Raw genomic sequence first — 117,500 nt, 5'->3', positions numbered from 1 at the left:
CAACCATTCTGCAATGTTGGATGCTGAATGTCTTTCCTCTAGTGCAGGGGTCGGCAACCCGCGGCTCTTTGATCACTCTGATGTGGCTCAGTTGCCTACTTGCTGACCCTCCCAATTTTTCCGGGAGACTTCAGAATTTCATTGCCTCTCCCGAAATTCAGGATTAGCATCAGTCAATGCAGCCGCTTGCTGTGGTGTGCAGACCTTCCTTTGTACCAAGTCGCTAATGCTGGCTTGTTTCTTTCTGAAATGAGAGAAACCATATAATGAACGTACATAGTAGCAACATTTACATGTAACTTAATACACACCTAGTTGATTTAATTCATCATTTCTGACGTAAAAGGCAAATACGCCACCACATTAAAAAAAAAGCTAAATGAAATAAATGGACATTGGGGATGCAGCATACACCAATAATAACACAGAAATGTAACTCATCAGGGGCCGTACTTATCAAGCTTCTTAGAATTACTCCTAAGAAGTCTGCTAAGAGTTGACTTAAGAGTAAATAAATTATTCGCTGAAAGCTGCACTTAAAAGTTAGTTATCAAGCGTCTTACTCACACTTTCAGCGAAGTGTAGGACTGAATCTTAAGTGCCACAGTCAGAGCTGAATTACGACATTACTATGTGCCGTAAACGGAATTTTAGGTGACGTCATTTCTGTGTCCATAGAAATGACCAATCACGGAATGGAATCCGTTGTCTAAGAATAAAGAAATATCTTGGAAATATTTAAATGGACAATGGGAGTGTATATTTTGACAATAAACTACAAAATAATACAAAACAAACTAGTCCCCGCCGGCACTCACGCTACCGCTCCCTCTCTTCTATCGCCCACACACTCACTGACGTCACTCACCTCACGGCCACACACATACGCTACTGTCATAACATTTTCTTTCCAATTCATTAATTAGGAAACTATTTGGAAACTGGTGTGGGTGGCTCTATATATACTAGCCCACTGCAGACACATGCAGAAATCAACAAGGAATCGAAAAGTATTAAATCTGTGACAAAAATAATATCCGCTCTGTCTAAACGATACCGTTTGATCAGCTGCTCGTCATCAAAAAAAAACAAAACATTGTTCCGTTCCCTGAACGTTCGCGCACGTCTCTCTCGCCTCAGTGCCATCCCCTCCTGGCAACTCCTAACCACTTAACACACCTCTGAAGGTCTCTTAAATATCGTGGAGAGTAGGAGTGATTCTTAGACTTAAGAACGTTGATAAAAAGCTTTTATTCTTAAGTTTGAGAGTAGGACTAAATTTCGCAAATTCTCAGGACTTAAGTGTAAAATGGCACTCTAAGAAGCTTGATAAGTACGGCCCCAGATCAGAACTGGATCAGATATTGCACACGTTTCTGTTGTGAATAATAAAGGATTAATTTTAGGCTGCTTCTGAATAATAGCATGAAATATTCCAGCACCTTCATAATGTTTAGTTATACTAAAGCGTCACTCAAATGTAAATATATTTATATAGCTTTATTGGGCCCGGCTACATTGATCCATTATGAAACCAACCTGAGATATTTCTGTCCGTTACGTTTATTTCGGAATTGGTAACCGTGCGTTTTCTCTCTCAAAACAGAGTCAAATCTCCCGGAAACACATTATCAGCCCTGCGTTGCAACAAAGGCATAATGTTAACGTTACAGACAAAAAAGCTGAACTCGTGAACGCCTGTTGCCACTCAAAACAACACAGAAAATGAAGTCGTCGCACTCTCCAAAAGGTTCCTAACACTCTGAAAGTTAATACACAACAGTTGCTGCTGCGCTTCCTTAAAAAAAATCCCCTCATTAACTAAATATTAAAAGCACACAAAGACAGACACAACGGATCAATGTACCCGGACTATGGACTTAAAAAGTTACGTACCGTGAGTTCTTCCCTTCATCCATGGCTCCAACATGTTTCTCCCGAAGCAATGTTGTACTTCCGTGCCATGACAGGTCCATGCTGCACATTTAGCAGGAAACGGTCTTCTTTGAAATCTTTAAAGTAAAGTGTTCCCACACTTTTGACGACTTAGGTCGTACACTTTTTTCCATTGAAGCAATAACCTCAAGATGTTACTCCGCTGAACTATCGTATCGGTACTGCTTTCCTCCGCCATTTTTCGAACATTTCCAGGCAAAGGAGACGGCGTGGTCACGTGAGCTGCACATGACACATCATTGGCTGGCTTACTACCCCTCGTGAGACGTAGCCGCAGCGCATGCACATAGCATAGATCCAACGAATCGATGACTAAATTAATCGCCAACTATTTTTAAGATCGATTTTAATCGATTAGTTGTTGCAGCCCTAATATATATTTATATGTGTACATATATATACAGTATATACACGTATATATATATATATATATATATATATATATATATATATATATATATATATATATATATATATATATATATATATATATATACGTGTATATATATATATATATATATATATATATATATATTTAGAGTATTTAGAGTTAATAAATACCTATATTGACACAAACAGAAAAACAAACCATTAACTTCACGGGGGCATTTAAAAAATTCTGTCCCCAGGTGTGCGTGACAGAAAATATGTGAGAACCACTGCTTTAATGAATGCTTACCTTGCTCAAATAAATTATGCAAGGGGAAAAAAGAAGCATCTATAATCATAGCACCCTGCAGTAATATTTGAACCATTAATTTTGGTGTTTACATGGTTTTAAAAAGCTGCTTTAAACCCAGTTTATGCAATAAGTCAGTTACTTTTCCACGAATGCAAACAAGTTTTCGTTATAAACACACACAACTTACAAACCCCGTTTCCATATGAGTTGGGAAATTGTGTTAGATGTAAATATAAACGGAATACAATGATTTTCAAATCCTTTTCAACCCATATTCAATTGAATGCACTACAAAGACAAGATATTTGATGTTCAAACTCAGAAAATTTATTTTTTTTGCAAATAATAATTAACTTAGAATTTCATGGCTGCAACACGTGCCAAAGTAGTTGGGAAAGGGCATGTTCACCACTGTGTTACATGGCCTTTCCTTTTAACAACACTCAGTAAACGTTTGGGAACTTTTTTAAACTTCTCAGGTGGAATTCTTTCCCATACTTGCTTGATGTACAGCTTAAGTTGTTCAACAGTCCGGGGGTCTCCGTTGTGGTATTTTAGGCTTCATAATGCGCCACAAATTTTCAATGGGAGACAGGTCTGGACTACAGGCAGGCCAGTCTAATACCCGCACTCTTTTACTATGAAGCCACGTTGATGTAACACGTGGCTTGGCATTGTCTTGCTGAAATAAGCAGGGGCGTCCATGGTAATGTTGCTTGGATGGCAACATATGTTGCTCCAAAACCTGTATGTACCTTTCAGCATTAATGGTGCCTTCACAGATGTTTAAGTTACCCATGTCTTGGGCACTAATACACCCCCATTCCATCACAGATGCTGGCTTTTCAACTTTGCGCCTATAGCAATCCGGATGGTTCTTTTCCTCTTTGGTCCGGAGGACACGACGTCCAAAGTTTCCAAAACAATTTGAAATGTGGACACGCAGACCACAGAACACTTTTCCACTTTGTATCAGTCCATCTTAGATGAGCTCAGGCCCAGCGAAGCCGACGGCGTTTCTGGGTGTTGTTGATAAACGGTTTTCGCCTTGCATAGGAGAGTTTTAACTTGCACTTACAGATGTAGCGACCAACTGTAGTTACTGACAGTGGGTTTCTGAAGTGTTCCTGAGCCCATGTGGTGATATCCTTTACACACTGATGTCGCTTGTTGATGCAGTACAGCCTGAAGGATCGAAGGTCACAGGCTTAGCTAATTACGTACAGTGATTTCTCCAGATTCTCTGAACCCTTTGATGATATTACGGACCGTAGATGGTGAAATCCCTAAATTCCTTGCAATAGCTGCTTGAGAAAGGTTTTTCTTAAACTGTTCAACAATTTGCTCACGCATTTGTTGACAAAGTGGTGACCCTCGCCCCATCCTTGTTTGTGAATGACTGAGCATTTCATGCAATCTACTTTTATACCCAATCATGGCACCCACCTGTTCCCAATTTGCCTGTTCACCTTTGGGATGTTCCAAATAAGTGTTTGATGAGCATTCCTCAACTTTATCAGTATTTATTGCCACCTTTCCCAACTTCTTTGTCACGTGTTGCTGGCATCAAATTCTAAAGTTAATGATTATTTGCAACAAAAAAAAAGTTTATCAGTTTGAACATCAAATATGTTGTCTTTGTAGCATATTCAACTGAATATGGGTTGAAAATGATTTGCAAATCATTGTATTCCGTTTATATTTACATCTAACACAATTTCCCAACTCATATGGAAACAGGGTTTGTACAACTGTGGCCAAATTCTCTAAGAATGGCGCACGTGGACAATATTATCAATATTAGTTGTTTTTTTAAATAAATAACTGCCTCCACCTGGTACCCTCTGTAGTTGAGTAAAGAAAAACAGCAGTCATTAACACAGACCCCGCCCCTTTGCTGCACAATACCGATGGGCTGAAGTGACTGGGAGCCGTCGCCATGGTAACAAGCATGAAAGCCTAAAGTTCGCTGCTTCCTCTCGCTCAGACACTCTGCGGTCCCGGAATACAACAACAAAAAGATGACACCGACACACACAACGTGTGCACAACTGAACTATTGGTGACGTAAACCCGTGGCAGACTACACAACAACAACGAGATGGTCACCTGTTTTGGACTTGTGAAAGCACTCGATCACTATGACAGGGCATCTGTCGTTTCATCCTGGACAATATTCATGACAAATTTGTGCTGTTTCAAAGATGTGCTATTTGGATTTACACAGTATGAGAAAAAATGTTAAATTGAATTTTACCTTTGCAACCTCATTATACTATTGGCTAAGTTTTATATTCACAAATGTAAGTTTCTCAATACCCGACCTGTTTTTTGTGCCTTTAAAAAAGAAATAGATATTTACTTTAAAATGCTTTCTACCTCTAACAACCAAAAAGCTGTGAAAACTATGATGCTGTGCTCCAAATTGGGATTATTTACGGAACTTGTGTGAGCCTATGGCTTTACATACACTATATTGCCACAAGTATTTGGCCACCTGCCTTGACTCACATATGAACTTGAAGTGCCATCCCATTCCTAACCCATAGGGTTCAATATGATGTTGATGGACCTTTTGCAGCTATTACAGCTTCAACTCTTCTGGGAAGGCTGTCCACAAGGTTGTGGAGTGTGTTTATAGGAATTTTCAACCATTTTTCCAAAAGCGTATTGGTGAAGTCACACACTGATGTTGGTCAGGAAGGCCGGGCTCTCAGTCTCCGCTCTAATTCATCCCAAAAGGTGTTCTATCGGGTTCAAGTCAGGACTCTGTGCAGGCCGGTCAAGTTCATCCACACCAGACTCTGTCATCCATGTCTTTATGGACCTTGCTTTGCGCACTGGTGCACAGTCATGTTGGAAGAGGAAGGGGCCCGCTCCAAACAATTCCCCCACGGTTGGGAGCATGGAATTGTCCAAAATGTTTAGGTATCCTGAGCATTCAAAGTTCGGTATAGCTCGGTTGGTAGAGCGGCCGTGCCAGCAACTTGAGGGTTGCAGGTTCGATCCCCGCTTCCGCCATCCTAGTCACTGCTGTTGTGTCCTTGGGCAAGACACTTTACCCACCTGCTCCCAGTGCCACCCACACTGGTTTAAATGTAACTTAGATATTGGGTTTCACTATGTAAAGCGCTTTGAGTCACTAGAGAAAAGCGCTATATAAATATAATTCACTTCACTTCATTTCGCTGGAACTAAGGGGCCTAGCCCAACTCCTGAAAAACAACCCCACACTATAATTCCTCCTCCACCAAATTTCACACTCGGCACAATGCAGTCCGAAATGTACCGTTCTCCTGGCAACCTCCAAACCCAGACTCGTCCATCAGATTGCCAGATGGAAAAGCGTGATTCATCACTCCAGAGAAGGCGTCTCCACTGCAATAGAGTCCAGTGGCGACCTGCATCCAACGCTTTGCATTTGACTTGGTGATGTATGGCTTGGATGCAGCTGCATGGCCATGGAAACCCATTCCATGAAGCTCTCTGCGTACTGTACGTGGGCTAATTGGAAGGTACCATGAAGTTTGGAGCTCTGTAGCAACTGACTGTGCAGAAAGTCTTTGCACTATGCGCTTCAGCATCCGCTGACCCCTCTCTGTCAGTTTACGTGGCTTACCACTTGGGGGCTGAGTTGCTGTTGTTCCCAAACTCTTCCATGTTCTTATAATAAAGCCCATAGTTGACTTTGAAATATTTAGGAGCGAGGAAATTTCACGACTGGATTTGTTGCACAGGTGGCATCCTATGACAGTTCCACGCTGGAACCGCTTGTTTGTAGAAACAGTCTCCATGCCTAAGTGCTTGATTTTATACACCTGTGGCCGGGCCGGACCCATCCATCATTTGGATGGGTGGCCAAATACTTTTGGCAATATAGTGTATATATATTTTGCATTCTTCTTTAGTTGCTTTATTGAGTTTACAACCCCCTGTCGCTGTTTTGTACTGTTTCTGTACTTGTTTTGTTTATTATTATTTATTTGATTGTATATGTAAATGTTGAATATTATGAATAAAGGTTTTTAAAGTTAAAAAAAAATAAAAAACGAGGTGGTCTTTGTGTTCAAAGATCACAATGCATTGCAGTAATAAAGGCTTCTAGTCTTCTGACAACAACAACCACCTTTGCAGCTGCAACACACGCAAACTGCAGGGCGAACCTGTTGCAACACACACACGCACACACACGCACGCAAACACCTACCGTTAATGAGGGGATTAGAATCCATCTCGATGAAAATGTTATTAATGTGCACCAGCGCTCTCACAGCTCCTCCATGTTGTTCTTCCTCTTCTTGTTGTGCTCGCTCTTTGTGTTTTTATGTGTATATATAAATATATATATATTTAGATTTATATATATATATATATACATATATATATATATGTGTGTGTGTGTTTGCAGCTGTCAGAGCGGCAGCTTGCGGCTGTTACGTAACCGCTCCGAGGCGCTGCTGCCCGGGTATGCAGCCTCCATGCTAACACCCGAATTACAAGTAAACTTTAAATGATGTGAAAGAAAACAATAAATGAAAAGACGTGTGAGGGCTTAATTGTGTGCTAAAGAAAATGTCAGTGTTGCGTTTTTTCACACTTTAGTGTGAGCGTGTCAATCGACATGTTGTTGTTTTCCCTCAGCGCGTCCCCAACGTGTTGACAAGTGCTAACTAGCTGCTATGCTAACTAGACTTCGTCAAAATGTCCTTCCGGTGGATCCGACATGCGAACGTCCGCCGGACCAGAAGTGGTTTTAAAGACGAGTGTTCGCTAAACTAAGCTAACTAGCTTAGCTCGCTGACAGCTCCCCCGCCTCTCGAGTGTGCGTCAGCCCCAGCAACACCGCAGCCACCGCGGGCTGCAGCCACGGAGTTCAACCGAGAGCCTTCCAAACTCTCCCGGAAGCGCCCGGAACCGCTTTGAAGAATCTTCCCGCTTGTTTACTCGTGTTCCGCCATCAATAAACAACAATCGGATGGCTCCGTTGTTGTTTTTTCTAGGCGCCTTCCTGTTTGGGAGAACGCCTCCTCACTTTTTTTTTTTTTTTTACCTGCATCAAAAATGTAGCGTAAAACACAAAAGGTTCCGGTCATTACTTTCAAAGTAAGAGTGTTCAGCTTGGCTCAGCCAGTTTCCACCATTAAACACATTTGAAATAATACCCCAATGGTGAATCATATTTTACCATTGGGGTATTTTTTTTGCAGGATTTATTTTTTAATTAATTTATTATTATTTATTTTTTTAAATGTGTATTTATTTTATTACAGTTTTTTCCCCCAATTGCTTACACTAAATTCGAAATTTTCACACAGTTAACAAAGTCTACACACAGTAAATAAAACCACTGTTCAGATTTGCCTAATATTAGGCATAGACTCTGCTTTACAGTTTTTGCGAAATATTCCACACAGTGCTTTACACACACCTTCCCATTTTGCACACATATAAGGATTATGATACACCCATGTTCACACTTTACACCATGGGTGTCAAACTCTGGCCCACCGTGTAATTTCACTTGGCCCTTGAGGCAATATCAAATTAACGCAGGCCAGCTTTAGTGTTAATTTGATATTGCCCGCGGGCCAGAGTTTGACACCCATGCTCTATGCTGTCATTTTTATTTATCTCCAGATTTTTTTGGAAACCTTTTTATTTGTCTCAGATTTTAATTTGTACTGCATGTCATTGTTGACTATTGTGATATGTTACTTTACCTGACTGTGGTAAAAATAAATATTTGCAGTTTGCAGCATCATTGCTGAGCAGTTCTTGAAAAGATTACAGGATATTTTTACTTTCTCTTTAGGTCCTTACATATAGGCCTACTTCAAAGTAAACAATGATGATTGCTGTGGATTTGACAATATATTTTGTCAAGTTACAGTAATCATTCATCACATACAGTATGCTAAAAGGGTCGGGCAAAATGCCCCAAACATGTGATTTCTTATAGTAAAATAGTTGTTGTTTTTTACAAATGTGTTTCGTATTTATCACTGTTCTGGGTAACTCACTCCAATAGTATCTTATTATTTGAAGTCTGTGTGATTGAGATGATAATAAAACTGCATTTTTACAAATGATTGCTTTATTTTGATGAATGAGCATATGTTTTGACCGAAGTGTGTCATTCTGCAAATACTCTAGGAATTAAGAAAATGTAATGTGATGTTTGGAAAAGTGTGTAAATCCTTTTGAAAAAAGACACATAGTTAGTAAAATTGTGTGTAAGCAAATGGAAAAAAAAAAGTATTTATTGCAGGATTAGGTCTCTGCTTTTTGCAGATGATGTGGTCCTGATGGCTTTATCTGGCCAGGATCTTCAGCTCTCACTGGATCGGTTCGCAGCCGAGTGTGAAGCGACTGGGATGGGAATCAGCACCTCCAAGTCCGAGTCCGTGGTTCTCGCCTGGAAAAGGGTGGAGTACCATCTCTGGATTGGGGAAAATAATTTGCCCCATGTGGAGGAGTTCAAGTACCTCAGAGTCTTGTTCACAAGTGGGGGAAGAGTGGATTGTGAGAACGACAGGCGGATCGGTGCGGCGTCTTCAGTAATGCGGACGCTGTATCGATCCGTTGTGGTGAAGAAGGAGCTGAGCCGGAAGGCAAAGCTCTCAATTTATCGGTCGATCTACCTCACCTATGGTCATGAACTTTGGGTTATGACCAAAAGGACAAGATCACGGGTACAAGCGGCCGAAATTAGTTTCCTCCGCCGGGTGGCGGGGCTCTCCCTTAGAGATAGGGTGAGAAGCTCTGTCATCCGGGAGGAGCTCAGAGTAAAGCCGCTGCTCCTTCACATCGAGAGGAGCCAGATGAGGTGGTTTGGGCATCTCCGTCAGGATGCCACCCGAACGCCTCTCTAAGGAGGTGTTTAGGCCACGGGGAAGACCCAGGACACGTTGGGAAGACTATGTCTCCCGGTTGGCCTGGGAACGCCTCGGGATCCCCCGGAAGGAGCTGGACGAAGTGGTTGGGGGGAGGGAAGTCTGGGTCTCTCTGCTTAGGCTGCTGCCCCGTGACCCAACCTCGGATAAGCGGAAGAAGATGGATGGATGGACTAATGGTAAATCATATTTAAGAGATAAAAAAAAAAAAAATTACATCGAAATTATGAGATACGAAAGTGGAAAATATGCGATAAATTCGAAACTATGAGATAAAGCCCTAATTGTAAGATAACAAATCGAAATGATGAAATAGAAAGTCGAAATTATGAGATTAAAAAGTCGAAATGATGACATAGAATGTCAAAATTATTTGAAAATTCACAATTATGAGATTAAAAAGTCAAGTTATTCTACACCGAATTTAATCCATTTGTTATTCTTCTGTATATTCATATGTCCGCCTACAACTCTCACATTGATCATCTGACAAATCCCGTTCTAGCGTGCTCATTTAAAAACCCTTTCCCATAATTCCTTGTTTTGCAATATTTTCCCCTGTTTTGATGTTTCTACTATATCTGCCAGGTATATCATCTACATCAGGGGTCACCAACCTTTTTGAAACCAAGGGCTACTTCTTGGGTACTGATTAATGCGAAGGGCTACCAGTTAGATACACACTTAAATAAATTGCCAGAAGTAGCCAATTTGCTCAATTTACCTTTAACTCTGTTATTATTAATAATTAATGATATTTATCTTTGTGGAAACACTGATCATCTTAATGATTTCTCACAATAAATATATATAGAAACAGATAAATATCAATATGCAACACTTTATTTTTATATTTTCTCTAAGTGCACATTTTTCAAATTGAACATTTTCAAATGATCACTTCTAAGACAGTCTTGTGAAATCACAATATCCCATTTTAACTAGCTAGCCACTAACATTTTTTAACAAATCATGAATTACTTTGCACCATGTTTGTACAAATAATAACTCATGTAAAATACAAAAGTAAACTCTCAAATTTTTAAATCATGTCACACTTTGAACTGGACACCAAATCTGTTATCTGTTTCTTTGTCAGTTAGTGGGAAGCCTGGCATTGCATGCTGTTAACTAGTGTGTTGTACTCTGGTGTGTAACTTGACACTGCAACTCTGAGTGAGTCTTGCAGATGTGCATCAGTGAGGCGTGTTCTGTGTTTGTTCTTGATCAAGTTCATGTCAGAAAAGGCTGATTCACAAAGATAAGATTTTTCCTCATTGTTTGCGGAACCTTCTTAATCTTTTGGACATATTTTCACAGCAATCTGGCCTTAAGCTTAATTATGATTAATGTAAAATGTTAAGGATCGGAAATCTAAAGGGAACATCCTTTCGAATGGAATGCAAAGTGCCTGTTTTGTGGACAGATGGACCAGTTAACATACTTGGTGTTGTTGTCCCAGAAAATCTGGAAGATCTAGGCTCAGTAAATTATGATAATCGACTAAGAAAGCTGGACAAAATTATGCAATTATGGAAAGGGAAATCCCTAACTTTGTATGGTAAAATGTCTATTGCCAACTCGTTAATTATTCCTCAATTTATTTATTTGTTTTTGTCATTACCAGCTCCATCACAAAACTTTTTTAAGATTTATGAGCGGAGGGTCTTCGATTTTGTCTGGAACGGCAAACCACAAAAGATTAAAAGAAAGGTTTTGTACAAAGAGTATGAATATGGGGGCCTGAAACTTCTCAACCTTGAAGCTATGTGTCTGTCTTTAAAAGCATCAATTGTTCCAAAGATGTATTTAAACATTGAGTGGTACACAAATGTCCTGTTGGACAAAAAACATGTACTGTATCAAAAGAAATTGTATCCTTTTTTACAAGTGATCCCCTCCCAGAGAGTCTGCTGGGAAACATGGCGGGTTCATAAAGGAAACAATCCACTCATAGTGGTGTTTTCAATTTTATGTGCCAGAAAAAAGATACGATATTTTGCAGCAGTTAATATGGATGAACTCTAATATTGTAATAGATGGAAAGCCTTTCTTTTGGAAAAATATGTTTGAAAGAGGAATCATTTTTGTCAATGATATTATCAATGAGAATGGTAATATTATGAAGTATGATGAATTTAGAGCTATGTATGGTGATGCTTGCTCAAGCTTTTCATTTTATCAACTAACTGGAGTAATTGGGAAAAGATGGAAACAAATAATTAATGATGGAACTACTAAATTATTAGTTTGTAAACCTCTAATAAGAAATTCTAGTTGGCAAAAAGGAACTAAAATAAATAGAAAAATATATAATTTTTATTTAATAAAGAAATCTTTGAAGGCTGCCTCATACAACACAAATGGAAAATGGGAGGACTTTTTTGACTGCCCGTTGCCATGGGATGCCATATTCAAACTAATCTATAAAACCACTATCGATGTGAAAAATCGTTATTTTCAAATTAAAATTATTTATAACTTCTTACCCATAGGGAAAATGTTAAAATTATGGAATATGACAGAGTCAGATGATTGCCGATTTTGTTGTCAGGAGCCTGAATCCACCCTGCATTTGTTTTGGTATTGTCATATTGTGTCTTTGTTTTGGGTGGAAGTTGAAAAAATGTGTTTAAGGATTGGTTTGTTTATGAAGCTTAATGTGGTTTCTGTTATTTTAGGAGAGTTCATTGACAATCATGATTTAGTCAATTTAATTATAGTACTTGGTAAAATTTTTATTTTTAAGGCCAAAAACAGATATTCACTTAGTATTACTTTCTTTAAAACATTTATTCAGTATTTTCTAACTTTAGAAAGTTACATGGTTGAAAACGATAATGATGCCAAAAAACATTAAAAAAAAGATGAGAAGTCCTCAAAGGCTTATTTTGAAAGTATAATTATGTTTATAGATTATATGATATCTGTTGTTGTGTTCCCTAATTTGAGTGACCTGGACATAATCTGGACTGTACATAAATGCTTATTTTGAAAATGTAATTTTGTTTATAAATTATATGCAATCTGTTGTGTTCCCTAATTTTTTTCTGTGTACATGAATGAAGGTGTGTGTTGCTGAGTCCGACTTGGACATTATCTGGACTGGGCCTGGTTTAAAAAACCCTTTAAACAAATCTAATTTCATTGACAACCTGGTCTGTTGAAGATAAGGCCCTTTTTTTAAAAATAAAATAAAATAAGATAAATAAATAAAAAACATTTTCTTGGATAAAAAAAGAAAGTAAAACAATATAAAAATAATTACATAAAAAATAGTAATTAATGAAAATTTTAGTGGACCAGCAGCCTATACAATCATGTGTGCTTCAGGGACTGTGTCCCTTGCAGATGTGTTGTCTATGTTGTGGGCACCAGCATAGGTGGATTAATGACCGGGCCTACCGGGCCCAGGCCCAGGGGGCCAGAGGCCCCAAGGGGCCAGGCCAACTTGGCCCCGCGGCCGCGACCCAAGCAAAACTACTTTTGCAAAAATAATAATCTTAAGCCCCAAGGGGCCAGGCCAACTTGGCCCCGCGGCCATGATCCATAGAGGGTAAGAGGCCCCAAGGGGCCAGGTCAACTTGGCCCCGCGGCCGCGACCCACAGAGGGCCAGAGGCCCCAAGGGGCCAGGCCAACATGGCCCCGCGGCCATGATCCATAGACGGTCAGAGGCCCCAAGGGGCCAGGCCAACTTGGCCCCGCGGCCACGATCCATAGAGGGTCAGAGGCCCCAGGGGGCCAGGTCAACTTGGCCCCGCGGCCACGATCCATAGACGGTCAGAGGCCCCAAGGGGCCAGGCCAACTTGGCCCCGCGGCCACGACCCACAGAAGGCCAGAGGCCCCAAAGGGCCAGGCCAACTTGGCCCCGCGGCCGCGAGCCACAGAAGGCCAGAGGCCCCAAGGGGCCAGGTCAACTTGGCCCCGCGGCCACGATCCATAGAGGGTAAGAGGCCCCAAGGGGCCAGGTCAACTTGGCCCCGCGGCCGCGACCCACAGAGGGCCTGAGGTCCTAAGGGGTCAGGCCAACTTGGCCCCGCGGCCATGATCCATAGAGGGCCAGAGGCCCCGAGGGGTCAGGCCAACTTGGCCCCGATCCATAGAGGGTCAGAGGCCCCAAGGGGCCAGGCCAACTTGGCCCCGCGGCCACGACCCACAGAGGCCCCAAGGGGCCAGGCAAAATTGGCCCCGCGGCCATGATCCACAGAGGGCCAGAGGCTCTCAATCATTATTATCAAAGCTAATTCTCAAATTGGATGGATCACACAACCTCACTCACATATTCTTTATCAATTATTAAAGGTTGTTTCTGAATTTTGATCACAGAACTTAATGCAAATATTCTTGATTGATTGACAAAGCTCATTCTCAAATTTTGATTACACAACCTTACTCTGACAAATTATCATTATCAAAAAGCTCTATCTCGAATTTGGATCACAGAATCTCACTCAAGTATTCTTAGCTGTGCCCCTCCCCCATCAAGTCTTTCATAAACCGGTCTGTTCTTTTAGAATCTCCTCATTTGGTATTTTGAACTCGTGAGAGACTGCTCAAAATTTGGTTTCCTTTCCCTCAGTTCAGACTCAGAGATAATTTGAAATCATTCAACAAGAAGTTTAACGCGCGCACACACACACACACACACACACACTTGAGTTGAGCATTACTTGGAAATTCTTATATTTTCCATTTTGCTGTTATTATCAGCATCTTCCCATTTTGTCCTTTTCTTTCGAGAAAGTTTACAGTCTGACATTTGTCACTGCTGTCAGTTAATAACTTTTTGGTCTTTGACCCATTTTGTCATTTTCTCGATTCGATCGTCACTGACCACTCTCTCCTGTCTGGCAGACATCGTTGCTGCCATCATAGCTAGCAAGCTGCCTGCAGCGGGTCATCCCTATGTTCCCCGTCCCTATGTTACCCGGGTCCTATGTTCCCCTCTACCGGGGAACTAAGGACCCTTTTTAAAAAAAAGGGTTCTATGTTCCCCGCTGCGGGGAACGTACAACACTTTTTCCAGAAAAGGGTTCTATGTTCCCCGCTGCTTCCAATGCGCGACTAAGTAAGACGCACGCAGACACGCATGACAGAGACGCGTTTAAGTTGTCGAAGGAAGGAAGTTCGCGTTTGAGTTGCTCTATCTGCTGCCGCACGCCCTGTGACAGGTTAGGTTTAGGGATGGTTTTGGTCAGGGCACAATTTCGCCAAAAAAGTGCTCCACAACGCCCTGTGACAGGTTAGGTTTAGGGATAGTTTTGGTCAGGGCACAATTTCGCCAAAAAAAAGTGCTCCACAACGCCCTGTGACAGGTTAGGTTTAGGGATGGTTTTGGTCAGGGCACAATTTCGCAATTTCGCCAGATACAATGCAGGGAACATAGGACCCTTTTTTAGAAAAAGGGTCCTAAGTTCCCCGGTCGCATACAAAGACCCAGGAACAACCGGGGAACATAGGACCCGGGGAACATAGGACCCGGGGAACATAGGCACGCTCCCGCCTGCAGATAGCAACATTTTGGTGTCCTTTGGGAAAATATTTAGAAAGAAGACAAAAGTACACACAGTTGTACAACTATTATCTTTATGATCTTTTTTTTGTTAGTTTCTCTGTTACTGTGTGTGGCCAATTAAGCGACTTTTGGCCATACCTGGCTGGTGACATTTAGCGACTTTCTGGTTGATGTTAAGATTAATAATAGCAACAGTTCTCTTCATCTTAATGCAATTTATTGTGTCTGTCTCTCCACATTTTGCCATTAGGTACTTTGAGCTCTTGTTGGTCAGTCACTCTAAGGTACATTGTTGCTGCCATCATAGCTAGCAAGCTGCCTGCAGATAGCGACATTTTGGTGTCCTTTGAGAAATATTAAGAAAGAAGACAAAAGTACAAGACATTGTACGATTACTATCTTTTTAAAATTATTTGTTTCACTGTGTGATTGACCGACTTTGCCGCTAGATTTCGCGTCTTTTGGCCATACCTGGCTAGCGACTAAAAACATCATTTAGCGACTTTTTGGTTGTGAAGATAAGTGGTAAAAGCAGATCTTCCTGTTGGTCTTCCCACATTTTGCCATTTGGTACTTTGCACTCTTCTTGGTCACTCCAAGGCATTTGTCCCTGCCTTCAGCTAGTCACTTGGCTCTTTTGGAATATATTTCACTGTAATTGGCTCTCTCTCTCTCTTTCTCCTCAGTACAAATCAGCCTGTTCCCTTGCCATTCATCACTGACCACTCTGCTCTCCTGTCTGTCAGACATTATTGCTGCTTGCAGATAGCTTGGGGTCCTTAGAGAAAATATCAGAAGAGAAAAGTACACAATTATCTTAATTATCTTTTTTATTCAGTCAGTCCTTCAGTGAGTCCCAGTGTGTTGGCGATTAAGCAACGTTGGCATTCAATTAGCGACTTTTGGCCATACATGGCTGGCGACTCAAAAAACTAGAAAAAAAGTACAAAAAGTTGTACAATTAATATCTTTATTATCCTTAATTCCCCTGAATCCTAGAGTGTGTTGCAATTAAGCAACTTTGCTGCTAGGTTTAGCGACTCTTGTTTTGGGCATACCTGGCTAGCGACTACAAACATTATTCAGCAACTTTTTGGCTGTTAAGATTAACGTTAATAAATTAAATCCTAATACAATTTATTGTGTTGGTCTCGCCATCTTGCTATTAGGTACTTTGAATTCTTGTTGGTCTCTGCTAAGGTATCTGGCTGTTGTCTTTGCCTTCAGTTAGTCACTTGGCTCTGGAATATATTTAACTGTACTTGGCTCTCTCTTTCTCCTCAGTACAAATCAGTCTGTTCCCTTGCCATTTAGACATTTTCTTGATTGGATCATCACTGACCACTCTGCTCTCCTGCTGTCTATCAGACATTGTTGCTCCCATCATAGCTAGCAAGCTGCCTTGGTGTCCTTTGTGAAAATATTTAGATAGAAGACTAAAGTGCACAAAGGTGTACAATTATTATCTTTTCAAAATATTTGTTTCACTGTCAGTGTGATTGACCGACTTTGCCGCTAGATTTCGCGTCTTTTGGCCATACCTGGCTAGCGACTGAAAACATCATTTAGCAACTTTTTGGTTGTGAAGATAAGAGGTAAAAGCAGATCTGCCTGTTGGTCTTTCCACATTTTGCCATTTGGTACTTTGCACTCTTGTTGGTCACTCCAAGGCATTTGTCCCTGCCTTCAGCTAGTCACTTGGCTCTTTTGGAATATATTTCACTGTAATTGGCTCTCTCTCTCTTTCTCCTCAGTACAAATCAGTCTGTTCCCTTGCCATTTAGACATTTTCTTGATTCGATCATCACTGACCACTCTGCTCTCCTGCTGTCTATCAGACGAATCAGTTGATTCTCTGCTCTCAATTGTCTATGCTAGTAAGCTGTTATTCTCTGCTTTGGAGTGTTGATGCTGGGTTGCTAGTTTTCTAAATCACCTCACACACTTGAAGGAAGCAGCACCGATCATAAACACACAAACAAACTCACACACACACACACACACACACACACACACACACACACACACACACACACATAGTTGGTTTATCTGTTGTGATAGGCAAAGAGCCAATGTGCAAAGAAAGAAGGGAAATATGGATCATAAACGTTTAAGTGGAGGAGCTAGAAAAAAAATTCAGCAAGAAAAGAAAAAAAAGGAATCAGTTTTACTTGAGAGTGTTCCAAATATCTCCAGCTTCTTCAGTACAAAGACATCTGCTGAAAGCAATTCTATAAATGCTACTGCAAATTCAGCTAAGGTTAGCAATGCACCTGAGCTAGCATGTAGCTCCCAAGATCCTGAGACCACTACAAGTGTAGACACTGAACCAAATGCTTCTGATGCTTATGATTCAACCAATTCAGCAGTAGCCAGTTGCTCGGATGAATGTGAGGTCACTGCACCTCTGGACAGCATAGAAAATGAGCTGAATCTTTCTTCAACACCATCTACAGTGACAACTCTACCTAGTGATCCCGCTAAATGGGCTGAGACCCTCACTGAGTCAATGAAGGAAGTTCTTATTCAAAGAGGTGCAAAATCATTTCACAACCGTCACAGCCATTATCCAGCTTCTGTGAGGAACAGTGGGCTAGGAGGCAAAACCCGATGCCTAAACAATGAACATTTTACTTCACACTTGCCCAATGGACAACGAGTACAAAGAGAGTGGCTGATGTACTCTCCCTCTACTGGTAATGTTTACTGCTTTGCATGCAAACTGTTTTCCCCAAAAACGCATTCTTTTGTGACAGGCTATTGTGATTGGAAACACTCAGAAAGATTTGGTGAACATGAGCGAAGTGCTGAGCACATAACCTGCATGCAAGCAGTCTTGAACCGCGCCAAAGGTGCCACAGTTGATGCAGACCTGTTCAAACAGTTTCAGGCAGAGAGCAGCTATTGGAGGCAGGTGTTACAAAGAGTTGTTGCAGTCATTAAATTCCTTGCAGAAAGGGGCCTTGCATTTAGGGGTAAAAATGAATCGTTAGGGTCTCCTCTCAATGGGAACTACCTTGGTATTCTGGAGGTCCTGGCTGAATTTGATCCCTTTCTAAAGGATCACATCAGAAAGTTTGGGCAGATGGGTCGAGGTAATACCTCATATCTGTCCTCCACCATTTGTGAGGAATTCATTGAATTGATGGGTGCAAAAACCAAACAGGCTATAGCAGATGAACTGCAAGCAAGCAAATACTACTCTATCATTGTGGATTCAACCCCAGATTTATCTCATGTGGACCAATTGACATTCATATTCCGTTTTGTTAGCAAAGAGGGCAGTGTTGTTGAACGCTTTGTGGGTTTTGAGCCCATTACTAGCCATACAGGTGAAAGTTTGGCTAACTGTGTCATGTCTGTGTTGGAAAATCTAGGGTTAGAGCTGTCAAATTGCAGGGGGCAGGCTTATGATAATGCCAGCAACATGTCAGGGAGGTATAATGGGTTGCAGGCTCACTTAAAGAAAAGCAACCCATTAATACACTATATTCCATGTGCAGCTCACTCTTTGAATTTGGTGGGAGTCAACAGCATTGACAGATGTGGAAATGAAGTCTCTAAGTATTTTGACTTGATTCAGTCTATTTACAACTTCACAACTGCATCCACACACCGATGGGACAGGGTATTTGGCAATTCCAACATAGATCTCACACTTAAAGCTTTATCCAACACGCGTTGGAGTTGCCGTGCAGAATCTACCAAAGCACTGTGGCAGAACTACAGTAAAATAAAAGCAGCACTACAGGTTATTTCCACTGATGACACAGAGAAACGAGACACACGAACTGAAGCTGACAGTCTAGTGCGGAAGCTGGATTCACTTGAGATGGCCTTCATGGCAGGCTTTTGGGACACTGTTCTGTCCAGATTTCAGGCCACAAGTCTGCAACTTCAAAAAGCAGACATGGACCTTGGTACAGCAGTTAGATTGCTGGAATCTCTGCGCACCTTTGTTCTCTCCCAAAGAGATCTATTTGATCATTTTGAGCAGAAAGCCTTAAACATGTTGGGTGGCACCCCATCTTACAGGGCTGAACGGACGAGGAAACGTAAAAAGTTTGCTGATGAATCAGCATCCCCAGATGTTGTGCTTGAGGGAAGGCAACTGTTTCAAATAGAGACATTTATTGCCTCTATTGATCAACTGAGTTCAAGCCTTAATCACCGTCTGGAGGCCTACAAACATCTGAACAATTTGTTCAGTGTCCTTTTCTCTTTGGATACAGAGTCCAATGCTTCAGTCCTTCACAAGGCCAAGATTCTCACTGAATCATACCCATCTGACCTCAATGAAAGTCTTGGACAGGAGCTTATACAGTTCAAATCTTTTATACAGCTCAACAACACTGATGAGGAGAGGACCCCTTCAGGACTGCTCAAAACAATAATACATTTTGGACTACAGCCTACGTTTCCTAATACATACATTGCGCTACAGATTTTTCTCACTCTACCGGTCAGTAACTGTGAGGGAGAACGCTCATTCTCTCTTTTGTCAAGAGTAAAAAATGAGCTGCGCACAAGAATGACTCAGAAAAGATTAAATGCGTTATCTCTAATGGCAATTGAGAGTGAGCTGACAAGAGAGTTGGACTTCAATGATGTGGTGGATGATTTTGCAAAATTGAAAGCACGAAAGAAACCCCTTGCTTAAAGGTGCACTGTGTAAGATTTTTAGGTTATTTCCAGAATTCACCCATTCACTAATGTTAGGCTACCTGTTTTCATGAATACTTACCACCACCATAAAATTCTAAGTATCCATTATGACTTGGAGAATTGCACTTTTGCCATTTCTGGGAAGTGTCACCTGGATTGTGAAGATAGGATTGACTTTAGGCAGAAGCTTGGTGCTTTCTCTGGCAAACTGAACCTCAAGCTTCATTCTCTGCAGCTTTGCATTCTTGTGCAGACTTTCATCCACAAGGAACTTTTCAACTTCCCCACTATCGTGAAGGGGCCATCAAAAGATTTCAGTGTGTCCAGCATGTCTAGTCTCTTACTCTCCTTTCTTTGAGCCATCTCTTGTTTCTCATCTGCCCTACTCTCGAATTTTGCCTTCATGAATTTACTCCAGTTGAGTTCAACCTCCCTTTTTGCTTGTGCTGCTGCCTTGAAACCTCTGAAGCTCCTGGCTCTTCTGTAAAATTATTGACCTATTGACTGCGTTCAGTGTGCCCAACTTCTTCAGTTTGTAGTCCACCTTGCCACATTGTCTCTCCATCCCAATGTTGTGCACAGGGGTGCCATCAATGTTACTAGCCTGTTCACTGACAGGGTCCATTGGGAAGGTCTCCTCATCCATCCTCTGCCTGGCCAGGACAGTCTTCAGATGGGGCAGCATGAGATCTGTCAGCTGCTTCACTTCATCCAAGTATTCGGCAGCCACGTCTGACACTGAGTTCAGGACATGTCCAGTGCCTGTCCAGCCACTATAGCATTCTTGGAAATGGGCTATCTTGACCTGCATGCAGCCCTTGTACCATGAACTGGCCTACACCTTTCTTTGTGGTGCTCTCCGATGCATGTTATCATTTTACCTTTCTCCTTCTCCTCAAGCTTAACCACAAATAGATACAGACTTTGAGCCTCAATTTGCTGCACAGTTGCCGTTATGCCAATGTGTTTTCCTAAGATATTATTTTATTTTTAATGATAGAAGGGAGGAAAAGGGGGCAAAAATCATGTCCGATTTAGTTTTTTGGGTGGGTTGGGGGGTTTATTTCATGATAGCTACCAACTTCCAATACATAATATCTCTCAAATGACCCAATGCACCATCACTGAAGTGGGCGTAATCATTTTCAAAAATGTTTATTTTTAGGCCATTTATCCCCTCCCCCTGTGTCTGTGTGAAACCTGTGCTTGTCAGTGTCTGTGTGGTATACCTAATAGTGTGTGTGCAGTATGTGCACTCTTCTGTACAGTACAGTGTGCATGTCTGTTCACAGTATACAGTATTTCTTGCATAGTGCGTGCGTGTGTGTGCGCCCACACGCGCGGGGGGTTGAGGGGCCAAGACCATGTCAGGCCCAGGGGGCCAAAATTTCTTAATCCGCCCCTGGGCACCAGAATGTACTTTTGCAGTTCATAGGCATTTTATTGGTGACAATTTGATCATCCGTCACATTTTTTCACTTAATGATCATTCATTATGCTTGTGTAACAAACGTTATGAATACCGAGAAGGGAAGTTTGTTTCATATATTCAAACAATTCTATCACAAAAATACTGCATTGCAGTCAGCAAGAATTCTAACAGCACCATGAGTAGTACTGCATTCATGTCACATTGTTTAATTTACAGATCCAAGCAACAGGTGTCATGATTTAGCCAGGGATGTCTTTCTTTCCCCTATCAATCTTAGCAATGGTTTCAAAATGTTTCTTGAAATGTTAGCTTGTTTGCAAATAAATGTTTCATAGAATCAGGTAACTTATTTTATTGTAAAAAACAACAACATTGATTTTTACCCAAAATGATGGACGAACATAGTACTGGTGCACCAATGAACGCTGGGCCCTGGGTCGGCGTTCAGCTCAGTAGATAGCATGCTGGTCTCTCACACCAGTCACCAGGCTATGGCTGTTCTCATTCATCCAGGTCATTGTCATCTCAGGGCATTCAATCGTTTGCCATTGGACTGTTTGGTTTGTCTTGGAAGTCATTTCACCACTCACCCAAATAGGCTTCACCAGTACGCTTTATCTAGTCTAGATCAGACCAATCTAAGTTTATGTCTTAATGTGGCACTAACGTATAGAGCACTGCTGGATCATTTGTGTGAACAAGGCCCGCATCAAACCAAATAGCTGTTAAGCCTAACATTCTCAGTCACGGTTTAGTTACAGCTATCTGGGTTTTTAAATGGTGCCACAAGTAACCTTACATGTGCCACTCTACTTTTAAAGACTTTATCAATAACAATCTTGCACAGTCAGAAATAGAAGTATCTAATGTAAAGTTTTACTTGAGTTCAATGCATCTCTAAATGTTTTATCTTGTGATTGGCAACTGGAACATTGACAGGCACCTGGTTCAAATCAAACCATCTGGCTATTCAGCCTACCTTTCTCAGTTATGGTTTAGTTACGGTATATATTTGTATTCCCACAGCTATCTGGGTATTTAAATGGTACCATGAGTCAAAGTAACCTTTAAAAAAGCCTAATATCATTCAAATTTGTTATTTCCACATGGTAAATTTGTCACAGCTGAGTTTGTTTTATGGTGTAATAAGTAATAAGATAGTATGGAATATGCTAAGACTGAACTGAACTTTGTATTGTTATCTTGTAATCTTGTTTATGCTTTGGAACATATGAACAATGGTGGTAAATGTCACTTGGTCATTTATTTAGTTCATTCATAAAAAATCAAACTAAGGAATGAAATACAATAAATCAATCAACATAACATTAAAGTAGAATATAAATGAAAAGGAGTAAAAAGAAGTTAAAAACGTATATCTACCCCCTATTTTCACAAATACAATTGACTTTCAATGTTGGAGACTACAAAGCCACATTTTCATTTTACAAGATTTAAATCAATGATGAAGAAATAATTATACTCAGTCATATCTTTTCATCATCATGATTTTTACATGTTTTTTGAATACAGAAAGAGATTTACATTGTTTTATTCCACTGTCAAATTTGTTCCATAAACTAACACCTCTGATTGAAATACTTATTTCCATAATCTGTCATTTGTATTAGAAGTAAAATGTCAACTCTTTGTAATCAACATACTTTATGTGGAAGATAAAAGTTGACTTGCCTTACTGATTATTAATACCACATTTTCCATACTTTCATCATTATTAATAAAGGTTCAGTTCAGTTCAGTTGCAGTTTATTTCCAACATGCATACCATACCATGTAATGCGCCACATATTTTCAGTTGTTTCATTACAGCACGTCCGAAAAGGAGCAGGAAGAAGCTGAGCTTATTTAATCCTACCCCTTTTCATACCATAGCAATTGTATCCCATTTTCTTGTTCTCTGTAACAGAACAGTGAATAAATAAATAATATACCATAGTAAGTAAACAAATATTAAATACATAAATAATCTTTTTTCCAACATTCAAACTATTCTTACATTCATACTACATTCTGTCAGCATTTCAGTTCAACTTCAGCATTGGAGCATTTACACGCAATTCCTTCAGAAATTGCCTCTTCTAGTTTGTTTATAAGATACTGTGATTAATTGTGTCAAATGCTTTACTTAAATCCATAAACACTGCAGCCGCACATTTTTTGCTATCTATTGCATTGGTGATCTCTTCCGTTATCTCGATTAATGGCATTGATGTTGAGATGTTGGCTCTGTATCCATATTGATTGTCTGAGTTTTTATTCATGAATTGGTCTAATCTGTTGTTAAACAGTTTTTCAATGATTTTAGAAAATTGTGGAAGTAGAGAAACAGGTCTGTAGTTTGTAAACTGGTGTATGTCTCCAATCTTATAAATCGGTACGACTTTTGCTAATTTCATTTGATCTGGGAATTTGCCTGTTGGAAATGATATGTTGCTGATATATGTTAAAGGTTCTGAAATCTCTTCAATAACCTGCTTTATCGTTTCCATATCAATTCCGTTACAATCAGTTGAGGTATTGGATTTACCTTTCTTCACAATATTGATTATTTCCTCTTTGGTCCCTCCTTCGAGGAACATAGAGTTGGGGTTTCTGTCTATGATGTCATTCAAGTCCTCAACTGACTCGGGATCTGAAATCTTTTCCTCCAGATTTGGTCCAATGTTCACAAAGTACTTATTGAGGCTTTCAACTACTTTGTTCATATAGTAATTTTTTACATTTCCATCTGAGAAGTATTTAGGATAGTCACTTTTAGCACCATTTTAATCATGCTATTTAGGATGCCCCATGTTGCTCTCATATTGTTTTTGTTCCAGTCCAATAATTGACTGTAATATTATTTTCTACATGTTCGTAGTATGCCAGTTAGCTTGTTCTCATACATATTGTACTTGTTTTCTGCTTCTGTAGATTGTTTTTTATTATGTCTGAACAAGATCAAGCAAAGTTTAAGAACAGTCAGGGTCTCAGTCTCTTGAGTAGCTTACTTACAACATTCATGGTTTTAACGTTGTTTTTCTTAAAAATAACATTGTTTGCAAGCAGATGTTTCAAACAATCGAGTGATGTATTTTTATAAAGAAAAAAAGACATTGACTTGACACTCTAAATTAGCCAAAAACCAACAGAGCAATGCATTGTGGGTACACAGCGGAAGCCGTTTTAACTGCCCTGTTACATTCTGGGGGGAAAACATCACTTAAAACAGCAACGTATTTAGGTGCCTCCAAATACTTTGTTCTTCCAGCATCATTAGAAGTTGTGTCACCTGAACCTAAGTCAAGCAGCTATTTTATTCATGGTGGTATGGTTCAGTGTGGAAAGCAGTCAACGTGAAATTTGTGGATTTGCCCCAGGGCAGCGCCAAATTGCAGGAGGTGAATTTTTTTTTGATAACAACAACAATTGTTGGGTAATGCGCACTTATTTGTAACATTTTCTTTTAAAAAAAACAACAATCTAACCCAGGGGTCCCCAAAGTTTTTGACTCGGGGCCCACATTGGGTTAAAAAAATGTGGCCGTGGGCCAGGCTGTGTGTGTGTGTATATATATATATTCCTCACACACTAATTGATTAAAAAAGTGCGCACTTGCCGCCTGGTCGCCCGATGGTGTCACGTAATCGATAGGAAAATGCATTTTTAGACAATATGATTTGCCTGAGCGTCTAGGACAGGGGTCTGCAACCCGCGGCTCTGGAGCCGCATGCGGCTCTTTCATGCCTCCGCCGTGGCTCCCTTTGGCTTTGAAACCGAACGTCAACAAATAATGGTTACTTGATTTACTATATTTCATTTTATTTAGTTTATTTTAATTTAACAGTTGTTATTTCAGAGAGTTCTGAGATCTTGTCATTTGAAATTAAAACACATTTTAATATATTGTCAATGGAAATGTATGTCACAGCCCTTATGCGAATTCTCTTGCTGCCATGCAATTGTATTGTTTTTAGCGGTCAACCCCAAGCAATGGACGGATCAAAAAAGAGAAACATTTTATTTATTTATATTTTTATTAATTTTCTGTTTTTATTGATGATTAGGTAGTTGTTTTAAATTTTTAGTCAAATGAATATGCCGCAGTCGTATGCCTTCAGAACATTGGAATGAGTTGATTTTTATTTTTTTAATCATTAATAAGGGAAGGAACACTGTATTTTTTTCTAATGTTCAAAATAATTTGATGATAAGCTTCGTTATACCCAGAAATACATCAAATAAGTGTTTATTTTCATAAGTCCTATAGCACAAGTGTAAGGAAACTATACAGTAAGTGGTGTTATCGTCATTTTAGGAATCTAACAGAGTTTGCGGCTCTAGGTGGGTTTTATTTGGGGGGAAGTGGGCTCCATTGGCTCTTTGTATGCTGAAGGTTGCCGACCCCTGGTCTAGGAGACCCCAAGAGTAACAAGCGGTAGAAAATAGATTAGAAAGGACACTTTTTTTTTTTTAAACTTGAGACTTCCTGTGGGCCGGATTTTGGACGCTGGCGGGCCGTATTCGGACGTAGTTTGGGGACCCCTAAGCTAAACTTTACCGCTGCCTGGTATTTTTTTCTACACTTTTATTGTAATATTTTCAGAATGTGTTTGTTCTATTTTTGGCCAAAGTAAAACAGAAAACAATCTGAAGTTGTCCTCATTTTTCAGTTTCAATGCCATGATTTTAATAGTCCGGCCTGCGTGTTCACAGATTTATCCCTCCATGCGGCCCCTGAGCTAAAATGAGTTGGACACCCCTGATGTACGATATTACAGTATATGTAACAGCTGCAGCAAAAAAGGGCAGCATAAAATAGAGAGTAGATCCAGCAGAAAATAGACATTATAAACAAAGAGAGGTAGCTAACATAGAGGCGGTTGGACAAATAAATTTAAAAAACTTGAGGCTTACCACGGGCCGGATTTTGGACGCTGGCGGGCCGGATTCGGAGGAGGAGGAAATACGAGTTGAAAGCATACGTGCGTTAGCATCATGACTTTTCTTATATGAGCTAACAACAATAAGCGAGTGTTGCTCTTAATTCCTATTGAGGGACAGCAAGAGTAGTTTGCATACGATAACTAATATATTAGCTCAACTGGGGGAACTTCTTAGGTAAACAAAGTAAGTAAGCAAAATCTGTAAAGCAGAACATCCAGAAATTAAACTACTTTTATAGTAATCTATTGGCTCGTTTGGAAGCTATTATTTAAATGAAATAATGGAGGCTATTTGCGATGTGATGCAATAAGAACATATTTACAGGCACGTGGAGAGGCTGCTACAGAGGAGGAGGTGGCACTGTGTTAGTGTGTTCACCTGTCGTGAAGAAACATGTACGTTTTTCAGTTTTGGAATATGATTGCAGAGAAACTCCTTCCCATTATCTATGTTTTATTCATCAATAAATACAATTTGAATGTAGAAAAAGTACTTTAGAGTAAGAATGCATTCAGACATGACATTTGTGCCATTTTGTGTTTTACAGTACAGCAACTATTCAGACAGCAAGCAGCAGCAGCACATTTGCTGCTGAGAGACAGACTCAACATGTAGATCCAGGTGAGGGTTTGTTATTTGTAACAGACTGTAGTAACAATCCTTTTTCACTTCAAAAGTATACAACATATATTTTCAATGGTCCATCATCCATCCATCTTCTTCCGCTTATCCGAGGTCGGGTCGCGGGGGCAGCAGCTTAAGCAGGGAAGCCCAGACTTCCCTCTCCCCAGCCACTTCGTCCAGCTCCTCCCGGGGGATCCCGAGGCATTCCCAGGCCAGCCGGGAGACATAGTCTTCCCAACATGTCCTGGGTCTTCCCCGTGGCCTCCTACCGGTCGGACGTGCCCTAAACACCTCCCTAGGGAGGCGTTCGGGTGGCATCCTGACCAGATGCCCGAACCACCTCATCTGGCTCCTCTCGATGTGGAGGAGCAGCGGCTTTACTTTGAGCTACCCCCGGATGGCAGAGCTTCTCACCCTATCTCTAAGGGAGAGCCCCGCCACCCGGCGGAGGAAACTCATTTCGGCCGCTTGTACCCGTGATCTTGTCCTTTCGGTCATAACCCAAAGCTAGGTGAGGATGGGAACGTAGATCGACCGGTAAATTGAGAGCTTTGCCTTCCGGCTCTGCTCCTTCTTCACCACAACGGATCGATACAGCGTCCGCATTACTGAAGACGCCGCACCGATCCACCTGTCGATCTCACGATCCACTCTTCCCTCACTCGTGAACAAGACTCCGAGGTACTTGAACTCCTCCACTTGGGGCAGGGTCTCCTCCGCAACCCGGAGATGGCACTCCACCCTTTTCCGGGCGAGAACCATGGATTCGGACTTGGAGGTGCTGATTCTCATCCCAGTCGCTTCACACTCAGCTGCGAACCGATCCAGCGAGAGCTGAAGATCCTGGCCAGATGAAGCCATCAGGACCACATCATCTGCAAAAAGCAGAGACCTAATCCTGCAGCCACCAAACCAGATCCCCTCAACGCCTTGACTGCGCCTAGAAATTCTGTCCATAAAAGTTATGAACAGAATCGGTGACAAAGGGCAGCCTTGGCGGAGTCCAACTCTCACTGGAAACGTGTCCGACTTACTGCCGGCAATGCGGACCAAACTCTGGCACTGATCATACAGGGAGCGGACCGCCACAATCAGACAGTCCGATACCCCATACTCTCTGAGCACTCCCCACAGGACTTCCCGAGGGACACGGTCGAATGCCTTCTCCAAGTCCACAAAACACATGTAGACTGGTTGGGCAAACTCCCATGCACCCTCAAGGACCCTGCCGAGAGTATAGAGCTGGTCCACAGTTCCACGACCAGGACGAAAACCACACTGTTCCTCCTGAATCCGAGGTTCGACTATCCGGCGTAGCCTCCTCTCCAGCACACCTGAATAGACCTTACCGGGAAGGCTGAGGAGTGTGATCCCACGATAGTTAAAACACACCCTCCGGTTCCCCTTCTTAAAGAGAGGAACCACCACCCTGGTCTGTCAATCCAGAGGTACCGCCCCCGATGTCGACGCGATGCTGCAGAGTCTTGTCAACCAAGACAGCCCCACAGCATCCAGAGCCTTAAGGAACTCTGGGCGGATCTCATCCACCCCCGGGGCCTTGCCACCGAGGAGCTTTTTAACTACCTCAGCAACCTCAGCCCCAGAAATAGGAGAGCCCACCACAGATTCCCCAGGCACTACTTCCTCATAGGAAGACGTGTTGGTGGGATTGAGGAGGTCTTCGAAGTATTCCCTCCGCCGATCCACAACATCCGCAGTCGAGGTCAGCAGAACACCATCCTCACCATACACGGTGTTGATAGTGCACTGCTTCCCCTTCCTGAGGCGGCGGATGGTGGTCCAGAATCGCTTCGAAGCCGTCCGGAAGTCGTTTTCCATGGCTTCCCCGAACTCCTCCCATGTCCGAGTTTTTGCCTCAGCGACCGCCGATGCCGCACACCGCTTGGCCTGTCGGTACCTGTCCGCTGCCTCAGGAGTCCTATGAGCCAAAAGAACCCGATAGGACTCCTTCAGCTTGACGGCATCCCTCAACGCCGGTGTCCACCGACGGGTTCTAGGATTACCGCCACGACAGGCACCAACTACCTTGCGGCCACAGCTCCAATCAGCCGCCTCGACAACAGAGGTGCGGAACATGGTCCATTCGGACTCAATGTCCAGCACCTCCCTCGTGACATGTTCAAAGTTCTTCCGGAGGTGGGAATTGAAACTCTCTCTGACAGGAGACTCTGCCAGACGTTCCCAGCAAACCCTCACAATGCGTTTGGGCCTGCCAGGTCTGTCCGGCATCCTCCCCCACCATCGCAGCCAACTCACCACCAGGTGGTGATCGGTAGAAAGCTCCGCCCCTCTCTTCACCCGAGTGTCCAAAACATGAGGCCGCAAATCCGACGACACAACTACAAAGTCGATCATGGAACTGCGGCCTAGGGTGTCCTGGTGCCAAGTGCACATATGGACACTCTTACGTTTGAACATGGTGTTTGTTATGGACAATCTGTGACGGGCACAAAAGTCCAATAACAAAACACTGCTCGGGTTCAGATCCGGGCAGCCATTCTTCCCAATCACGCCTCTCCAGGTTTCACTGTCGCTGTCAACATGAGCATTGAAGTCCCCCAGTAGAACGAGGGAATCACCCGGGGGAGCACTCTCAAGTACTCCCTCGAGTGAATCCAAAAAGGGTGGGTACTCTGAGCTGCGGCTTGGCGCGTAAGCGCAAACCACAGTCAGGACCCGTTCCCCCACCCGAAGGCGGAGGGAAGCTACCCTGTCGTCCACCGGGTTGAACTCCAACATGCAGGCTCTGAGCCAGGGGGCAACAAGAATTGCCACCCCAGCCCGTCGCCTCTCACTGCCGGCAACGCCAGAGTAGAAGAGAGTCCAGCCCCTCTCGAGAGAACTGGTTCCAGAGCCCTTGCTGTGCGTCGAAGTGAGTCCGACCATGTCTAGTCGGAACTTCTCCACCTCGCGCACTAGCTCAGGCTCCTTCCCCCCCAGCGAGGTGACGTTCCACGTCCCAAGAGCTAGCTTCTGTAGCCGAGGATCGGACCGAGCTGGGCGGCAGCCGAAGGCAGGGCACATATTTTCAATGGTAATGCATGTAAATCAATATTAGACTATTTTTTGTCACAATGTCCTCTGAAATAGTTGTCTTACTTTGGCTGCATTAAAATTTATTTTATTACTAATAACATCATGCTGCTAGAGAAAATAATGGATATTAATCATGGATATTAGCTTGCATGCTCATAAACTAGCTTTCAGTGCTGTTATATGGACTTTTTCGCAATAGATAAGTATAGTTAGTATAACTATTACTGGAATAGGTATATTATGGGTTGCACCCTATCATTATATTATACTCATATACAGTATATTATATATACTTTGCTTGTATACTTTGACATATAATTACAGTATATCATGATATACAACAGGGCATAGTGAACACTCAAAACAAAGTCAAAATTTAAAATGTTGATCTTGTAATTGAATTAAAATCATATTTTTTAATAATACATCTACAGATATATTTCAAAGTTGTTCTGTGTGTTTAATTTTCCTACAGGATAACGACGCAGTAGCAGCAGACTCAATGTTACAATCCAACAACCTGAAGACACATCCTCAGCTTCAACAGATGCCTGTGAAAGCTGCCCCCATAGATCCTGTTAACTGGCCACACCATTTGACTGACACACTAAGAACTGAATTGCTTAGCCGAAGATCTTATGAGGTGAACTCAGACTTCATATTCCCTAAAAAAGATAATGGAAGAAGTTTCCATCACCACTACTTCCACAGACGTTTAGTGAACAGAGAGAAAATTAACAGAACGTGGCTCATGTATTCTCCTAATTTCCCCCAATGCTATGTGCACTACATTTGTAGGTGTAAAGCAGACCTGGGCATTGTGCGGCCCGCGGGCCGCATCCGGCCCTTTGTACGTCCCTGTCCGGCCCGCGTGAGGCCAATTATAAATTACAAAATAAATTTTAAAAAGCATCTATTTCGAGTGTGCAATACAACGGTGCTGCTTTTGTTTTGAAAAGCGTTATTTGTATTACTTCCGTGTGGACGTATGCTCGTGCGCGCAGCGGCAATCTCAAATTACAAAATAAATTTAAAAAAACATCTTTGTCGTGCGTGCAATACAACTGTGCTGCTTTTATTTTGAAAAGTGTTATTGTGCGTATGTCCTGTGAGGGAAGGCGCACAGCGACTAAAAAGAGAAAAGTTGATGACGAATGGCGTGTTTTCAACAAGACAAGTAAAGGTAAAGCTGTGTGCTTATTTGTGGTACACACGTTGCTGTGTTTAAAGAATATAGTGTAACGACCTGCTGAAGTAGATGTTGTCTTCTTGAGTTGCGTAAATGAGGAGTGAGGAGACGTGCGTGTGGAAGGAACGAGATATGTTGAGCTGTGTTAGTATAGCTTGCTCAATAAAAGTTTAAAAAGAGCGTCAGACTTGATGTGCACTTCTTCTGGACACTACAATTGGTGGCAGAAGTAAAACTTTGCGAATACTGCACTGTTTGTGTGCTACGTCATCGGGAGGTACGTGCCAAGTGAGGAGCTCGCCGCAAAGAGAGAGAGAGAGAGAGAGAGAGAGAGAGAGAGTGTTTACAGGTGCAGCCACGCTGCTTGCCACGGGGGGAATTCCGCCCTCAATGAAGACTCCCAGGTTTGATGGCAAGGCGAACTGGGAGGCATTTCATCCCACTTCTGACATCAATTGTAGCGTCCAGAAGAAGTGCACACCAAGTCTGATGCACTTTTTAAACTTTTATTGAGCATGCTATACTAACACAGCTCAACTTATCTCGTTCTTTCCAAAAGGAAAACCAATCCTCACTCCTCATTTCCGCAACAGCAACGCTTCCTCCTTCTTCGCCAATCACCTTACAGGCGTGCTACGTTCACAATGTTTTCTTATCTGGTTAAATAAAGGTTTTACAACAAAGAGGATGCAGGATAAAGTGACAGAAATTGAAATTTTTGTATTGTAATATACATCAGGAAGTGTTGTGTAAGAAAGTGTTAAAAATAAAACCATCAAAAGCCATCTGCTTTTGTATAAAGATAAGTTAGGTTAAATGAAAATATTATTATTATTATTATCTATCTTACGGTATATCAAAAATAATTTGAGCAAAATTTAATTGAAATATTGTCAGTGTGGCCCCCCAGCAGTGCTCAGGTTGCTCATGCGGCCCCCGGTAAAAATTAATTGCCCACCCCTGGTGTAAAGTCATTATTTCATTGTCAGATAAATTATTTAAATGGTTTATATTTTTTGTCTGTTGACATTTTTGTGTCTTTACATGTCAAATACATAATTACTGTGTAATGCTGGATATATACTTGTTGACACAATAGTAAAATATATCATTCATCAAATTCCACTTTGACGTGAGGCAGGTAAGTGTTGCGTCATTATCTTGTTGTTGAACTTGCATGTTAACTTTTTTTAAACCAATTTTGAGCCAAATACAAATGGCACTTGACACATACTAACTGTTATTATGCTAACTGTTTACGCTGTATACCTCAGAGTCATATAACTTGGTCCCTGACGCATTCTGCCGGTCGATGGTGGAGGATGTGTCAGTCGATCGCCAGCCAGGCATTAAAAAAATAGACCTAAAAATTGGCGATCATCAATCTTCACCAAGACGTCACTTTCGTCACTTGATTGACATTCACGGCACCCGAGGGTCTTGTGAGATGAAGCTGGCTGCTGCCAGCTCATTATTAAGAAAAAATGACCGACAGAAAGGCGAGAAACACTTTTTATTTCAACAGACTGCCGTACCTGCTGTCAAAACTCTAAAGACCGACTGCACAGTTCCTGTCTTCACAATAAAAGCCCTGCTTCATCCTGCCTGCGCTAACAAAATAAGAGTCTCAAAAAGTCAGCGTGCACAAGCTGGCAAGCTACAGAGTTTGCCACCTATGTATTTGTTATAAAGTGTATAAAGGAGTATGGAAGCTGGACAAATAAGATGCCAAAACCAACCACTTTTATGTATATATTGGACAGAAAGGAGGACTTTTTTTCCTCCTCCATTTGAAAATGCGGACGTTCTCAGCACTACAGTCTGACTCCTATCAATGCAAGTCATCAGAATCAGGTAATACACCAAATTATTTACTTTTCTTCATGAAAGAAATGACTCTATATGTGTTAAAGTTAAAGTCCCAACAATTGTTAAACACACACTGGGTGTGGTGAAATGTGTCCTCTGCATTTGACCCATCCCCATGGTCACCCACCAGGAGGTGAGGGGAGCAGTGAGCAGCAGCGTGCTCCATTCTCGGGAATCATTTAGTGATTTAACCCCCAGTTCCAACCCTTGATGCTGAGTGCCAAGCAGGGAGGCAATGGGTCCCATTTTTTGTAGTATCTGGAGTTTGAACTCGCGACCTCCCAGTCTCAGGGTGGACACTCTAACCGCAAGGCCACTGAGTTGGTGTTAAACTTGCTTGTATTATCATTAAACAAATGTTTTACTTTTTAACAAAAACGTCTCTTTCATAAATAAATAAATATAAATGAAATATATGAATGAGATAGATCCCTTCGACTTGGTCAATTGAAAAGTAGCTCGCCTGCAGAAAAAGTGTGGGCAGTTCAGTTCTTCTTCCGGCCTGCAAGTGTCGCTGCCACTTCACGTCTTGTCGCCAGGCAAGGAAACAGGAGTCAGTGAAGAAGACAATGCGGATGCTTTTGTGATTATGGTGTCAACAAAGAGACGACTACTTATGTCCTTTTTACGATTTTGAGATTTTTAGCGACGGCCGGCCTGTTTTTTTGGGGGGGACCCACGTGACCATGGTGAGTGAGTTTGGTGCTGGCGAAGTAGAAGAGAAAGATCTCGAAGCCGAAAACAGCCGTGCCGATGAACAATAATGACGTCAATGTTGGATTTGTATCTTCCTTATTCTTTCTTCATTCTTCTTCATTGTTTGTTTCCCTGCTACACGTGGGCGTGTTGTTTGTTTGTATTGATGTCATGAGCATTTGATCAGTCTTTTTTTTCTTTTTTTCTTTTCTTATATTTTGTTTTTGCATTTGCTAATTCTAGCTAGAGAGGCTAACGCTACACATGACGTCACGTCCTGTTTAGGTAGCTGGGACGTGCTCCTGTGAGTAGCAAGTCTAAACTACTGTTATTGTAGAAAACACGATCAAACAGAAGAATTTAGATAAATAATCACATTAAACGTGTATTAATATCACATGTTTTGACGTTGACAATAATGTAAACTGCATAGAAATCCATTGATAAACAAGCACGTTATGGTTTATTTTCAATATACATGCATAGCCTTTGATGTGAACTTGGCCCTCACCAAGATGGCCGCTACATAGGCACAATGTTTGCAATTAGGTGTGGAACGGTTTGTAAAAGTCATGATTCGGGTTTTATCATGATTTTGTGACACAGTTTTCGGTTCAGTTTGACGTACATTGTTGTTCTTTTTGACACCCCATAATACTTCCATCCATCCATTATCTACCGCTTGTCCCTTTCGGGGTCGCGGGGGGTGCTGGAGCCTATCTCAGCTGAATTTGGGTGGTAGGTGGGGGACACCCTGGACAAGTCGCCACCTCATCGCAGGGCTAACACAGATAGACAACATTCACACTCCCATTGACACACTAGAGCCAATTTAGTGTTGCCAATCAACTTATCCCCAGGTGCATGTCTTTGGAGGTGGGAGGAAGCCGGAGTACCCGGAGGGAACCCACGCAGTCACGGGGAGAACATGCGATCTCCACACAGAAAGATCCCAAGCACGGGATTGAACTCAGAACCTTCGTATTGTAAGGCACATGCACTAACCCCTGTGCCACCCCATAATACAATGCTTCTCAAATAGTGGGTGCCATTATTGTATGCATTTATTTTGACGTCCTCATTTTAACCAAAAAAATCAGCACAAATAACTTTATTAGTTTTTGTTTTTTTAAGTATTTTTTATATAATGTACTCCTGAGTTAATGTTGCATATCAATTTGAATTTGGTATTTACGATTAACTAAAATGTTTTAGTATCAAACAGTCCGGTAGCTCTCATCTATTCATTATTGGGCTTTTACAGTTCATTTTCAAGTTCATATGGATATCGACAAAGTACTTACTCACTGCAAACCAGTGACGTGCACTGAGATTTGAGGTTGGGGAGGCACTGACCCACTAGTCAGATTTACACACATACAGTATGATGCTAAGTCACTGACTCACAAGTCAGATTTACAAACATGACAGTATGATGCAATGGCACCGGCTCAAAAACACACAGTATGATGCTAGTATGATGCTAGAATAAGACATTTCAATACACTTAGCACACAATTAACACAGCACTGCAGAGCAGACACTAGACCAGGGGTCCCCAAACATTTTGACTTGGGGGCCGCATTGGGTTAAAACAATTTGGCCGAGGGCCCGGTTGTATGTATATATATATATATATATATATATATATATATATATATATATATATATATATATATATATATATATATACATATATATATATATATATATATATATATATATATATATATATATATATATATATATATATATATATATACACACAGTCGTGGTCAAAAGTTTACATACACTTGTAAAGAACATAATGTCATGGCTGTCTTGAGTTTCCAATACTTTCTACAACTCTTATTTTTTTGTGATAGAGTGATTGGAGCACATACTTGTTGGTCACAAAAACATTCATGAAGTTTGGTTATTTTATGAATTTAGTATGGGTCTACTAAAAATGTGACCAAATCTGCTGGGTCAAAAGTATACATACAGCAATGTTAATATTTGGTTACATGTCCCTTGGCAAGTTTCACTGCAATAAGGCGCTTTTGGTAGCCATCCACAAGCTTCTGGTTGAATTTTTGACCACTCCACTTGACAAAATTGGTGCAGTTCAGCTAAATTTGTTGGTTTTCTGACATGGACTTGTTTCTTCAGCATTGTCCACACGTTTAAGTCAGGACTTTGGGAAGGCCATTCTAAAACCTTAATTCTAGTCTGATTTAGCCATTCCTTTACCACTTTTGACATGTGTTTGGGGTCATTGTCCTGTTGGAACACCCAACTGCGCCCAAGACTCAACCTCCGGGCTGATGATTTTAGGTTGTCCTGAAGAATTTGGAGGTAATCCTCCTTTGTCATTGTCCCATTTACTGTCTGTAAAACACCAGTTCCATTGGCAGCAAAACAGGCCAAGAGCATAGTACTACCACCACCATGCTTGAAGGTAGGATGGTGTACCTGGGATTAGAGGCCTCACTTTTTCTCCTCCAAACATATTGCTGGGTATTGTGGCCAAACAGCTAAATTTTTGTTTCATCTGACATCACATGGACAAAAATAAGACCTTCTGGAGGAAAGTTCTGTGGTCGTTTTACCAATATCCATAGTGGAATCACTAGACTTTAAAGGCCTACTGAAACCCACTACTACCGACCACACAGTCTGATAGTTTATATATCAATGATGAAATCTTAACATTGCAACACATGCCAATACGGCCGGGTTAACTTATAAAGTGCAATTTTAAATTTCCCGGGAAACTTCCGGCTGAAAACGTCTAGGTATGATGACATTTGCGCGTGACGTCAAGGGTTGAAGCGGAAGTATTCGGACACATTGTATCCCAATACAAACAGCTCTGTTTTCATCGCAAAATTCCACAGTATTCTGGACATCTGTGTTGGTGAATCTTTTGCAATTTGTTCAATTAACAATGGAGACTGCAAAGAAGAAAGTTGTAGGTGGGAACGGTGTATTAGCGGCTGGCTACAGCAACACAACCAGGAGGACTTTGAGTTGCATAGCAGACGCGCTACCGTGACTACAGCTTTGGCTTCCAAACATTTGATCGCTTGCCCGTACGTGCGTGTCGCTATGTGCATGTCACGTACGTAACTTTGGGGAAATATATGTTTCTTGCCGACTCTGATGGCGGCCGGGGTGTCGTCGAAAGCTACTACGCCCGCCGCCGCCCGCGCAGCTGTCCTCACCTTGACTTCCTCCGTCTCCGGGCCGCCGACCGCATCGATGATCGGGTGAAGTCCTTCGTCGCGCTGTCGATCGCTGGAACGCAGGTGAGCATGGGTGTTGATGAGCAGATGAGGGCTGGCGTAGGTGGAGAGCAAATGTTTTTAGCATAGCTCTGTCGAGGTCCCGTAGCTAAGTTAGCTTCAATGGCGTCGTTAGCAACAGCATTGCTAGGCTTCGCCAGGCGGTACAGCATTAACCGTGTGGTTACAGGTCCAGAGTTTGGTAGTATTGTTGATCTTGTCTATCCTTCCAGTCAGGGGCTTATTTCGTCTGTTTCTATATGCAGTTAAGCACGATGCTATCACGTTAGCTCCGTAGCTAAAGTGCTTCGCCGATGTATTGTCGTGGAGATAAAAGTAACTGAATGTCTATTTCACGTTCTCGACTCTCATTTTCAAGAGGATATAGTATCCGAGGTGGTTTAAAATACAAATCTGTGATCCACAATAGAAAAAAGGGGGAGTGTGGATTCCAATGAGCCCTTGTACCTAAGGTACCGTCAGAGCGAAAAAAGATACGTCCTGCACTGCACTCTAATCCTTCACTCTCACGTTCCTCATCCACGAATCTATCATCCTGGCTCAAATTAATGGGGTAATCGTCGCTTTCTCGGTCCAAATCACTCTCGCTGCTGGCAGCCATCATTGAAAACAATGGGGAAATGTGAGGAGCCTTTCAACCTGCGACGTCACGTTAATTCCGGTACAGGCAAGGCTTTTTTTATCAGCGACCAAAAGTTGCGAACTTTATCGTCGATGTTCTCTACTAAATCCTTTCAGCAAAAATATGGCAATATCGCGAAATGATCAAGTATGACACAGAATGGATCTGCTATCCCCGTTTGAATAAATAAAATTAATTTCAGTAGGCCTTTAACTTAACCGCGGTAGGGGTGCCCCGATCCAATATTGATATTAGTCTGATATCAGTAAAGAAAAAATAGGGGACAATATCGTCATGTCTGATACAAGTCGTCATGCAGTGTGTTTACTTGTGCAAAGTTAGCATCTAAATGTCCTCCAATAAGCACACACTTTCTTCTATTTTAGTCGAGTCGTTTACAAAAGATGCACATGCTCGGCTATAGTCCAGTGACCGTTGTTGGGCCTAGAGGGCTGGCAAAAATATCGTTTTCAGCTGGAGTCTATTTGGGCCGACGCGGTACACAGTTGTAATACCCTTTTCCTCCACTTGTGGCAGTATTGACAAAATCAAATAAACAGAAGAAGTCTAAGGCTTAAGTCATAGAGAAGTTTGCTAAGCTCAAAAAATACGACTTAAGTGGTGAAGCTGTATTTTCGTTTTTCATAAAAAAAATGTATATGTAATTATTATTATTAATTGAATTAGGTTTTAATTTTTATTTCAGCACTGCATAATTGTATGTACATTTATTTTCCATCAGTTTTTATGGGTCCCTTCTTTTGCAGTATATTGTGATTGATTGTGATCAGCCTTACATAATCCTTGGTATTATTTTTTGTTATTAACACATGCGTTTATGTCATTTGACAAGGATTATCCTGTTAAACTGTAAGTAAGTTAGATATAATGATTGAGTATGTTCAAATCAAGATTTCTAATTCAGTGTTAATTTTTGAGTGGGCTCTGAGGTCAAAAAGGTCAAGAACCCCTGCTACTATGAGCTAGCGGATACACAACAGCTAAGCACACAATAGCACACAGGCTAGACTAATGTAATAATAATTGAACAATATTGCAGTCTAAAACAGCACATTTGTCAATATACAAAAGCTAAACATGGGAGCTACAGGCTACTAGGAGTTAGCAGCTACACAACAACTCAGCACACAATAGCAAAGAAGCTTAGTGAAACAACATCACAGACTAAAACACATTTGTCTACATAAACAAGTATCAAATAAGAATAGTTTCATGTTACTTACACATACAAAGTCTCCAAGGCAGAAGCGTATTAGAAAGTATCCAGTAACAGACGTGTCCGCATCATTCAACTTACTGCGTAATGACCTAAATTTATTGTGACCACTAGATCTTGCAAAAAAAAACTATTACCACTCCACTTCAACTTAAAAACAGTCCATTCCAGACGGTTAATAATAAATAGGTTAGTGTTTTTCATACCGACAATTGTTCTACTTTTGACTCGTTTCATAAGATCAAAGCTTTTCCAACATTCCACGTTACAAACTAATACAAGTATGTGTGACACCTGCTGATATCGTATCAGGTTAATGTCCGTATCGGCCAATCATCAAGGCTCCACATCATATATCGGAAGTGAAAAAGTAAACTAGTAACTGCAGTGAATTGTTTGTTGTCTTTGAGGCTGACGAGGCTTTGCATCGTTTCCCTGATGTCGATGACGAGGAGGAGGAAGAGGGGGAGGTTACCAAGGAAACGCCAAAGCGTCCTGTCTACTGCATATGCAGGAAGTCTGACATCAATTGTTTTATGATGTAATACCCCCGAACTGCACTACATCCACGCTGTGCCCTTTGTGCACTCTGTCATACTGTTGTCGTCCAATCAGAGGCTGCGATGGCTGCGCAGAGTGGTTCCATGGCAACTGCGTGGGCGTGTCAGAGAAGGCAGCCAAAGCCATCAGAGTTTGGTTCTGTCCGTCCTGCCGAGGTCGCTCGTCTTTTTGGTGAACAAAACACTTTACGTCACCGCTAGCAGGTTAGCGCTTAGCGTCCTCTCCTCGTCTTTAGAGATTGACCCCTCTCTAGAGGTGAAGTATCGCCAGAAGAAGACAAAGGAGGCAGAGGAAGACGGGGAGGAATGGGAGGAGGACGGCAGCTCCACCCCCCAGGCCAAGATGGACAGGAGGCGGGGCTCGCAGCAGGTAACCTGGCAACCAGGAATTTGTTGGCTTGCACAAACAAACCTGCTGCGAGACAACCGTTGGCTTTGTCCCTCTGCTTCCTGTCCCGCAGCAAATCAAGCGCTCAGCTCGCATGTGTGGCGAGTGCAACGCCTGCTTGAGGACGCGCGACTGTGCCACCTGTGACTTCTGCAAAGACATGAAGAAGTTCGGAGGCCCTAACAAAATACGACAAAAGTGTCGCCTCAGGCAGTGTGAGGTGCGCGCACGGGTGAGTGACCGCAACGCACACACAGCCTCGAGCACACCTTCAGGCGTGTAAACATGTATCTAGCACGTGTGTAGTAGACATGTTCACACCTGTAGCATGCATGTAGCAGACATGATCACGCCTGTAGCATGCATGTAGCAGACATGATCACACCTGTAGCATGCATGTAGCAGACATGTTCACACCTGTAGCATGCATGTAGCAGACATGTTCACACCTGTAGCATGCATGTAGCAGACATGTTCACACCTGTAGCATGCATGTAGCAGACATGATCACTCCTGTAGCACGTGTAGTAGACATGTCCACAGCTGTAGCACACATGAGCATGTGTAGCAGACATGTTCACACCAGTAGCATGTGTAACAGACATGTTCACACCTGTAACATGCATGGAGCAGGCATGATCACACCTGTAGCACGTGTAGTAGACATGTCCACAGCTGTAGCACACATGAGCATGTGTAGCAGACATGTTCACACCTGTAGCACACATGGACAAGTGTAGTAGACATGTTCATACCTGCAATTTGTGTAGCAGACATGTTCACACCTGTAGCATGTGTAGCAAACATGTCCACACCTGTAGCACACGTGAGCATGTGTAGCAAACATGTCCACATCTGTAGCACACATGAGCATGTGTAGCAGACATATTCACACCTGTAACATGCATGTAGCAGACATGATCACACCTGTAGAACACATGAGCATGTGTAGCAGACATGTTCACACTTGTAAAATGCATCTAGCAGACATGTTTGCACCTCTAACATGCATCTAGCAGACATGGTCACACCTGTAACATGCATGTAGCAGACATGATACATCTTTAGCATGTCTAGCAGACATGTTCACACCTGTAGCATGTGTAGCAGACATGCTCACACTTGTAACATGCATGTAGTAGACATGTTCACACCTGAAGCTCGTATGTTCACACCTGTAGCATGTGTAGTAGATATGTTTACACCTGTAGCATCCATGTAGTAGACATTTTCACACCTGTAGCTTGTACGTTCACACTTGTAGCATGTGTAGCAGACATAATCACACCTGTAACATGTGTAGCAGACATAATCACACCTGTAGCATGTGTAGCAGACATTAACACATGTGTAGCAGACATATTCAGACCTGTAGCATGCATGTAGCAGACATGTTCACACCTGAAGCGTGTGCATTCACACCTGTGGCATGTGTAGCAGACATTTTTACACCTGTAGCATGTGTAACAGACATAGTCACACCTGTAGCATGCCTGTAATAGACACCTTCACACCTGAAGCTTGTATATTCACACCTGTGACATATGTAGCAGATATGTTCACACCTACAGCATGCATGTAGTTGACATGTTCACACCTGAAGCTTGTGTAGTAGACATGGACACACATGTAGCATGTGTAACAGACATATTTACACTTGTACCATGCATGTAGTAGACATGTTCACACCTGAAGCTTATGTAGTAGACATGTACACAACTGTTGAATTGTAGCACACAATCACACCTGTAGCATGCATGTAGTAGACATGTTTACACCTGTAGCATGTGTAACATAAATATTCACACCTGTAGCATGCATGTAATAGACATGTTCACACCTGTAGCATGTTTAGCCGACATGTTTACACCTGTAGTTTTCATGTTCACACCTGTGGCAGACATGTTTACACCTCTAGCATGCGTGTGTAACACTTGTTGACGCCTGTAGCATGCATGTACAACACACCTGCTGACACCTGTTGCAGACATGTTGACGTCTGTAGCTGACATGTTGACACCTGTGGCAGACATGTTTACATCTGTAGCATGCGTGTGTAACACCTGTTGACGCCTGTAGAATGCATGTACAACACACCTGTTGACGCCTGTAACAGACATGTCGACGCCTGTAACAGACATGTTGACGCCTGTAGCAGACATATCAACGCCTGTGACACAGTTAATTTAATTTAATTTATTTAGCCTTTATTTAACCAGGTAAAATCCCATTGTGATCAAAGATCTCTTTTCCAAGGGAGACCTGGCCAAGAGGGCAGCAGCAAGGTCACATTAAAAACAGTAAACAACACATAAAACATAAAATTTACAACATTAAAACTTGCTTACATAACACATGTGCATACAGACAAGGTAGACTGCAATCCTTTCACAGAAGCTTTAAGCCTGTAGCAGACATGTTGTTGCCTGTAGCTGACATGTTGACGCCTGTAGCAGACATGTTGACGCCTGTAGCTGACATGTTGTTGCCTGTAACTTACATGTGGTTGCCTGTAGCAGACATGTTGACGCCTGTAGCAGACACGTTGACGCCTGTAGCAGACATGTTGACACCTGTAGCAGACACGCTGACGCCTGTAGCAGACACGCTGACGCCTGTAGCAGACACACTGACGCCTGTAGCAGACACACTGACGCCTGTAGCAGACACGTTGACGCCTGTTGCAGACATGTTGACGGCTGTAGCAGACATGTTGTTGCCTGTAGCTGACATGTAGCTGACGCGTTGACGCCTGAAGCAGACAAGTTGACGCCTGTTGCTGACACGTTGACGCCTGTAGCTGACCTGTTGACGCCTTTAACAGACACGTTGACGGCTGTGACACGGTTAATTTAATTTATTTTATTTAGCCTTTATTTAACCCGGTAAAATCCCATTGTGATCAAAGATCTCTTTTCCAAGGGAGACCTGGCCAAGAGGTCAGCAGCCAGGTTACATTAAAAACAGTAAACAACACATAAAACATAAAATTTACAACATTAAAACTTGCTCACATAACACATGTGCATACAAACAAGGTAGACTGCAATCCTTTCACAGAAGCTTTAAGCCTGTAGCAGACATGTTGACGCCTGAAGCAGACATGTTGACGCCTGTAGCTAACATGTTGTTGCCTGTAGCTGACATGTCGTTGCATGTAGCTGACATGTTGTTGCCTGTAGCTGACATGTTGTTGCCTGTAGCAGACATGTTGACGCCTGAAGCAGACATGCTGACGTCTGTAGCAGACATGCTGACGTCTGTAATAGACATGTGGACGCCTTTAGCTGACATGTGGACGCCTGTAGAAGACATGTGGACGCCTGTAGCAGACATGTCGACGCCTGTAGCAGACATGTCGACGCCTGTATCTGACATATCGACGCCTGTATCTGACATGTCGACGCCTGTATCTGACATGTCGGGGCCTGTAGTAGACATGTCGACGCCTGTAGCTGACATTTTGATGCCTGTAGCAGACATGTGGACGCGTGTAGCTGACATGTGGACGCCTTTAGCTGACATGTGGATGCCTGTAGCAGACATGTCGACGCCTGTATCTGACATGTCGACGCCTGTATCTGACATGTCGGCGCCTGTAGCAGACATGTCGACGCCTGTAGCTGACATGTCGACGCCTGTAGCTGACATGTTGACGCCTGTAGCTGACATGTTGACGCCTGTAGCTGACATGTTGAGGCCTGTAGCTGACATGTTGACGCCTGTAGCAGACATGTTGACACCTGTAGCAGACATGTTGACGCCTGTAGCAGACATGTTGACGCCTGTAGCAGACATGTTGAAGCCTGTAGCTGACATGTTAACGCCTGTAGCTGACTTGTTGACGCCTGTAGCTGACATGTGGACGCCTGTAGCAGACATGTCGACGCCTGTATCTGACATGTCGACGCCTGTATCTGACATGTCGGCGCCTGTAGCTGACATGTCGACGCCTGTAGCAGACATGTCGACGCTTGTAGCAGACATGTCGACGCCTGTAGCTGACATGTCGACGCCTGTAGCAGACACGTTGAAGCCTGTAGCTGACCTGTTGACGCCTGTAGCTGACTTGTTGATGCCTGTAGCTGACATGGCGACGCCTGCAGCAGACATGCTGACGTCTGTAGCAGACATGCTGACGTCTGTAGCAGATATGGTGACGTCTGTAGCAGACATGCTGACGTCTGTAGCTGACATGTTGACGCATGTAGTAGACATGTTGACGCCTGTTGCTGACATGTTAACGCCTGTAGCTGACATGTAGAGGCCTGTCGCAGACATGTGGACGCCTGTAGCTGACATGTGGACGCCTGTATCTGACATGTGGACGCCTGTATCTGACATGTCGACGCCTGTAGCTGACATGTCGGCGCCTGTAGTAGACATGTCGACGATTGTAGCAGACATATCGACGCCTGTAGCTGACATGTCGACGCCTGTAGCTGACATGGCGACGCCTGTAGCAGACATGCTGATGTCTGTAGTAGATATGCTGACGTCTGTAGCAGACATGCTGACGTCTGTAGCTGACATGTTGACGCATGTAGCAGACATGTTGACGCCTGTTGCTGACATGTAGAGGCCTGTAGCAGACATGTCGATGCCTGTCGCAGACATGTCGGCGCCTGTAGCAGACATGTCGACGCCTGTAGCTGACACGTTGACGCCTGTAGCAGACATGTCGACGCCTGTAGCTGACACGTTGACGTCTGTAGCTGACGCATGTAGCTGACACGCTGACGCCTGTAGCTGACGCCTGTAGCTGACACGTTGATGCCTGTAGCTGACGCCTGTAGCTGACACGCTGACGCCTGTAGCTGACATGTTGACGCCTGTAGCTGACATGTGGACGCCTGTAGCTGACATGTCGACGCCTGTATCTGAAATGTCGACACCTGGAGTAGACATTTCGACGCCTGTAGCAGACATGTCGACGCCTGTAGCAGACATGTCGACGCCTGTAGCAGACATGTTGACGCCTGTAGCAGACATGTTGACGCCTGTAGCAGACATGTTGACGCCTGTAGCTGACATGTCGACGCCTGTAGCTGACATGTCGACGCCTGTAGCAGACATGCTGACGTCTGTAGCAGACATGTTGACGCCTGTAGCTGACATGTTGACGCCTGTAGCTGACATGTAGACGCCTGTAGCTGACATGTAGACCCCTGTAGCAGACATGTCGACGCCTGTCGCAGACATGTCGGCGCCTGTAGGGAACATGTCGACGCCTGTAGCTGACACGCTGACGCTTGTAGCTGACACGCTGACGCCTGTAACTGACACTTTGACGCCTGTAGCAGACATGTCGACGCCTGTAGCGGACATGTCGACGCCTGTAGCGGACACGCTGACGCCTGTAGCTGACACGCTGACGCCTGTAGCGGACACGCTGACGCCTGTAGCTGACACGCTGACGCCTGTAGCTGACACGCTGACGCCTGTAACTGACACTTTGACGCCTGTAGCTGACATGTGGATGCCTGTAGCTGACATGTGGACGCCTGTAGCAGACATGTCGACGCCTGTAGCTGAGATGTCGACGCCTGTAGCTAACATGTTGTTGCCTGTAGCTGACATGTCGTTGCATGTAGCTGACATGTTGTTGCCTGTAGCTGACATGTTGTTGCCTGTAGCAGACATGTTGACGCCTGAAGCAGACATGCTGACGTCTGTAGCAGACATGCTGACGTCTGTAATAGACATGTGGACGCCTTTAGCTGACATGTGGACGCCTGTAGAAGACATGTGGACGCCTGTAGCAGACATGTCGACGCCTGTAGCAGACATGTCGACGCCTGTATCTGACATATCGACGCCTGTATCTGACATGTCGACGCCTGTATCTGACATGTCGGGGCCTGTAGTAGACATGTCGACGCCTGTAGCTGACATTTTGATGCCTGTAGCAGACATGTGGACGCGTGTAGCTGACATGTGGACGCCTTTAGCTGACATGTGGATGCCTGTAGCAGACATGTCGACGCCTGTATCTGACATGTCGACGCCTGTATCTGACATGTCGGCGCCTGTAGCAGACATGTCGACGCCTGTAGCTGACATGTCGACGCCTGTAGCTGACATGTTGACGCCTGTAGCTGACATGTTGACGCCTGTAGCTGACATGTTGAGGCCTGTAGCTGACATGTTGACGCCTGTAGCAGACATGTTGACACCTGTAGCAGACATGTTGACGCCTGTAGCAGACATGTTGACGCCTGTAGCAGACATGTTGAAGCCTGTAGCTGACATGTTAACGCCTGTAGCTGACTTGTTGACGCCTGTAGCTGACATGTGGACGCCTGTAGCAGACATGTCGACGCCTGTATCTGACATGTCGACGCCTGTATCTGACATGTCGGCGCCTGTAGCTGACATGTCGACGCCTGTAGCAGACATGTCGACGCTTGTAGCAGACATGTCGACGCCTGTAGCTGACATGTCGACGCCTGTAGCAGACACGTTGAAGCCTGTAGCTGACCTGTTGACGCCTGTAGCTGACTTGTTGATGCCTGTAGCTGACATGGCGACGCCTGCAGCAGACATGCTGACGTCTGTAGCAGACATGCTGACGTCTGTAGCAGATATGGTGACGTCTGTAGCAGACATGCTGACGTCTGTAGCTGACATGTTGACGCATGTAGTAGACATGTTGACGCCTGTTGCTGACATGTTAACGCCTGTAGCTGACATGTAGAGGCCTGTCGCAGACATGTGGACGCCTGTAGCTGACATGTGGACGCCTGTATCTGACATGTGGACGCCTGTATCTGACATGTCGACGCCTGTAGCTGACATGTCGGCGCCTGTAGTAGACATGTCGACGATTGTAGCAGACATATCGACGCCTGTAGCTGACATGTCGACGCCTGTAGCTGACATGGCGACGCCTGTAGCAGACATGCTGATGTCTGTAGTAGATATGCTGACGTCTGTAGCAGACATGCTGACGTCTGTAGCTGACATGTTGACGCATGTAGCAGACATGTTGACGCCTGTTGCTGACATGTAGAGGCCTGTAGCAGACATGTCGATGCCTGTCGCAGACATGTCGGCGCCTGTAGCAGACATGTCGACGCCTGTAGCTGACACGTTGACGCCTGTAGCAGACATGTCGACGCCTGTAGCTGACACGTTGACGTCTGTAGCTGACGCATGTAGCTGACACGCTGACGCCTGTAGCTGACGCCTGTAGCTGACACGTTGATGCCTGTAGCTGACGCCTGTAGCTGACACGCTGACGCCTGTAGCTGACATGTTGACGCCTGTAGCTGACATGTGGACGCCTGTAGCTGACATGTCGACGCCTGTATCTGAAATGTCGACACCTGGAGTAGACATTTCGACGCCTGTAGCAGACATGTCGACGCCTGTAGCAGACATGTCGACGCCTGTAGCAGACATGTTGACGCCTGTAGCAGACATGTTGACGCCTGTAGCAGACATGTTGACGCCTGTAGCTGACATGTCGACGCCTGTAGCTGACATGTCGACGCCTGTAGCAGACATGCTGACGTCTGTAGCAGACATGTTGACGCCTGTAGCTGACATGTTGACGCCTGTAGCTGACATGTAGACGCCTGTAGCTGACATGTAGACCCCTGTAGCAGACATGTCGACGCCTGTCGCAGACATGTCGGCGCCTGTAGGGAACATGTCGACGCCTGTAGCTGACACGCTGACGCTTGTAGCTGACACGCTGACGCCTGTAACTGACACTTTGACGCCTGTAGCAGACATGTCGACGCCTGTAGCGGACATGTCGACGCCTGTAGCGGACACGCTGACGCCTGTAGCTGACACGCTGACGCCTGTAGCTGACACGCTGACGCCTGTAACTGACACTTTGACGCCTGTAGCAGACATGTGGACGCCTGTAGCTGACATGTGGATGCCTGTAGCTGACATGTGGACGCCTGTAGCAGACATGTCGACGCCTGTAGCTGAGATGTCGACGCCTGTAGCTAAGATGTCGACGCCTGTAGCTGACATGACGGCGCCTGTAGCTGACATGACCGCGCCTGTAGCTGACATGACCGCGCCTGTAGCTGACATGACCGCGCCTGTAGCAGACATGTTGAGGCCTGTAGCAGACATGTCGACGCCTGTAGCTGACATGTTGACGCCTGTAGCTGACATGTCGACGCCTGTAGCAGACAAGTCAACGCCTGTAGCTGACATGACCGCGCCTGTAGCAGACATGTTGAGGCCTGTAGCAGACATGTCGACGCCTGTAGCTGACATGTTGACGCCTGTAGCTGACATGTCGACGCCTGTAGCAGACATTTCGACGCCTGTAGCTGACATGTTTCATTCATGTCCACACATGTTTCCGCCTGTAGCACATGAGGTTGTGTAAGAAGTTGGACGTTGGCACTGTGGAGCAGAAGATGCTTCGGGTGAAAGAAGTGGAGGAGGCGAGAGCGAGCGGCGTGAAGGGGCGGGGCCTCCACAGAAAAAGTCACATGACCGAGGAGGAGGAGGAGGAGGAGGAGGAGGAAGAGGAGGCCTTCAGTGAAAGTGAGCTGGAGCTCTACAAGCAGTACAAAGCTGCTGGATTCAGAGACATGGTTAGTAGCAAGTGGGCGGAGCCAGTGGGTTGTGAGAGGCGGGACTTCCTGTCATGTGTCTTGCTGTCACAGGTGTGGCACAGCGAGGAGGAGGAGGAGGAGGAACCCGACACCTTAAGGAAAAAGGCGGTGAAGGTGAAGCACGTGAAGAGACGCGAGAAGAAGCCTGAGAAGAAGGTGAGCTGGTCCTCGTAGACCGCCATCACGCCACTGACGCTGTCGCCGTCTGGCAGAAGTCTGTGTCCGCTCCCAAGGTGGAGGTGCGGCGTCACAAGGTCAAGCAGCGGCACAAGGAGCGCGTGCGGCACAGCGAAAGAGGCGGAGAGGGTGGAGCCAAGGAGCCGGGCGGGACCCTGCGCCAGTGCCTCGGTCCGGGCTGCGTCCAAGCGGCCCGGAACAACTCCAAGTACTGCACCGACGACTGTGGCATGAAGCTCGCCGCCAAGTCAGTGGCACGCATGCACCATCATCCTTCCCGCCACGTCACATGACCATGGCCATGTTTGCGTGTCCGCAGTCGCATCTACGAGATCGTGCCTCAGAGGATCCAGCAGTGGCAGCAGAGTCCCTGCGTGGCGGAGGAAATGGGGCGGAGACAGCTGGAGCGAATCAGGAAGGAGCAGCAGGCGGCCAGGCTCCGCCTCACGCTGATGGAGAAGCGCTTCCACGAGCTGGAAGGCATCATCGCCAACTCCAAGGTGCACCAGGTGCTGCACGACGAGGAGGTGAGGACGTGCGCTTACGCAGGAAGTCAGGCCGCCTTTCAAAGTAAAAGCGTGCGCGTGTGTGTTGGCGCAGGTGAACGAAGGCGAGGGCGACGACACCGACTTTCAAATCTTCTGCGTGTCCTGCAGTCACCCTGTCAACCCCAAGGTGGCGCTGAGACACATGGAGAGGTGCTACGCCAAGGTCAGTCTCCACGCCCTCCATGTTGGCTTTCAGGTGACCTCTGCTGACCTTTGACCCTACAGTACGAGAGCCAGACCTCCTTTGGATCCATGTACCCCACACGCATCGAAGGGTAGGACACCCATCTCTCCGCCTGTCTCTGCGACTGTCCCTCACAGTCTGTCCCTTACAGTCTGTCCATCACAGTCTGTCCCTCACAGTCTGTCCCTCACAGTCTGTCCCTTTTAGCCTGTCCCTCACAGTCTGTCCCTTACAGTCTGTCCCTCACAGTCTGTCCATCACAGTCTGTCCCTTACAGTCTGTCCCTTACAGTCTGTCCCTCACAGTCTGTCCCTCACAGTCTGTCCCTTTTAGTCTGTCCCTCACAGTCTGTCCCTCACAGTCTGTCCCTCAAAGTCAGTCCCTCACAGTCTGTCCCTTACAGTCTGTCCCTTTTAGTCTGTCCCTCACAGTCTGTCCCTTTTAGTCTGTCCCTCACAGTCTGTCCCTTACAGTCTGTCCTTCACAATCTGTCCCTCACAGTCTGTCCCTTACAGTGTGTCCCTCACAGTCTGTCACTTACAGTCTGTCCCTTCCAGTGTGTCCCTCACAGTCTGTCCCTCACAGTGTGACCCTTAAAGTGTGTCCCTCACAGTCTGTCCCTCACAGTCTGTCCCTTACAGTCTGTCCCTTCCAGTGTGTCCCTCACAGTCCGTCCCTCACAGTCTGTCCCTCACAGTCTGTCCCTTACAGTCTGTCCCTTCCAGTGTGTCCCTCACAGTCCGTCGCTCACAGTCTGTCCCTCACAGTCTGTCCTGTCCGCCTTGCAGAGCCACCCGCTTGTTCTGCGACGTCTACAACCCTCACAGCAAAACCTACTGCAAGCGCCTGCAGGTCTTATGTCCGGAACATTCCAGAGATCCAAAGGTTTGACCCGCCTTTTGCCCTAGTGCTAATGCTAACGCTAGTGCTGTCGATGTCAAATCTCAACAATGCTAGTAGTCTTGTGCATATGTCAACAATGCTAATATAACAACAATGCTACTAGTGTTGTCAATGACATGTCAACAATGCTAATATGTCAACAATGCTACTAGCGTTGTCCATGACATGTCAACAATGCTAATATGTCAACAATGCTACTAGCGTTGTCCATGACATGTCAACAATGCTAATATGTCAACAATGCTACTAGCGTTGTCCATGACATGTCAACAATGCTAATATGTCAACATTGCTACTAGCGTTGTTCATGACATGTCAACAATGCTAATATGTCAACAATGCTACTAGCGTTGTCCATGAAATGTCAACAATGCTACTAGTGTCGTCAATGACATGTCAACAATGCTAATATGTCAACAATGCTACTAGTGTTGTCCGTGACATGTCAACAATGCTAATATGTCAACAATGCTACTAGTGTTGTCAATGATATGTCAACAATGCTAACATGTCAACAATGCTAATTTGTCAACAATGCTACTAGCGTTGTCAACATGTTAACAATGCTAATATGTCAACAATGCTACTAGCGTTGTTTATGACATGTCAACAATGCTAATATGTCAACAATGCTACTAGCGTTGTCCATGACATGTCAACAATGCTAATATGTCAACATTGCTACTAGCGTTGTCCATGACATGTCAACAATGCTAATATGTCAACAATGCTACTAGCGTTGTCCATGAAATGTCAACAATGCTAATATGTCAACAATGCTACTAGTGTTGTCAATGACATGTCAACAATGCTAATATGTCAACAATGCTACTAGTGTTGTCCATGACATGTCAACAATGCTAATATGTCAACAATGCTACTAGTGTTGTCAATGATATGTCAACAATGCTAACATGTCAACAATGCTAATATGTCAACAATGCTACTAGCGTTGTCCACGATATGTCAACAATGCTAATATGTCAATGCTAATGGCTTTGTCCACAACTTCTCAACAATGCTAGTATGTCATCAATGCTAATATGTAAACAATGCTAATATGTCAACAATGCTAACATGTCAACAATGCTATTAGCGGTGTCCTTGACATGTCAACAATGCTACGAGCGTTGTCAACATGTCAACAATGCTAACATGTCAACAATGCTACTCGCGTTGTCAACATGTTAACAATGCTAATATGTCAACAATCCTTATATGCCAACAGTGCTAATTTGTCAACAATGCTACTAGCGTTGTCAACATGTTAACAATGCTAATATGTCAACAATGCTACTAGCGTTGTCCATGACATGTCAACATTGCTAATATGTCAACAATGCTACTAGCGTTGTCCATGACATGTCAACAATGCTAATATGTCAACAATGCTACTGGTGTTGTCAATGACATGTCAACAATGCTAACATGACAACAATGCTAACATGACAACAATGCTGATACGTCAACAATGCTACTAGCGTTGTCCACGACATGTCAACAATGCTAATATGTCAATGCTAATGGCTTTGTCCACAACTTCTCAACAATGCTAATATGTCATCAATGCTAATATGTCATCAATGCTAATATGTCAACAATGCTAATATGTCAACAATGCTACTAGTGTTGTCAATGACATGTCAACAATACTATTAGTGTTGTCCACGACATGTCAACAATGCTACTAACGTTAACAATGCTAATATGTCAACAATCCTAATATGCCAACAATGCTAATATGTCAACAATGATACTAGCATTTTCAGCATGTTAACAATGCTAATATGTCAACAATGCTACTAGCGTTGTCCATGACATGACAACAATCCTAATATGTCAACAATGCTAATATGTCAACAATCCTAATATGTCAATGCTAATGGATTTGTCCACAACTTCTCAACAATGCTAATATGTCATCAATGCTAATATGTCATCAATGCTAATATGTCAACAATGCTACTAGCGTTGTCAACATGTTAACAATGCTAATATGTCATCAATGCTACTAGCGTTGTCCATGACATGACAACAATCCTAATATGTCAACAATGCTAATATGTCAACAATGCTAATATGTCAACAATCCTAATATGTCAATGCTAATGGCTTTATCCACAACTTCGCAACAATGCCGCAACAATGCTAATATGTCATCAATGCTAATATGTCATCAAAGCTAATATGTCAACAATGCTACTAGCGTTGTCAACATGTTAACAATGCTAATATGTCAACAATGCTACTAGCGTTGTCCATGACATGACAACAATCCTAATATGTCAACAATGCTAATATGTCAACAATCCTAATATGTCTATGCTAATGGCTTTGTCCACAACTTCTCAACAATGCTAATATGTCATCAATGCTAATATGTCATCAAAGCTAATATGCCAACAACGCTAACATGTCAACAATGCTACTAGCGTTGTCAACATGTCAACAATGCTAATATGTCAACAATGCTACTAGTGTTGTCAACATGTTAACAATACTAATATGTCCATGACATGACAACAATCCTAATATGTCAACAATGCTAATATGTCAACAATGCTACTAGTGTTGTCAACATGTTAACAATGCTACTAGCGTTGTTCATGACATGACAACAATGCTAATATGTCAACAATGCTACTAGCGTTGTCAACATGTTAACAATGCTACTAGCGTTGTTCATGACATGACAACAATCTTAATTTGTCAACAATGCTAATATGTCAACAATGCTAATATGTCAACAATCCTAATATGTCAATGCTAATGGCTTTGTCCACAACTTCTCAACAATGCTAATATGCCAACAATGCTAACATGTCAACAATGCTACTAGCGTTGTCAACATGTCAACAATGCTACTAGCGTTGTCAACATGTTAACAATGCTAATATGTCCATGACATGACAACAATCCTAATATGTCAACAATGCTAATATGTCAACAATGCTACTAGTGTTGTCAACATGATAACAATGCTACTAGCGTTGTCAACATGTTAACAATGCTACTAGCGTTGTTCATGACATGACAACAATGCTAATATGTCAACAATGCTAACCTGTCAACAATGCTACTAGTGTTGTCAACATGATAACAATGCTACTAGCGTTGTCAACATGTTAACAATGCTACTAGTGTTGTTCATGACATGTCAACAATGCTAATATGTCAACAATGCTAACATGGCATCAATGCTAATAGTGTTGTTCCAATGCTAAGGTTGATGTAGAAAGATGTCCTGCAGGTGGCAGCAGACGAGGTGTGCGGCTGTCCTCTGGTCAAAGATGTCTTCCAGCCCACAGGAGAGTTCTGTCGCATCTCCAAGAGGAAGTGTAACAAACATTACTGCTGGGAGAAACTACGCCGCGCTGAGGTCGACCTGGAGAGAGTCCGAGTGGTACTGCAGGTTTTTTAAACACTGTCTTGACGGTGGGACCCAATGACGCCAACAAGTGTGTGTGTGTGTGTGTGTGTGTGTGTGTGTGTGTGTGTGTGTGTGTGTGTGTGTGTGTGTGTGTGTGTGTGTGTGTGTGTGTGTGTGTGTGTGTGTGTGTGTGTGTGTGTGTGTGTGTGTGTGTGTGTGTGTGTGTGTGTGTGTGTGTGTGTGTGTGTGTGTGTGTGTGTGTGTGTGTGTGTGTCTGGGTGTGTGTCCTCAGTGGTACAAACTGGACGAACTGTTCGAGCAGGAGAGGAGCCTACGCGCCGCCATGACCAACCGAGCAGGTCTACTGGCTCTCATGCTGCATCAGACCATCCAGCACGACCCCATCACCACTGACCTGCGCTCGGGCAAAGACCGCTAGGGATGGCTTTTATTGTGAAGGGGAGAAAGGAAGTGTGCTGTGATCACCGCTAAACCCAGCAGCACTTCCTCAAAACATCTGTAACTCCAGCCTTCTGTTTTATACCATTTGTAACTTTTAAATGTTGACATATTATCTTGTATTTCTTACATATTGTGTTTCATTTTTATATTTGTTTCTTCACAAATACACCTCACGTATCCCTTTTCACTTTCATAGAAACACAAGTACTTTGTATGAACACTTTTGGAAATGACATACCAAGAAACTTCATACAAAATATGAATTTCTGTTTTTAGGGCGAAACAAACAAAAAGACAATAAATGGACCTTAAAACAATGTCAGTCAGGTTTATTTTGTTTAATTATAATGGGGTACATAATACTAACTTGTAAGAATGCTGTGTGTGATGATGATGTTAGCATGTGTCATATAGCAAGTTATATGACTGAGGAAAACGGTTAAATTAGCAAGAAAAGTTAGCATGCTAATGTTGGCAGCACATGTCAAATACCAAGTTATATGGCTCTGGGGTAAACGACTGAAAAGTTAGCTAAAAGAGTTAGAATATGTCATGTGCCAAGTTATATGGCTTTACCATACCATACCAACTTTATTTATAAAGCCCTTTAAAAAACAAGCACAGTTGAAGAACAAAGGGCGGTACACCACAAAGAAATAGAGGCAAAGGACAGACTAAAAAATAACATTTAAAACAGAAATAAAAATACACATTGAAAAAACAAATGCAAATTACCCTAAGAAAAATTTGTTAGATAAAAAACAGTTTAAAAAGTTAAAAACAGTTAAAAAAGTTAAAAGCTAAAAACAGTTTAAAGCAGTGGTTCTTAACCTGGGTTCGATTGAACCCTAGGGGTTCGGTGAGTCGGGCTCAACGGTTCGGGGGAGGTCAAAACACCCAACTCATCGTGTAAATAAAAACTTCTCCCTATCGGCGTATTACGGATACGGCAACAGCAGAAGTCACACTGATTTGCAGGTGTGTAATTTGTTGTGAGTTTATGCAGTGTGTTGGTTTTGTTGTTTGAACAAGGTGATGTTCATGCACGGTTCATTTTGTGCACCAGTAAAAAAAACATGGTAACACTTTAGTATGGGGAACATATTCACCATTGATTAGTTGCTTATTAACATGCAAATTAGTAACATATTGGCTCTTAACTAGTCATTATTAAGTACTTATTAATGCCTTATTCGAGCGGCATGGCCTTATTATAACCCTAACCCTCTAACCCTAACCAAATAACTCTAAATTAAGTCTTTTGTAACCCAGGCTTGAAAACACCATATGCCTGGAGTTGAAATAATTCATTTGAGTTAAAATAATTCATTTAGTAACGATACATTCATTTCAGTTAAATAACTAAGTGTTAAAACAGGTACAAACTAATCTGCACTTTACGTTATTCATTTATATTTTTAACCTGCTCTACAAGTTGTTAAAATAGAAAATACACAATATACATAAAAATGTTGACACAAACATGGTGTCTTAACAGAAATTGCAGAGGTAAAAATTACCTGTCTCCATGATTGTCACCTCTAGAGGGCAATCAGTGAGCCTGTGAGCCCTTCCGTGTCACTCGTTTTATGACGCAACTTGGGGCCGTATAGCTCGGTTGGTAGAGTGGCCGTGCCAACAACTTGAGGGTTGCAGGTTCGATCCCCGCTTCCGCCATCCTAGTCACTGCCGTTGTGTCCTTGGGCAAGACACTTTACCCACCTGCTCCCAGTGCCACCCACACTGGTTTAAATGTAACTTAGATATTGGGTTTCACAATGTAAAGCTCTTTGAGTCACTTGAGAAAAAGCGCTATATAAATATAATTCACTTCACTTCAACTTCCTGTAGTGTGGAAGAAGAGAAACTCCTCTTCCGGTTTTGTCGGTACATGCGTGGCAATGCAAACACACGCGGAGAACCTGTCGATCAATCCTTGGCCATCCACTCGGTAAGGCTTGAAAATAAGCTTGCAATTCGATCCATCCACATTTCTAATGTTGTTATACAACTTTTGATCCGTATATTGTGTTGTTTGAACCTTGTAGAGCAGTGTGACATCCGAGTGTAATATTCACTGACTGATATCCTGTGTAGTCATTTCACTTGATCAGCGGTGAGTGAATAACAATGATGTGATGTTTTATTTGAGCCATAAGTGTTGGTGATATTTATTTTGTTCATGTTTACAGCACATGCTAGGAACACTGATTATTTTTGTTTTACTGAAGTAATAGATTACTGAGTACTTTTGATTTAGTGATTGAAGGGGTAATTTTTAGTGCATCTCTCACCTGTGCTAGCAAGGGAGAGATTTAGCACGTTGTAACCTTATATACCTCCAAGTTGCTACACAAAAGTCCATTTTGAGCATTAATGTGAACTTTGTGCAATTAACCTACCTCGTTTAATTGTGAACTTAAAGGTGCATTTAAATAGTATTTGTATTTTTGTATTTGAAGAAACATTTCATATATTTTTGAATATTTGAACAATTGGAAAAAAGAACTATAATAAGCGCTTAACTTTTATTTTGATATTTCATATTTTGAAAACAAATACATTGTAAACCAAAGCATTTGAGATACATGATTGGTGATTAATGACATGATTGAGCTAATTAATGCTAGTTAAAAGTATTTAAGCTAATTCATGGTTATTTAAGAACACAGTTGAAACCAGTGTGTGTGAATAATACAAGCTATTGGGTCTTGTCTGATCTATTGTTAGGTCAGGTTTTTTGATTGGGTGATTCAAATACCATCTTAATTCCTTGGAGCACCTTGTGTGGAGAGGACGACATCGCCCTTCCAGCCCAGGTGGATGAGAGGCTCCGCAGTCTCTCCAACTCCAATACTGATTCCCCCCATTCCCTAGATCACATATGTCAGAGTCAAGGCCCGCGGGCCATATCCGGCCCGCGAGAAGGTTTTTTACGGCCCTTGGGATGATCTTGATTTATTATTAGAACCGGCCCGCAGATCTTTTTTTTTTTTTTTTTTTTTTTTTTTTTTTTTTTTTTTTTTTTAGACCGCAGATCTTTTACACGCACCAAGCGGATGCCGGTCCAAGGTTCCGAAAGGGGGCGAGCGGCCCGCCGGGACGCGCCTGCCGGCCGAAGGGCTGCAGCCCGGCCGTCAGTCGCGGAGCCCGCCGTGCCACGCGCGCCAAGGGGCGGGCCGAAACCAGCGGGGGGTTTCGGGCACCCAACTCGCCTCCCTCCCACGGAGGGAGGAGGGGGGTTTAATGTGAACATTACTGTGCAATCACATATTTAGAGTTTTTACTCAATTCAAGTTTAAAAGTTAAAGTTTAATATTTGTTTTCACTGCATGTTACTTCTCCTTAAACAAAGTGTTGTTTTTGATTTATAGATTTTTGCACTTTATTTTATTGTATTTCAATTTAATTATATTTTTAAAATATTTCAGTTGAGTGGATGATAGAAAATTGGTATTATTGTTTTTTTCTTTGAAGTAAATTTAGCCCACTTTTGCTAAAATAGAAAATATAGGCTACTGATGGTGCCTTGAATACCGGTTTCTTTCATTTAATGTTCATGTTATGGGGATTTTTATATAAAGGAAATTTGTCTTTTGTGTCTGTTGAAAATTAAAGATTACTGACAGAGCCATAAGAAAATATTGCTTTATTTATCTGATCATATTGGAATATATTTGTTAGGTTTTCAGTAGGTTCAATTAGGTTCACTAGACTATATGCTCATTTAAAAATTTTTCAATGAACATTCGAACAGTCCGGCCCTCGGCTTGTAGCTAAATTTTTTATTTGGCCCTCCGTCCATTTGACTTTGACACCCCTGCCCTAGATCCATCAATCCGATTCCCAGTGCATACTGGGTGGCGAGCTACCTTAGAATCTGGACACTGTGGTGCAGTGTTGACGCCCCCTCCCCCACGGTCTGTGCGGTAGGACAATACTTATACAGTGCACTGTTAGCTACAGAGAAACGGGCCCCAACGAACTATTTAAACAAACTTTGGGAACTTTGAAAAAAGGGTTTCTATTCTGCCGGCTTTTCTTATTCTTGTTCATTATTTTTCATATACTGCAGTTGTTGTAAATTTATGTGCACTTTTCAATACATGTTTGGCCATTCAACATTCAAGTTCATCGTTGTCTGTGTCATTATTGATATGCAACACTGGCTCTTAAAAACACTAGGATTCTTCTGATACTAGTCCAGTTCGATATTTACACCATTGACTACTACTCATCTGTTTCCTCTATTACTAGTTCGTAACTAGGGTTACACTTTGTTACTTAGAATATGTTCCCCTAGTGTCCAAAAAACTCTAAATGAAGTCTTTGTTACTTAGAATATGTTCCCCTAGTGTCCAAAAAAACTCTAAATTAAGTCTTTGTTATTTAGAATATGTTACCCATACTAAAATGTTACCGAAAACATATAACTTTGTCTTGAATTTGAAAAATAACATTTTATTTTTCACTAAAGAAGGGTTCGGTGAATGCGCATATGAAACTGGTGGGGTTCGGTACCGCCAACAAGGTTAAGAACCACTGGTTTAAAGTCTCATGCTGGGTTAAAAGCCAGTGAATAAAAATGGGTTTTAAGAAGGGTCTTAAAAATAGCCAACGAAGGGGCCTGTCTCACATAGAGAGGGAGATCGTTCCAGAGTTTGGGCCCCGCAACAGAGAAGGCTCTGTCCCCTCTGAGCTTGTGCTTTGTTTTGGGTACCTCCAGGATCAGCTGATCAGCTGACCTGAGGGACCGGGTGGGGGCATAGAGGTGGAGCAGCTCAGAGAGGTAAGGTGGGGCAAGACCACGTAAGGATTTAAAAACGAGTAAGATCATTTTAAAACGGACTCTAAAAGACACAGGCAGCCAGTGGAGGGAGGCTAAAACAGGAGTAATGTGCCCTCTTTTTCTTGTGTTTGTTAAAAGTCGGGCAGCTGCTGCAGACGTGAGAGGGAGATTGACTAATTCCAAAATACAACGAGTTACAGTAATCCAGCTGAGATGTGATAAAGGCATGGATTACTGTCTCTAACTGTTGCCTAGAAAGAAGGTTTTTAACGTCGGCCAGCTGACGTAAATTAAAAAAAGATGGCTTTCACCACTGTGCCAATCTGACGGTCCAATTTAAAATCACTGTCAATACGAAAGCCCAGGTTGGTGATTATGGGCGTGCTTTGGGGTAAACGGTTGTAAAATAGGAAAAAAATGTGCATGTTAACAGTTATTATATGTCACATACTAAGTTATATGACTAAGATGCACGGCTGCAAAATCAGCTTAATATAATAGTATATTAGTGTTAGCATGTAAACAGTTAGCATATGTCAGGTACCAAGTTGTATGACTGAGGTAAACGGTTGTAAAATTAGCGCACACAAAAACGTCAGCAGGCTAATGTTAGCATATTAACGTTAGCATGGTAACACTTAGCATATATAAAGTGCCACGTTATATGACTGCGTTAAATTATTGAAAAATTAGCTAAAAGAGTTAGCATATGTCAAGTACCAAGTTATGTAGCTCTCAGGAAACGGTTGTAAAGTTAGCAATAAATGTTAGCATGTTAACAGCACATGTCAAGTACCAAGTTATTGTTTTTACAAATGACAGATGTGAACAAAAGCATGTATTGTCTTTATGTGATGATGTAAATGAGGTGTGGTTGTATTGTATATTAAGTATGTGTCCATGAAAGGGCATTTTATGACTTTTTTCTTAATACTTGTGTATGATTTTATTGTCATAATTTTATTGCATTATTTTTGTATCCCTTTAATTTAGGTAGCCAGGAACTGCAGATGGAAATTAGCTATTTAGCTATAATCTGGTACAGAACATATCTGTCTTTGAGCTTAATGTTTCTGTACATTGTCCCTTCAAATAAAGACTAAACTAATATGGCTCTGGGGTAAACGGCTGAAAAGTGAGCTAAAAGAGTTAGAATATGTCATGTGCCAAGTTATATGACTTTGGGGTAAACGGTCATAAAATTTGCAAAAAATATGTAGTATACTAACGGTTAGCATGTGTCACGTACTAATTTATATGACACAGATGTACGACTGTAAAATTACCTTAAACAATTAGCATGTTAATGTTAGCATGCTAAAAGTTAGCATATGTCACATACCAAGTGATATGACTCTGAGATGCACGACAGCAAAATTATCTTAAAACATAGTATATTAGTGTTGGCATGCTAACAGATAGCATATGTCAGGTACCAAGTTGTATGACTGAGGTAAACGGTTGTAAAATTAGCACACAAAAAAGTCAGCACGCTAATGTTAGCATGATAACAGTTAGCATATATAAAGTGCCAAGTTATATGACTCTGGAATAAATGGTTGTAAAATTAGCAAAAAAATTGAGTATACTAACGGTTAGCATGTGTCACGGACCAATTTATATGACACAGATGTACAGCTGCAAAATTAGCTTAAAAATTAGCATATTTCACATACCAAGTTATATGACTGAGATGCACGGCTGCAAAATTAGCTTAAAATAATAGTATATTAGTGTTAGCATATGTCAGGTACCAAGTTGTATAACTGAGGTAAACGGCTGTAAAATTAGTACACACAAAAAAGTCAGCACGCTAATGTTAGTATATTAACGTTAGCATGGTAACACTTAGCATATATAAAGTGCCACGTTATATGACTCTGGGGTAAATGTTTGAAAAATTTGCTAAAATGTTAGCATATGTCAAGTACCAAGTTATATAGCTCTGAGGAAACGGTTATAAATTAGCAATAAAAGTTAGCATGTTAACAGCACATGTCAAATACCAAGTTGTATGACTTTGGGGTAAACGGCTGAAAAGTGAGCTAAAAGTGTTAGAATATGTCATGTGCCAAGTTATATGACTTTGGGGTAAACGGTTGTAAAATTTGCAAAAAAAATTTAGTATACTAACGGTTAGCATGTGTCACGTACTAATTTATATGACACAGATGTATGACTGTAAAATTACGTTCAACAATTAGCATGTTAATGTTAGCATGCAAACAGTTAGCATATGTCACATACCAAGTGATATGACTCTGAGATGCACGGCTGCAAAATTAGCTTAAGAAATAGTATATTAGTGTTAGTATGCTAACACTTAGCATATGTCAGGTACCAAGTTGTATGACTGAGGTAAACGGTTGTAAAATTAGCACAAAAAAAGTCAGCACGCTAATCTTTGCATGCTAACAGTTAGCATGTATAAAGTGCCAAGTTGTATGACTCTGGGGTAAATGGTTGAAAAATTAGCTAAAAGAGTTAGCATATGTCAAGTACCAACGTATACGACTTTGGGGTAAAAGGTTGCAAAAGTAGCAAAAGAAATGGAGTATGCTACGGTTAGCATGTGTCAGGTACCAAATGATATGACTCTTGAGATGTACGGCTGCAAAATTTGCTTAAAATATTTGCATGTTAATGTTAGCATGCTAACACTTAGCATATGTCACATACCAAGTTATATGACTGAAATGCATGGCTGCAAAATTAGCTTAAAAAAATAGTTTATTAGTTTTAGCATGCTAACAGTTAGCATATGTCAGGTACTGTCACTCCAATTTTCTTCCCATTACAAAAACCTTCCTACCCCCCATTTACTTCCGGGGTCATTTCCGCTTACGTCAGTTCCTCTTACTTACGTCATTTCCTCTTACGTCATTGACAGCGATCGATAAATCCAAATCTCCTGAAAATGGTGGTGTCACTGGATGATATTCGTCTTTATCTGTCCCAGGGGACTTATGTCAAACACCAGCAGGCTTCGCAACATTTCAAGCGGAGTGTTAGGGCCGCTGCTGCGAACTTCTGTCTTCGTGGTAACGTGCAAAAAATATTAATTAATATATAATACTGTTAAATGTCTGTACTACTTTAAATCAACATTATTGTTGAAACCATTTCACTAATATTAATTAATATATAATAATGTTAAATGTCTGTACTTTAAATCAACATTATTGTTGAAACATTTCAGTAATATTAATTAATATATAATGTTAAATGTCTGTACTTTAAATCAACATTATTGTTGAAACCATTTCACTAATATTAATTAATATATAATACTGTTAAATGTCTGTACTACTTTAAATCAACATTATTGTTTAAACAATTTCACTAATATTAATTAATATATAATAATGTTAAATGTCTGTACTTTAAATCAACATTATTGTTGAAACATTTCAGTAATATTAATTAATATATATAATGTTAAATGTCTGTACTTTAAATCAACATTATTGTTGAAACCATTTCACTAATATTAATTAATATATAATACTGTTAAATGTCTGTACTACTTTAAATCAACATTGTTGTTGAAACCATTTCACTAATATTAATTAATATATAATAATGTTAAATGTCTACTTTAAATCAACATTATTGTTGAAACCATTTCACTAATATTAATTAATATATAATAATGTTAAATGTCTGTACTTTAAATCAACATTATTGTTGAAACCATTTCACTAATATTAATTAATATATAATACTGTTAAATGTCTGTACTTTTAATCAACATTATTGTTGAAACCATTTCCCTACAATATTGTGTGTGCTGCTGTCCTGTGTAGAAGAGGTCCTGTACCATGGGAACAGAAGGGTCATTTGGACAGAGGAGGAGAAAGTGGCTGTGTTAACCGAAGCCCATGCAGGCCATTTTGGACCACGGAGGATGCAAGGGAAGATTGCTCCCCGGTTTTATTGGCGGTCCATCACACAGGACACATTGGATTGGGTAAGCAAGCTCCTAGAAGGAAGATATTTGCTTTTAATTTTAATTTTTAGTTGAAACACTCAGGTTAGTAGTTAGTAGTAGGTCGCAAAGTGTTGTGGAATCAAATCATATCTACAATATGTTTCCCTTTATTACTGCTTTTAGGTGCGCACATGTCCTGACTGCCAGCGCTTTGAAAAATGAAAGACCGAGGCGCCTGAGCTGAAGCCCATCAAGGTCGTATCACCTTGGTACATGGTTGGTGAGTGGGTTTATTCACACATCCCTCACCTTTTCACGCACAACTATACAAAAACTCAGTCCACATTCAAATATTTGCTAAACTGAGAACTGGAATTCATGCTCTAGGTGTGGACCTTTTTGGACCTGTGAAAAAGTCGTCTAAGGGGAACAGATATTGTCTCACTTTGACCGATTATTTCACCAAGTGGGTTGTTGTACTAATATAATTTCTGTGGTGCCCCACAGGCCTTGAGGGACATTTTCTACACTCATGGTTTGCCTGAAGTTATCCTCACTGACCAGGGCACTGAATTCAAGAAAGAGGTAACTTTCTTTTTCTACAACTGCATGTTTAAACTGGCCATATTTTTAGCAGACACACACATTCCTCAAAACACAAGTAAAGGACTCCTTTTTCGTGTATAGGCTGAGGTAGCTTTCAAGGAGTTGGACATTGAACATCGGGTTTCGTCAGCATACCACCCCCAGACCAATGGGCTTGATGAGAGGACGAACCAAACCATTAAAGTGTCTATTGGGAAGACCATCAGGGGCCAACAGGAGAAGTGGGAGGACAAGCTCAGGGAGATAGTGTATGCCCATAACACCTGTGTACAGGCATCGACCAGGTACTCCCCCTTCCGCCTGATGTTTGGTCGAGAGGCACGGATGTTTACGGAGGTAGGTGGTTTGTTTTTATTTAGCTCTATGTAGGTCAAATCAAAATGAGTGCTCATTACACAGTGGTACCTCGCAATACGAGTTCATTTCATTCCTAGACGAGCTCATTATGTGAAACTCATTTTGTGAGACAAATATTGCCATAAGAAATGATATTCGTGCCATTCATACATTCCAGGACCCTAATATAACCACAGCCTTTTCAACAAAACAATACGCTCCTGTGTAGATGAAAGTGTCTTTGTAGCCATAAATTCATACTTAGAAGTCTGTGTTGTCTTTCAATGTGTTAAAGGTTACAACTGAGTGTCCTGAGGTGATGGCAGCTCCTGACCAGGCTGATTCTCTGGAGGCCTTTGTGCAGCTCCGAGTTGGCCAGGATGAGGACGTTTTTGGAAAGGTACTCATTATGTTGATGTATGACAACGTGTCCTGTTGAAGGATGATTACTTAATGGCTACTGGTTAATATTTAGTTATTTATTTTTCTTTAAATGCTCTGTAATCTAAACATCTTGAATCAATTAAGGTGATCAACAATGTGGAGAGGGCCCAAGAGAGACATAAATTGTCATACCGGCAGAGGATGAAGAAGGGGGTCAAGCGCTTCATCATCCAACCTGGAATGGAGGTCCTCAAGAAGGATGCGAGGAAGAAAGGGAGACCTGGGCGAACCATGGACCCAAACTGGAGCCAGACCATCTACAGGTATGCTTATCTAATGTCCCATTACATTTCATACCAAAAGTATCGCTGATGGCTTTTTTTCTATTTTCAGCTCAATACATCTGTTTGATTGTTATCTGTGAAAACATTTGCAAAGAAAAAATTATTTGATTGGAAACCAAGTAAATGGTGGTCTTTGACTATTGTACTCTAGGATTGTAATTCAGTCTGAATGTACTCACATGCTTGAATGCAATATTGAATTCTAACCACAACGTTACTGGTAAAATGTTTCATGATTGTCATATTGGTGATGACCAAGCCAGAACTCATTCCCTTGATGTTACAAAGTTATGCAGGTAATAGGTTTACTCTATAAAATATAAATTTCTTGTAGTAAACCCAAAGGCTGTATACATTTTCATGGTGCTAATGTGTATTACCAGGAGATCCCACGCCAGACCTCGGGGAATGACTGTGGTGTTTTCATGCTCATGGTAAGTTGAGCATTTTTAAAGAAGAAGAGTAGGTTAAACTTCCCCCACAATGATGTGAAACACAGTATCAAATTACAAAAATATTTGGTTGCAATTATTGCTTCCAAAGATATTCCTATCCATCACATTTCCAGTATTGATGTTGACGGCTCTTTTCATCAATTTAGTAGATTATTACAAAGTAGAGAAATATATTTTTCATTACACAATTATTACATGTGCTCAGAAAAAATACTATTTTCTATTTTTAGTACTCCCTCTGGCTCTGTACGGACACTACTTTTCACTACAGTGTGGTAAGTATTTAGATATTTAAAAGATTTCAAAATAAGCGGCTCTGAGAGGTAAAAATAATTAACTCATTGTTAAATCTGCTCTAGCTGGACATGCAGTCAATCCGGCGTTTGTGGTGTGTCCTTCTAATGGAGCGCTTTGGCATTGAAGGGTAGGACAACTTCTTGAAATATCTGATGTATTGTTTATCATGATTAGTAACTGCCTGCGATGAGGTGGCGACTTGTCCAGGGTGTACCCTGCCTTCCGCCCGAATGCAGCTGAGATAGGCTACAGCGACCCCAAAAAGGGACAAGCGGTAGAAAATGGATGGATGGATGGATTAGTAACTGTAACATGGCCAGAGGTTCTGTTATTGGACAGACATGGCGAGCGGCCTATTGCAGGGCATTCTTCAGCCAGTCTTTAGGGTATCCAGAAACTCAGTCCAGGCCATCGACTGCGTCATCAAAGAATAACTGAATACAGTACTGGTATGCCGTGACACAAAAGTGAATAAATTGTATCATACCTATGTTGCTCCATAAAAAAAAATGATTGGAGAAATATGTAAGCTGGGGGAAAAAATAACTGGTTCAAAAATAATAATCTAATAACCTTTATTGGTTTGTACCTTGATGGGGTTTAAGAGCTTTTCATTATAACATGTCTACTTCTGAGGTGACCACCACTTGTGATTATAATTGATGCTTTGTCCTTTATCTGTGTTCCCCATTCTTTAGGTGAAGCTCGTGCAATGTTTGGAACAAAACATTTGTAAACAATAAAAAATCATTTTACATTGCAGTTTCTTGTCTCATTTTAAAGTCTTGAAGAAATACCCAAGGTTTTTCTTTATTTTTATGTTCTTATTCTAAATATTGTCGTTTGTCTGACCACGGGTCATCTGACTTCACTGAGGTACATATGTGCACATAAATGTCATTTTAATTTAGTTCACTTACACAGAGAACTAAAAAAAAAACTGAATGTAACGAATAAATTTAGTTTTAATAAAGTTTGATAATGTTGATTGATAATGAATTAACTTATTGTACACTGTTATTCATTTCCGCATATGTCCACGAGTCAAATGTGCAGTCAGGAATATCCTCAAGTTAATTTGTCAGATTAATACTTGTCTGATTAATACAGACGTTTTGTTAACGCTGTATTATAAAAAAAAGAGTCAAACGAAGTGCTATCGATCGCTGTCAATGACGTAAGAGGAAATGACGTAAGCAGAAATGGCCCCGGAAGTAAATGGGGGGTAGGAAGGTTTTTGTAATGGGAAGAAAATTGGCGTGACAGTACCAAGTTGTATGACTGAAGTAAACGGTTGTAAAATTTGCACAAAAAAAGCCAGCACGCTAATGTTAGCATGTATAAAGTGCCAAGTGTATATGACTCTGGGGTAAATGGTTGAAAAATTAGCTAAAAGAGTTAGCATATGTCAAGTACCAATGTATAAGACTTTGGGGTAAACAGTTGCAAAAGTAGCAAAAGAAATGGAATATGCTAGCAGTTAGCATGCGTCACGTACCAAGTGATATGACTCTAAGATGCATGTCTGCAAAATTAGTTTTTACAGAAATAGCATGCTAAAAGTTAGCATATGTTACAATCAATGCGAGTTATATGACTCTCAGGTTGTAAAATGACCAAATAAGTTGCAATGTTAATGTTAACATGTTAAATATTTGGATATTATCTAATGACGTGAAGAAGAAGGTCGACTGCAGTTTGACTGCCACCCCTCATGCATGTGCTCATATACTACCATCCACTAGGTGGCGGAAGATAAAATGGGTTGTCTTGTGCGCATGTCAGAGACCAGACGAAGAAGTGTAAGCGTAAACAAACATGGCGGACGGCTTGCGTCCAAAGACCGAGCTCGTTATACATACAATGTATGATTATATTTCTACCCCTTCATGTTGGATACTTTGTTATATATAACATTACATGATGTCTGAACTGTGTGTTTTAACCTTACAACATGTGGCTTTTTAGCGCAACAACGGAGTTTTAGCATAGCCAGCAGGTTACCTAGGCAACCACAGCCCGTCTGAAGTATTCTACTGTCAAAGGTCAGTGATTTTTACTCCAAATATATGTTTTTGTAATACTTAACACTTGGACACCGGAATGCGCCTACCGAGTACTTTATTGTTCACGTTTGGGGGGACGATACCGCCTAATTGTGCATGTATATAATAAGTAATACATACAGTCGTGGTCAAAAGTTGACATACACTTGTAAAGAACATAATGTCGTGGCTGTCTTGAGTTTCCAATAATTTCTACAACTCTTATTTTTTTGTGATAGAGTGATTGGATTTGCGATACATGTCAACAATGCCAATATATGTCAACAATGCTACTAACGTTGTCCATGAATTGTCAACAATGCTAATAGCTAATATACCAACAAATGCTACTAACGTTGATAAAGTTCCCAAACATTTCCACTGAGCGCCACAGACTGACAAATCAAAGTATCCGGGGTCCATTTGGGTAGTTTTCATCTTCAAAACCAGTACAACATGTAGATGTTTTTTTTAAAGAGCTAGAAAAAACAATTTTGTATGAATGCTGAAGATCCAAAGCCGAACTGTAATGCTAACAATTAACACTGGCCAGCTAGCATCAATTAACAGAAAATATGAGCAAAATGAGCTAAAAAAAGATAGCATGCGAACACTACTATGTTAACAATAGCTAGCTTAGAGTTTGCATTAATGAAATACTAAAATATATGACACTGAAGCATATGCCTGCTAAATTAGCAAAAACATAAATAAATCTGGCACTCTTGTTTTAGCATGCTAAAATGTTAACTGTAAAATGTGTCAAAGACCAAAATATATTACTCTGAGATGTGTACCTGGAAAACATTGTTTAAAATGCCAATGTTAGCATGCATCAAGTACCAAATTATGACAGAGGTGTATATTTACACTAATAACTTAAGAAAGCTAGCATACTAAGGTTAGCATGCCAACAGGTATCATTCGTCAAATAACAGAATATTTGACACTGAGTTGTAGACCTGCTAATTTAGCTATAAAATCTGGCTTGCTAATGTTAGCATGTTAAAGGCCTACTGAAACCCACTACTACCGACCACGCAGTCTGATAGTTTATATATCAATGATGAAATCTTAACATTGCAACACATGCCAATACGGCCGGGTTAACTTATAAGGTGCAATTTTAAATTTCCCGCCACACTTCCGGTTGAAAACGTCTAGATATGATGACGTATGCGCGTGACGTCAACAATTGATACGGAAGTATTGGTACCCCATTGAATACAATACAAAAAAGCTCTGTTTTCATTTCAAAATTCCACAGTATTCTGGACATCTGTGTTGGTGAATCTTTTGCAATTTGTTTAATGAACAATGAAGACTGCAAAGAAGAAAGTTATAGGTGGGATCGGTGTATTAGCGGCTGGCTGTAGCAACACAACCAGGAGGACTTACTTGGATAGCAGACGCGCAAGCCGACGCTAGCCGCCAACCGCACGGATGATCGGCTGAAGTCTTTCGTCCTTCCGTCGATCGCTGGAACGCAGGTGAGCACGGGTGTTGATGAGCAGATGAGGGCTGGCTGGTGTAGGTGGAGAGATAATGTTTTTATCATAGCTCTGTGAGGTCCCGTTGCTAAGTTAGCTTCAATGGCGTCGTTAGCAACAGCATTGTTAAGCTTTGTCAGGCTGGGAATTATTAACCGTGTAGTTACATGTACATGGTTTAATAGTATTGTTGATCTTCTGTCTATCCTTCCAGTCAGGGATTTATTTATTTTGTTTCTATCTGCATTTGAGCCAGATGCTACCACGTTAGCCCAGTAGCTAAAGAGCTTCGCCGATGTATTGTCGTGGAGATAAAAGTAACTGTGAATGTCCATTTCGCGTTCTCGACTCTCATTTTCAAGAGGATATAGTATCCGAGGTGGTTTAAAATACAAATCCATGATCCACAATAGAAAAAGGAGAGAGTGTGGAATCCAATGAGCCAGCTTGTACCTAAGTTATGGTCAGAGCGAAAAAAGATACGTCTTGCACTGCATTCTAGTCCTTCACTCTAACGTTCCTCATCCACAAATCTTTCATCCTCGCTCAAATTAATAGGGTAATCATCGCTTTCTCGGTCCGAATCGCTATAGCTGCATTGAAAACAATGGGAAATTTTGAGGAGTCCTTCCTCTGTTGACATCACGCTACTTCCGGTACAGGCAAGGCTTTTTTTTATCAGCGACCAAAAGTTGCAACTTTAACGTCGATGTTCTCTACTAAATCCTTTCAGCAAAAATATGGCAATATCGCGAAATGATCAAGTATGACACATAGAATGGATCTGCTATCCCCGTTTAAATAAAAAAAAATCATTTCAGTAGGCCTTTAAAATATTAACTGTAACATGTGTCAAGTACCAACATTTAGGAGTGTGAATCTTCGGGCACCTAATGATTTGATCCAATTCCTTGGGTAACGATTCGAATCAGAATTGATTCAACAGGATTCTCGATGCAACCTGATGCCTTCTAATGTATTATTTGCTATAAAAATTATAAAACAACTTTTTCAAAACAGGTTACAGGTTAGAAAAACTCCTTCTGGTTGCATAGAAATGGTCCCAAAACTTTGTTTTGAAATTTGATTGTTATAAAAAAAAAAACATAAATATTGATAGATATTTTATTCATTTATTTTTAAATTGATTTAAAAAAATTATGAATCGATTTAGAATCGGGATGAATAAAACGTGCGATCCAGATGGGAATCGATTTTTTTGTCCACCCCTACAATATATATGACTTTGAGATGTGTACCTCAAAATTTTGTTTAGAATACTGGCCCGCTAACGTTAGCATGCATCAAGTACCAAAATATGACTGAGGTGTAGACCCTACTAAATGAGTTAAAAAAAAAAAAAAAACTAGCATACTAACCTTAGCATGCTAACAGGTATCATTTGTGGAGTAACAAAATATTTTACGCTGAGGTGTATACCTGCAAATTAGCAAAAAAGCTAGCATGCTAACCTTAACATGCTAACAGGTATCATTCGTGGAGTAACAAAATATTTGACGCTGAGATTTACATAGGTATGTGGGCTTGTATAAAGCCTCAGGGAGTTGAACGGCCCTGCTTTACATAGTTCCGGGTCACCCTTGGGCAAGGTGTAGCACCCGAATGCCCCCCCCATCAGGGTTACGATACCCCCCATGAAAGAAACTAAGAGAGGATACGTTACCCGACCCGGAAGAAGCCCGGGGCCCTCCTCCGGACCTAGGCCCGGAGGCAGGGCTCGTCAGCAAGCGCCTGGTGGCCGGGCTAGCCACAGAGCCTGAAGAAGCTACGTGGACACACCATCCTACCCGCCACGTGGGCCCACCACCCGCGGTCGGAACCAGTGGGGTCGGGTGCGCTGCCAAGTGGATGGCAGTGAAAGTGGAGGCTCCAGACGGACCAATTCGGGGCAGCAGAGGCTGACTTTTGGGACATGGAACGTCTCTACGCTGGTGGGGAAGGAGCCTGAGCTGGTGCGGGAAGTGGAACGCTACCGGTTGGATCTGGTGGTGCTTACCTCTACGCATAGCAAGGGCTCTGAAACCACACTCCTGGACAAGGGATGGACCTTGTTAACTTCTGGAGTTGCTCAGGGTGTGAGGGATACTCACGAGTGCCCGGCTGAGTGCCTGTACGTTGGACTTCACCCCAGTGGACAAGAGGGTCGCCTCCCTTCGCCTTAGGGTTGGAGGGGGGAAAACTCTGACTGTTGTTTGTGCGCACGCACCAAACAAGACTTCAGAGTATTCAGCCTTCTTGGATACCTTGCCTGGGGTCCTGTATGGGGCGCCGGCAGGGGATTCCATAGTCTTGCTGGGGGACTTCAACACGCACGTGGTGACAGTGATACTTGGACTGGCGTGATTGGGAGGAACGTTCTCCCTGATCTGAACCTGAGTGGTGGATTGTTATTGCACTTCTGTGCTAGTCATGGACTTGCGATAACAAACACCATGTTCAAGCATAAGGATGCTCATAGGTGTACCTGGTACCAGAGCTCCCTAGGCCAAAGATCAATGATCGATTTTGTAATCGTACCAGCTGATCTGAGGCCGTATGTTTTGGACACTCGGGTGAAGAGAGGGGCTGTACTGTCAACTGATCACCATCTGGTGGTGAGTTGGGTCAGATGGCGGGGGAAACCTCTGGACAGACCGGGCAAACCCCAGCGTGTAGTGCGGGTGAACTGGGAACGTTTGGAGGAGTCCTCTGTCCTGAAGGACTTCAACTCCCACCTCGTGCGGGACTTCTCTGCCATCCCTGTGGAGGTTGGGGATATTGAACAGGAATGGGCAATGTTCAAAGCCTCTATTGCTAAAGCTGCAACTGCGAGCTGTGGCCATAAGGTCTTAGGTGCCTCAAGGGGCGGTAACCCTCGAACACCATGGTGGACAGCGGTGGTCAGGGAAGCCGTCCGACTGAAGAAGGAGTCCTACCGGGGTATGTTATCCCAGGGGACTCCGGAGGCAGTTGCAAGGTACCGACAGGCCCGAAGGGCAGCGGCCATGGCTGTGGACGAGGCTAAGCAGAGGGTGTGGGAGCAGTTCGGGGAATCCATGGAAAAGGACTATCGGGCGGCACCGAAGCTGTTCTGGAAGACCATACGGCACCTCAGGAGGGGGAAGCAGGGAACCATCCAAGCTGTGTACAGCAAGGATGGGACTGCTGACTTCAAGTGAGGAAGTCGTAGGGTGTTGGAAAGAGCACTTTGAGGAACTCCTGAACCCAATTACATCAGACACACCCTCCCTGACAGGAGCGGAGCCTGAGGATGATGGGGGATCGATGTCGATCTCTCGGAGTGAAGTCACTAAGGTAGTTAGACAACTCCACAGTGGCAAATCTCCGGGGGTTGACAAGATCCGTCCAGAAATGCTGAAGGCTCTGGGTGTTGAGGGGCTGTCTTGGTTTATACGCCTTTTCAACATTGCGTGGAAGTCTGGGACAGTGCCGAGGGAGTGGCAGACTGGGGTTGTGGTTCCCCTATTCAAAAAGGGGGACCAGAGGGTGTGTGCTAATTACAGGGGTATCACACTACTCAGCCTCCCTGGGAAAGTTTACGCCAAGGTACTGGAAAGTAGGGTCCGGCCGATAGTCGAACCTCAGATTTGAGAGGAGCAATGTGGATTCCGTCCTGGCCGTGGAACAACTGACCAGCTCTTTACTCTTGCAGGAATCCTGGAGAAGGCCTGGGAGTATGCCTATCCAGTCTACATGTGCTTTGTGGATTTGGAGAAGGCGTATGACCGGGTCCCCCGGGAGATCTTGTGCTGAGGGAGTACGGGGTGAGGGGAACCCTGCTGAGGGCCATCCAATCTCCGTACAACCAAAGCGAGAGTTGTGTCCGGGTGCTTGGATGTAAGTCGGATCCGTTTCCAGTGGGGGTTGGTCTCCGCCAGGGCTGCGCTCTGTCACCTATCCTGTTTGTGATTTTCATGGACAGGATTTCTAGGCAGAGTCGTGACCATGGCGGAGAGGGTATACGTCTGGGGGGGCTAAAGGTCGCGTTACTGCTGTTTGCAGATGATGTTGTCCTGATGGCACCTTCGGTTCGTGACCTTCAGCTCTCACTAGATCGGTTCGCAGCCGAGTGTTCAGCGGCTGGAATGAGGATCAGCATCTCCAAATCTGAGGCCATGGTTCTCAACAGGAAACCGATGATTTGTACAGTCCAGATAGAGAACGAGACTCTGTCCCAGGTGGAGGAGTTTAAGTAACTCGGGGTCTTGTTCACGAGTGAGGGAAAGATGGAGAAGTAAATCAGCCGGAGAATCGGAGCAGCTGGGGCAGTATTGCAGTCTCTCTGACGCACTGTTGTGACGAAACGAGAGCTGAGCCAGAAGGCAAAGCTCTCGGTCTACCGAGCTGTCTACATTCCTACTCTCACCTATGGTCATGAAGTGTGGGTCATGACCGAAAGAATAAGATCGCGGATACAAGCGGCCGAAATGAGTTTCCTCAGAAGGGTGGCTGGCATCTCCCTTAGGGATAGGGTGAGAAGTTCAGTCACCCGAGAGAGCCTCGAAGTAGACCCGCTGCTCCTTCGCTTGGAAAGGAGCCAGCTTAGGTGGTTCGGGCATCTCGTGCGGATGCCTCACGAGCGTCTCCCTAGGGAGGTCCTCGTTGCATGTCCCACTAGGAGGAGACCCCGCAGCAGGCCAAGGACCAGATGGGGGGATTACATCTCCTCTCTGGCCTAGGAACGCTTCGGGATTCCCCAGGAGGTTGCTAATGTTGCTCTGGAGAGGGAAGTCTGGGGGTCTCTGCTGGAGCTGTTGTCCCCGCAACCCGATTCCGGATAAGCGGTTGAAGATAGATGGATGGATGGCTAAGGTGTATACCTGTAAATTAGCATAAAAGTTAGCATGCTAACAGGTATCATTCGTGGAGTAACAAAATATTTGACGCTGAGGTGTATACCTGCAAATTAGCATAAAAGCTAGCATGCTGATAGGTATAATTCGTGGAGTAACAAAATATTTGACGCTAAGGTGTATACCTGCAAATTAGCAAAAAAGCTAGCATGCTAATATCAGAATGCGAACGATTGTGCTAAAAATGAGCTACAAGCCGCACTTTGGTGGATTAAGTATGTTAATTCTGCCGCGCACACTGATACCACCCTTGCTATCGATATTTAGATTACTCGACTCTCGTTGTGGCGTCCTGTGGACCATGGAGCAGTACAGCATTCTGGGCCGTGTGGGAGAAGGCGCTCACGGCATCGTGTTCAAGGCCAAGCACATCGAGGTGACGCATCACACTTTGTGCTGACTCGCTGAAATGCTAACCGTGCATGCGTGGCATCAGACGGGCCAAACGGTGGCGCTGAAGAAGGTGGCTCTGAGGCGCCTGGAGGACGGCGTGCCCAACCAGGCCCTGCGAGAGATCAAGGCCCTGCAGGAGATCCAGGACAACCAGCATGTGAGGGAGACTCTGTGCTGCGCCGCTGGGGGTCAGGGGTCACTCTCCTTTGTCCGCAGGTGGTGGCGCTGAAGGAGGTCTTCCCTCACGGGACGGGCTTCGTCCTGGTCTTTGACTTCATGCTCTCCGACCTCTCTGAGGTCATCAGGAACTCCCAGCGCCCTCTGACCCCGGCGCAGGTCAAAGGTTACATGCTGATGCTGCTGAAGGGCGTGGCCTTCCTGCATCACAACAACATCATGCACCGAGTGAGCGCACACGCCCATCCTGCCCCGTCACAATAAAAGCTTTGACCACTTCCTGTCCGCCTGCAGGACCTGAAGCCTGCCAACCTCCTCATCAGCTCCTCGGGACACCTAAAGATCGCCGACTTCGGTCTAGCCCGCCTCCTCAGCCAGAACCCAGAGCGACTGTACAGCCACCAGGTGGCCACCAGGTGACGCCGTATGGTACTTGTCAAGCATCGCGCCTTGCTTTGTTTAAGTGTGTGTGTGTGTGTGTGTAGGTGGTATCGTGCTCCTGAATTGTTGTATGGAGCCAGAAAGTACGACACGGGGGTCGACCTGTGGTAAGTTGGTCAACAATGCTAATATGTCAACAATGCTACTCGCGTTGTTCATGACATGACAACAATGCTAATATGTCAACAATGCTACTCGCGTTGTGTTATGACATGACAACAATGCTAATATGTCAACAATGCTACTCGCGTTGTTCATGACATGACAACAATGCTAATATGTCAGCAATGCTACTCGCGTTGTTCATGACATGACAACAATGCTAATATGTCAACAATGCTACTCGCATTGTTCATGACATGACAACAATGCTAATACGTCAGCAATGCTAGTAGCGTTGTTCACGACATGACAACAATGCTAATATGTCAACAATGCTAATATGTCAACAATGCTACTCGCGTTCACGACATGTCAACAATGCTAGTGGCATTGTCCACGACACAACAACAATGCTGACATGTCAACAATGCTAATAGTGTTGTTTACGACATGACAACAATGCTAATATGTCAGCAATGCTACTCGCGTTGTTCACAACATGACAACAATGCTAATATGTCAACAATGCTACTCGCGTTGTTCACGACATGACAACAATGCTAATATGTCAATAATGCTAATATGTCAGCAATGCTACTCGCGTTGTTCACAACATGACAACAATGCTAATATGTCAACAATGCTAATAGCGTTGTTTACGACATGACAACAATGCTAATACGTGTGTGTGTGTGTGTTGCAGGGCAGTAGGTTGTATTTTTGGGGAATTGCTGAACTCGTCTCCTCTGTTTCCTGGGGAGAACGACATCGAGCAGCTATGTTGTGTCCTCAGGGTGCTGGGGACACCCACGCGTGACACCTGGCCTGTAAGAACTACACACACACACACACACACACACACACACACACACACACACACACACACACACACACACACAAAGTATAAGAACAGGTGATCCGTGCACGTGCAGGAAATGGTAGACTTGCCAGATTACAACAAAATCACCTTCAAGGAGAATCCCGCCATCCCATTGGAGGAGCTCGTCCCTGACTCCTCCCCCGAGGCCGTCCACCTGCTCTACAAGTTCCTGGTTTATCCGTCAAAGCGGCGATGCCCCGCCCACCAGGTGAGAGACAGGAAGCATCCGTTCGGCGTCCAATGACAAGACTCCTCGTCCCGCAGGCTCTGGTCCACGCCTACTTTTTCTGCCCGCCTCTCCCCGCCCACCACTCGGAGCTGCCCATCCCTCAGAGGGGCGGCGGCCATCCCCACCAGCGGATGCAGGCTCCGCCCTCCGACTTCTCCACAGACCTCCCCCTGGAGAAGAGCGTGGTGGACCCCGCACTGCTGCGGAGACACGCCTCCTGCCTGTGACCGCTGCAAAGATATCAAGTATGGCAAAGGGGGGCAGGGCCTCACTGCAGTGCATTGTGGGACTTGTAGTTATTTTGTCCTCAAGACAAGACAGAAGAAAAGCATTAAAATGTTTAATCATTTGTTGAAAGTTTCATCAGGCCATAAAAGAGACAGGAAGTGGAGGGTTTGGGGGGCGGACATCTTGCTGGGGAAGTCAACGAGGCACTTTGTTACCACTTAGCTGCAGGACGTCGGCCATCTTGGCTGTTGCTATAGTGGTCGCCGTAGCGACGTGTGTATGGCTCTAGTTCAACTTCTAAAGGTTTTTCATCACAAGCAAGCAAGTAGTTTCTATTCTCTATAGTGGTCATATATCAAGGTTATTTCCTTTTAGAAAAATAAAAAAAAATGACATGCTTGGAAGGGTCGAGGTCAAAGTTCAGCCGAGGTCTTTGCATATGCTTTTTAAAAGTGTCATTGGCCACGCCTCTTGTCCCGCCCACCACCTCCTCAGAGCGTCCAATCACATGCAGGAAGAGGCGGGTCTTAGCCAGAAAAGCCCTTAAAATGACAATTAAAAAATCCTCCTATCAGAGGGAGAGTCCACCCACTAGGCCCCGCCCACTGAGACGACGGCCAGTCAGAACCTGCGAGAGTTTGTGTGGGCTGGGCTCCAGCCAGGGGCCCAGAGCCTCTTCTTGCATCGGCCCGGCTCTCGTCCAGTCAGAAGCCTGCGCTACACTGGTGCCTGATTGGCTGTCGTCTGATTGGCTGTCTTGAGCGGCGTCCAGCGGCATCAGGAAGGAGAAGGCCGCTTGCTGAGGAGCGGCCGAGCTCCCACAATGCTCGGCGTCGCCCTCCTCCTCCTCCCTCATTTTGCCACTCCTCCTCTCCTCTCTCATCTTCCTCTTCTCTCTCATCCTCCTCTTCTTCTCCTCCTCCTTGGCCTCCTCCTCCACCAGGTCCAGGTCCAGATCAGGAGGCCCTCCCCTTCTGCTTCTTGGTTTGCTTCCTCTGGTCTTCATCCTCCTCCTCCTGTCTCCTCCTTCTCCCCTGTGTGTGCTGTGGGGGGTGGTCGCCATGGTGACAGCCTCTCGTGAGGGGGTGTGGGCGGAGGCGTCTTCCTCAGGGCCTATCAGAGATGAGGGCACACAATTAGCCCACTCCCTCAGGCCACCACTAGAGGCTGCCGTCAGCCCACTGCCACTACCTGCCAATGGAATAGGATGTAAACTACTGATACACTCCAGGTAACTTTTATACATTTATATAAAGTACATCATATAAATACCTTTTAGCCTGACCATTAATAATGATTAAAAGAAACTTAAAGCCATAAGCTGCCCTTTTAGACTGTTGAGCGTTAGTTAGCGCCGGCTAGCATAGCTAATCAGGCTAACTAGCATTAGCATTCATTCTCTCTACTTCTTATCGGAGCACACGTTTTTAGGAGATTTACATCAGGATTGAGAGGTGTTTCACTTTCCTAATACTGCTATACACCTTCATCTTTCATTGGACGTACCACAACCGTAATACAATAAGTATTCATTTGTTCACATCCTATTCCACAGGGAGTGTTGTGATGTCACGTGACATGCTGCGCAATGCTCGTGTGTGATTGGCCGAGCATAGATTCGACGTCCTGTTTGCCACGCCAAAGACGAAGCAAGGTAGTGATGTGCTTTATCGCTCTAATACATACTTGCCAACCCTCCCGATTTTCCCGGGAGACTCACGAATTTCAGTGCCCCTCCCGAAAATCTCCTGGGGCAACCATTCCCCCGAATTTCTCCCGATTTCCACCCGGACAACAATATTGAAGGCGGGCCTTAAAGGCACTCCCTTTAGCGTCCTATACAACCTGTCATCATGTCCGCTTTTCATCCATACAAACAATGTGCCGGCCCAGTCACATTATATATGCGTCTTTTACACACACATGAGTGAATGCAAGGCATAATTGATCAACAGCCATACAGTTCACACTGAGGGTGACCGTATAAACAACTTTAACACTGTTACAAATATGCGCCACACTGTGAACCCACACCAAACAAGAATGACAAACACATTTCGGGAGAACGTCCGCACCGTAACACAACATAAACACAACAGAACAAATACCCAGAACCCCTTGCAGCACTAACTCTTCCGGGACGCTACAATATACACCCCTGCTACCACCAAACCCCGCCCCCCACCTCAGCCCCCCCCCCCATCTCAGAGGTCTCAAGGTTGGCAAGTATGCTCTAATATCGATTCCCAAATCAAAATATCGTTACTTTTGATGCTTTAGTTATTTGAGATAATGTACATCATTAACAGGAACACGGTGTAAAGTAACTAAATCGTTGAGATCTTGTCTTAATGAAACACACATGGTGGGAACTATTTTTTCTTCTGCCCAGTAATGCACAAACAAGAAAATAACTGCAATTGAAATGAGTCAGTCAGTATTATAAAGCATCAAGTGTACAGTATACATCCTTTAATTGTAGGCTATTTGGAGACACAACATGCATAAGTGCAGAATAACGCCATCATTTGTTTCACCCCGTGATTATATATTGTTTGAAGATGATTCCACAAGAGCAGAAAGTACACTATTTTGTAAATATTATCAGACCCATTAGGTTTATTTTCACAAAGTATCTGTATAGGATCAGTATTGCCGATACCTACGTATATTTTTACTCTGTATCTGACCAGAACAAAAATCAGTGGTATCGCACATCACTAGTGAGCATCTCGCTTGCCAGGAAGTAGAATTATGGAGGTTAATTTGTGTCTTAATTACAAAAGCTATGTATGTAACAAATGTATGTAATTTAATATTTTTGTGAACTAAATTTTCTGACATTGTTTTCATTGAAAAAAAATTGTGAGCAAATAGTGTGTGTATTCAAAAATTCAGTTTTAAAATTCAGTGTAAAAAAAAATTCAGTACAGAAAAAAATTGTCATATTATTTTTATAATATTCGTGTTACGTGGCTACAAACTTGACACCTCATTGGCTGATTTTGAGTCAGGGTTGATCGCTTTCGCTTTAATTTACTGGATGTGGGTTTTGAGTTTTGAAGCAGCAAACATTTCTGCACTGAAATGTTTTTACACATAATTTTTTTTACATATCATTTTTTTTAAGCTGAAATTTTCTGAACTTAATTTTTTTACACTGAATTTTTATACATACATACAATAACAAAATATAAATAAAAAATACATAAAAAATGTTACAATTAAATTTTTCACACTAATTTTGTACACTAAATTTTTCTACATTCAAGTTTGTTTTACAGTGAATTTTTATGTATTGAATTTTTTGCACTGAATTTTTTAAAATTGATTTTTTGCACTGAATTTTTTTACATACAATTTTTTACGCTAACATTTTTTACATATAATTTTTTAACACTGACATTTTTAAACGTAATTTTTTTACACTGAATTTTTACACATTTAAATTTTTATACTGATTTGTTTTACACTGAAAATGTACAGGTTTTTTTCACACTCACTTTTTATACATTGACATTTTTTACACTGAATTTTTAGGCATTGAATTTTTTTTACCCTGAATTTTTATACATAAAACTTTTTTACACTGAAATTTTTCACAGTGAAATTTTATACATTCAAATTTTTTTACACTGAATTGTTATGCATTGCATTTTTTTTACACTGAATTTCTTTACACTGAATTTTTATACATTGACATTTTTTACATAATATTTTTTACACTGACATTTTTTACACTGAATTTTCTACATTTATTTTTTTTACACTAACATTTTTAAACGTAATTTTTTTACACAGAATTTTTACACTAACATTTTTTATACAGATTTTTTTACCCTGAAAATTTTGACCGTTTTTTTCACTGAATTTTTATACATTTACATTTTTTACACAGAATTTTTAGGCATTTAATTTTTTTTACGCCGAATTTTAATACATTGACATTTTTTCACACTGAAATTTTTCACACTGAATTTCTCTACAGTGAATTTTTATACATTGACTTAATTTTTTGACATACAATTTTTTACACTGACATTTTTTAAACGTAATTGTTTATACTGAATTTTTATACACTGAACTTTTATGCATTTAATTTTTTTACGCAGAATTTTTTTACATACAATTTTTTTTACGCTGACATTTTTTAAACATAATTTTTTACACTGAATTAACGTTTTTTACACTGAAATTTTAGGCATTGGATTTTTTTTACGCTGCATTTTTATACATTGACATTTTTTACACTGAATTTCTCTACAGTGAATTTTTATACATTCAAGTTTTTTTTTACGCTGAAATTTTATGCATTGAATTTTTTGACATACAATTTTTTTACGCTGATATTTTTTAAACGTAATTTTTTTACACTGAAAATTTTCAGACTGATTTTTTTATACATTGATTTTTTTACACTTAATTTTTATGTATACATTTTTTTTTTACATTTAATTTTTATACACTGAAATGTTTTTCACTGAATTTTTATGCATTGAATTTTTTTACGCTGAATTTTTATACATTGACATTTTTTTACAGTGAATTTTTATACATTAAAAAAAAAATTTACACTGAAATTTTTCACTGAAATTTTATACAGTGACTTTTTTTCTCACTGACATTTTATGCATTGAATTTTTTTTACACTGAAATTTTTGACTTACAATTTTTTTTTACGCTAAAATATTTTAAACCCAATTTTTTACACTAGATTTTTATACATTGAATTGTTTTTACACTGACATTTTTTACACTGATTTTCTACACATTTACATTTTTTACACTTCATTTTTATGCATACATTTTTTTTACACTTAATTTTTTCACACTGAATTTTATGCATTGAATTTTTTACACTGTGTTTTAACTGATTTTTTAACACAAATTTTGCTCACAAATTTGTATTCAATGAAACTGCCAGCATATTTTGATGAAAAAAATTCAATTCAAATGTAAGAAATTCACTGACATAAACTGAGTGTAAAAAAAAAAGCTTTCGTAACAAACAGACAAATGAGCCTCCATAGAGAACCAACATGGATGACGCAAACAAAATACACGTTCTCAGCCAAATGAAGATGATGAAAAAGAAGGGAGGCAGAAAAGGAAGAAGCAGCAGAACGTTACCGACCGCGAGTTTTCCGTGCGTCCGATGACGTAGAAGCACGGCTCGCCCTGCTTGGAGTTGGTCATGCACAGAGAAAGGCTGGACAGCTCCACTGAGGAAGACCAGGAAGCAGAACAGGAAGTAGAAAGACAACAGCCTTGCGTGGCGGTAAAAGAAGAGAAGAAAAGAACAAGAGGAAGCGTTGCGTTTGAGTAGGCCACGTAATGGTCATCACCGTAATCTGGGACGTAGCCGTTTCCTTTCTTCAGGACCAGATGGATGCCATGACCTCCTCGCCGGATCTGCTCTACCGCTTGACTGTGCGTCATTCCCACCGCGCTGTTGCCGTTGATCTCCACCAGCTGGTCCGACACCTGAGAGCGCACGCCGGCTTTTATTGTGAAGGAGCCACGGGAAGTGCTGCCACTGAAAGGTTAGCGCGGTACCTGCATCTTGTTGCTGCGCTCGGCCGGCCCTCCCTCCATGAGTCCCAGCACGTAGAGCCCCATGTTGTACTCGCTGCCCCCCCTCAGCGAAAACCCAAAACCCGTGGGTCCTCGCTCTAGATCCACGGTGTAAAACCTTGACTCGTCCTACAAAAAAGAAAAGACAACGTTAACACGCTGCTAGCGCTAACAGTCACCCTGGTGCTACTGTGTTTCCTTGGCAATGTTCGCAAAACCAAAAAACAGACAATAAGAGTCAGACTCAAACGTTAGCAATAGCGAGTGAGTGACCTTTGTCCTCCCTCTGGATCCCTTTGGAAAGTGGTTGTCGATGTCCACGTCTGCCGCCTCCGTCTCTGAGAGGGACAATAAAAGTTTGGAGTAAGGACTCGGGGAAGTTTGCCACATGAGATGGCACAACATGTAGCACCCGAGGTTAGCCCAATGAGTACACAAGAAGATAGTATGTACACAATCATGGAAATAGCAGAGGTCATTAGGAATAGATTATAAATAAAACACATTTTAATTGGGCCTGGTATCTCTACCTTCTGGCCTGGGGCTGGTAAAAGCTAAACATTTTAGGTTTAAATGATCAAAATGAGCTAAAATGCCAGCATGAAATGTTAACATGCTAATGTTACCATGATAACATATAGTTAGCGTACTTCTAAGGAGGCGCCAAGTATTAAAATCCATGATTTTTAGGTTCCAATGAATATAACATGCTAAAATACTAGCATAAATCGTTAGCATGATAACATCGGAAGAGTTAGCATATGTTTAAAATGCCGCCAAGTATAAAGATCAATCATTTTTGGGTGTCAACGAATAAAATTAGATAGTAGTATTTTTGGGGAAAAGTTAAAAACAAAGCAAAAGAAAAAATTATGAAAAAAAGGAAATAATCTTGATAACATTACATTAGATCAGGGGTCTCAAACATGCGGCCCGCGGGCCGAGACGTTATTGTGCGGCCCCCACCTTCATATGAACGTGTAATGTTAGTGCGGCCCGCAAGTTTTATATGAATGGCGCTTGACAGCGTTGTGTGCGGAGCTGAAGCATTCTTGCCAACCCTCCCGACTTTCACCCGTCAACAATACTGAGGACAACAATATTGAGTCAACAATACTGAGGACATCATTATTGAAGACACGAGGTTTCGCGTCCACATTTTCTCCATACAAACAATGTGCCTGCACAGTCACATGTTTTATGCGGCTTCAACAGACACACGTAAGTGACTGCAATGCATACTTAGTCAACAGTCATACAGGTCACACTGAGGGTGGGCGTATAAAAAAAACTTTATCAATGTTACAAATATGCGCCACACTGTGAATCCACACCAAACAAGAATGACAAACACATTTTGGGAGAACATCCGCACCGTAACACAACATAAACACAACAGAACAAATACCCAGAATTCCTTGTAGCCCTAACTCTTCCGGGCTACAAGGAATCTACCAATCATGGTGTGGTATATGGCTCTCGAGGGCCGAACATTGACGTCACTTGCGTGATGCAAGCAGAGAAACATTTTGCTGCTTTTCCACGAGACTCGCACGCGCTCTTCCTCCCTCCCTCCCTCCCTCCCGTTGGCTCCAGACAAAGACGATTTTTGTTATTTGGGTCCAAAATACCCCTGCGTTGTGGAAAAGCGGCAAAATAGTGAAAGCGAGAGAAACGCTGCCATGGAGACGAGGGTTGTCTTACGTGCCTTGTTGCAGTCACACGGCGACACCTGTCCGTCAGTAATAAAGTCCCTGATAACCTGGACCAATTCAAACCGTTATTTGTTTTTTTTATTGTTTAATTTGCATTGCCTCACACGATGAACACTACATATATTTTTATATGACGCCATATAACACTCCGGGAGCCGTCACTTGTTCCCGGTACTTTCCGCCGACCGCCGTGTTGCTGTCGGGAGGAAAAGCGGAACGACACACATTGCGGAAATAACATTATTCTCTGTGCGTCAGTTAAATACAAATATATTCCACAACCCCAAACATGTCTTTTTCAAAGCATGCAGTGAAGAGAAAGGTTACTGACTAGCAAAGACAATTCCAGGAAAAGTGGGAGATGCAATATTTCTTTGTTGAGCACAGGGGCACCCCGACGTGTCTTATTTGCACAGAGAAAGTTGCCGTGCACAAGAAATACAATTTAAAACGTCATTATACAACTAGACATGCTGAGGAGTATGCAAAATACCAGGGAGATGAGAGAGTGAACCGGGTTGCACATTATGTGTATGTGTATACATTGTTGCTGACTGGAGAAATCTAATTATTATTGTTGGAATAGAATAGAATAGAATAGAAAGTACTTTATTGATCCCTGGGGGAAATTCAGCACCACAGTTCGCTCACAATAGACAAGAATAACAATAAATAATATAATATATATAATATATTATATATATAATATATAAATAATATAAATATATTCTACATATACTACATATACTCTACAATTAAATGCAGTCAATGAACATATGCATTATACAGTCTGATGGCTGTCGGTATGAAGGACTTCCTGTGTCATTCCGTCTTGCATTTTGGGAGTCTGAGCCTTCCACCGAACGTGCTCATTCTCCCCGCAAGGTCCGAGTGTAGTGGGTGGGAGGTGTTGTCCATAATGGCTAGGAGTTTTGCTAGACTTCTCCTCTCTTGTTATTACTTATGACTGATTTATTTACTTAATTCTCATTTTGTTCATTTATATTTTGATTTTATTTTGTGTTGAAAATAAAAATAAAGACATTTAAAAATAATTTTTTTAAGAAATCTTTTCTTGCAGCCCAGCCTAACCCAGACTCTGCATTCAGTGGCCCCCAGGCAAATTGAGTTTGAGACCCCTGCATTAGATAGATAGATAGATAGATAGATAGATAGATAGATACATAGTACTTTATTGATTCCTTCAGGAGAGTTCCCTCAGGAAAATTAAAAAAAGGTACAGAAATAGAAACACATTTTTCACAATGAAAATAAAATACAAACATAAAACGTTAGCATGTTAATATTAAACATGCTAACATTAGTAAAGTTGGCATACTTCTAAGATGGCTCCAATTTTTGAAAGTCATGATTTTTAGGTTTTAGGAATACAATTTACTTAAATGCTAACATAATATGTTAGGATGTTAACGTTAAACATGCTAACATTAGTTGAATTATCATACTTAGATGGTGCTAATCTTTTAAAAGTCATGATTTGTAAGTTCGAACGAATAAAATTAGTTAAAAAGTTAGCATAAAACATTAGCATGTTAAAGTTAAATATGCTAACGTAAGTGATGTTACCAAACTTCTTAGATGGTGCCAATTTTTTAAAAGTCATGATTTTTAGGTTTAAACGAATAAAATGTGCTAAAATGATAGCATAAAATTCTCGCATGTTAACGTTAAACATGCTAACATTAGTGAAGATAGCATACTTCTTAGATGGTGCCAATTTTTTTTAAAGTCAGGATTTTTCGGTTCAAACGAATAACACTAACTAAAGTGATAGCATAAAATTTAGCATGTTAACATTAAACATGCTAAGATTAGTGAAGTTAGCATACTTTTAAGATGGCGGCAATTTTTTAAATCACGATTTTTAGGTTTAAACAAATCAAATTAACTAAAATGCTAGCATGAAATGTTAGCATGTTAACGTTAAACATGTTAATACCAGTGGAGTTACAATACTCATTGGCGTCAATTTTTTAAAAGTCATGATTTTTAGGTTTAAACAATTAAAATTAGCCAAAAATCTAGCATAAAACGTTAGCATGTTAACATTAAACATGCTAACATTAGTGAAGTTAGCATACTTCAAAGATAGCGCCAATTCCCCCCCCAAAAAATTCAGTTTAAACAAATACAATTAGCTTAAAAGATAGGATAAAACATTAGCATGCTAACAATAAACATGCCAACATTGGGGAAGTTTGTTAACTTCTAAGATGGCGTCAATTATGAAAGTCATGATTTTTAGGTTTAAACGAATGAAATTAGCTAAAATGCTAGCATAAAACATTAGCATGTTACCGGTAAACATGCTAACAATAGTGCAATTTGTATACTTCTAAGGCGGCGCCAATTTTTAAAAAGTCATAATTAGGTTGAAACAAACACAATTATCTTAAAAGATAGCATACAAATTAGCATGCTAACAATAGACGTGCTAACATTGGAGAAGTTTGCAAACTTCTAAGATGGTGTCAATTTTGAACGTCGTGATTTTTAGGTTTAAACGAATGAAACTAGCTAAAATGCTAGCATAAAACAGTGCATGTTACCATCAAACATGCTAACAATAGTGAAGTTTGCAAACTTCTAAGATGACGTCCATTTTTTTAACGTCATGATTTTTAGGTTTAAACAAATACAATTATCCAAAAAGCTATTATAAAGCCCATCATAAAGGTGGAGTACCTAATCAATGGGCCCATTGAGGGACTTTTCTCTTAATAATAATAATAATAATAATAATGGATTAATAGGATTGCCATGGTAATGCAAAGTGTTTCAAAAATAAAGTAGCGCTTTAGCCACCATGGAGAGCTTCCCAACGATGTAAGATATGTTGGAGTTCGTTGGTCGGTTCGTCCCGTAATAAACGCGGCAGAATACAATAAAGGAATAAAGCATAAGTGCAAGCAATCTTCATATAGAAAAATAGAATAGTTTGTGGTCCAAATAGAATGTCAAAATATTGACAGCAAACCAAATAAAAGCACAGTTTGGACACGTGTACAAGTTTCGGCCATGAGATTGTGTGTGTGTGCGTGGCATACGTGCTCGTGCCGTGACGCTGAGCCTAAGCGTGTTCCCCGCCCTCCTCAGGATCTGGGCCAGGTCTCTGTGCTGGAGACCCGTCACCGCGCGGCCCTCCACCGCATCCAGCTGGTCTCCCGGCTGGATGAGTCCGCTGCGTGCGGCCGGACTGCCGCGTCTCACCGTCACGAAGCGGTGCGACATCATTGAGGCTTGAGGCGCTGCGGGGAGGGAGTGAAGACACGACGCTGTCAAAGACGCCACATAGAGACAACCATGTCCTAGGACAGGGGTCGGCAACCCAAAATGTTGAAAGAGCCATATTGGACCAAAGATACAAAAAAATAAAAATTGTATGGGGCCGCAAAAAATTGAAAGCCTTATATAAGTGTTATAATGAAGGCAACACATGATGTAAGTGTCTACATTAGCCTACTATCAAAATTACTTTAAAAGTCTTATATAAGTGTTATAATGAAAACAACACATGATGTAAGTGTCTATACTAGCCTACTATCAAAATTACTTTAAGTCTTATATAAGTGTTAGAATGAAGGCAACACATGATGTAAGTGTCTATACTAGCCTACTATCAAAATTACTTTAAAAGTCTTATATAAGTGTTATAATGAAAACAACACATGATGTAAATGTCTATATTAGCGTACTATCAAAATTACTTTAAAAGTCTTATATAAGTGTTATAATGAAAACAGCGATGAGGTGGCGACTTGTCCAGGGTGTACCCCGCCTTCCGCCCGGATGCAGCCGAGATAGGCTTCAGCGCCCCCCGCGACCCCGAAGGGAATAAGCGGTAGAAAATGGATGGATGGATGGATAATGAAAACAACACATGATGTAAGTGTCTATCTTAACTATATTAGCCTACTATCAAAATGACTTTAAAAGTCTTATATAAATAAGTGTTATAATGAAGGCAACACATGATGTCAGTCTCTATATTAGCCTACTATAAAAATTACTTTAAAGGTCTTATATAAGTGTTATAATGAAGACAACACATGATGTAAGTGTCTATATTAGTTATATTAGCCTACTATCAAAATGACTTTAAAAGCCTTATAAAAGTGTTATAATGAAGGCAACACATGATGTAGGTGTCTATATTAGCCTACTATCAAAATGACTTTAAAAGTCTTATATAAGTGTTATAATGAAGACAACACATGATTTAAGTGTCTATATTAGCTATATTAGCCTACTATCAAAATGACTTTAAAAGTCTTATATAAGTGTTATAAAGAAGGTAACACATGATGTGTCTATATTAGCTATATTAGCCTACTATCAAAGGCTGACGCAAATCTTCGATGACAGAAATATTATATTTAAATTTTTATTCTACACAATTTTGCAACAATTGAAATCATTAGTAAAACAGAAGCTTCTTACTGGATGAGATAACTCCTGGAAATGACTTTCTTAGAATGGCCAAAGGTATAGATGTGTGTGTCTAGGTTTAAGGAAACGGCAGGCTGTCTTCTTTTAATGGATTTTTTTACAATCTTTGCAAGCTGGGTAACGTTTGCTGTGGTCTGGAACAACATGGCACACCAACTACTATCAGAAATGCAGCCAATATAACATACATATAATGTGTCATGAGACATGCAAATATAAATTAAATACACAGAGGACATAAGTAATGGATATTAAATGAGCTCAAATATACCTACAAACGAGGCATAATGATGCAATATGTACATAAAGCTAGCCTAAATAGCATGTTAGCATCGATTAGCTTGCAGTCATGGATTGACCAAATATGCCCGATTAGCACTCCAGCAAATCAATAATATCAACAAAGCTCACCATTGTGCATTCACGTACAGCATAAAATGTTTGGTGGACAAAATGAGACGAAGAAGGAGTGGCAAAAAAAAACATCTTTCTGTGGCAGCATCGGAGAAAGTTGTACATGTTAACAAACTACGAGGAATTCAAGGATTGCTGAAATTAGTAGGACAAAACAGTGCTCGCCAAAATACTCTCATCAGTGAAGCATGTTTAATATAAACATTGGGATTTCGGACAATTAGGGAGGTTTGTCCTCCTACAGAAAATATACTAAAACAAACTTTTTTTTTTCTTCATTTTTTTCCATTTTCACACATCTCTAAAATAGGTCCAGGGAACCACCAGGGCGGCGCTAAAGAGCCGCATGCGGATCTAGAGCCGGGGTCAGCAACCCGCGGCTCTACATGTCCTCAATGCCGACTTCACAGCTCTACAGAAAAATGGAACAGCCAGGGATGGATACTGTTCACATTTGAACCGATACGGTACCTGAGGTTCCATAACGGTACCAATTTTCGGTACTAAGTTTGTATGTTGTCTCCTTTTCCATGAAGATGAATGTGTTATGTTGCGCCCTACAAAGGGTTTGTACTGTAAGTATTGCAGTTATTCCACACCAGCTGTAACATTCATCTTAGTTGTAGTTTTCATTACTAAATTTGGCGGTGTTGAAATCGCTAATGCTAACAGTAGCCTGTCTATGGCGAATCCACTGTAAATTAGCATCAAGCTAGCGCATTTTGGAGAAGTGGAGCCTTACCATATGTTTGAGCATTTTTTACCTAGAATGTTTGCTTTGTAGGTGGTGAAAGTTGCAATATTACTTGGAGTGACGCCAGGTATCGAAATATGTCACCGTTTGATTTTACGTGAATCCATACCCGCTAGTACCGACAAATTCGGTCGGTGATTATAAGAGTACAGAATTCGGTACCCATTCTTAGTGATAGCATCTGCTAATTAATTCGTAGCTTCATCTTTGGCGTTGCTAACAGGAAGTCAAATCTATTCTCAGCCAATCAGAAGGCATCAATCCAGGGACTGTTTTGTGAGAGAGCGTGATGGGGGCGTGGCTGTGCACTGTACCATGTGAGGAACGCTAGTTAGCGTTAGCCTCGGTCGTCTATGCATAATTGATCAAACGGCGATTAAGAACGCTGAATTATTCACACTAGCTCAAAATCTGTCACGAGGGCACAAAAACAATCCCGAACGCTTTCATCTGGTCCTCGTTCTTTGAAATAATCTTGCCCCCTCCGCACCCCTCAAGAGTGTGAGCACAGGGAGGGCCAGTGGGAGAGCAAACAAGACGCTGGCGAGCGCAAAAACACGAGAGGAGCTGACGCGATGCGAAGCGACAGCACAGAGCAACACGCAACATTGCGCTAAAAATAGAAAATTGTCCCAAGTTCAACACCAATTGGCTGCTAAAGAAGAACAACACCTTTATTTACCTGCACTCTTTGGGCTAAGCTAGGCTAGCAGTTTCTCTTTGCTTCTGATGTTTGTGCTAAGCTAAGCGTTTTTTTCCCTTACATTGTCTATGCTATTCTAGAATAGTTTATTTTTACTTCCAGTGTTTGAGCTAAACTAAGCCTTTTTACCATGTTGTCTCTGCTAAGCTAGGCTAGCAGTTTCCCCTTGCTTCCGATGTTATTGCTAAACTAAGCCAGTTATTTTTCCTCTAATTTTTAATACTAAGCTAGCAGGGGTTTTTTTGCTTCCATTAACTCCTTTCACTTGAGTGTCTTTGCTAAGCTCGGCTAGCAGTTTTCCCTTTTTATCCTTTTGTACTAAGCAAATTCTTCCACTGCAGTGTCTGTGCTAAGCTAGGCTAGCCGTTTTGCCTTCTTATTTGTTATTTGCACTGAGCTATTTGCTTTGACTGTGTAATGTCTGTGCTAAGCTCGGCTAGCAGTTTTCCCCATTCATCCAATGCTAAACTAAGCTACCGTAGATTCCGGACTATAAACTGCTACTTTTTTCCTATACTTTAAACCCTGCAGCTTATACGACAGAGCGGCTAATTAGTGGATTTTTCTTCGTTAACAGCCATAATAAATATTTTACAAGTAAATATTACAATATAACTAAAACAATTCTTACTTAACCGTCCCATGTGTGATGTCTGTAGGAGTGTTTTCATGCATGTTTGTACGTGCTATCGTAATGTAGTAAAGCTAGCGTCGTTATCATTAGCTAATACGCTAACACGTTTACGAGTGTCTGTTGTTAGTATTATTAACTTACAACAGCATTCTTTTTATATTATTTCAGTTTCACAAATTCCTCAGTAAATTCACCAAAACGTCACTGTGGAGTCTGTTTAGCTGATTAGAGAGCCAGCTTGCGCAGCTAGCGGGTCCATGACAACAGCTTCTGTTTTGTGTGATCCGCCGTCTTAACACAGTGTTACAGACACCGTTTGGAAACAATTAAGGTATGTAAATAAACATTTACAAAATCTTAAGTGTAAACAACTCATTTCACAACGTATTAACCTGTAAATTATCACTCTTCTAAAATTTAGTGGGTGCGGATTTTAGTCCAGAAAATACGGTAATTCCTTTTCTACACTTCTCCCGAGAGACTCCTTTTTGGGGGATGTTTGGTGGGCCAAATTAAAAGCATTGTTGCGGGCCATACGTTGCCTATTGAGGGCCCCTGCCTTACAGCGTCTGTGCTAAGCTAGGCTAGCAGTTTTGTCCTTGCCCCCCGGCGTGTGTGTGCTAATCCAGCTGTTGTCACCAAGTCAGGCGGATGCATAAAACAGGTCGATAAATAAAAGATTAACTTGACTCTCACTCTCACGCTCCCTGCTCTTTATCAGCGCTCTGGAATGTTTGAACCTCTTTGCACTCGTGACACACTTCGCTACACACACACACACACACACACACGTTACCCGACTCTAGAACTATACATATCAAGTGTGCCAGTCATTAAAAGTAACTTTGCACAAAAACAGGAAGTTCAGACTAGACTCCGCCCACAAAACATTCCCTCTATCATCACATGCTCAAAGATCCTCACCGGAATGTGAGATGCTCCACTCCTGGCGGTTTGAATAGAGTGCGACATCCTCCTGGAGGATCTCTGAGCGACAACACACACAAGGACTTACGTTTCCAGTCCTTGACCGTCTTTAGAAGAGACTGCAGCCGCTCCAACATGATGAGTTCACAAACCAGACCTAAAACCTGCGCCGAGGTCTGGGCGCGCGCGTGTGTGTGTGTTACTCAGCTGAGAAGAAGCAGCTGTCTGAGGGGGCGGGCCCACTTGGGAGGTGGGAGAGGCTGACGCACTGACTGTGTGTGCAATAATCTTTGTGAGGCCACGCCCCCTAAACTCAAGCCGAACCACCTGACAAATGTCAACAACATTCCCAAATTAAATCCCTTAAGAGTTTGTATGGAAGGTCAAAGTTCACGCGGAGACAAGCAGGACGCGGAGCGACTCACCGCCCCGGTTGATTTCCTGGGAGGCGATGACAAATCCAAAGCCTTCGCCGGGCCGCCGCCTAAGCTCCACCTCCACTGTCCTCCCAACCCTGGTGTCCTTGGCGGCAGCCGCCCCTCTGACGGGCCCTGCCGCACTCTCCTCCGCCCCCTGCAGGTCGCGTGGCTCAAGGGTCAGGGTGACGGGAACGGAGTCCAGGAAGCTGGTGCTTTGGATGAGGCCTGAGACGGGGGGGCCGTTGGAGGTCTGAGTAGGAAGCGCCCCTGGAGGGAAAAAACCACAGAGACATGAAAGGGCGGGGTCCAAAGAAACAACAACTTGAGGTCATGTAGGAGGAGCCCATGTGAGGGCGTTACCTGCAGCTGGGAGGTGCCCTTCCTGGGGGGCCTCCATGGCCAAGCCTGTCTGGCTGAGCGGGGGAACGCCCCCCACCAAGGCCCCGGAAGAAGGAGAAGGCAAATCGGCAGAAGTTGAGGGCGAGGATTTGGGGCTGGTGAGGCCATGTGGCGAGGGGAGGGGCTTATACAAGTTTGGTGTGACCACAGGAGCTGTGGGAGGGACAAATGTCAGCCATCAAAAGTTCGATGAAAACAATAATCAATAAGTACCTCGTCTGTGTACCAGCAGAACCATGTCCCCCTGTTTGGAGTGTTCCTGCAGAACCTTCTGGACCTGAGTAATCAAACACACGCCGTTAGTGACTCTTCATGTTGTCATGGAAGCCCAGGTGGTCTAACCTGGGAGAAACTGAGGTTCTGCACGTCTGCACCGTTGATCTTGACTACCGCGTCCCCGGCCTGTAGCGAGGGGCACTGCCTGCGGTCCCAGACCCGTCTCACCACAGCCAGCTGACCCCCCGGCCCGCCCGCCGTGATGCTGAAACCCAGACCCCCGCCATTGCAGCGTCCCAGCGCCACGGGCACCAGCTCGCCAGCGGGAGGCGACCCTGCAGCAAAGGGGGTCCCACGGGGGGCCTGCGGTGGCACTTGGTGGTTGGCCGGGCACCCGTTGAAACCGCAGGATGGGATTTCCCGAGGCGATGTGGGGGGGAGGCATGTCTGCGGCATCAGGGGCCGCGGGGCGGGGCCACCGGGAGGCGGAGTCTCTGGCTGAGTGAAATTGGAGAGCGCGTGGGAGGATGTGGATGTGGATGTGATTGGGAGGGTGGACGTGGACAAGTCGCTCTCTGAAGACTTGGAGCTCTGATGCTGGAGGAAGGAGGAGGAGAGGGTGGGAAGGGTGCTGCTGTTGTAGCCAATCACAGAAGACCTGTTCAAAACGGGGCGGGGCAGGTTAACAGCGCCCCCTCGTGGACCAAACCACATGAAAGGCTATGCTAACGTTTAGCTGACCTTCGGGTGCTACTGCCAGAGTCGCTGGGATTGGCCGACATCCTCTCTGCGGGAGTAGGAGGAGCCACAGGGGGTTCAGAGGAAGTGGGAGTGGGCGGGCCTGTCAGCCCATTGGTCATTGGCTGGGTTGAATAGGAAGGCGGGACTTGGGGGAGTCCTGCAGCGACATAAAGCCATCAAAGACAGGAAGAAGAAGTGTGTCAAAGTTTTGCTGACCTGAGCCACAGCTTCCGGCGTCCTCCACGTGGCTGTAGATCAGCGGCCCGCGCTTTTGCTTGGGGGGAGGAGTCTGCGGCTGTGGGGAGGAGTCAAGGCATCATGTGACCGGGGCGAAAAAGCGGCGCGTTGACGTTGTGAGCGGCTGGCGTACCATGTCCAGGTTGTGTTTGGGGCAGCCGTCCGGGTTGTAGAGCATCGGGTATCCTCGCCTCAGAACCACATCTACGCTCTGACCCATCGGGGCCGACTTGAGCATCTCCACCACCTCCTTGTGCGAGCGACCCAAGACGCAGGTGTCGTTGATGTACACCAGGATGTCGGCTGGGGACGCGGCACACGGGACCCGTCATTGCCAAAAACGGGTCAAGAGGCGGAGCTTCCGCCCCAACTGACGTACCTTGGTTGAGACTGGGCGGGCCTCCGGGCGTGACGCTGTAGACCTGCAGGAACTCGTGCGCTCGACTTCCCCCCACGATGTTGAAGCCAAAGCCTCGCGGGCCCTTGGAGAGACGCGTGTGCACAGAAAAGCCTCTCAGCTGACTCGGCTCATCCGTAAACTCTGGAACTGAAAGCGTGAGCGTCATCGGCAGGGAGCGGGTGTGCTGTCAAAATAAAAGCCTGGAAGACGTTGCTTACTCACGCTCTGAGCAGGAAGTTGTCCCCTTGTTTTGAGCCTCAACATCCTGTCTGCTGCTCTTTGACATGTGACTGACAGAGAGACTGCATCATCAACACTATTACGTCAAAGTTCTCAATGCATGCTGGGAACTGTAGAACCGCTCTTCAAATGTAAACAGGAAGTAGCAGGGGTTATTTGTCAGGGTGACACCACGACTCACTCGAGGTAGAAGTTGTTCCCGCCGTCGCCGTAGGCCACGTCCCACGTGTTGGTCGTAGGCGCTCTTCCTCGCCGTCCTCCATTCTCCGTCACCCCTGTCGACTCCCATGATTGGCTGAGAGGCAGCGTGGTGGGCGGGGCGCCGGCCGACCCTCCTGGAAGACAGAGACAGCGCGTCAGCGCACGTGTGTACGTGGGCGGGGCTACCATGTGCATGCGCACCGGACAGGCCGCTGTCTTCCTCGCTGTTGTCTTCTTCTACGGTTTTTTCCAGGTTGCTGAGGGATTTGCTTCTGGTCCTGAAGTTCCTAAGCAGGTTTCGATGTTCCTGATACGTGATTGGTGGACTGTCGGGACCTATGTGGACGGGGCGGGGCGTCCCGTAGTAGTTGCCTGTGATTGGACGAGAAAGCCTTACATTGAGATCAGTAACGACAACTCGAGGGAAGATAAAACTAGTAGGCCTTTTGAAGGTATCAAGTCCTTAGCTAAAGATTCACAGGACAGGAGCAAACACAATGCATCTTGGGATATTAAAGTCCTGTTGAGTCCTAGCCAAAAGGGGGCGTAGCTACAACACAACGCCACTGAACTGAATCGGTGAATTCGTCTGAAGAAAAACTCGCACACGATTTAGCGAGTCATGTCGGCAGATTCAGGACGCTTTTGGTATAGCGAGAAGAGTTAGCATAATTCCAAAAGGGTACAAAGTAACATAATCCATGATTATTAGCCTAAATGCTAGTATACAGAGTTAGTTTGCTAACAAGGGAACAGCTACCATACTTCTAAGATGGTGGCCAGTAACGAAATCTATGTTTATTTGGTTAAAAATACATTGTTAGCTGGCTAACATTAGCCCCTTAACGGGAACAGCTAGCATACTTCTAAGATGGCACTAAGTAACAAAATCAATTATTTTTAGGTAGAAATTAACAAAATGCTGGCAAAAAACGTTACAATACTAACATTAGCACTGTAACGGGAACAGCTAGCATACTTCTAAGAGGGCGGCAAGAAACAAAATCCATGTTTATTTGGTTAAAAATATACAGTTTGCTAAAATGCAAGCAAAAAATTGTTAGCTGGCTAACATTAGCCCCTTAACGGGAACAGCTAGCATACTTCTAAGATGGCACTAAGTAACAAAATCAATTATTTTTAGCTACAAATTAACAAAATGCTGGCGAAAAAGTTAAAAAGCTAACATTAGCATACTTCTAAGAGGGTGGCAAGAAATGAAATCCATGATTATTGGGTTGAATTGGACAAAATTAACTAAAATGCTAGCAAAAAAAAAAAGTTAGCATGCTAAAATTAACACTGTAACGGGATCAGCTGGCATACTTCTAAGATGGCGACAAGTGACGAAATCCATGTTTATTTCGTTAAAAGTACGGTTAGCTAAAATGCTGTCAAAAAACGTAAGAATGCTAACAGCAATGTAACGGTAACAGCTAGCATACTTCTAAGATGGCGGAAAGTAACAAAATCCATGTTTATTTGGTTAAAAAGTACAGTTAGCTAAAATGCTGACAAAAAACATTAGCATTCTAACATTAGCATGGTAACAGGAACAGCTCCCATACTTCTAAGATTGCACTAAGTAACGAAATGCATGATTATTGGGTTGAAATTAACAAAATTTGCTAAAATGCTAGCAAAATTTTTTTTGCATGCTAACATTAACACTGTAACAGGAACAGCTGGCATACTTCTAAGATGGCGACAAGTGACGAAATCCATGTTTATTTGGTTAAAAGTACGGTTAGCTAAAATGCTGTTAAAAAAACGTTAGAATGCCAACAGCAATGTAACGGGAACAGCTAGCATATTTATAAGATGGCGGAAAGTAACAAAATCCATGTTTATTTGGTTACTAAGTACAGTTAGCTAAAATGTTGGCAAAAATCATTAGCCTTCTAACATTAGCATGGTAACAGGAACAGCTGCCTTACTTCTAAGATGGCACTAAGTAACGAAATCCATGATTATTGGGTTGAAATGAACAAAATTAGCTAAAATGCTAGCAAAAAAAAAAATGTTAGCATGCTAACATTAACACTGTAACGGGAACAGCTGGCATACTTCTAAGATGGCGACAAGTGACGAAATCCATGTTTATTTGGTTAAAAGTATGGTTAGCTAAAATTCTGTCAAAAAAACGTTACAATGCTAACAGCAATGTAACAGGAACAGCTAGCATACTTCTAAGATGGAGGAAAGTAACAAAATCCATGTTTATTGGGTTAAAAAGTACAGTTAGCTAAAATGTTGGCAAAAAACATTAGCATGGTAACGGGAACAGCTACCTTACTTCTAAGATGGCACTAAGTAACAAAATCCATGATTATTGGGTTGAAATTTACAACATTTGCTAAAATACTAGCAGAAAACGTTAGCATGCTAACATTAACACTGTAACGGGCAACAGCTGGCATACTTCTAAGATTGCAGCAAGTAATAAAATTCATGTTTATTCGGTTAAAAGGTAAGGTTAGCTAAAATGCTGTCAAAAAAACCCATTAAAATGCTAACATTAGCACTGTAACGGGAACTGTACTTCTAAGATGGCGGAAAGTAATGAAATCCACGGTTATTTGGTTAAAAGTACAGTTAACTAAAATGCTGGCAAAAAAACATTAGCATTCTAACATTACATTAGCATGGTAATGGGAACAGCTAACATACTTGGGAAGATGGCATTAAGAAACGAAATCCATGTTTATTTGGTTAAAAAGTACAGTTAGCTAAAATGCTGGCCAAAAACATTAGCATGCTAACCTTAGCACTGTAACGGGAACAGCTAGCATACTTGTAAGATGGCACCAAGTAACGAATTCCATGATTATTGGTTTAAACAAACAAAATTAGCCAAAATGGTAACAACATTTTTTTTAGCATGCTAACATTAGCACTGTAACGGTAACAGCTAGCATACTTCTAAAATGGCACTAATCCATAGATATTGGGTTGAAATGAACAAAATTAGCTAAAAATGCTAGCATAAAATATATATATATATATTTTTTTAAATTTAGCCTTTATTTAACCAGGTAATATCCCATTGAGATCAAAGATCTCTTTTCCAAAGGAGACCTGGCCAAGAGGGCAGCAGCAAGGTTACATTAAAAAACAGTAAACAACACATAAAACATCACATTTACAACATTAAAACTTTGCTCACATAACACATATGCATACAGACAAGGTAGACTGCAATCCTTTCACAGAAGCTTTAAACTCATTCAATGTAACAAGGGTTTGAAGTTTAATATTCGATTGTAGGTTATTCCAAGCCTTCAGTGCTGAAAACCTAAATGCTTTCTTGCCCAGTTCAGTTCTTACTTTGGGGACGACAAATTGCAGAACATTCATTGAACGAAGATTGTGACTTCCTTGTTTCTTTGTTAAAAGACAAGACATATAAACATAAAATATTTTTGTCTTCACCTTTAAACTTTCCGCTCTCCAGCAACGCGCCCGACTCCTCCAAAGAGAAGAACTCCTCGATGGACACAAAGTTGTAGTCCACACCGCTGATCTCCCCCTCGCGAGGCTGCCGGGTCGTACCTGCCGACGGGAAGAGTGATGTCATCACAGAGCGCCACACGTACGTGTGTGTGTGTGTGTGTGTGTGTGTGTGTGTGTGTGTGTGTGTGCACGTACAAGGCACGGCGCGCAGGTAGAGGTTCTCCCGTATGAGCTGCTGCAGCTGACTGTCCATGGAGGACGGAGTGAAACACTTACTGAGGTACAGGCGAAGATCTTTGCACAGCGACGCACCTGTAGACACACACGCACGCCATCTTAGCAAAGAACTCACGCACATGGCGCAAGCCTTGGCCACCTGGTGAGACGGTCTTGATCCTGATTGGATGAGGACAGGAGTTGAGGACCCCTCGCACGTCGCCCAGCGTCATCCCCAACACGGGCGTGCCGCCGATCTCCAGGATGATGTCGGCCACAGTGGCGCCGCCCCCGGGGGCCACCGTCACGAAGGGAAACTCGCCATAGTCGGCCCCGCCCCCGATGGCCAGCCCCAGCTCACCCGAGCTGCCGCCCAGCGGCACAAAGCCCTCCTGCACCTGCGACAAGATGGCAGCCAGATGATTAAGTCAGTTGTCAGGCGACGTGCTAGCGTGTTAGCGTGTCGTACCTTGGAGCGCCAGTGCAGCTTCTTCACCGTGTTTTTAGACATGGCCGCCGAGCTGCAAAGAGGAAGACGTTCTTCACTTATTGTTTACAACCTAACAAATCCCTAGACCAGGGGTGTCTAAGGTGAGGCACGGGGGCCATTTGCGGTCCGCAGCTAATTTTCTAACAGCACATTCTAAAAATACTCTTAAAAAAAGTTAAATAAAAGAGAAAAGTAAGAAAAAATAAAATGAAAAAATAAAAATAAAATGTATATGTATATTGTATGACTTATTTTAACACTATTATTAGTGGGACCCTCCTGGGTCCCTAAAAATTTTAGTGGGATTTAAAAAATAAAATTAAATCTTTGCTCAAAAAATAGTATTTTAAGGCTCCAATTACTTCACATCAAATATTCTGTGTAGGCGGGGTTGAGGAGGTCTTCCTTCCACCCTTCCACAACATCCCCAGACGAGGTCAGCAGCACACCCCCCCCCCCACCATACACAGTGTTGACAGTGCACTGCTTCCCCCTCCTGAGGCAGTGGATGATGGTCCAGAATCGCTTCAAAGCCACCCAGAAGTCGGTCTACATGGCTTCTCCGAACTCCTCCCATGTCCGAGTTTTTGCCTCTGCAACCGCCAAAGCCGCACACCGCTTGGCCTGTCGGTACCTGTCTGCTGCCTCCAGAGTCTTATGAGCCAAAAGGACCCAATAGGACTCCTTCTTCAGCTTTACGGCATCCCTTACCCTTGGTGTCCACCAGTGGGTTATAGGATTACCGCCACGACAGACTCCGATCGTCCGCCTAGACAACAGAGGTACGGAACATGGTCCACTCGGACTCAATATCCAGCGCCTCCCTCGATACATGTTCAAAGTTCTGCTGGAGGTGGGAAGTGAAACTCCCTCAGACGGGAGACTCTGCTAGACGTTCCCAGCAGACCCTCATAATGCGTTTGGGCCCGCCAGGTCTGTCCGGCATCCTCCCCCGCCATCGCAGCCAACTCACCACCAGGCGGTGATCGGTTGAAAACTCCGCCCCTCTCTTCACCCGAGTGTCCAAAACATGAGACCGCAAATCTGATGATCCAACCACAAAGTCGATCATGGAACTGCGGCCTAGAATGTCCTGGTGCCAAGTGCACATATGGACACCCTTATGTTTGAACATGGTGTTTGTTATGGACAATCTGTGACCAGCACAAAAGTCCAATAACAAAACACCACTCTGGTTCAGATCCGGGCGGCCATTCCTCCCAATCACACCTCTCCAGGTTTCACTGTCGTTGCCAACGTGAGCGTTGAAGTCCCCTAGTAGAACAAGGGAATCACCTCTCCAGTACTCCCTCGAGGGACTCCAAAAAGGGTGGGTACTCTGAACTGCTGTTTGGTGCTTAAGCACAAACAACGGTCAGGACCCGTCCCCTCACTCCGGAAGCGGAGGGAAACTACGCTCTCGTCTACTGGGTTGAACTCCAACGTACAGGTTCTGAGCCTGGGGGGCAACAAGAATTGCCACCCCAGCCCTTCGCCTCTCAATGCTGGTAACGCCAGAGTGGAAGAGAGTCCAGTACCTCTCGAGAGAACTGGTTCCAGAGCCCTTGCTGTGCGACTAGATCCAGCCGGAACTTCCTCACCTCGCGCACCAGCTCAGTTTCCTTCCCCCCCAGGGAGCTGGAAGGGGGGACCCATGTTGCCTCTTCAGGCTGTGCCACCATCAAGTCCCACCTCCAACGCGGGCGGGAGAAAACCTTCGTCCAACATTTTTTGTATTCATAGAAGTCTTGAGCTGCTCTTTGTCTGGTCCCTCACCTAGGACCTGTTTGTCAAGGGAGACCCTACCAGGGGGCACAGCTCCTAGGACCATTGGGACACGCAAACTCTGAGAGGAGTTGAGGGAAGGTTTTGTATTAGTTTTGAAAATATCAAAATGGACCCCACATGCTTTGATTTTTCACTGTGCGGCCCTCAGTGGAAAAAGTTTGGACCCCCCGCCGTAGACATACTGTACATGTGGACATCTTTGCATTTTCACACACACACACACACACACATGCATGCACGCACACACATTCTTGTATTTGTTACCTTCTTGAGACCTACGAAAAATGCCTACCTCTTTAGGACCACCCTTTCTAGATATATAAAGATTTGTATTTACAACATTAATAATATAGACATACTATGCAAATATAAAAAAAGCTTGTTGTAAAAAAATGACTTGAAAAAGGTCACAATTTCACAAGAAAAACTTTTAATTTTGGCAGTATTATAATCAAAGTCATAATTTTACTCAACGCAAGTCAAACTTTTACAAGAAAAACTGAACATTTGTGCAATATTATGATAAAAGTTGGAATTTTACTCAATAACAGTTGCAATTTTACAAGAAAAGCTTAAAATTTGGGCAATTTTATGAAAAGAGTCGTAATTTTACTCCAAAAATGTCACTATATTACAAAAACAACAACAAAATTGGCAATATTGTGATAAAAGTCAGAATTTATATGACAAATGTCACCATTTTGCATAAATAGTAATCATTTTACCTAAAAAAGTAATAATTTTACAAGAAAATATTGTAATATTACAGAAACAGATAGAATATGAGAAATTGTTCCCAATTTTATAAGAAAAAAAGTCGACACTGTGAGAAAAACACTGCTTTTAGTTTATTTATTTATTAGTTAATTTATTTATTTATTTTTGTTTTGTTTGTAGTTGGTTTTTAATCTTCAATATTTACTTCAAGTTATTACAGTATGTCTCTATATACATATATATATATATTTTTTAAATTAATTTTTGTTAAAGGGGGCTGTCACGCCAATTTTCTTCCCATCACAAAAACCTTCCTAACCCCCATTTACTTCCGGGGTCATTTCCGCTTACGTCATTTCCTCTTACTTACATCATTTCCTCTTACGTCATTGCCAGCGATCGATAAATCCAAATCTCCTGAAAATGGTGGTGTCACTGGATGATATTCGTCTTTATCTGTCCCAGGGGACTTATGTCAAACACCATCAGGCTTCGCAACATTTCAAGCGGAGTGTTAGGGCCGCTGCTGCGAACTTCTGTCTTCGTGGTAACGTGCAAAAAATATGAATTAATATATAATACTGTTAAATGTCTGTACTACTTTAAATCAACATTATTGTTGAAACAATTTCACTAATATTAATTAATACATAATACTGTTAAATGTCTGTACTTTAAATCAACATCATTGTTGAAACATTTCAGTAATATTAATTAATATATAATGTTAAATGTCTGTACTTTAAATCAACATTATTGTTGATAATTCAGACGTTTTGTTAACGCTGTATTATAAAAAAGAGTCAAACGAAGTGCTATCGATCGCTGTCAATGACGTAAGAGGAACTGACGTAAGCGGAAATGACCCCGGAAGTAAATGGGGGTTAGGAAGGTTTTTGTGATGGGAAGAAAATTGGCGTGACAGGGCACATTTAATTTCTTACACACACTTGTTATTACATATGCTGGTCAGAGGGGGAGCACTTCGAATTTTTACACACTCTTGTTATTTCATATGTTGACCAGAGGGGGACCACTTTTAAAAGCGACACACAGTCAATTTGAAAAATCCCTCCTTTTTGGGACCACCCTCATTTTGATAGATTTCACCACCAGGGGTGCAAATGAGACATTCTCTATTAGATGCAATGGTTTTCTGTATTGGGACCATGGTTTATGTCCTAACTTGTTCACACCTCCTCATATGAAAGATACTTTTCCTTTTTGATATCTCAAGAAGGATAGAAATACGAGAACACACACACACACACACACCTGCCTCTTATTGACACCTGCCAACACGATCTGTGCACGGCCATTCGTACCTGAAAAAAGTGTTGACGGTGACAAGCTAGGACACTTCCAAGGAAACGTCCTCTAGTTAGGAAGTAAGGTGGCAAAGAAGGTAGCAAGGAGGTTACCGAAACAGCGAGGAGATGAGGAGGGATCCTAGGAGGTGAAGCGTCGTTGGTGGCTATGTCACTTCCTGTATGTGTGTGTGTTTATTTCCCTTATGCCCTCTATCTCTCAACAGTTGTCGCTCGCCCCTCCCTCTCCGACAGGACCGGTCAAAGGTTGTCCAAGGTGTGATGAAAGAATGTGTATTGTGTGTGTGTGTGATAAACATGTCCCTACCTACCTATCTATCTTTAAACGCACGAACATGTTATGTAAACAATGTGTTGACTTTTTTTTTTTTTTTTTTTACAGCATTCTAATGTGTTGTTTTTGATGCGCACGCTTCCAAAAGGCATTATTTCACGACAGGAGCACTCACTCCGACACCTTTTTTCATTCGCGTCAATTAAAAGTTTATTTTCTCGCGCCACCGACAGGTCGCCAACATGTTGACTGACACGTGTTGCCTCGCTGTCGGATATGTTAACAAGATGACGTCATCGCCACGGTGCGGAAACGACGACGTCATCCCGACTCGGGTCGGAGGTCACTAACTAAGCGAGTAAGTTGTCGATGTTAGCATGTCCGCTAGCGTTAGCGCGGCAGTGTTTACACTTGACGATGTCAGAGAGAGAGACATCCCCGCGAACACACGACCTTTGGCGCCTCGAAAAGCCACCTGTCAATCAGGCGGTGCGTTTCAACTCGTCGTGACGTCATACCGTGGCAGCCTACACAATAGAGGATCACCGTGTCAACACGAACGCGCGCGCATCAGCACAGGACACGCGCGCGCGTGCTCGCCGGGCAATGTGCTGACGGTGTCGTTTTTGACCTGCGGCAGCGCACTCACACGCACGCGCCACGACAAACTAAAAAAAAAACCCAAAAACGTTATCTCTCACGCACGCACACAAGCACACTGCGTGGGTTTTTGTTGTTGTTGTTTTTTGTTTTTTTTTACCGTCATGCTCGTCCGCCCCCGTGGCCGCGTCGTGGTGCTCCTCTGCCGGCTCGGAGCCGCTCGACGCCTCGCTGACGCTGTTGCTGCAAGGTGCATGCGCGCGCGTGTGCGCGGGTTAAGGGAAGGCGCGTGCCGGACGACCACTGCAGGTGAGGATGCAAAGCAGCGACGTGTGCGTGAGCGCGTGCACGCCAGCTAATGTCCCTCCATCCCGTACTCCATCCACTCACTCTCTCTCTCTCTCTCAGGCATGTACGCGCTTGGAAGGGGGCGGGGCAGCAGAAAGAAGAGAGGAAGAGGATCCTCATAGTGGGAGGAGTCAGAGAAATGTCTTCAGAAGGTGAGAGTAGTAAACACACACACGGTGATGTGAGTTCACCTCACATTTACTCTCCTCCCCTGACAAGTAGAGTGACGTAAGGATTCGAACACTGAAGCAAAGACAACAAGCCGCACGCACTCTACCCCACTCACTACAGCGTCGTGCTAAAGCTAGCAGCTAGCCAAACCACTACAGCAGGGGTCGGCAACCCAAAATGTTGAAAGAGCCATATTGGAGCAAAAATACAAAAACAAATTTGTCTGGAGCCGCAACAAATTAAAAGCCATATTACATACAGATAGTGTGTCTTGAGATATACATTGAATTGAGATGATTTACAGGAAACTAAATGAGCTCAAATATAGCTACAAATGAGGCATAATGGTGCAATGTGTACATATAGCTTGCCTAAATAGCATGTTAGCATCGATTAGCTTGCAGTCATGCAGTGACCAAATGTGTCTGATTAGCACTCCACACAAGTCAATATCATCAACAAAACTCACCTTTGTGCATTCACGCACAACGTTAAAAGTTTGGTGGACAAAATGAGACAGAAAAAGAAGTGGCATAAAAACACGTCCTAGAAAGTCGGAGAAAGTTATATATGTAAACAAACTAAGGTGAGTTCAAGGACCGCCAAAATTAGTAGGACAAAACGGCGCTCGCCAAATACTCGACTCGGTGAAGCATGTTTAATATACAGTGTGCTTTATAACAATTAGGGAGGTTTGTGTCATGTTTGTCCTCCTACAAAAACAATATTAAAACAAAAATATATATTTTTTCCCCTCATCAATTTCCATTTTTCATACATTTTTTAAAAAGCTTCAGAGAGCCGCTAGGGCGGCGCTAAAGAGCCGCATGCGGCTCTAGAGCCGCGGGTTGCCGACCCCTGCACTACAGGAACATTTCACATGTTAGCCGTCCAATTAAATTGACATTTAGCTCAAGATGACCAAACTATTTTTATTTTGTCATTTTGTACACTGTTATTACTATTAATGATGGCACAGGGGTTAGTGCATGTGCCTCACAATACGAAGGTCCCGAGTAGTCCTGAGTTCAATCCCGGGCTCTGGATCTTTCTGTGTGGAGTTTGCATGTTCTCCCCGTGACTGCGTGGGTTCCCTCCGGGTACTCTGGCTTCCTCCCACCTCCAAAAACATGCTTGAATGGCAACACTAAATTGGCCCTAGTGTGTGAATGTGAGTGTGAATGTATTCTGTCTATCTGTGTTGGCCCTGTGATGAGGTAGCAACTTATCCAGGGTGTACCCCGCCTTCTGCCCGAATGCAGCTGAGATGAAGTGAAGTAAATTATATTTATATAGCCCTTTTCTCTAGTGACTCAAAGCGCTTTACATAGTGAAACCCAATATCTAAATTACATTTAAACCAGTGTGGGTGGTACTGTGAGCAGGTGGGTAAAGTGTCTTGCCCAAGGACACAACGGAAGTGACTAGGATGGCAGAATCGGGGATCGAACCTGGAACCCGCAAGTTGCTGGCACGGCCACTCTACCAACCGAGCTATGCCGCCCCAAGAGATAGGCTCCAGCACCACCCGCGATCCCAAAAGGGACAAGCGGTAGAAAATGGATGGATGGATGGATACTAGTAATACTGCATTTGTTGTGTTTTTAAGAAGGGTAGGTAATTTTAACTGACCAACCAATGTAGCATGTTGGGCAGTACGGCGGAAGAGGGGTTAGTGCGTCTGCCTCACAATACGAAGGTCCTGGGTTCGATCCTGCGCTCGGGATCTTTCTGTTTGGAGTTTGCATGTTCTCCCCATGACTGCGTGGGTTCCCTCCGGGTACTCCGGCTTCCTCCCACCTCCAAAGACATGCACCTGGGGATAGGTTGATTGGCAACACCTAATTGGCCCTAGTGTGTGAATGTGAGTGTGAATGTTGTCTGTCTATCTGTGTTGGCCCTGTGATGAGGTGGCGACTTGTCCAGGGTGTACCCCGCCTTCCGCCCGAATGCAGCTGATATAGGCTCCAGCACCCCTGCGACCCCGAACGGGACAAGCGGTAGAAAATGGATGGATGTAGCATGTCTATGAATGTTCTCATATGTTTTTTTATTGTTGTTTGATTTTTTTTGTTTTTTGTTTTTTTATTGAACAACATACATACATTTATAATTCACTCAACAGTCAAGGCACTTTCAACAACAAGGAAAGAAAACCAAAGCAAATACAGAGAGTATTAAATATTAATAAATAATAATAATTTAAAAAAAAAATTAAAAGACAAAAAGGGCTACCTAAATCACTTTAAATGTTTTTAACAAAGATATCAATTTCAGGGCTTTTGTACTCTTAATCATTCTCCAAGATTCGATTGATAATTGTAAACCATTAAGCCAAGTACAAAATATAGGCCTTACTTTCACAAATCGACATTTATGTAGAACATTTTTTGCCTGGAGCATAATAATGTTGACAAACATTTCTATGTTACAGTCGTTTATAAAAATACCAAATGTAATCTCTTGTATAGTGAATTATATCTATATAGCGCTTTTCTCTAGTGACTCAAAGCGCTTTACATAGTGAAACCCAATATCTAAGTTACATTTGAACCAGTGTGGGTGGCACTGTGAGCAGGTGGGTAAAGTGTCTTGCCCAAGGACACAACGGCAGTGACTAGGATGGCAGAATCGGGGATCGAACCTGGAACCCTCAAGTTGCTGGCACGGCCACTCTACCAACCGAGCTATACCGCCCCACAGTGAATGGGGACATCTCCACACTCTTGTCTCTCAGCCAATCTCTAATCTCCTCCCAAAACACATGTACACTCTCACATTCCACACACATTATTGACATCCTCTGCCGTCAACCTCCATGTTAAATTTAAGTTTCAAAAAATCCTTTGAAGGGTATATGCCATTAATAATTTAAAATTGTATTTCTTTAATTTTGGGAAGAATTGGGTATGTAATATATCTTGTCCTCATTTTCCTTAGCTCAACTTTTGTAAACTCCTTCAGGTGAATGTTCTCATACGTTGCATGTTAGCCATCCAGCTAGCAGCCAGCTAAAGTAAGGTAATGTTCAACAATAGTTAATAATATGATCATGAAAACGTAATTATTTCCTTATTTGTTTGTGTCAGCGTTTTAAAATTATTTCACTTAGAAATTGTAACGTGTTAGCTAGCATGAATATAATTATATATTTAATGCAGGGGTGTCCAAACTTTTTCCATAGAGAGCCACACACTAAAAAATCAAAGCATACGTTGGCCAATTTAAAACTTTTATTTTCAAAACCAACACAATATATATATATATATATATATATATATATATATATATATATATATATATATATATATATATATATATATATATATATATATATATATATATATGTATATATATATATATATATATATATATATATATATATATATATATATATATATATATATATATATACATATACATATATATATATATATATGTATATGTATGTATATATATATATATATATATATATACATATATATATATATATATATATACATATATATATATATATATATATATATATATATATATATATATATATATATATATATATATATATATATATATATATATATATATATATATGTATATATATACAGTATACATATATATCCATCCATCCATCTTCTTCCGCTTATCCGAGGTCGGGTCGCAGGTGCAGCAGCCTAAGCAGGGAAGCCCAGACTTTCCTCTCCCCAGCCACTTCGTCGAGCTCCTCCCGGGGGATCCCGAGGCATTCCCAGGCCAGCCGGGAGACATAGTCTTCCCAACGTGTCCTGGGTCTTCCCCGTGGCCTCCTACCGGTTGGACGTGCCCCAAACACCTCCCGAGGGAGGCGTTCGGGTAGCATCCTGACCAGATGCCCGAACCACCTCATCTGGCTCCTCTCGACGTGGAGGAGCAGTGGCTTTACTTTGAGCTCCCCCCGGATGGCAGAGCTTCTCACCCTATCTCTATGGGAGAGCCCCGCCACCCGGCGGAGGAAACTCATATATATATATATATATATATATATATATATATATATATATATATATATATATATATATGTATGTATGTATGTATGTATGTATGTATGTATGTATGTATGTATGTATGTATGTATGTATGTATGTATGTATGTATGTATGTATGTATGTATGTATGTATGTATGTATGTAGATGCTCGGCGGTGGGCCGAGCATTTTAACACCGTGCTCAACCAGCCCACCCCAGTGGACCCAACTGTCCTTGCAGAGCTCCCTGAACATCCTAGCTTGCCAGATCTCGACCTCCCCCCAACCTTCAAAGAAATCCTGCATGCAGTCAAAACCCTGAAAAACAATAAATCCCCTGGACCTGACAGCATCCCGGCTGAACTTCTCAAGGAAGGAGGCTACCTCTGTACACGGACACTGTATCTCTACATTTCAGAGGTGTGGAGACGAGAGTGTGTCCCGCAACAGTGGAAAGATGCCAACATTGTGACCATCTACAAGAACAAAGGAGACAAATCCATCTGCTCCAATAGTAGGGGTATCTCTCTGTTGGCCATTGCTGGAAAGGTCCTTACCAAGGTCATGCTCCGCAGACTCATCCCCGCAATATCAGAACGGGTCACCCCAGAGTCGCAGTGTGGTTTTCGGAAGGACAGGGGGACAGTTGACATGATCTTTGTGACACGTCAGCTCCAAGAGAAATGCCGGGAGCAGCACAAGGACTTGTTCATTGCCTCTGTCGACCTTTCAAAGGCATTTGACACAGTGAACAGGGACCTACTGTGGCAAGTCCTGAAGAGATTTGGGTGTCCACCCAAGTTTCTCACCATCCTTGCACAGTTCCATTCTGGGATGATGGCCCGAGTGGTAGTTGGAAGACACAGCTCAAAGCCCTTTGGTGTGAAAACTGGAGGGAAGCAGGGCTGTGTGCTGGCTCCAGTTCTCTTCAACATCTTCCTCGTCTGTGTCACAACACTGCTACGTAGGGGGATGGAGGAGCAGGCTGGAGTTACCATAGACTTCAGGCTTGATGGTAACCTGTTTAACATCAGGAGGCTACAGGCAACTACCAAGCTGACCTCAGAGACCATCATTGAGCTGCAATACGCCGATGACTGTGCCCTGGTTGCCCATACACCACAGGCTCTGCAAAACATCCTCTCGGCAGCTGTAACTGCATATACCAGAATGGGACTGACGATCAACACCCAGAAGACAGAGGTACTCTGTCAGTCTAGTGCTGACCTCCCACAATACCCCACAATAACCCTCACAGCAGCAGGGCAACAGCTGCTCACGGTGCCCACCTTCAAATACCTGGGGAGCATAATGTCTGACACCTGCTCAATGGATGACGAGATCCAGAACCGCCTCAAGCAAGCATCAGCATCTTTTGGTTGTCTAAGGAGAAGGGTTTTTCAGAACAGCAACCTCAAACTCCACACCAAAGTGCTGGTCTACAGAGCAGTATGCATCACTGCATTACTGTACGGATGTGAGGCATGGACTATCTACAGCCGCCATCTGAGAAGCCTGGAGACCTTCCATGTAAGATGTCTGCAGAAGATCCTTGGCATCACATGGAAGGACAGAGTGCCACACACAGAAGTGCTGGAGAGGGCAGGCAGCTGCAGCGTGGAGTCCATCATGACCCAACATCAACTCAGGTGGTTGGGGCATGTCATCCGAATGCCCAGCCATAGACTCCCACGCAGAATCCTCTATGGTCAGTTACACCTTGGCCAACGCAGTGCTGGTGGGCAGAAGAAGCGGTTCAAAGACCAAATGAAGACCACACTGAAGAGATGCCAGATCAACCCCTCTTCACTGGAGGAACTTGCTTCCTGTCGAGACCTCTGGCGCTCCCACTCCTCACAGGGAGTGGATTATATAGAGGAACAGCGCACACAACACCGTGCAGCAAAGCGTGCGAAGAGGCATGCTCGCCAAGCCACCCCTGCTCCCCCCAGCACCTCCTTCACATGCCCGGTCTGTAACCGCATCTGTGCATCCAGGATCGGACTGTTCAAACATCAGCAGACTCACAAATAAAAGAAGATGGTCATCATCGAATCGATGGACAACCCGAAGAGTCTCAGAGTCATAAAAATAATTCATGTATATAAAAAATGTTTTGTCAACACTTAAATCTCTAGATCAACTTCAGGTCTATCTGTCTGTATAAAAAGTTTTATTTATTTTGTTATTAATGTTTTATGCCCTTTTTGTTCAAGAAAACCTTGTTTTTTATGGCAAAAACACAAACAAATCCCATATTTCCCCCTCAATAAATGTTCAAATTTGAATATTTGATGTAAAGTATTTGGAGCTTTAAGTAGGTCAGTAATTCATAACACCATTCATTTTGATTCGTTATTATTTATAGAGCAAAGACCGTTTAAAAAAAAAAAAATCGCAGTAATCCAGAAGGGCCCCACTCAAAAGAAGTGTTGAAAGTAAAAAAAATAAAAATGTATGACTTATTTTTAATGCTTAAATCGGATCCAGTGGTGCCCAAAATGGGGTCCGGGGGCCATGTTTGGCCCGCTGAGTCGTTTTGTTTGGCCCGCCAAAGGGTGGAAACTTTGTTATTTACATTTAGGTTGTTTGTCTTTCACACTTAAAATGAGCCGTTTCTTGTTTCAATATCGATATAGGATATCGGCATGTGGTCAGCAAAAAACAACAACAAGTATCGGATTGTATCCCCTTGCATGTAAAATGTCCTACACAAGCAGTCCTGCAGCGTGTTAACTTCTAAATGTCCTCCAATGAACACACATGGTTGATCTTTTCTTCAATTTTACTCAAGACGTATTAGAAAGCATCTAGTAACAAACGTGTCCGTATCATTCAACTTACTGCGTCATGCGCTGAACTTTAGAACTGTTTTGACCACAAGGTGTCGCCAAAAAAACAATAACCACTCCACTTCAGCATAAAGACGGCATAAGTCCATTCCAAACAGTTAATAATAAATAGGTTACAATGAGCTTTCTGTTTGAATAATTTCACATGTCCAAACATTTTCTAACATTCCACACTACAAAATAGTACAAGTATTCCTGCTGATATTGTATCGGATCAATATCGGTGTCGGCCTATTCTCAAGGCTCCAATATCGGTAGCATATTGGAAGTGAAAAGGTAGTATCGGGACATCCCTACTTAAAATTGTGATCTTTGGCTCGCCGCCCATTTGGCCCCTCCGCTCTAGAACAACTTTAGAGCCATCCATTGATTATACATTTTTTAAATGTTTTTTTGGTTAATTTTTTGCCCTTTTTGTCATAAAATTTTGTATTTTATGGCTAAAATACACAATATTTCCCCCCCAAAAAATATTTCAAAGTGAAGTAATTGGAGCCTTAAATAGGTCAATAATTCCCAACATATTATTTTTTTTCTATTCATTATTATTTTTTAAACAATGATAGTTTAAAAACAAAAAATTAAATCCCACTAAAATTCTGAGGGACCCACTAATAATAGTGTTAAAATAAGTCATACAATATATGATATCCAGTGAGGTCCACAAGTATTTGCACACTCTGCAATTTTGCAAGTTCTCCCACTTAGAAATTAGGGATAGGTCTGAAATGTTCATCTTAGATGTATTTCCACTGTTAGAGACATCATATAAAAAGAAAAATCTGTAAATCACATTGTATGATTTTTTAATGATTTATTTGTATGTCACTGGGGTTCATAAGTATTTGCACACATGAGAACATCATTGTTAATATTTAGTGCAGAAGCCTTTGTTTGCAATTACAGAGTTCAAACGTTTCCTAGAATTATTCACCAGGTTTGCACACACGGCAACAGGGATTTTTGCCCACTCCTCCACACAAATCTTACCGAGCCGAGCAACACAAAGTTTCAGCTCCCTCCAAAGATTTTCTATTGGATTTAGGTCTCAAGACTGACTAGGCCACTCCAGAACCTTGATATGCTTGGTATGGAGCCACTCCTTGGCTGTCATTGTCATGTTGGAAAACCCAGCCACGACCCATTTTCAATGCTCTGACTGAGGGAAGGAGGTTTTTGGCCAAAATCTCACAATACATTCATCCTCTCCTTAATACAGTGCAGTTGTCCTGTCCCCTTTGCTGACAAGCTCCCCCGAAGCAGGATGTTCCCACCCCCATGCTTCACTGTAGGGATGGTGTTTTTCATCCTTCTTTTTCCTCCAAACCCGACGAGTGGAGTTTATACCAAAAAGTTATATTTTGGTCTCATCTGACCACATGACTTTCTCCCATGGCTCCTCTGGATCATCCAGATGGCCATTGGCAAACTTCAGACGGGCCTGGACATGGGCTGACTTAACCTTCCGTGCAATGCATGATTTTAAACCACTACGCCGTAGTGTTCTACTGATAGTAGCCTTGGAAACAGTAGTCCCAGCTCTCTTCAGGTCATTCACCAGCTCCTGCAGTGTAGTTCTGGGCTGATTCCTCACTTTTCTTATGAGTGATGCCCCACGAGGAGAAATCTTACATGGAGCCCCAGTCCGAGGTAGATTAGCAGTCATGTTTAGCCTCTTCCATTTTCTAACAATTGCTGCAACAGTTGATCTATTCTCACCAAGCTGCTTCCCAATTGTCCCATAGCCTTTTCCAGCTTTGTGGAGGTCTACAATTTTGTCTCTGGTCTCTTTTGACAGCTCTTTGGTATTGTCCATGGTAGCATTTGGTCCTTGACTGACTGTGGGCTGCACAGGTGACTTAAATGAGCTGAAAGTGGTGGTGGGTGGTTGATTAGTTGTGGGGTAAAGGTGGACTTTTTTAAGATAGACTGACAGCTCTTTGAGAGTCACAATTCTTGCTGATTCTCATGTGTGCAAATACTTATGAACCCCAGTAACATACAAATAAATCATACAATGTGATTTCTAGATTTTTCTTTTTAGATGATGTCTCTAACAGTGGAAATACATCTATGATGAACATTTCAAACCTCTCCCTAATTTCTAAGTGGGAGAACTTGCAAAATTGCAGGGTGTGCAAATACTTGTGGACCTCACTGTATATAGAACCTTTATTTAACCAGATAAGAAAACCCATTGAGATCAAGATCTCTTTCACAAGGGTGACCTTGCCAAGAGGTCAACAGCACATGTCACAGAGCAGTTTCAAAAATAATACATTAAGACATACATTTTAAAATACATAAGAGAACTGTAAAACAACAGAGATTTACATCTTTAAAAACACAGGCACTGTGCAAACGTCTCTCGCTGTTTGTCCCTCAGGACAGAATGGAAGGCTCCAAATGGAAGTAGTTCTGTAAGTTTCAGTTTAGTCTGCAATGCATTCCATGCCATAGGGGCAGCAATGCCAAAAGCTCTTTTGCCAAATTCAGTCCGTACATGAGGAACAGTTAAAACATACAAATTGTTAGAACGTAATGCGTAAGAGCTGCTTTTTCTTTGTAACAGAGTACACAAGTATGGAGGTATTAAACCTAAAAGAGCCTTATAAATGATAGTCAGCCAATGTGTGTATCTGCGTGCACTCAATGAAGATAAGTCTGACTTCATATACAGTTGACAATGGTGGGTGAGACTACGACAGCCAGTAACAAATCTTAGTGATGAATGAAAAACAGTGTCCAAGGACTGGAGGCATTTAGATGAAGCACTAAAATAAAGCACGTCTCCATAATCAATTACAGGCAAGATAGTTGCTGTCACCAATTTCTTTCTGACTTTAAGAGAGAAGCAGTTTTTATTTCTAAAAAAGAAACCAAGCTTTACCCTAAGCTTAGAGACCAAGTTGTTAATATGGGCTTTAAATGAAAGCTCCTGATCAAGAGTAAAACCCAAGTACTTGTAATTTAAGACCTGCTCTATAGGGTTTCCATTTGATGTTACAATATTTGGAATATTTTCCAGTAGCACCCTTAAATGAGAGAAAACCATTACCTTGCTTTTATCTGTATTTAAAACCAATTTAAGATCAAATAAGCGAGCCTGGATGACATCAAAAGCAGCTTGTAAAAACTCAAAAGCCTGAGTGATGGAGGTTGAACAGCAATAAATAATGGTGTCGTCTGCATAAAAATGGTACATTGCATTTGACAAATTATTACAAAGATTATTTATGTAGATAGAAAATAAAATGGGCCCCAGCACTGAGCCTTGTGGAACGCCTTTGGTAATGTCCAGTAATGAAGAGGTGGTCCCAGCCACCTGTACACGTTGTGTTCTGCTGGAGAGATAGTCTGTGAACCAAGCAGCTGCATTTTTAGATAATCCAACATGATGAAGGGCTTGAATTAACAGACTGTGGTCTACTGTGTCAAATGCTTTTGACAAATCAATAAATAGGGCGACACAATATTTCTTGCCGTCTACAGCCTCGATTAAATCATTGAGGACCTTAAGAGCAGCTGTAATAGTGCTATGCTGTTTTCTAAAACCAGATTGAAATGGAGATATAATATTGTTTGATTCTAAAAAATCCTCTAGCTGGTTACTGATGATCTTCTCAAACAATTTTGCTAAAATGCATAATTTAGAAATTGGTCTGTAATTATTTATATTTGTGGGTTCACCCCCTTTTAGCAGGGGAAGAACAAAGGCCGATTTCCAGATTTTTGGAATGCTTTTACTTGTTAGACTTAGGTTAAAAATATGCGAGAGAGGCTCAGCAACAAAATCAGCAGCCAATTTTAAGAAAAAGGGTTCAATTTGGTCAGGTCCTGCTGCTTTAGTTGTGTCCAGGCTCTTTAGTGCACTGTTTACCTCGGATATTGATACAGGTGTGAACTCAAAAGTGCAGGTGCTGCGTCTATTTACAGCCTGTGGTGTATTTGGTATATTAACATTAGTTAAACCAACATTTGACAATTGGGGATTCAACGACTCAAACAAGGATCCGGCAGAAACAAAATACTCATTAAAACAATTTGATATAATTGTCTTATCAGACAAAGTACCAGATTGAGTAATTAAAGGACTTGGAAAGTAATTTGTTGTCACACGATTTAAAGAAGCTTTTATGGTTTGCCAAAACTTTTTGGGATCATTTATATGTTTTTTGCATTCATGCAGGTAAAAATCAGACTTGGCCCTCTTAACAAGCGAAGTACATTTATTTCTAAGCTGGCGAAAGCTAAGCCAGTCAGCCTCTGTCTTTGTTTTTCGAGCCCTGGCCCAAGCAACGTCTCTCTCTTTGAGAAGGTTTCCAATTGCAGAGGAAAACCAGGGATTATTTCGACCTTTAACTCTAAGTTTTCGAAAGGGAGCATGTTTATTGACTATACGTTGAAATTCATTATAAAAGTATTTCAACGCTATCTCAATATCATCAATTAAAGCAACTCTGTTCCACTGAAAGGCAGCTAAATCGTATATAAAAGCTGGGAGGCAAAAGTTTTTAATATTTCTTTTGCATGTAATAGTGGGTTTTGATTTTGGTAGCTTATATATATTTTTTTCTTCTTAATTTTGACACTTAAGTTTCTAGATCAACTTCAGATCCATCCTTCCATTATTAGTTATTATTCTTTAATGTTTTGTTTGTTTTATTCTCTTTTCGTCACAGAAAACTTAGTTTTTTTATGGCAGACACACAAAATACTCAATATTTTCCCTAAAAATATTTCAAAGTGGAATATTTGATGTGGCATAATTGGAATGTTAAATGGGTCAATAATTCATAACAACATTGATTTTGATTCATTATTATTTTTTGAGCAATGACAGTTTTAAAGAGAAAAAAAGAGTTTAGTATTAGAGTCAACATTACAACTTTTTCTTATTATATTTTACATGTATGCGCTTTATTCCTCTTTTTTTCGTGTGTGTTTTTTTGTAATAGTATTTTTAGAATTAAAAAATTAGATGCGGGCCACACTTTAGACACCTCTGGTTTAATGTTTCTATTTCTGTGTATTCACTGTTGAAACCTTGCTAGCTCAGCATCTTTGTCTCCTGGCCATCTGTTCACCTCACACACACCCACACACACACACACACACACACACACACACACACGCACACACACACACGCACACACACACACACACACACACACACACACACACCAATTTATGCATACTTGCAGTACACACTATTGTCACGCTGAACATATTTGCTCCCTTGTCCAGCAGGAGGCAGCAGAGCTCCGTTGTTTGCGTCCGTGATGACGTCACACGCGGCTCAACCTGAGCAGCAGGTGAGGCTCTTCTCGTCTATCAATCAATGCAATGTCATGTACATGCTGTACACACACACACACACACACACACATTCACACACACACACAGTGTGTATGAACAACACCTCAGTGCATCATTGAAAGTGAAGGATGGAGGAGAGGGAGTAAACAAGGCAATAAGGGAAAGGATGTAGTGAAGGAGAGAGGAAAGGTAATAGGAGGTGTGAAGGTCAGGTTCATCTTCAATTTCACTTGGAGTGGCTTCCCGTGCAGCGTTTCGTCCACGCTTCCTCGTGCGTTGGCCTCGCTCAAAGCCATCTATAATAATGTCCTTCCCGCTTGTCGCTGTGCTTGTTACATGCTAACTAGCTCGCCGCTAGTTCCAACAGGAGCGTGGCGATGTGTGAAATGACTGACAATATAACACACATTATGTGCCTGTCGTTACCACACATGACTACTCCAACAATCTCCCTTTTCGCAGTTCACACTTTGTGTAGGACCACTTTCAATGCATGTGTGGCAGACAATGCATATGACATTTTACAGCAAACGAATTCCTAGAGTAGGGGTGTCCAAAGTGCGGCCCGGGGTCCATATGTGTGCCGCAGCTCATTTTTCTAACGGTCCCCGCGGCAAATTCTAAAAATACTATTTGCAAAACATGAAATAAAAAAAAAGTGGAATAAAAGAGCAAACAGGTGAAATGTAGTGAGAAAAAGTTGCAAAGTTGACGTTTTTCTCAAAAAATAATAATGAATCAAAATCAATGTTGTTATGAATTATTGACCAATTGAATAATACTCCACTTTAAAATATTTTTTTGGGTGGGGATGTTGCATATTTTGTGTTTTTTGCCATAAACAACAGGGGTTTCTTTTACAAAAGGTGCAAAGCATTTTAAATTACTTTATATTGACAGATACATTTGAAGTCGTTCTAGAGATGCGTGTGTCAAAAGTTAAAAAAAAAAAAAAAGAATAATGTATATAACTTATTTTTAACACTTTCATGAGATGGGCCCTTTTGGTTCCCTGATCATTTTAATAGGATTTTTTTTTTTAGAAACTGTCTTTACTCAAAAAATAATAATAAATTAAATCAGGGGTGTCCAAACTTTTTGGCTGGGGGCCGAAAGCCGACTACATATACTATAAATAATAATATAATGGATACATATTTAATACTTATTATAATTGAGTATTAAGAGTATGTAAAAGTTCAACTCCTACCTTGTTTACTTCTGAAAGGACCTCAAAGCTTTGTAATCAATCAGCAATATCAAGCAGCTAAAAGTCAAACATGGAGAAATGTGGAGAGACTGTTTTGCATTTTTCCCATCATGCCTTGCAATGTATTTAAATGGGTGCAATTTAGAATTTTTATGGTGACGGGACATCTTTTTTAAATAATACTCACAAAGTTCAGTGAGCAGGTGTGTGTAATGTGTGACCATGTTAGTTGACTTGAGTTTTTATTCCTGCGCCATGACTAGGGAAGGTTGTTTGGATCGCACTTAGCCCGCAGGCCGTAGTTTGGACATCTCTGAATTAAATGAATATTGCCATGAATTATTGACCTATCTAAAGCTCAGATTACTTTACAATAAATATTACACTTTGAATATTCATTTTGGGAGGGGGGGGGGGGATATTGCATTTTTGTGATTCTGCAATTAAAAAAACTGTGTTTTCTATAACAAAAAAGCATAAAATATTTTTAAAAAGTTTACTTTATATTGACAGATAGATTTTAAGTTGTTTTAGAACAGTGGTTCTCAAACTTCTTTCACCAAATACCACCTCATAAAACAGGTGGCTCTCCATGCACCATCACAACGACCAATATTAAATTACACTAACGTAGTAGGCCTAAGTATTCATTAAAACAAGGCAGAGGTTTTATTCATCCAGTATATTGTAACATTACACACCGTTTGAACAGTAACAGTGTTTAAATATAGGGGGAAAAAACTGTTACATTACAATATTTAATTAAGTGATTCTTTAGTGTACCTCTAGATAGAGCCCGCATATCCCCAGTGATACTCGTACCACAGTGTGA

At 42.4% G+C, this 117,500-nt stretch overlaps 4 protein-coding genes across 7 annotated transcripts in view; 2 read left to right on the top strand and 2 right to left on the bottom strand.

Moving 5' to 3' along the window:
- Nucleotides 1–7,671, bottom strand: part of LOC133645816 (ETS domain-containing protein Elk-1-like) — a 45,711-nt gene extending 38,040 nt beyond the window's left edge. For both annotated transcript variants that reach the window (XM_062040709.1, XM_062040717.1), the window contains exon 1: nt 6,846–7,671. In XM_062040709.1, the coding sequence (XP_061896693.1) occupies nt 6,846–6,870 (25 nt within the window). In that variant the 5' untranslated portion in view covers nt 6,871–7,671. The remainder of the gene's footprint in view (nt 1–6,845) is intronic.
- A 25,681-nt stretch (nt 7,672–33,352) lies between these two features.
- On the top strand, nt 33,353–54,165 carry LOC133645804 (CXXC-type zinc finger protein 1-like). Of its 2 annotated transcripts, XM_062040689.1 has the most exons (14): nt 33,353–33,520; nt 39,084–39,214; nt 39,289–39,389; nt 39,470–39,603; nt 39,695–39,853; nt 47,964–48,191; nt 48,264–48,368; nt 48,425–48,636; nt 48,709–48,916; nt 48,990–49,100; nt 49,163–49,212; nt 49,910–50,006; nt 53,275–53,427; nt 53,687–54,165. In XM_062040689.1, exons 1-14 carry the CDS (start codon nt 33,518–33,520, stop codon nt 53,831–53,833), a joined length of 1,839 nt encoding a protein of 612 aa, XP_061896673.1. In that variant the 5' UTR covers nt 33,353–33,517; the 3' UTR covers nt 53,834–54,165. The 2 variants fall into 2 exon arrangements, with proteins under 2 accessions (XP_061896673.1, XP_061896681.1); XM_062040697.1 differs by lacking the exons at nt 39,084–39,214; nt 39,289–39,389.
- Nucleotides 54,166–66,778: 12,613 nt separating this feature from the next.
- On the top strand, nt 66,779–77,174 carry LOC133660485 (cyclin-dependent kinase 20-like). Its single transcript, XM_062064026.1, has 10 exons — nt 66,779–66,863; nt 66,967–67,043; nt 73,675–73,783; nt 73,844–73,957; nt 74,017–74,205; nt 74,272–74,393; nt 74,463–74,525; nt 75,224–75,347; nt 75,453–75,608; nt 75,665–77,174. Exons 3-10 carry the CDS (start codon nt 73,709–73,711, stop codon nt 75,854–75,856), a joined length of 1,035 nt encoding a protein of 344 aa, XP_061920010.1. The 5' UTR covers nt 66,779–66,863; nt 66,967–67,043; nt 73,675–73,708; the 3' UTR covers nt 75,857–77,174.
- On the bottom strand, nt 75,956–103,788 carry LOC133660449 (membrane-associated guanylate kinase, WW and PDZ domain-containing protein 2-like). 2 transcript variants are annotated; one of them, XM_062063966.1, is made up of 21 exons: nt 103,756–103,788; nt 98,040–98,091; nt 97,731–97,968; nt 97,550–97,666; nt 97,334–97,453; nt 94,103–94,273; nt 93,882–94,035; nt 93,683–93,750; nt 93,440–93,607; nt 93,194–93,363; nt 93,040–93,118; nt 92,824–92,980; nt 92,209–92,740; nt 92,080–92,143; nt 91,828–92,019; nt 91,474–91,734; nt 86,215–86,415; nt 81,705–81,769; nt 81,414–81,560; nt 81,203–81,341; nt 75,956–76,970 (listed from the first exon to the last, which is right to left on the bottom strand). In XM_062063966.1, exons 2-21 carry the CDS (start codon nt 98,079–98,081, stop codon nt 76,429–76,431), a joined length of 3,627 nt encoding a protein of 1,208 aa, XP_061919950.1. In that variant the 5' UTR covers nt 98,082–98,091; nt 103,756–103,788; the 3' UTR covers nt 75,956–76,428. The 2 variants fall into 2 exon arrangements, with proteins under 2 accessions (XP_061919950.1, XP_061919941.1); XM_062063957.1 differs by lacking the exon at nt 103,756–103,788 and adding an exon at nt 102,928–103,182.
- Between the last annotated feature and the right edge of the window lie 13,712 nt (nt 103,789–117,500).

The sequence above is a fragment of the Entelurus aequoreus genome, linkage group LG01 (genome assembly GCF_033978785.1).
Source record: "Entelurus aequoreus isolate RoL-2023_Sb linkage group LG01, RoL_Eaeq_v1.1, whole genome shotgun sequence".
Classification (NCBI taxonomy): domain Eukaryota; kingdom Metazoa; phylum Chordata; class Actinopteri; order Syngnathiformes; family Syngnathidae; genus Entelurus; species Entelurus aequoreus.
Note: the sequence above shows the minus strand (reverse complement) of the source record. Positions and strands in the feature narration are given on the sequence as shown.

Coding starts and splice junctions, on each gene's coding strand:
- LOC133660449 (XM_062063966.1), bottom strand. CDS start 98,081: ATGTCTAAAAACACGGTGAAGAAGCTGCACTGGCGCTCCAAG. Junction 97,454..97,549: donor CTACCTGCGCGCCGTGCCTT/GTACGTGCACAC, acceptor TCCCGTCGGCAG/GTACGACCCGGCAGCCTCGC. Junction 93,608..93,682: donor GACAACTTCCTGCTCAGAGC/GTGAGTAAGCAA, acceptor TCACGCTTTCAG/TTCCAGAGTTTACGGATGAG.
- LOC133660485 (XM_062064026.1), top strand. CDS start 73,709: ATGGAGCAGTACAGCATTCTGGGCCGTGTGGGAGAAGGCGCTCACGGC. Junction 73,958..74,016: donor AGATCCAGGACAACCAGCAT/GTGAGGGAGACT, acceptor CTTTGTCCGCAG/GTGGTGGCGCTGAAGGAGGT. Junction 75,609..75,664: donor GGCGATGCCCCGCCCACCAG/GTGAGAGACAGG, acceptor CTCGTCCCGCAG/GCTCTGGTCCACGCCTACTT.
- LOC133645804 (XM_062040689.1), top strand. Junction 48,192..48,263: donor CTGCTGGATTCAGAGACATG/GTTAGTAGCAAG, acceptor TTGCTGTCACAG/GTGTGGCACAGCGAGGAGGA. Junction 53,428..53,686: donor ACCTGGAGAGAGTCCGAGTG/GTACTGCAGGTT, acceptor GTGTGTCCTCAG/TGGTACAAACTGGACGAACT.